Source organism: Barbus barbus (assembly GCF_936440315.1).
Source record: "Barbus barbus genome assembly, chromosome: 7".
In the NCBI taxonomy this organism is placed as follows: Eukaryota; Metazoa; Chordata; class Actinopteri; order Cypriniformes; family Cyprinidae; genus Barbus; species Barbus barbus.
Window position 1 is genome coordinate 2,826,609 of NC_136735.1, and position 144,179 is coordinate 2,970,787.

The 144,179-nt window shown below is 37.5% G+C and overlaps 11 protein-coding genes across 21 annotated transcripts; 1 reads left to right on the forward strand and 10 right to left on the reverse strand.

Moving 5' to 3' along the window:
- Positions 1-882: 882 nt before the first annotated feature.
- On the reverse strand, positions 883-8,043 carry LOC306872236 (NACHT, LRR and PYD domains-containing protein 12-like). Its single transcript, XM_079420730.1, has 10 exons — positions 7,995-8,043; positions 6,318-6,673; positions 5,951-5,992; positions 4,012-5,797; positions 3,160-3,333; positions 2,902-3,090; positions 2,662-2,832; positions 2,407-2,580; positions 2,039-2,085; positions 883-1,969 (listed from the first exon to the last, which is right to left on the reverse strand). The coding sequence occupies exons 2-10, from the start codon at positions 6,598-6,600 to the stop codon at positions 1,431-1,433; spliced, it is 3,405 nt and encodes a 1,134-aa protein (XP_079276856.1). The 5' UTR covers positions 6,601-6,673; positions 7,995-8,043; the 3' UTR covers positions 883-1,430.
- A 2,599-nt stretch (positions 8,044-10,642) lies between these two features.
- LOC306872124 (uncharacterized protein) lies at positions 10,643-14,390 on the reverse strand. Its single transcript, XM_079420531.1, has 7 exons — positions 14,269-14,390; positions 13,845-14,177; positions 12,960-13,277; positions 12,428-12,610; positions 12,225-12,320; positions 12,062-12,156; positions 10,643-11,955 (listed from the first exon to the last, which is right to left on the reverse strand). Exons 1-7 carry the CDS (start codon positions 14,324-14,326, stop codon positions 11,728-11,730), a joined length of 1,311 nt encoding a protein of 436 aa, XP_079276657.1. The 5' UTR covers positions 14,327-14,390; the 3' UTR covers positions 10,643-11,727.
- A 1,519-nt stretch (positions 14,391-15,909) lies between these two features.
- On the reverse strand, positions 15,910-20,013 carry LOC306872125 (CMRF35-like molecule 5). 10 transcript variants are annotated; one of them, XR_013784397.1, is made up of 6 exons: positions 19,643-20,013; positions 19,214-19,546; positions 18,367-18,423; positions 17,878-18,051; positions 17,662-17,757; positions 15,910-16,636 (listed from the first exon to the last, which is right to left on the reverse strand). XR_013784397.1 is itself a non-coding variant. In XM_079420535.1 (4 exons), exons 1-4 carry the CDS (start codon positions 19,698-19,700, stop codon positions 18,008-18,010), a joined length of 492 nt encoding a protein of 163 aa, XP_079276661.1. In that variant the 5' UTR covers positions 19,701-20,013; the 3' UTR covers positions 17,782-18,007. The 10 variants fall into 10 exon arrangements, 4 of the variants coding, with proteins under 4 accessions (XP_079276661.1, XP_079276660.1, XP_079276658.1 ...); XR_013784398.1 differs by having other exon boundaries at positions 18,271-18,423; XR_013784395.1 differs by lacking the exon at positions 18,367-18,423.
- Positions 20,014-20,656: 643 nt separating this feature from the next.
- On the reverse strand, positions 20,657-23,666 carry LOC306872127 (polymeric immunoglobulin receptor). Its single transcript, XM_079420537.1, has 6 exons — positions 23,519-23,666; positions 23,006-23,320; positions 22,534-22,857; positions 21,216-21,314; positions 21,066-21,109; positions 20,657-20,890 (listed from the first exon to the last, which is right to left on the reverse strand). The coding sequence occupies exons 1-6, from the start codon at positions 23,601-23,603 to the stop codon at positions 20,711-20,713; spliced, it is 1,047 nt and encodes a 348-aa protein (XP_079276663.1). The 5' UTR covers positions 23,604-23,666; the 3' UTR covers positions 20,657-20,710.
- A 3,680-nt stretch (positions 23,667-27,346) lies between these two features.
- Positions 27,347-53,111, reverse strand: LOC306872588 (polymeric immunoglobulin receptor). The gene is made up of 13 exons (XM_079421204.1): positions 52,994-53,111; positions 52,621-52,906; positions 52,298-52,523; positions 45,529-45,619; positions 44,710-45,024; positions 44,306-44,626; positions 43,382-43,696; positions 42,992-43,303; positions 34,238-34,555; positions 33,903-34,163; positions 33,032-33,133; positions 32,639-32,682; positions 27,347-28,644 (listed from the first exon to the last, which is right to left on the reverse strand). Exons 5-13 carry the CDS (start codon positions 45,011-45,013, stop codon positions 28,348-28,350), a joined length of 2,274 nt encoding a protein of 757 aa, XP_079277330.1. The 5' UTR covers positions 45,014-45,024; positions 45,529-45,619; positions 52,298-52,523; positions 52,621-52,906; positions 52,994-53,111; the 3' UTR covers positions 27,347-28,347.
- A 2,701-nt stretch (positions 53,112-55,812) lies between these two features.
- On the reverse strand, positions 55,813-59,433 carry LOC306872590 (polymeric immunoglobulin receptor-like). The gene is made up of 7 exons (XM_079421206.1): positions 59,116-59,433; positions 58,721-59,038; positions 58,359-58,646; positions 57,690-57,785; positions 57,478-57,524; positions 56,900-57,379; positions 55,813-56,398 (listed from the first exon to the last, which is right to left on the reverse strand). Exons 1-6 carry the CDS (start codon positions 59,411-59,413, stop codon positions 57,170-57,172), a joined length of 1,257 nt encoding a protein of 418 aa, XP_079277332.1. The 5' UTR covers positions 59,414-59,433; the 3' UTR covers positions 55,813-56,398; positions 56,900-57,169.
- Positions 59,434-68,692: 9,259 nt separating this feature from the next.
- LOC306872589 (polymeric immunoglobulin receptor-like) lies at positions 68,693-71,725 on the reverse strand. The gene is made up of 8 exons (XM_079421205.1): positions 71,608-71,725; positions 71,224-71,520; positions 70,815-71,126; positions 70,390-70,713; positions 69,986-70,300; positions 69,596-69,907; positions 69,456-69,518; positions 68,693-69,246 (listed from the first exon to the last, which is right to left on the reverse strand). Exons 1-8 carry the CDS (start codon positions 71,648-71,650, stop codon positions 68,960-68,962), a joined length of 1,953 nt encoding a protein of 650 aa, XP_079277331.1. The 5' UTR covers positions 71,651-71,725; the 3' UTR covers positions 68,693-68,959.
- A 3,518-nt stretch (positions 71,726-75,243) lies between these two features.
- Positions 75,244-78,259, reverse strand: LOC306872113 (uncharacterized protein). 2 transcript variants are annotated; one of them, XM_079420515.1, is made up of 5 exons: positions 78,142-78,259; positions 77,761-78,054; positions 77,348-77,665; positions 76,250-76,354; positions 75,244-76,155 (listed from the first exon to the last, which is right to left on the reverse strand). In XM_079420515.1, exons 1-5 carry the CDS (start codon positions 78,182-78,184, stop codon positions 75,893-75,895), a joined length of 1,023 nt encoding a protein of 340 aa, XP_079276641.1. In that variant the 5' UTR covers positions 78,185-78,259; the 3' UTR covers positions 75,244-75,892. The 2 variants fall into 2 exon arrangements, with proteins under 2 accessions (XP_079276641.1, XP_079276642.1); XM_079420516.1 differs by lacking the exon at positions 76,250-76,354 and having other exon boundaries at positions 78,142-78,254.
- Positions 78,260-82,973: 4,714 nt separating this feature from the next.
- On the reverse strand, positions 82,974-86,849 carry LOC306872591 (polymeric immunoglobulin receptor-like). Its single transcript, XM_079421207.1, has 5 exons — positions 86,699-86,849; positions 85,899-86,611; positions 85,412-85,729; positions 85,062-85,337; positions 82,974-84,326 (listed from the first exon to the last, which is right to left on the reverse strand). Exons 2-5 carry the CDS (start codon positions 86,185-86,187, stop codon positions 84,172-84,174), a joined length of 1,038 nt encoding a protein of 345 aa, XP_079277333.1. The 5' UTR covers positions 86,188-86,611; positions 86,699-86,849; the 3' UTR covers positions 82,974-84,171.
- Positions 86,850-91,479: 4,630 nt separating this feature from the next.
- Positions 91,480-95,061, forward strand: LOC306872121 (uncharacterized protein). Its single transcript, XM_079420528.1, has 6 exons — positions 91,480-91,627; positions 91,734-92,054; positions 92,821-92,937; positions 93,014-93,112; positions 94,307-94,362; positions 94,479-95,061. Exons 1-6 carry the CDS (start codon positions 91,567-91,569, stop codon positions 94,725-94,727), a joined length of 903 nt encoding a protein of 300 aa, XP_079276654.1. The 5' UTR covers positions 91,480-91,566; the 3' UTR covers positions 94,728-95,061.
- Positions 95,062-104,225: 9,164 nt separating this feature from the next.
- Positions 104,226-118,539, reverse strand: LOC306872237 (uncharacterized protein; the record flags this gene model as incomplete). Its single annotated transcript, XM_079420731.1, has 15 exons — positions 118,422-118,539; positions 118,035-118,334; positions 116,738-117,061; positions 116,289-116,603; positions 115,895-116,206; positions 115,500-115,817; positions 115,138-115,425; positions 114,462-114,557; positions 113,944-114,101; positions 109,040-109,658; positions 107,678-107,989; positions 107,283-107,600; positions 106,933-107,208; positions 104,612-104,710; positions 104,226-104,410 (listed from the first exon to the last, which is right to left on the reverse strand). The coding sequence occupies exons 1-15, from the start codon at positions 118,462-118,464 to the stop codon at positions 104,226-104,228; spliced, it is 3,963 nt and encodes a 1,320-aa protein (XP_079276857.1). The 5' UTR covers positions 118,465-118,539.
- Between the last annotated feature and the right edge of the window lie 25,640 nt (positions 118,540-144,179).

The window sequence follows — 144,179 nt, forward strand, 5'->3', positions numbered from 1 at the left end:
AATTAATTTGTCAACACATGACCAATGAACGTATTTAGCATTTAATGAAATTCGCATTACACTTCTGAATTACAAATTGAAGCAAGAACATACTTTATTTAATGCCTAGGCTTCTGTCTATTGCACAACATGTCCCAACAATGGATTCTGTTCCACAAACACACATGTACTTCTATGGCCTTAAACCGTCAATTTTGTACAAATCGCGTCTCATCTCTGCACGTCACGCCAAGCTCACAAACTTTGATATTCATGATGATGGATTGAATTGTGTTGTTCTTCCAGGTTAACCAAACAATGCCAATTGTGCTATGGGGGGGAATCTTCTGCCCATAAATACAGACCGTTGGGGTTTGCATTGTGACAGCTGTACCAAAATCCTCCGAGATGATATTTTATTACATTTATTACATTTTTCCGACCTGCAATGAACAAATGTAATTTCCACCACATCTCAATATACAGCTGTTGTTTAAATATAGAATAACTTATGCCTCTCAAGAATTGTCTAAGATCATTTTTGTGACTATTACAACACCTGTCCCCTGAGGCCACAGGCGGGCGCAATGAGCAAAATAATGCACCTCATTAAACTGTTTATTCAATGCAATGAAATAATGACTGTCAAAAATTGCATGTCTAAACTAATATTTATAAATCAAATATGATTTTGTAAATTGGTTGTATAAACCACAGTTTTACTACAAATACCACAGCTATATGGTTAATGTAGCAAATCCATGGTTAATTTGTGGCTACCATGGTTTAACAACCATGTTTTATGCTTTATATGTAGTAAAACCACGGTTAATTTTCGTAAGGGTCCTCAATAATAAATGTTGTGTAAATGTCCTCAAACACAAGTCTAACTACTTTAATTTAAACTATTTTAATTTGTTCAGCAAATAAGTCAAGTAAGCTGCAGATGTCTTGTTCAGCAAGTGATCAGTTGGCTTAGTTATTGATTTTCAGATCGCAGTAAATAAACAAACCAGTAAACGCAGTAAAGAAGCTTTTCCCCATGTTAATGCAATTAATTTCACAATGTTTACATATTTATATAAATTGATGATCTCCTACAGCTACTTGAATTGCTTTGCTGCCAAAGTATCTGTAGACATCATCGAGATTAACGAAGTGAACAAATAAAACTTAAATGAGTCTTAAATGAGAATTCAAGCATAACTAAAATAAAGCATTTTAATAAAACAGTCAGCTTTTGCATGTCTAAAAAGGCAATTCCAAGACCAATACTCAAATAATTTCTCAGCATGTGGTTTGGCTGTTGTTTGCAGTAGAACATGTGAAAACTTTGCATTTACCTGCATAAAATCTAATCAAATTTGAAATTATGTTGTACTCAGTCACACAGAGATGAAAAAGATGGAAATAAATGTGCACATAAATGGTAAGATAAAGAGGCTTTCAGGTTAAATCTGACAAAAGGACACAGAGCCCATGTCCACCTTGAATGCTGCATAGAGAGGATCTTTAAAAGCCGCGAGGAAGGTGTATAAGTGTGTGAGTGTGTCAGAGACGCTGTAGAAGGATAAAATGCCAGCCGTCGTGTCCACATACACACCCACTCTTTTAGATGAACAAGAGGATGGAGTCTTTATATTAATGTCTTCTTCAGCGTGAGAAACATATGGAAAAGATGCAAAGGTAATTTTCCATGACACATCATTGTTTCCAAGCTGAGCGGTGGCCTCTACTATACAAAGATCATCATATTTCCTCAGGATGTTTTTATGTGTTACCCCGACCGTCCCCTCTTGACCCGTCCATTCGGCCTCCCAGTAACAACGACCAGACAGACTCTCTCTAGACAGCACTTGTTGGACAGATTCAAATCTCTCTGGATGATCTGGATACGGCTGCTTCTGCATTACATATGCCGCTGTTCTGTCTCCATTGAGACACAACTGAACATGAGCTGTGTTTGGATCCAGTGTGAGATCGCAGGCATCTGTGAGACAGAAAACACATCCATTAGTGCCTCAGAGAGACAGAGAGAGATGGAGAGTGAGAAACTTACACTTCCTTATCCCGGCTTTGATGAAGAGTTCACCCATAGGCTCAGTTCTGTAGAAATCAACGAAGAGGAATATGTTAATAGAATGAAAGCAAATAATAAACAACTGCTTGATTTTTACTGAAAATCTTTTTGCTAAAAGTAGCTGCACAAATGACTTATTGCTTTTTGTGTGTCGCTTAAACATCATTGACCTTATGGCTAATGTTTTGTCTTGTTTCAAAACAGCTCTACAGATAGATTTCATAAAAATGAGCCATTCTTCTTTAACTTAAAGACCACAAAAACAGACAATTAAAAAATTCAGACACTGAGTCATAAGTCTGTAAACAAAAGACAGTTGAAACACATCAATGACCCACAAGACATACTTGAGTATCTGCAGTGAGCAGTTTGGATCCTCCAGTTTGTGTTTGAGCAGCTGGACTCCTGATGGTCCTGGATGATTGGAGCTCAGATCCAGCTCTCTCAGGTGTGAGGGGTTTGAACTCAGAGCTGAAGACAAATGACCACAGCCTTCCTCCGTCACCATACAGCCAGACAACCTACAGATTGAAAAAAAAACAAAAACACAAATGAGAAACAATATATTTGTCAAAGAATTAAACTAAAGCTCTTAGTTTTACCTCAGTATCTGCAGCTGACAATTTGGACTCTTCAGTCCATCAGAGAGCAGCTTCACTCCTGAATCCTGCAGGTCATTGTTACTCAGATCCAGTTCTCTCAGAGGCGAATCTGAGCTGAGGATCAAAGAAAGGTGCTCACAACTCTTCGCAGTGAGGTTACACCAGCTCAACCTGCAGGAAAACATTTAATAACAGTCTTTAATCAATCAGCTGTCTCATACGGTGTGCTAAATGCCAAGCATCATCGATACTTTCCTCAGAACCTGAAGTTTTCTCTCTGTATTTTCCATCAATTGTAGAAGCTTATGGAGTCCAGAGTTCTGCAGGTCATTGCCACAGAGGTCAAGCTCTTTTAGACGATGTGAGATATTCTGGAGAGCTGAGACCAGCTCCATACAGCTCTCCTGGCCGAAATGACACCAGGAAAACCTGAACGAGTACAATATCAGTATTACATTTCAGACTACAAGTTCACACTGAAATGGAAAAACTATTGACCTGAGTGTCTCCAGATGACAGTGTGGGCTCTTCAGTGCAGCAGAAAGCATCTTCACCCCTGCCTCGATGCTGTAATTGTGACTCAGGTCCAGTTCGCTCAGAGGACAGTCCTCTAGCTGAAGAGCCACAGCCACTGTTTCACAGCACTGTTGTGTCAATCCACAGTCTGAAAACCTGTAAAAATGACAAAATGTTAGCTAGTCATGAAGAGTTTTCCCCCCTATTTTCAGTTTTACACACCTCCTCCCCAAAAAATGTCTTCATATACTGTTTTACTTTTTCCAAAATTTTATTTGCATCTGTTTCATCGTATTATTATTTTTTAATTTTCCCAAAATACTGTTTTTATCCAAATCCTGTTTTATTTTTCCAACACACTCTGTCACCCCCCTCCCCCCCAATTTGTGTTTCTGCTTTAATTTTTCATGATTCCAATTCAATTTGAGTAATCAACAGCATGTTTAAGCAAATTAACTAATAAAACTTTATTAATTAAATTACATTTTTTGTCCATTATGTATGACAGTGATGCTGTAGAAATGCAATATTATTCATTGTATATTTTTTCTTTTTTAAATTTACAACATTTTGTGAAGCATAGTTTTTAAATACAGTTTTCAAGATTTTCTAAGTTTAGGTTTGTTTTGTTACATTTTTTTTTAAAAATGCTGCTTTATTCTGTTGTTAAAATAATGTACAAGTCTGATACTGTAAACTCTTCATGACTTGCAAGTATTTAAGCTTAACATTTTTTGTGCAGTATATTGCATTATTTTTATATATATTATTTTGCTTTATTCAGATCTATTTTTTTAAACTGTGTAGAGGAAAAATCAGTGTTTTCATATTTACAGGGCTTTTCTGCAGCATCTCACGGCTGGGACGAGTCTCCTGCATCCTGCATATGTGTTGTTGAACATCTTCGGGCTGAAGTCATCCAGCACTTCGCCTGACATCAGAAGCACATATACCAGTGCTGAGCAGTTGGAGTTGGACACTGCTTTCGGCTGGCCGCTCTCTGACCTCAGATATTTCATGATTTGTTGGTACAGGGTTCTGTCCTGCAGCTCCAAGATGCAGAAGAAGTGGTTGATGGATTTATTTGGGCACTTGTCATTGTTTTGCAGTTGCTTGATGTATTGGATGGTTTTATTGATGCAGCTTTTACTGTTCAGCGTTTCGTCCAGCAAGCCGATGAGGAGTTTCTGATTGGACTCAAGAGAAATGCCCAGCAAGAACCTCAAAAAGAGATCGAAATGCCCTCGGTCACTCTCCTTCGCTTTATCGATCGCCTTCCTCAGCAGAACATACAGCAGTTCTTTCTTATTAGGACGTGAATTCTCCAGAAAGAAAGTCAGCTCGTCCATGTCCAGCTTCAAATAGCAGAGGAACACATGCAACGCGGCGAGAAACTCCTGCACACTCAAATGTATGAAGTAATACACCTTCATCTCGTGCAGAACAGAGTCTTTCTTGAAGATTTCAGTGCACAATCCTGTGGACTCCTCGTTTGCATCAATGCCACACGCTTTCAGATCCTTCTCATAGAACATGATGTTATCCTCCTTCAGCTGTTCGAATGCCAGTTTAGCCAACTTGGAGATCATGTCTTTGTTTGAACTCAAAAGCTTTGTGCGATCTCTTTCCTGTTTCTTCTCATACTTCTGGTTCCTCATGTTCATCTGTATCAGAAGGAAGTGGATGTACATTTCGGTGAGGGTCGAAGGAATGTCCTGCCCATCGTTTTTGACAAGAATATCCTGAAGAACGGTGGCCGTGATCCAGCAGAAGACGGGAATGTGGCACATGATGTAGAGACTACGAGACGTCCTGATGTGTGAGATTATTCTGGAAGCCTGAGCTTCATCTACGATACGTTTTCTAAAATACTCCTCCTTCTGCTGATCGGTGAATCCGCGCACCTCCGTAAACAATCCTATGTAGTCAGGAGAGATCAGATTGGCCGCTGCCGGTCGTGACGTCACCCAGATGAGAGCCGACGGAAGCAGTTTTCCTTTAATGAGGCTTGTAAATAAAACATCAACAGATGACCGCTTATTGACACATTTTACTAATTTACAATCAAAATCCAATTCTAAGCGACTCTCGTCAAGTCCGTCAAAGATAAATGCCAGTTTGCATTTTTTATAAAACTTGGTGTTTTCCACATCATTCAAATCAGGATAAAATTCCAACAGAAGCTCATGGAGACTGATCTCTGTATCATCTTTAATCAAGTTCATCTCTCTGAATGGCAGCAGAAACACACAGTCCACATGTTGATTGGCTTTTCCTTCGGCCCAGTCCAGGAGGAACTTGTGCACGGAGAACGTCTTCCCGATGCCAGCGATGCCTTTAGTCAGCACAATGTTTCCCTCCTCTTTTTGCTTCAGTAAACAGAATATGTCATTGCAGTCGATCGGTGTGTCCTCAAATTTGGGAGTTTTCAAAGCTCGGTCAAACTTCAGAACCTCATGTTCATCATAGACATCTGTAATGTCCCCTTCAGTGATGAAGAGTTCAGTGTACACTTTGCTGAGGTGTGTTTTGTTCTCCTTTTTGCCCTCAAACACACGACCCGTTTTGGCCTTTATGTGGTCTTTGTGACTTTCCAGGATTTTTTGCAAGATGTCGTCCTCTAAAATAAATAAAAAACACGAAAACCTTTTGTGACTTCTACCTAAAATCACTGATATGTTGGGAATCATAACTTGTAGACATTTAAAAGTGGATCTAAATACAAGTTATTACAATTATAAGTTGAATTAAAAAGTGGCTATTGTTTTTGTACCTTGTTTCTGAGACATCTGTCCTTCGGGTTGATTTTGGGGCCCTTTTGAGTAAGCATCAGAAAAATACACATATATTATACACAAACCGTGGTAGCAAAGAATATTTATTCAAACCACTATTTGTTGGTTGTAACACATTACAACACGTTTGCTAGAGAAATAAGCATCCTGGTCTCAAAAATTACATAAGTGACCCTTGGGGAATTTGGAAAAATAATAATAGAGATATAGGGGGGATATAGGGGGGAAATAAAACCTGTGACTTCCGAAGTCTATAAGGGAATCTAAAAAAAAAGCCTGGACTGGCTGATAATTAGCAAACTCAGCAAACTTGATGTTAGCCATATTACAGTGGTATGATCTTACCGACAGCACCAGTGGCTGAGTTGAAGCTGATGTTTACTGAGCCATGGATGACATTTCCGGTGAGTACAGGAGCGTTTACAGTTGCACCTTCTTTAGCATTCAGATCAAATCTGACTGAAGTGTGAGAGGGGCTGATATGCATTGACCCATCCTCTCCATCTGCCTTCTCCACTTCATCAGCTGTAACTGCACTTTTTTGTCTCTTTGGTTTGTTTCTATCCAACTCATCCACTGCTTCCAAAAGCTGCTCTGGAACAGATGCCATCTTGTCTACCTCGGTCATGTATCCACCTTATTTTTCAATGCGGTAGTAAGCTGTTTTCTGGTAATGTGCAAGACTTCAGGATCATTAGCTGCTGTAGGGAAATATCCAGTAGAATGATGAATTTGCAGTAGGGTCATTCTTTGGATACCGTAACATTTCAACTTGGATTATACATTTTTGCAACTACATATGATCATTTTCTAAATACCCCATATCATTAGGCACATATCAAACCTCAAAAATTAAATAAATTAAAATATTTTTTTCCCATATTTTCAGGCATTAATGACGTTCTATTATTTACTTTTTTTTATTTGTTTTGTTTTTGTTTTCCAGATTTATGCCTCTCATTATAATAGGCATACCAAAGAATCACAGGAGTGACCAGTATGCATGGTAAAACTGTTTGCACTACAAACCAAAGTGCGTTCATAATTAGATTAATACATTAAAATAACATGACAGGAAACACCAGTTTGCAATACCAAGCAGCAAAACTAAAAATAGCAGCAAGAGACCGGAAGCCAGACACAATGCATGCACAAACGGCTGTACCTGCACACTGGAAAAGCTGGATAAGATCAGATGAGAGACTTGTTTCACATAAACTAATTTCATATTTGTTATGTCTGATGAACTAATTTAGTATTTTAACAATCCCAAACACAACTAGACTTTATTTACTCTCTTTTGAGTAAAGCAACATACAAACATCAAGAGAATGAGGTATTTTTACATTGTACTTCGTCTCATACAAGCATGCAGTCATGCAGATGAAAGTCCAAAGTCTGATCTACAGGCCCATTCACACCGAGAGCAATAAATATAACCATCGTAACTATAACAACGTCGATACCAACAGAAGATCATCTTTATTCTTAGCGAGCTTCCATTAAACCTTGTGAACAACTGCAGAGCGCTTTGACCACTTTTGATGTGTTATTTTTATTTTGTGTGTGTGTATGTGTGTGTGTGTGTTGTTTAATCAACTGGAAAACAAATCGTTCTAAAGGTGATTCCAACCTTATCGATCATCTACACGTGTCTTTATAGCTGTGTAGTTTGCCATTTTTAGAGTTAGAGAGAGAGCAGGAAAATAACTGTATGGTTATTGTTCTTGTTGTGTGCTGTTCTTGAACGGGTTAAATTCACGAAGAAAAAAAAGAGACTTGGGTGAATGACAAACAACTTATCAGTTATTTCAATTGTGCATATTTACAATTTATTAAAGTTATTTATTGCATTTAGTAACCTACTTTTAAACTTATGGCATAGCGCTAGCTGGAAGCAAAACAATTAATAAAAAATGGCTTATTAGGCTTTGTTTCTAATAAGCATTATAGTTACTGGTTCTAACATGCATTAGCAATAAAAGTTACAAACAAGTTAGGGAAATATTAAACAAGCGGTACCTGTCCCGCAGCTCTCTGGTGCTTCCATTAGTTTCACTTTCACCTTTCTGACAAGAGGACATCCCGTCAAGAACTGCGCTTTCGCTTTCGACCTGCAGGGGGCGCCGATACCCCCCTGGCACACTGTTCAGGTGCGCATCGAAAATAATCAAATATTAAGTATATTCAACTGTGCATACACATTAAGCTGGAAAAATTCAGTAAAATTATTATTCATTAGCAGTTTTTTTCATGGAGAATTAATGGCGAGACTGCAGAGCGATATTAGGATCTACTGAATTAAGGCTACTCATCAATAAATACTCATCAATAAATATTGCCTTATCTTGCTATGCCTTCTTTTTATATTTTTAAAAGCTGGTGAAATAGGGGCTTGTATAATAATGATAAAACAGAATACTTATATATATATATATATATATATATATATATATATATACACAAAACAATTTGTTGAAAGATAAAACTAAATAATTTTATGTTATAGGATATGGTAACATTTAAACTTGGAATATACATTTTTGCAACTACATATGATCATTTTCTAAATACCCCATATCATTAGGTATGGAGCTCAATACATAAATAAATAAAATAGTAAAATAAAATAAATAGTGATGTGTGAGATTACTGACTACAGCAGTATCTTAATCAGTCTAATTTATAAAGATGTATCCAAATAGTATTCACACACTTGGATGAAAATGTGATATATGTGATAACACTGACTAACGCTCACATTTCAACCTGTCAGTTACTTTGTTAAACTACTTTTCATTCTGATTTTAATTTTAATTTTAACTTTTATTAATGCACCACATTGCTTTTCTCCACTCATTTAACCCATATGGCAAAGAAAATATATGCTAAATATTTGTTGCAAACAGTGAAGCTCAATGAAATATATGTTTGAAATAGTAAATATATTTAGATTCAACCATTATATAACAAAATATATTTCTAAATGTATTTCTGTGGCAAGAAAATGCATTTTTTGGACTGAAATATACAGAGGTCAAAATATATTTTTTAAATGCTTTTTTAAATATGTGGCCAAAAATATATTGGTAGAAAATATATTTAAGTAAATATATTTTTTGGCCATTTTTTGAATATTTTCTAAAATATACAAAAACACATCAGTAGAAAATATATTTATGTAAATATATTTTGAAACATATTTTAGCAAATTTAATTTTTTAATTTTTAATTTTGTTTGTTTGTTTGTATATATGTTATTTTTACAACATATTTTGAAAGTATAAATATATATATATTTAAAACAATACATATTTTAAATATATCAATATATTTTCAAAATAAACAGTCATTTTAAATGTTATGCAAAACACTGTAAAATTACAAACATCTGTAAATTAACAATTTAGCTGTTATTTTAAGTATTAGATCATATTTAATTCTAATTTGTATACAGATAAATACTGTATTATTCATAGAAATGCATGCACAATTACAAAAATAATGGTAATTATAATTTATGAAATCACCACCAGATGGTGCAAATGGCAGCATTTCTCACACTATTTAAAAATAAATAAATAAAAATAAAATAACAAAAACTGTCAAATTTAAGTAAAATATCCTAACTTAAAGTGCAAAAAACTCTATTTAAACTTTAACAATAAATAAATAAATAAACAAACTCAAATGACTTGCATATTTGATCACCATTGTTGAGATTCATACACTGATTCTTGATATCTGTGTGTGTGCCTGAAACAACCTGCCAGAATATTTTCTACATGATGGCTTTACAAAAGCGTTCAAACAATTAGATAATCAGAGATAACACTATGTAACAACCACTACATGAAGACAACAACTTTCTCCAATGAGAGCTTCTGCTTTTTTCCATAAAATAAGTAAAACCTAACATACGAGCTCAAGGGTCAAGAGCCCAACTAAAGCAAACACTGACCTCCATCATGGTAATATCAAACTTTATTATTTTCAGTAAAAATCTAAAGCAGTTAATTCTCATTAAGAACTTTTGGATGAAAGAAATCAGGTTAATCTGGTCAGTAATTTGTGAAGCTGGTAGTGTTTAATAATCCTCTGCCTGTCTGTCTGCCTGTCATTTGACCTTTTTTTACCATTTTATTTTAAAGTTAAGATATCTCATCAGAATAACTCAAGCAATACCTGTTTTGTAAAACATTTAGTGAAAATTTCCGTAAGAGTTTTTGCATATTATTTAATTTATGATATTTTACTTTTTTACCATAATTTTTTTTTTGGTAGCCAGTGCAGAGAAGTTAAAATGGGAGAAATTCGATCGAATTTGCGACTACCAGTCAGCAGCCTGGATGCAGCATTTTGAACCATTTGAAGGCGTCTAATCGAAGATTGGTTAGCTCCATAATAGAGTGAATTGCATTAGTCAAGGCGTGAAGTAATAAATGCATGGATAACTATTTCAAAATTCTTTAGCGAAAGAAAAGGTTTAACTTTTGTGAGACGTCGTAAATGATAAAAACATGACTTAACAACAGAATTAATCTGTTTATCGAACTTGAGACCAGAATCAAACAACACACCTAGATTTTTCACACATGGGGAGACATAAGAACTTAAGTCGCCAAGGTCAAGGTCACCTAAATCATAGAAATCACTTGGACCAAACAGTACTATTTCGGTTTTATTCTCATTTAGGGACAGAAAATTTTGTGTAAGCCATAATTTCACTTCCTGTAAACAGGCCAGCAGGACCTCTATGGAGCTTGAATCATTATGTTTAAAGGGCAGGTACAATTGGGTGTCATCAGCGTATAAGTGAAAGGATTTTACAAAGATGGAGCCCAATGGCAGCAGGTATAAAGAGAACAATGTCGGAGCAAGAATAGATCCCTGCGGAACACCACAGGAGAGATGTGCTGCTGAGGAAGTGTGTTTTCCAATGCATACAGAAAACTTCCTGTTATATAAAAAGGACTGAAACCATTTTAAAACTGTGTCCTGCATGCCTACAAGATTTTCCAGTCGGGAAATGAGAATTGTATAATCAACCATATCGAAAGCTGAGCTGATATCTAAAAGGACCAGAGCAACAGCACTCCCATTATCTGTAGCCAGCATAATGTCATTAGTAACTTTCAATAGAGCAGATTCAGTACTGTGAAGTTTTCTGAATACTAGCTGAAAAGTCTCATATAGTGAGTGAGATTCCAGAAAATAATGTAGTTGAGCAAACACAACCTTTTCCAAAATTTTTGAAATGAAAGGGAGATTCGAAATTGGTCTGAAATGATCAGACACATCCAGATTTGGTTTCTTCAAAAGAGGGGTGACTGAAGCATGTTTTAGGGACCGTACCAGTACTCAAACACATGTTAATAAAAAACAGGAGATCAGGTCCTATGGTGTCAATAATTTGCTTAAAAAAAGTGTGATGGAATACTATCATAAGGACAAAAAGTTGGTTTCAGATGATCAATAATATCTTTGCAGGTCTGAAGGCTAATTAAATCAAACATGCTCCAAATAGAAGAGCACCTAATTGTTTCAGGAAGAGCATGAGAAGTCACAAGTGATTGTGGTCTTAACCTTGTCGTCTTCTCAACAAAAATATATATTTTGAAATATATTTGAAAATATATTTTTTTGCTGTATGGGAATTCTTCACTATGTACTGTAATACTAAAAGTGAGTGATTAGCATTCTCAGTTTGGTGTGAATCAGGTTTAACGTGGTCTCCGTTAATGTCCACAGTCTTCTATGGTATAACAGTGGCGTAGTCGCATGTTTCCTGCCCATCAGAAGTCCTGTCTGAAAGATGTGTAGCTGGAAATCTAATGCTGGAGTAGTTGAGATTGTCAGAGGGGCTGCTGGGTAATTGTGCTAGAGCATAAACAGAGGCGTCATGTTCTGCAAATCCTGGAAGGACCAGACTATAGTCAGGATGATCAAGTGTGCTGATGTCTTCATAAACCGTATGTGTGGCCTGAAGAGAAGAAGAAAAATAAATGGTTTAAGAGTGAAAAAAATGATTACAATCCACAGACAAGTGAGTGCATAAAGACTGAACTCAAACATATGATGAAGCTCACTTGTCCAGTTTGTCTCGTTTCTCCACTGGGCAGATTCTTAGTCGGGCCATGAACCACATCTTTGGGCTGCGTTCCTGTTTTTTGATTTGATTTGACTATGAAAATACAGTGATTTACTATGGCAAACGAGAACAAAAATGGCTGATGTGAGAAGGACAGTTACCTTCTTTCTTCTGCCTCCTTCTTAAGTAAATGAACAATGAGAATACAAGCCCTGTTAGTATCCCAATGACCACCACCATGATGACTGGTGTAAAAACTTGAAAAACAGACAAAAACATCTAGTAAATGTCTTTAAATGTCCTGTTTTTAATGAAACTTGAGAAACAAATGCCTCTGGACTTTGTTTCTCTGAATTTATCGCACCTTGTTGTGGTTTTGGTGACGCTGCATCAGCAGTCAATGAAAAAAACATTAACACTGATGATGATGACGATGATGATGAAGATGTGATGGTTTTGTCAGATGCAGTATCTGCTGTCACTGGTTTGCTGGTGTGAAATGAAGCTGTTATTGTTGTTGGTTTAGGTGACATCCTCTCTGATGTAACTGAGACACAAATAATCATTGGGTTTAATGCATGACAGCCCATGCAGGTATTTCCAAGATATGATGACAACAGACAATATTTAAGATGTTCTTTATATATTGAGCCTGCATTTCAGAATAAATATACAGTTTCATTTCTATGGCCAGTGGCAAAAGGTCATGTGACACTTTGTACTTCCCCCTGACACAGCTGTTTTGTACAGCTGACTTGACTAATGTCAAGGGTGTGGTGGAAATTCAGCAGCTCTAGTGTGAACAGTGATGTGTGTGAGCATTTTCACTACTTCTATACTAAGAACGAATTATCTATTTTTTATGTCTCTAAACATAATATTAAATGTCATCTTACCAGCAGAAATGTTCAGATCAAAGACTGAAAGCCACTTGTTCTTGTGCCCTTGTCCTCTCTGTACAGCGCCACACCAGTATATCCCAGAATCCTCTTCTCTCAGATCAGTGATGTTCACAGTAAAAACTCCTGCAGACACATTATCGCTCAGAGAGAAACGTCCATTACTGTTGCTCTCTGATGAAACGTTGATAGCTGATTTCTCACAGAGGGACGTGCTGCTTTCTTTGCAGATGAATTTGACATTGCTCTTCAATTCACTTTTATAACGGCAGGGAATATTCAGATGCTCTCCAGGCACACCAGACACTCGGGACACTAAATCAGAACATAAAAAATAATAATAATTAAGTACATACAATGCCAATATTGGTGGTTTATTTAGAAACTAGTCAGAATAATGTCAGCTCTTATTGCTTTACATTCATTGAGACTGTTTTCACTGGCCGTCTGCTTACAAACTCTGATGTCATGAATGTGAAATGAAAAAGACCTTGACCTTTAGAATCACTAAATGTCAACAGATACCGCAACTCTTTGAAAAGCTGCTAAAAAAAACGCAACTCTTTGAAAACCTGTAACTGATTTTAAAGAATATAAGGCTGATGGCTGAAATATATATTTGAAAAACAAATAAGTCTGAGAGTCTGAGTTCTGTAGTTATTCTTTCTGTTTTTGAATTAACTATTTCTTGTCAAAGAAACAGGATTTTTGTTGTGTGTGGTGTGAACACTTGCTCTTCACAATCTGCAGAGGATACTGTGGTTTCTGATATATTGTCTTGTTACATCTTTCAGAACATACAGCAGTGGCATACACGCATACAGACCTCTCACATATTAGTTTGTTCATATATGAGCACACATACAGTATATTCTGACTTACCATGTTTAATTTCCAGATAAATCTCTCTGTTATAATCTTTATGAAACCATCCTGTCTTTACTCCACACCAGTATTTGCCTTGATCGTCTGTTCTCAGATCAGTGATGGTGACGGTGAAGATCTGGGCTGATTTGTTGTCATTCAGAGAGAATCTCTCGTCTTGAGCTGCTGATCCAGATTCAACAGGCTTGTCTTTAAACCCTACTCGACATTCTCCTCTGCAGAGATACTTCTTATCTTCCTTATATTCAGACTCGTATGTACACTGCATCTCAACTTTTCCCCTTTCATGCGCAGTGAAAGTCAAGATCTCACTCGTCTCACATTCCAAGACTATTAAAACATAAAGAGAAACACAGCTCAGTGCAAACATGGACCTGATTGAGAACACCTGCTGTTTTATAAAACAGAGAATAACGCTTACCTGACATGAGGAGCAACAGGTTAAAAATGAGGAGTTTATCATCACAGATCTGGATCATTCTGCTTTATCTGTATGGAGCTGGTGGTCTCTATAAATGATGAGCTCAAGCTCTCTCTCTCTCTTTCTCTCTCATTTGCTCCTCCTCTCTATGAAATAGGCCTACAGTGTCTGCAGCAGGAGCTTTCTCTATTGCTGTCTTGAATTAAATTGTACATTTACATTTATTAAAGTAATTTTATTTAAAATGTATTTTATTAAAATTTGCCTTGTGCTTAGAATGGTGACAAACAAATTGAGATTTTCTTCTTTGGTGATTCTGCTTGTTAACATCAGGTGTCTTCAATAATGGTCAATCATCACTCAATTAATCACCTAATTATCTCATTAACTTTAACCCTGCTTCAGTGTTTATATGAGTCCAGTGAGTCCACACTCAGTGTTAAATTAACACTGGGATTTTGCTGTGTATGGCAACCAAAACCCAACGTCTCCTAGACGTCATAATGGTAACGTCCACACAGCGTCAAATTCTAACATCATTTGACATTGATCTTCAGTTATTTTTTAGGTTGGGGCATTAACTAACCAAAATGCAACGTCTGTCCAACGTTGGAGATTGACGTCAATCTGACGTCAACCCGATTTTCATTTTCAACCAAAATTCAACGTCTCTCCGACATTGGGGTCCAACGTCAAGGTGCCTGCTGGGATGGAACCCCCCACACACCACCAACCTTACCACACCAAAGAAAAAACTGTATGGAACTTTTTTGTGCAATTCGAAGTGTGCTATACACAGGTGAGTGGGCCTGTACAAACCACCTGTAGTAACACACTCTCCTCTATGTGCACTAGGGACACTTTACACACACTGCTGCGTGTACACAATCCCACAAAAGACTCAGCAATATATGTATGTTTACATGCTCATGCACTACAAATCATCCTGCACTGTTCCCCAAACAGCTGCTTGACTCAAAATGTTTCTCTTTGCACATGTACAGTATTTGTGAAGCATTCGTATAGTTTTATTTTTTAGCTTTTATTTTTTAGTTTGTATAGGGTAAATACTTATATATAGTATACTTATAGTTAAAATCCGTCAGTAGGTTAGTTGTGTATAGGTTTATAGTGTTTTTTACTTCATTGTTGTATGTCTGTATTTATGTAGCACCGTGGTCCTGCGAGGCACGACATTTCATTCCACTGTTAACAATTACTGCATCAGCAACAAATGAACCTTCTTTATGATTCATAGATTAAGTAATCAATAAATTGTTATCAGTTAAATGTGTCATAATGTATTAATTACCTAATAACTTAATTTATTAACTAATGAAGTGAATTACCACATTGGGTCGAAGCCATGCCTTTAAACTTCCAGTTGTCTGCTTTAATTAATCATTAGCTAATGATTTGCTAAGGTATCATTATGTTCTGACTTTACTTGTTGAGGCACATAACTATTAACTAATTGTTAAGTAATATGTCATTGTGGTTATAGATTTTGAATTAGTTAGTTAGTTAATTCGGTTACTCGATAATCAGAGAGGCTATTGCGTGTCCAGGACATTTTTAGACTCAAACCAGTAAATAAATGTGGTTGACAATCTCAAAAACTCACACTGTGAACACAGCAATATAATTCCATATGCTTATATTTTATTTAACCATACAATATAATAGTATCTCTTTATTTTAAGTGGACATCCAGATTTATACACAACTTGAAAATTATGTTTAGGAAACATTTGCTTTCTTCACTTTCTGAATTCTTCACAATGTACCTGGTTTGGTTTATTGTTCTACAAGACTCGAAGGCTCACTGATATGGAATAAATACAAATCCATCAGATTCAGATCTGTAACCAAACAGTATAACTGTTAATCAACCTGTTGTCCATGAATCGCCACAGTCTTTTATGGACTTAAGGTCACTGCACACTGAGTCCAAAATTTTTGTCAGAAATTTTCACACGTTAAAAAAAAAAATACGACCTCACATTGTGTCAATCACGTTTGCACACTGCCTCCCAAACTTTCGTCCGTCAAAAAAAAATTTGGATCAGGTTCGATTTTCTGCGTTTTCACATCCGTACCATGCATTTTGATAGGAAAGGATGGGGAATACGGAAAAACGCACGCGGAAATTTCGGACTCAGTGTGCAATGACCTTAAGAGTTGCAGAGTCGCTTGTTTCTGGCCCATCTGAAGTCCTGTCTGAATGGTTTGTATTTTGAAATATAATGGTGGAATAGGCGAGAGTATTATAGGAGCCACGTTCATCAAAAACAGGAAAGCCCAAACTGTAGCCAGAATGATTATCTGTGCAAATGATCTCTTCATAATGACAGACAGCATGAGTGGCCTGAAATAAGAGAAGAAAGACAGTCATCAGAGTAAAAACACACTGGAGATAAGCAACTGTATGGTCAATAGAGGTAAAGATGATAAGAATCCACAAATAAGTGATTAGAGAGAGTGACAGAGATTAAGATCGACCTCAAACGGACACATGATGAAACTCACTTCTTTAGTGGACAGATTTTCAGCCAAGACATTAACGTTGCCTCTAAGCCGCACTGCTGTTTTGTGGCACCAGATTGAGATAACATGTTTTAAAGGACTTTAATTTGACAAGATGTCCAGTTATGAAAATGCTATAGTGTGGCAAATGAAGAATGATGAAGTCGTCTACCCTTCAACATTTCATATAATGTGTCTGTCACGAATCCGGTCCATGGACTTCCATTCGCTCCCCACCAGAGGTCACTCCTCCTCCATATTGACTCTCTCATTGCACAGTCTGTTTCACATTACCCCGGACTGCATTTCCCATCATTCATTGCACTAAGTACACACAGCTGTCTCAAACACACGCTCACACCTGAGAACTATAACACAATCACACACCCTACTTAAACCATGGACTTTCTTTCACAGAGTGCCGAGTATTGTTCGGCGTACAGCACTCCCGTAGTGTTAGCTGCCTTACTGAGCCAGTCTGTGTTTCTGTTTAGTCTCATGAAATGTTCTGCGTTTATCACTCACCTAGTGATAGCTGCTTTACTGAGTCTAGTGTCCAGTTCTAATTAGTCTTGTCATTCCGTGCTGCCTTGTTTTCTGATTCCTGCCTGTGCATCTTGGATTAACCCTTCGTCTTTCTGTGTTTGCCCCTGCTTGGACTATTGCTCCCCTCTTGTCAAGCCCTCTGGATATTGTTCGCCGATCAAAGACCCACGCTTGCCCTAGGATTACTCTTGTGCATTGCCTGTGCCATACCTGTTTTCTGTTGTTTGACCCTGCCTGTGATTTGACTGTTTATTAATAAAAGCCTGCATATGGGTTGGCTCCGTTACAGTGTGTGTCTGAGAGAGTGAAAGACAGTGTTACCTTCTTTCTTTTGTGTGCATCTGAAGAAATTAAACACTAGGAATCCAAACACCATCAATATCCCGATAAATGAAAGTATAATGATTGATGTGAAATCTTGAAAAACAGACAAAAACATCTAATAAATGACTCAAAATGTCCTGTTTTAATGAAACTTGAGAAACAAATGTCTGTGCACATTTAATCAAACACATTGAGCAACAGAATCAATTGTACCAGGTTGTGGTTTTGGTGAAGCTGCATTATCAGGCAATGAGAAAAACATTAACACTGATGATGATGATGATGATGATGTGATGGGTCTGTTGAATGCAGTATCTGCTGTCAATGGTTTGCTGGTGTGAAATTAAGCTGTTGTTGTTGGTTTAGGTGACATCCTCTCTGATGTAACTGAGACAAACATCATTAGGTTTAATTCATAATGTCACATTTACATAATTTATAAATGATAATATCCACGTAATCTGTGTGACAGCCCATAGTTTATACAGTTATTGAAGATATTGTGGGAATAAAAAATACTTCAGATTGTATAAGCAATGCTTTTGTATATTTCAATAGAAATAAATATATGCAGTTTCATTTTACAGTGGCATAAGATCATGTTACCACTTTAGTGAACTTTCCCTGTGACTAAGCTGTTGTTAACACTTCACTGATGTCTGCTTTCTTTGCAGATGTATTTGACATTGTCCTTCAATTCACTTTTATAACGGCAGGTGATTTTCAGATGCTCTCCAGGCACACCAGACACTCGGGACACTAAATCAGAACATAAATGAGAGATTTAAGTATCTCAGAGTCTCATTATTGCACATCAATACCGTCCTCCATCTTCAGTGTCAACCGTTTTATTACAGCATATACTATGTTTTACTAGTGTAATTCATATCAACTATTTTTTTTACTAAGCAAGCTCTGCTTACAAACAGTGATCATGTAGCAAATGTGACCCTCAGCTAAAGTCATATTTTTGAGATTTACTATTTTCTGCATAAAATCATCCTACATATTGTAAAGAACATTCTGTGAATATATACTCTTGGTATCTTTAATATTGACTGAGTAAGGCCATGTCAAAGATTGAAATCATAGTGAAATTAATGCTTGCAATCAAACTTTGATGCTCGTTACCTCAGAATTAGATTTTTAGCCTGGTTTTAACAGAGAGGGTCACAAATATCAGACACCGCTACAATACCTGTCTTTCACTAATGACTACCTGTACTTCTGAATTGCTAAATGTCAACAGATACAGGGACTCTCTTACATGTAACTGTAAATGTAATTGGTTTTAACTCTGACATTTCTTTATACATGTAACAGGAAGTGATGCGGGTCAGTATTGTTGTTGTGTGTGGTGTGAACACTCGCTCTTCACCATCTGCAGAGGATACTGTGGTTTCTGATATCTCACATCTCTACATCTTTCAGCACAATACTGGCATACACGCAAACAGACCACTGACATATTTCTTATGAGTATATATTATTACACATACTGTATACCATATGCAGTATATGTCTAAACATACAGTATATTCTGACTTACCATGTTTAATTTCCAGGTAAATCGCTATGTTATAATCATAAAATGCAAATCCTGTCTTTACTCCACAGCAGTATTTGCCTTGATCGTCTGTTCTCAGATCAGTGATGGTGACGGTGAAGATCTGGGCTGATTTGTTGTCATTCAGAGAGAATCTTTTGTCTTGAGCTGCTGATTCAGATTCAGCAGGCTTGTCTGTACCCGTTGTTGGACATTCTCCTCTGCAGAGATACTTCTTACGTTCTTCATATTTAGACTCATATGGACACTGTATCTCAACATTTCCTCTTTCGTGTGCAGTGAAAGTCAAGATCTCACTCGTCTCACATGCTGAGACTATAAAAAACAGGAAGAGACAGAAACAGCTCAGTGCAAACATGGACCTGATTGAGAACAGAACAGACTGTTAGAGAGACACAGAATAACTCTCACCTGACATCAGGAGCAGCAGGTTAAAAATGAGGAGTTGATCGTCACAGATCTGGATCATTCTGCTTTATCTGTATGGAGCTGGTGGTCTCTATTAATGATGAGCTCAAGCTCTCTCTCTCTCTCTCTCTCTCTCTCGATCTCATTTGCTCCTCTTCTCTATGAAATACACAATATTTGTAGCAGGAGCTCCATCTATTGACATCGTCATTTAATAAATTCAGTCTTGATCTTAGAACAGAAAATGTGCTGTTTAGTACACATAAACATGACTGAATGAGTCTCTGATTAGAAGGACTACAATATATTTAATCATAGCCAGGAGACATCAGGCATCATTCATATTGCAATACTGTATGTAACCTGCATTATGTGACCACTTGGTGTCAGTATCATCTAATAATGACATTTTGGCCCAAAATGAGAGGACGGGCCTTTTTCAATAAAATGTTACTTTCTACCAAAATTCACATTCATTTATTCATTCAATCAACTGTTCTGGCAAATATGACTTAAACCAAATATTGCCATTTTGACCCTTGTTTAATTCATTTTGCATGCTATATGGTGTGTCAGAAAAAAGGGAAATAAACAGTCCTTAAACAGTCCTTAGGTATCTGAGAGAAAATGAGGGTTTTTAAATCCAAGCTAAGATGTTCAGTGAATGACCTGAAGTTTCAAAATGAATAATCGTACTGCTATGCTCTTTAATGAATTTATTAAATCAAGATATCAATAGATGGAGCTCCTGCTGCAAATACTGTGTATTTTCTTACTTTGTAAGTCACTTTGGATAAAAGTATCTGTTGAATGACTAAATGTAAATGAATATGTAAATGCAATGGCCATTAAACTGACATTTGGACAATTTGACCTTAAAGTGAATGACAAAACTGTCATTATTTATATGTACTTATACTGTATAGATTTTTATGCCAACGTATCCATCATTTATATGACAGTGGTGATCTGTTGATTATTATATTGAAAGAAAAAGGGACAAGAAGGGCCTGAAATGACAAATAACTGGCAAAAAACTTTATTTAGACGAATAAACGGCAACATACTGAATCACATACATGTCATATTTTGTGGTTGTTCAGCCAGTGTGTAGAAATCACCGTCAGAGGGGTTTGTGGGTAAATGTGCCGTGTCATAAACCGTGTTTAATCTGACGGGCTTCTGAGCAGACGGGTGTAATGATGTGTTACCAGAGTCTGGGATCGTTGCATAATAAACAGATGAGACTACCTGAAAGGGACAGATTTATTATTTTAATTGAATAACATTTGGGTTTATCAGTTCTATCATGATTTATAATCTTTTCTAATTACTTCCGTAATTGAGCGCCAGTGTTGTTCTACACTGTTTGGGCGATACTATAGTCATGCTATTATAAACACTGTAGATGAAGACTGATATATACCTCAGCATCATCTCCTGTGCTCCTCTGATCTGATGAGACGGAGCCTGTGGATGGACAAAATGATGAAAGCATGAAAGTGAACATACAAGAATACAGAAGTTAAAAACATTTTAGCGTCCCGTTTTGTTTTCACAGCGTTTGTGTTTATACCTTGAGTCTTTTTACATCTCCTCTTGAGCAAAAACAAACTCAGTCCTCCGGCTAACAACAGAATCAAACACACACACACTGTAATGATGATGTGGAGATCTGGAAAACACATACACAACACATTAAAAAATGACATTCAGGCAGTCTGATATACAGCGTTATCATGGCCAGCAGTGAATATTTGAGAATATTTGACTACTGCATACCATGACTGACAAATCAGAATAACATATTTCACAGAGCCATGTAATAAGATGCATTATACAATACATCCCAATCAGACGGTTAGTTGTTCTTTCGTCGGTTTTGAAGGATATTGCCAAAATAGCCCACCAGAAGATTCAGGTCAACTAGAACACCATCGATACAGTGACTGGGGACAAACAAGTCAGGTAAAATTAATCTAAAGATAATCTAAAAAGTAGTCACCTAAAAATGAGTAACCTAGATTATGTTACAGTTTTCATCAAATGATCTGTAATTGGTAACGGACTACAATTTGTAAGTAATCTACCCAGCACTGATTTTCAGTCATGTGACTGGAGGACTAAGAATTGCAGGAAATGCCTGTCAATTTCCCATCTGTTTCAAGCCACGGATATTTAGATCACCACTCAAAATAAGATAAAATGTGAAAAGACAGCAAGTTTTGGGCACTTGCAATCCTCATAGAGACCCAGCTGCATTTTTTCAAAAACTAAAAACAGAGGGATGTTCAAAACGCTTAAAGTGCCTTAATGTAATTAAAAAGTAATATTAAAATATCAAATTCAATTATTGCTCATGCATCGTTCCAATGGTTTTCTGTGGTAAAGTACTTAACGTGAAATTTTGTGCACTTTTGAAGCAGGTCAGCATGTGTTCATCACTAATGCACAATCATCATTTAATTAGTCACTTAATTGTCTCATTAACTTCAACTCTTTGAGGACTTGGGATTTAACTTGAGACTTGCTTGTGACTTGAAAGGAATGTCTTGGTTGCTCCTCTGGAGAAATCAGCTGCTGAGTTCATGGGTGGAATAAACATATGGCAGGACTTTTACTTCCTGACCCCTGGACTATCCACCTCTGATATATAGTTCACATCATCAGTGAGGTGTATACTGAATTTGGTGTTTTAATATCACTCTCTTTACCATATATATATGTGTGTGTGTGTGTGTTTGCTATTAAATAACTGACCAGACTGAACTGAAGCATCTGTTTGTTCTTGATTTTCCATTGTTGTCCGTAGATGATATAGACATTATAATTACATTGTTTATCAGACATTACGTGTGCATTTTATGTTCAATTAGTTGATAATTGTGCCTCACCTGTAACATGAAGCTGAATCTCTGTGAAAAGCGGACTGTAGCTGATCTTTGTAGGATAGTTTTGCACAAGTGCTCCACAGAAATACACTCCATCATCATGTCTGCTCGCATTCACAATCGACACAGTAAAGACATGCTCCTGTTTGCTATCATCCAGAGAAAATCTCGGATTGCTTTCAAATGAAAAATAAGGCTGTAGCGATCCATTCTGGACTTTGTACAGTTGCTTTAAATGATCTTTATATTTCTCTGGATGTTTACAGCGGATGACCGCAGTTCTTCCTAAATAAGCGGTCTGTTCTTCTGATGTCCCACAACACCGCTCTGAAACCAACAAACAAACTCAGGTATATATTTTGTGATTTTAATTAAAAATGAAATATGAATAGTGTAATATTAAGTCTCAGGATGAAATATAAGATATTAAATGTAAAGGCCTGTCAGGGAAAATCATGTGACTATTAATTCTTACCTTGTTCCACATCTAATTTCACCTCCTGAAATGATTTGCCATCAGCTTCATATTTGTACGTCCCACTGTCGTTTACGGTCAGGTTTCTGATGAGCACACTAATGAAGCCCAGTGATTTATCATCAGTCATAGAGAATCTCTCTTCTGGGATCCATAAATATTTTTTTTCTTCTGTCATGGTTGTACATTCACTGCCCAACATTTTGCAAAACCTTTTTGCACTTCCCTTAGTATTTGTATCAGTGTATTGAAAGTTGATGATGACACTTCCTCCTACGATGCCAGTCACACCGTCAGCAGCATCACCCATGTGACCTGTCAATCAAAGTTCACTTCCTCTTTTAAGAAGTGCCTTATGATCAGATACTGACAACAAACTTGCACAAAATGCACAAATAAAGACAAAAAATACCTAGACATAAACACGTGCACACACACACACACACACACACACACACGCACAATTTGAACTAGTTGAGTAAAGAGTAAAACACAATTGTCTCGGCATCTGACCTTTAATCAGGCAGATCGTGAAGAAGGGAAGGCTCTTCATCATCATCACTGTTGATAAAACTCTTGCTCCTGTGAATCCGTACATTCTTAAGCAGTCAGAGACGCAGTGTGTTCTTCTATTGTGTCTTATTCTGTGTCTCTATCTTGTGCTCTTAAAGGCTTTTTTTATAAATCAAACAGCTCCACCTCTTCCCTTTCCTCTTTGCTAAACTCTTCTGACTCACAGTGATGAAATACAGAGCTGCTGTCACAGACTCACGGTGGAGTTAAACCAAAGAGAGTGACCACGAGCATCTTTCTGTATTTTTAGCTCCTTTGCAGGTCTGAAAGCTTCTACTGAAATAGTGATGCCACTGTTTACTGACTGTTACCTTATAATTGAGTCAAACCAGAGAACATGAGATGGAGATATTTTTGATTAAATCCGAGAACTCTCTGACCCTCCATAGACAGCAACACAACTGCAATGTTCCCAGGTCCAGAATTTTGCTACAAGAACGTTCTCCAAATATTGAGTGTTGGTTCGGGGAAAGTAAAAAATGTCCAGTTTTCTTGATGTTAGAGGAAAGTTTTTAAAAGGCATGATGTTCCTCTAACGTTCTTTCAACTTAATTTTGATTTAAAATTCAACATTCTAGGAACGTTGATTTGTAACATTCCAAAAACACAAAAATATCCAGTTTGCTGAATGTTAGTAGAATGTTATTAAAAGGTTAGTGTGATGTTCCTGAAACATTCTTTCAATCATTCAAAGACCTGCTGTGAACAAGCACTGAAAGAAAGAGACATAAGAACACAAACTACAGCTTTCTTCAGCCACAGCCTTAGAAGAACTGAAGATAAAAGACATTAAATCTCTCAAGATCTGATTAAACTACAAACAGCATTACCTGCTTCAGTTATTATAAACAGATTTACTTTATTTCTGGCAGACGTCTACAGAAGTTCTTATTGAGAATTAACAGAGGTTTAGATGTTGACGTCTTATTGAAAATGTTTCGTTTTTGGTCACCATCCTGGAGATTGCAAAAAGTATTCTCGTAGCTTCATAAAATTACAGTTGAACCCCTGATATCACATGGATTATTTTACCCATATCTTTGCTATGTTTCTGGACCTTGATCGTTTAAGGACCCTTGCTGTCTGTGGAGGGTCTGAGAGCTCTCAGATTCCATCAAAAACATCTTTATTTGTGTTCAGAAGATGAACAAAGATCTTATGGGTTTGAAACGACATGAGGGTGAGTAATTAATGACAGAATTTTAATTTTTGGGTGAATTAACCCTTTAAAGCTTCTGTTCTGCTCATGATCTGTGATTTTTTATTTGATATGGACTGTCTAGTGTATTAGGTTGGTTAATTTGGACTGAATTGCTTTTTTTCCTTGTTTTTACTCCATAAATGTTTCATCCATAAAGTCAGCATGAATAGTTTTTTTGACTCAAAATGTCATCTTGTGGAAATGTGGGCCTTCCGGTGAAAAATAACTGGAATTCGGAATGATCATAAATGGTTAACCATTAACCGACACTAATTTTGTTAATATTATCGGTTAAATGATAAAAAAATAAAAATAAAAATTAAATAATTTTTAATGTTTCAAGCTATTTTTTAAATGTTTTCTGCATGCATGGTTGAAAGAAAAATGCTACACATAGTCAAAAAGAGCACATAGTTGGTGTGTTGGGACCCTAAATCTCATCAACACTGCAAGTTTTCTGCAATTGCTTATTATGAGAAACAGATTAAATTTCAGATTAAATTGTCATCCCTTTAATTCCATAAGTTCATAGTGTGATTCAACCCTTTGAAAAACAAACAGTAACAGTATTTAATAGCTCTGAACATAGTACAAATGGTCATTTTCATGCTTCATGCGTTTCATCATAAAGGTTGGTTGAACTCATGTGTGCCTTTATTAGACTGAATTAAGATGCTGCATCAGAAAGTAGCTGCCAGTGAGACATGAGTGAGAACACTAGGTACAGAACACATCCAGATACCAAACAATATCAGCACATTCCCATTGATCTGTCAACTGAATAACATCATAACCTAACCAATATGCATTGTCTTGACATTCCTGAACTGCTGTTTATCAGGTGTGTGTCTGGAATGTATCGTTCGATACAATAAGATGCATTATGTAGTGCTTTTCCATTCAGGATGAAATCACTTCAGTTTTGATGTTCTATCATTCATCCAATTTCAGAATTGTTCTGTGTTATTCTGTGGTATATACAATATTTATGTTTAAGAGCTCAACAGACTGGACTGAAGCATTTGTTTGCTCTTGATTTTCAAGAGCAAAGTAAAGTAAACGTGACACAGTAAAGACATGCTCCTGTTTGCTATCATCCAGAGAAAATCTCGGATTGCTTTCACGTGTGAAATAAGGCTGTAGCGATCCATTCTGGACTTTGTACAGTTGCTTTAAATGATCTTTATATTTTTCTGGATGTTTACAGCGGATGACAGCAGTTCTTCCTAAATAAGCGGTCTGTTCTTCTGATGTCCCACAACACCGCTCTGAAACCAAGAAAAAATCAGATATGCAATTGTATTTTAAATTAAAATGTAATATTAATTGTGTAACAAATCCTGCTGTGGAAAATTATGTCTCAGGAATAAACATAAGATGTTAAATCTAAAGGGCTGAAAGCACAATGTTTTAAATAAATATAAATTTATACCTTGTTCCACGTCAAATTGTATCTACTGTCAGCTTCATATCTGTACATCCCAGTCATTTATGCTCAGGTTTCTGATGAGCACACTAATCAAGCCTAGAGATTTATTATCAGTCAGAGAGAATCTCTTGTCTGGGATACATACATATTTTTTTCTCCTGTCATTGATTTACAGTCACTGCCTGACACTTTGCAAAAGCTTTTTTTTTTTTTGTAAAAGCTTTTCCGTAGACATTTTATCAGTGTATTGAAGGTGGATAATGACACTTCCTCCTGTGATGCCAGTCACAGCGTCAGCAGCATCACCCATGTGACCTGTCAATCAAAGTTCACTTCCTCTTTTAAGAAGTGCCTTATGATCAGATACTGACAACAAACTTGTACAAAATGCACAAATAAAGACAAAAGACCTACACATAAATACATGTGCACTATCTCTCTCTCTCTCTATTGTATTGTTTTTTTTTGCTGAGAATATTGTATAATCAATGAGGTGTTTTATTTTGTGTTAAATAAAGATGTTATAATTTAAAATTCCTCTCTCTCTCTCTCTCTCTCTCACACACACTGAGACATGATTTGATCTCAGTTGAGTAAAGAGTTAAAAACAGCTGTCACATACAAAAAAACAGCATCTGACCTTTAATCAGGCGGATCGTGAAGAAGAGGAGGGTCTTCATCATCACTGATGGTAAAACTTTTGCTCCTGTGAATCTGTACATTCTTCAGCAATCAGGGACGATGTTAGTTCTTCCGTCGTTTCTGATTTTGTGTCTCTATCTTGTGCTTTTAAAGATTTTTTTAATATAAAAAACAGTTCCACCTTTTCCCTTTCATCCTTGCTAAACTTCTTCTGACTCACAGAAATACAGAGCTGCTGTCACTGACTCACAGTGGAGTTAAACCAAAGAGAGCGACCACGAGCATCTTTCTGTCTTTTAGCTCCAGGTCTGAAAGCTTCTGCCACACAAATTAGCACACATTTACAGAAAAACATAGCCTGAAGAGCAAAAAAAAACACATTGATGCTTGCATCTATTTGTGGCTTCAAATCAGTCTTTGTATCTTTTTTCATAAGTCATGATGATGCTCACTGACTATTACCAAATAAATAATTGAGTTAAACCAGAGATATTTTAAACCGCAATTTTAATTCTTAAACAGCAGAGGACAGCAAACTCAAACAGAACATGTGTGGTATACAAATCAAATAATTAGTAGTCAAGTCAAACAACTGACTAGAGGTGATATGTGAGTTAGTGTGCCTGTAGGATTATCACTTTTAATATAAAACACTTGAATGAAAAACTGAAACTGTGCAAACACACACAGTTGATGAACTATACAATAGACATGATATGAACAAGGCGTATAATTCATTTAGCATGCATTAAAGGGGTCATCGGATGCCCATTTTCCACAAGCTGATATGATCCTTTAGGGTCTTATACATTACTGCGGGAAGTATAGGGGTGCTGAGGGTTATGAGGCATCTTTGAACGAACACAGTGCAGTTAGAAATAATAAATAAACAGTTCCAGTAAGTAAGATTCATAATGAAAATACATCTGTAAGTGGTTCCTTCTTCGTGGAGCATTTTGCTGCATGAGCCGTTTCCAGACACTTTTGAGTGCAAGGGTGTGTTGTGTGTGAACAACGCTTAAAAACCCAGATGTTTAAAAAAAAATCTTCTTTCCAGAAGATGCTCTGCTCTTGTGTTTACTTTGCTTATCTAGAGGTTCTGTTATCTGTAATCTCACATATGTGACAAAATTACTAACTATAGTAAACTGATAAATGTTTGATAGAGAGCAGATCAAGTGTATAATGCAAACAACTGCTACTAGTAGAGTTTTTCCTCACAATTATGAATTTCCTTCACATTTATGAGCAGTTTTTGCATAACCAGTGTACTTGTGAACGTGTTCCAGTAATCACAAATAAACACAAGTCACACAATACTTCCTTGTTTTGAGTGAAAAATGTACTTTTGCTGCCTCTCTTTACAATAAATGGTACTTGATTTATAAATGTATATTTCATGAAATGAGATATAATATTTTTTTTTTGAACCATTGAAGTGTCTAAATGAATTAGAGGGTATGCAATCTTCTGAAAGCTTTATTTTTAAGAGTGGGACTAGCTGAGTGATGTGCGTGGACTGACTGTGCTGTAATGAGAGTAAATCTCCTCGTTATTGAAGGTTACTTTAGCGTCACTGAGAGACTCTTCATGCTTCTGGAAACGGACCGAAGCGTACAGGAGCCCATCAGAGGGGTTTGTGGGTAGCTGTACTGTAGAATACAGTGTGCCGTGTGGGTCAGACGTGTCAGTGGGATGTGTAACATTGGAATACAACACACTTCCCTCAGTTCCCGAGGCTAAACGCTGTCTGACGTCTCTGATATTCTCATAGTCACATGCTGCATGAGAGGCCTGAAAATAGGTGAGAGAAATAAACTAGATTTAATATGAGAGCTGCACAATAAAATTAAACAAAACGGAATCGTGATATGGATTAATGAAATTATGAAATCTAACCTAAAATATAAACACACATATATCTCAACAGAAGACAGTGTAAAGAAATAGTCTTTAAGAGAAGCAGTCTATCAGCGGAAGTTAAAAAAAGCTCGTAAGTGTATTTACTTGTCTCATTAGTGTTTAGCGCAGTTGCCGTTGCTAGGAAACACTTATTTTGTTTACTGTGTTGAGAGGTGCTGAAATCGCGTTTGGTCTCATACTGTATCGCGTATCTTGTCAGTGTGTGCACTTGCCATTTTTAGTGATAAACAGGAAAGTGGGTTCAGCTGAATTGTAAAAGTGATTTGTTAGAAGGGGTATAAAAAAGGTTATTATACCGCGGCAGCGGTCGCGGCAGCCCTCGTGTAAAACCCTCCTAGTGTGAAGACCGAAGAGTGTAAAGACCATCGACTCTACCGTACGACTCCACCGGACAGGGACACCGGCAGAGGACATAAGTATCGACTTTTAATTATCCTATATTATTCCTACTACTTGTTTCACTTCTGTTTTAGTTTTTTATAACCAATTTATACTATGTGTTTCCAGATCAATACTATCACTACCACTCGCTAACCATGCATCACACACTGTAGACAGCGCAATCCTATCAACCTGCGCACTTTGCCTATGTCTGCTAATACATTACTTTCTTTTTCTATTGGTCTCTGGAATTGTCAGTCTGCTGTCAACAAAGCTGATTTCATTACTTCCATTACTACTCATTCAAGTTTAAACCTCATGGCCCTGACAGAGACCTGGATCAAACCAGAAGACAATGTTACACCTGCAGCACTCTCCAATAATTTCTCCTTTTCCCACACCCCCCGTTTGACTGGAAGAGGTGGAGGTACTGGTCTGCTCATCTCTAATAATTGGAAATTTACTCCTTTACCATCTCTGAGTATCAACAGCTCTTTTAAATCACATTAGGTTACTATTACCTACCCTCTAAAAATCCATTTTGTAGTTGTTTATCGTCCTCCAGGATTACTAGGTAACTTTGTGGATGAATTAGATTTATTGCTCTCAACCTTTCCTGAGGATGGTACTCCCTTTGTCTTACTTGGAGACTTCAACATCCACCTAGATAAACCTCAGGCTGCAGACTTCCACACTCTGCTTGCGTCTTTTGATCTCAAGAGAGTGCTAACTATGGCTACTCACAAATCAGGATACCAACTGGACCTTATTTACACACGACACTGCTCCACTGATCATGTGCTGGTTACTCCACTACACATCAGATCACTTCCTCCTCAACTTGATTCCTGACATATCACATACCCCTCCACATGTCACTTTTCAACGTAACTTGCATTCACTCTCACCCTCCCGGCTATCTGCTATGGTTTCATCTTCACTTCCTCCCCCTAAACAGTTATCCTCTCTTGATGCTAACAGTGCTACTGATACTTTCTGTTCCACTCTGACGTCTTGTTTAGATACTTATCCCCTTATCTTCCAAGCCAGCCCATACCACCCCTTCTGCCCCTTGGCTATCTGATGTTCTCTGCGAACATCGTTCTAAACTCAGGGCCGCAGAAAGGGTATGGCGCAAATCACAAAATCCTTCTGACAAAATTAACAATTCGCCCTAACTCTCGCATGCTCTTTAAAACATTTTCCCTCCTCCTCCTCCTTCATCATCTCTAACAGCTGACGACTTTGCCACATTCTTCATTAATACAATTACAAACCTCACTACACAATTTTCCACACCACAATTTATCAAACATACACTCGTTCACATCCTTCTCTCCACTCTCTGAGGCAGAGGTCTCTAAACTCATCCTTTCCAGTCATCCTACTACCTGTCCGCTTGATCCTATTCCATCTCATCTCCTTCAAGCCATTTCTCCTGCAGTTGTACCTGCACTCACTCACATCGTTAATACATCCCTTCACACTGGAATTTTTCCCTCAGCATTTAAACAGGCTCGTATAACTCCACTTCTTAAAAAACCCACTCTTAACCCAACTCTTTTAGGGAACTATAGACCGGTTTCCCTTCTTCCTTTCATTGCAAAAACACTTGAACGAGTTGTGTTCAACCAAGTCTCTGTCTTTCTCACACAGAACAACCTCCTGGACAGTAACCAATCTGGCTTCAGAAGTGGACATTCGACCGAAACTGCCTTGCTTTCTGTTGTTGAAGCCCTAAGTCTTGCAAAAGCAGCTTCCAAATCTTCATTACTTATCTTGCTGGATCTGTCTGCTGCTTTTGATACGGTCAACCATCAGATACTCTTGTCAACCCTATTGATAAAGGGCATCTCAGGAACCGCACTCCAGTGGTTTGAGTCTTACCTCTCTGATAGGTCCTTCAAAGTATCTTGGAGAGGTGAGGTATCCAAGTCACAACATCTAGCTACTGGGGTGCCTCAGGGCTCAGTTCTTGGACCAATTCTCTTTTCTGTCTACATAGCATCACTAGGTTCTGTCATTCAGAAACATGGCTTTTCATATCACTGCTATGCTGATGACACTCAACTCTACCTCTCATTCCATCCTGATGATCCGATGATAGCTGCTCGCATCTCAGCGTGTCTAACAGACATTTCTTGCTGGATGATGGACCATCACCTTCAACTCAACCTAGCTAAGACAGAACTGCTTGTAGTTTCAGCTAACCCATCGCTTCATCACAATCTCACCTTCCAGTTAGGCTCATCTACCATAACTCCTTCAAAAACAGCCAGAAACCTTGGAGTTGTGATTGATGATAAGCTAAATTTCTCAGACTACATTGCTAAAACTGCCCGGTCCTGCAGATTTGCATTATACAATATTAAGAAGATCAGGCCTTTTCTCTTGGAACATGCAACACAACTCCTTGTTCAGGCTCTTGTTCTGTCCAGACTTGACTGGATGCTCTCTTGGCAGGTCTTCCAGCCAATTCTATTAAACCTCTACAATTAATCCAAAATGCCACTGCAAGATTAATCTTTAATGAGCCGAAAAGAACGCACGTCACGCCTCTGTTCATCAATTTGCACTGGCCACCAATAGCTGCTCGCATTAAATTCAATGCATTAATGTTTGCCTACAGAACCACCACTGGCTCTGCACCCCTTTACCTAAATTCATTACTTCAGACTTATATGCCCTCTAGAAGCTTGCGTTCTTCAAGTGAACGACACATTATTGTACCATCCCAAAGACACACAAAAACACTAACACTTTTACGGACTTTTTCATTAACTGTTCCCATCTGGTGGAATGACCTGCCCAATTCAATCCGAGCAGCCGAATCCTTACCCATCTTCAAGAAACGGCTAAAAACTCATCTGTTCCATCTTTACTTGACCCTCTAACTCTAGCTCTCTCTATTCTAATTTGATTTTATCTGTATTTTTAATTAAAAAAAATAAAAAATTATTAATAATAATATTTATCTGTACTGTGTTAGGCTAACTGAGTCTTGTAATGGCACTTGCACATTGTTGCTCTTTTGTTGGTTTTGATTGCTTCTTATGTCCTCATTTGTAAGTCGCTTTGGATAAAAGCAACTGCTAAATGACTAAATAAATAAATAAATATATACGTGTATGTATATTTATATATACATACTATATATAAAAGCCTATATATTTTTATTTAATCATAGTAATAATAGTTTAAAAAACGACCAACTTTTGCAGCCCTACAAACAAGCACGGAAAATATTATTTTTTTTGTCAAATGCTTAGGAATATAAGAATTATTATTTTGCTTTGCATTGAAAATGGTCACACATTTACTAGTATTTTTTTTTTTTGTCTATTTGTCACATTTACTACTATTTTATGTCGTCACATGAAAACAATTCACGTGCTCTCTAATTCATTAACATGGTTAGTTCTGCTTCATGTGCAAATGACATAGAACAAAATGTTCAAAAAACAAGAAATGAAACACCCCTCACCTCCCCACTGCTCATGTCCATCCTGTCTGTGGAAGGGTGCTGATCTGTGGATTATAACCAGAGTACAAATACTCACAACAACATTTTTAATATGCAACAATGCACTAGAGTTGCCTTAAGAAAACATAATATGAGCTGTTTCATCAATTTGGGCCTAAGTGTGCAGTATTAGAGTGTCTTCAGGCATAAGGTTGGAAAAAAAAGGCAAATAATTAGTTACAGGAGAAAAAGAAAAGAAAAAAAAAATACAATCCCATTTCCCATGGAATCAGATGAGAACTGGCTAAATTGCTCATGTTATTTGAATTCAAAATGACAGGGAAAAAGTAAAACAGTAGCAGGTCACACAAGGCCAGCAGACCGTTAAATCATGTGTGTGTTTGCGATCTTCACCTCGTGTCTTGATGTATCCTAATTTGTATAAAAACAGGACAGACGCTCCCATCAGCAGCAGGGTCACACAAACGCAAGAGATGATGACTCTGTCAGAAACACCTGGAGAACAGGTGCCAGTAATACCAGTAAAAATATTGATAAACCACATTTTACATAAAACACACAGCAGCCTTAGGGCAAACTTAAAAAACAAAAACAAAAAAAAACCTTACAGACAAATTATAAATATGAACAAAGAAACCCATGAAAATAAATCTGCATTGTTGATCCTTTTGATCTTTTATTTTTTAAATTAGCATAAAACAAACATTTTGTTGTAGAATAAGAATTTAAAATGGGGGAAAATATCATTATGATTTATATGTTTTGCTCTAACATACGCTGAACACAATTAATGATACCATTTTATTCAATAGTAATTGCAACCTCCTGTTGCCAAGATAACAGCTCTGAGATTTCTACTCAAAATATATAGCTATAATTTAGACTTTCTAAGGGTAAAGGTACCAATTTCTAAGGGTACCAGTAATTGTGGTCATTGTGTCTCAGAGAAAAATATTTCATAATGACATTTTACCCCACTTTCATTTTTTTTTTTAATTAAAATAAATATATATTTTAAATTAAAGATAAAATGGATGTCATACATTTCATAATTAATTTGCATCTGCAAATTTCCTAAAATCTATTTATGGCCTGCTCAGTTCTTTCACTTCTGCTTTCATAACCTGAGGAAATCACAAACCACTAAACTCCTCTCTCAACTACTTAATCTCTAAATCTACCACTATCTGTGAGGTCAAGACCATTACTGATGATAATCACCTTTAAATAGAAACAATGTAGCTCAAGTAAAGGTAAAACATACTTTTAATGACTTCTAGATTGATTTTAGTGATGACGTGAGCTCCACACCAGTATATCCCAGAATCCTCTTCTCTCACAGTAAAGACTCCAGTAGATGCTTCATCACTGAAAGAGAATCGATCATCTCTGATCGTCTCCAATGAAACTCCATCCTTCACACACATGGAGGCTTCATGTGCTTTGCAGAAGCTTTTCTGATCTTCATCATGATGTTTGCACTGGATTGACACGTCGTCTCCTTCATACTTAGTCAAGTTCAGCTCTAATGATTACAAACACAAGAACATCAATTCACAGCCGTAGCTTCACATATTCAGATGAATAAACCTTCCTCACCCTCGTTCATGATGACCATCAGATGAGTGTAAAGATAATTGAGGTCTGTTTCTAATGTCACTGCACACCAGTATTTCCCAGCATCCTCTGCTGTCAGTCCAGTGATGGTCCCAGTGAAGACACTTGCAGTGACGTCATCTTTCAGAGTCAGTCTGTTAGTCTTGGTCTCTTTCTCTTCTCTCACAGTCTCACTGAGAGGATTTCTGTCTCTAGTGGTGCACTTCCCCTTACAGAGAGACTTTGGCTTTGAGTTATAGATTGAATCATAAGGACAGATGATCTCAGCAGATTCTCCTTCACGTCTCACTACTGGAGCCACTAAAAACAAACACAGACAGTTAACACAAATAATTCTGAATTTACCAGCGGCATAGTGTCTGCACTCTATTGCTAGTTGGCATGGAATGGTGGCTGTAGTAAGAGCCCAACAAAGAAATAGAATACAAAACAGTATCATTCTAACCCACAAGGAAAACATAGCAAATTGCTGGAGAGAAACAAATATAACACTGGCAAGACCGAACAATCAACAGAATGAACTCAGGGCTTAAATACACAGGGAACAAAGAAGGAAAAACTGAACTGCTGTGGGGAATAAATAAATAAATGAATTCCTTAACAAAGTGCCCTTAAACATTGGTCACTAAATCTTGCAGAAAAAAAATACTAATTTTCAGAGGTGTAAAGTCCTGGGGCCCGTTTCAGTAAAGAGGTTCAACCAACTCTGAGTTTAAACTTGAACTCTGAGTTGACTTACTACGAGAAAGGAAACTCACAGTTTTCAGTTTCAGAACGACTGAATTGTGTTAGTTCATTCAACTCTGAGTAGGTTGACTCAGTTTAGCACGTGCACCACAACGCTGAAAAGTCATGATCAGTGGAGCTCCGAAATTTGATTCACCATGGCAACCAATGGGTGGTGGTGGCGCAGTGGATAAGACACATGCCTTTGGTGTGAGAGACCCGGGTTCGAATCCACTGTGAGACACCAATGTGTCCCTGAGCAAGACACCCTAGTTGCTCCAGAGGCGTGCGACCTCTGACATGTATAGCAATTGTAAGTCGCTTTGGATAAAAGCGTCAGCTAAATGAATAAATGGAAATGTAAGTGTAAAATGCAACAGCACCCGACAAAAAGACATCTGCGTACTTTCGAGTCAGTGCATACCTTTAATTCTTAATAACTGTTTATAACTTTTAACTGTTATAAAACTGCAAATTATTAAACTTATTTTCATTTTAATGGTATTCCATGGCAAAAACAAAAAGGAAAGAAAAAAAAGAAACAAGAACTTGGCAGCAGCTAAAAATGAAGTATAAAAACATAATTCAATCAAGGTAAAGCTTTAAGCATGAAAGGTCCATGGGTGTAGGCTAAATAACTTTACAAACATTTGGCATGAAAAATGTAATTCAGTGTCTATTTCAATGAACTGCATTTTTTCCCACATAGTCTAAAATTGTGTTTCTCAAACCTGTCCTGGGGATCCCCAACCACAACATTTACATCTATTCATTTAGCTGACGCTTTTATCCAAAGCGACTTACAATTGCTATATATGTCAGCGGTCGCACGCCTCTGGAGCAACTAGGGGTTAAGTGTCTTGCTCAGGGACACATTGGTGTCTCACAGTGGATTCGAACCCGGGTCGCTCACACCAAAGGCATGTGTCTTATCCACTCCGCTATCACCACCACAACATATTTTGTATGTCTCTCTCATTTAACATACCTGATTCAACCCGTCAGCTCATTAGTAGAATCTGCAAGACTTGACCTAGGTGTGGCCTATGAGAGAGACATACAAAATATGTGGTGGTTGGGGGTCCCCATGACAGGTTTGAGAACCACTGGTCTAAAACACTCTTTTCACATAATTAAATATTCTCTAATCCAACCTGTTATGTTTCTTAATTAGAGCAATAAAATAAACTACTGACTTGTACTCAGTTGACAGCAAGAAGGCAGAGGCTCGTAAAAAGCAGGGAGAACCTGCACCAGCACCAATGACAGACATAGTAAAAACTCCCATCATGCAATGCAGTATGAATAATTATTGTCACCACTGTTGAGGATCGTATGATACAGTATCTCACAGAAGGGGGTACACCCCTAACAATTTTGTAAATATTTTATTATATCTTTTAATGTGATAATACTGGAGAAATGATACTTTGTTGCAACGTAAAGTAGTGAGTGTACAGCTTGTATAACAGTGTAAATTTACTGTCTTTTCAAAATAACTCAATACACAGCCATTAATGTCTAAACTGCTGGCCACAAAAGTGAATATACTTCTAAGTGAAAATATCCAAATTGAGCCCAAAGTGTGAATATTTGGCGTGGCCACCATTATTTTCCAGCACTGCCTTAACCCATTTGGGCATGGAGTTCACCAGAGCTTCACAGGTCGCCACTGGAGTCCTCTTCCACTCCTCCATGATAACATCACGGAGCTGGTGGATGTTATAGACCTTGCGCTCCTCCACCTTCCGTTTGAGGATGCCCTACAGATGCTCAATAGGGTTTAGGTCTGGAGACATGCTTGGCCAGTCCATCGCCTTTACCCTTCTTTAGCAAGGCAGTGGTCGTCTTGGAGGTGTGTTTGGGGTTGTTATCATGTTGGAATACTGCCCTGCAGCCCAGTCTCTGCTTCAGTATGTCACAGTACATGTTGGCATTCATGGTTCCCTCAATGAACTGTAGCTCCCCAGTGCCGGCAGCACTCATGCAGCCCCAGACCATGACACTCCCACCACCATGCTTGACTGTAGGCAAGACACACTTGTCTTTGTACTCCTCACCTGGTTGCCGCCACACACGCTTGACACCATCTGAACCAAATAAGTTTATCTTGGTCTCATCAGACCACAGGACATGGTTCCAGTAATCCATGTCCTTAGTCTGCTTGTCTTCAGCAAACTGTTTGCGGGCTTTCTTGTGCATCATCTTTAGAAGAGGCTTCCTTCTCGGACGACAGCCATGCAGACCAATTTGATACAGTGTGCGGCATTTGATCTGAGCACTGACAGGCTGACCCCCCACCCCTTCAACCTCTGCAGCAATGCTGGCAGCACATACGTCTATTTCCCAAATACAAGCTCCGTATATGACGCTGAGCACGTGCACTCAACTTCTTTGGTCGACCTTGGCTAGGCCTGTTCTGAGTGGAACCTGTCCTGTTAAACCGCTGTATGGTCTTGGCCACCGTGCTGAAGCTCAGTTTCAGGGTCTTGCCAATATTCTTATAGCCTACGTCATCTTTATGTAGAGCAACAATTATTTTTTTCAGATCCTCAGAGAGTTATTTGCCATGAGGTGCCATGTTGAACTTCCAGTGAACAGTATGAGAGAGTGAGAGTGATAACACCAAATTTAACAAACCTGCTCCCCATTCACACCTGAGACCTTGTAACACTAATTAGTCACATGACACCGGGGAGAGAAAATGGCTAATTGGTCCCAATTTGGACAATTTCACTTAGGGGTGTACTCACTTTTATGACCAGCGGTTTAGACATGAATGGCTGTGTGTTGAGTTATTTTGAGGGGACAGCAAATTTACACTGTTATACAAGCTGTACACTCACTACTTTACACTGCAGCAAAGTGTCATTTCTTCAGTGTTGTCACATGAAAAGATATCATAAAATATTTACAAAAATGTGAGGGGTGTACACACTTCTGTGAGATACTGTAAGTGTTCCTTTCTAAATGCCTGAGCTGATACAATTCTTTTTTTTCTTTTCTTTTCAGGATTGAAGCATTACAGTTGCATTTGTTTAATAGGATTTTATGTTTATTATTATTTTTTTTTTTTGTGCAGTCTGTATTAGCTGAATGTCAGTCAATAAACCAAAGTAAGAACTCTTTATAATGTCCGTTCATCATGAGTTATAAGCAGAAAGCATAAGCTAATCTACTAATTCAAGGTTTGATTCAGAAATGAAATTTCAGCAATGTCTGTCACTGGAGAAAAATGCTTGTTGCTCTTATGCGCTGCAGATACAGCATCTACCAGCAGGGGCTAACTGGCCCGTGCTAACCAGATAAACTGTGACCCCTGGTTCAAAAAAGCTTGACTATTTCCCAAGCCATGCCATCTCAGTGATGTCAGCTGAAATGAAAAGTAGTTGCAGAGCAGACTATTGTTACATGTTTAAAGAAAGTAAACATGTCGACTGCATTTTATGTTGACAAAGAAGTGCAGTGGGGTACATTATATTATCAGATGTGGGTTATTTTGTTGGGCAGGCGGCTCATCTTAGCAGAGGGTTAAGAATTTGCTCAGAGCATTTATTTAATTCCTTCTCCATTTCCATCTGAACAAACAAGCGGGTGACCTAACAGTGCACAGAGGGGTGGAGGGGAAGAGGAGGAGGGCGTTCTTGACTCGAATGAAAACAGAGAGAAAGAGAGGACACCCATACGGCCGTAAAAATCCGGTAGTGTGCAGACGGTCGAGGAGGGGCAGGCAAACCCCTGAAAAGCGAGAGAGAGAGAGACTTCACCGATGCACAAGGGAGCACATATATCAACAATTATCTGACTGTTATTAATAACACATTCTCCCATATCCACAGAAATAACCATGATCATATACAGTAGTAAATAAGAATGTAAAAGTCCTCCTGCAGCTCTGTTGAAGCCTGGGTCTGAATATCATCAACGGTAGGTTACAAGGAGACACTTTAGGGAGATTCACAGTTTCTCACGTCTTGGGAATAGCACAGTTGAGTATATGATAACAGACATAGATCCTTCATCTCTCAGATCATTCACTGTTAAAGAACTAACCCCTCTGTCTGATCACAGTCAAATCATCTCAAAAAGTGTGTCTCAAAAAGACAGAAAATATCATTAACACAAAGCCCAGAAAGCTGTACAACATCAGAAAACCATACAGATGGGCTGAAAACAGCGTTGAAGAATATCAGAAAGCACTTAGCAGCCAAAAAATACAAGCGCTGATAGATAACTTTATAAATAACACCTATGCTCACACTAATGAAGGTGTCAATATTGCTGTCAGAGATATAAATTACATATTTTAAAAATCAGAAAAACAATCCAAATTGAAAACAAAAAAATGAAAAATTCAAATACCCAAAAATGACAAAAATTGGGTTTATCAGGACTGCCAAACTATTCGCAAAAACCTGAGAACATTGTCAAATCAGAAGCACAAAGATCCAAATAATGTAGAGATCCGCCCTCTTTACAGTGAAACACTAAAGCAATACAAACATACACTCAGAACCAAAAAAGCACAATACACCCAAAAACAACTCACAATAATCGAGAAGTCAGTGAACACAAACCAGTTTTGGCAAAATTGGAACAATCTGAAAAAAACTGACCATGAAGAATTGGCAATCCAAAATGGTGAAATATGGGAAAGTCATTTCCAAACATTGTTTAACAAAGTACAAACAAACACAAACTGTAAGCAAATTCAAACAATCAACCAATTGGAAAAACTAAAATTAACAAATCAAAGATAACTAAAACCCATTAGATTTCCCAATAACTGATAAAGAACTTAAAGAAAAAAAAGTCAAAAACCTCCAACACAAAAAAGCATCTGGACCTGGTGGGATATTAAATGAAATGAAAAAACACACAGGCAGAAAATTCCAATTGGCCATTCTAAAACTATTCAATGTGGTTCTGAGTGTAGGTTACTTCCCTGACATCTGGAATCAAGGCTTGATAACATGATCTTTAAAAACTGAGATAAATTTGATCCTAACAATTACAGAGGCATCTGTGTGAGCAGCAACCTGGGAAAGTTATTGTGTAGCATAATAAACGCTCGACTATTAGACTTCATCATCACACACAATGTACTGAGCAGAAGTCAAATTGGATTTTTACCAAATTACCATACATCTGATCACATCTATACATTACATACTCTAATTGAAAAACATGTTAACCAAGATAAAGGTCAAATATATGCATGCTTTAGCGACTTCAAAAAAAGCTTTTGACTCAATTTGGCACCAAGGACTATTTTACAAAATTATTGAAAGTGGCATAGGACCTAAAACCTATGACCTTATCAAATCAATGTGCACTGAAAGTAAATGTGGCGTAAAAATCAGCATCAAACGTACAGGGTATCTTTCCCAGGAGCGTGGAGTGAGGCAGGGCTGCTGCTTAAGCCCAACATTATTTAACATTTACTGTACATCAATGAACTGGCACTCAGTCAGGAGTGATCTGCAGCCCCTGGCCTCACTCTATACAACTCACAGATCAGATGATCTGGTTCTGCTGTCTCCCACTCAACATGGTTTACAGCAGAACCTGGACCTGCTAGAGCAATACTGCCAGACCTGGGCCCTGACAATCAACCTGAATAAAACCAAAATTATGATATTTCAGAAAAGATCCAGATCCCAGGGAACACAACACACATTTACATTATGCACTAACCAGATAACACACACATCACATTACAACTACCTGGGTTTGAAAACCACATCCACAGGAAACTTTAACCATGCTGTGACAGAACTGAGAGATAAAGCACGCAGGGCCTTCTACGCCATAAAACGGCAATGTCCTATAGAAATCCCTATTAGAATTTGGCTGAAAATATTAGAATCAGTAATTGAGCCCATTGCCCTCTATGGCAGGTATGAGGTGTGGGGTCCACTGACAAATCCAAATCAAGATCTCACCAAATGGGAAAAACATCCAATTGAGACCCTGCATGCAGAACTCTGTAAAACTATATTACACGTGCACCGGCACACAACAAATAATGCATGCAGGGCAGAATTAGGCAAATATCCTCTAATCATAGAGATACAAAAAAGGGCAATTAAATTCTGGAAACATCTGAAAATCACTGACCCCCAATCATATCATTATAAAGCCCTGCAATACCAAGAGATGAGCAAAGAAAGCAACCCCTTCCCTCAGCTGATCCAGAGCTTCAGTCCTGATGCTTCACTAACATCTACTGATGCTTTGAATTACAACAACATAATCAATCAGATTACTGCACAAATCAAACAGAGTTACATCACTCATTGGCAAACCCAAACACAACAACAGAGTAAAATGCAATGCTATTCGGCCCTAAAGAGAGAGTACAGTATGGCAGAGTATCTGTACACAGTGTCAGATAAGAAGCTGAGAAGCACATTGACCAGATACAGATTCAGTGGACACAAGCTGATAATAGAGACAGGCAGACACAGAAAAACATGGCTGTGCCGAGAGCAATGATTGTGTTCACACTGTGATCTGAATCAGATGGAAACAGAACTGCACTTCCTAACAGAATGCTCCAAAACTACCCTATCTGTTAGGAGAGGACAACTGCTGTGTGTTTGCTGCTCAAGATGTTTCTGCCTGTCACCATAGAATAGAAAACACTGCCCTGATCTGATGTTTCCAGCACATCTAAGGAAGGAGGGAAAGGGGAAGTGGTGTGACCCATACATGCTCTGCATTTAACCCATCCAAGTGTACAGCTTTAGCACAATAACAATTCCAGGAAACAGGCCAGGCTTACAGTGCTGCTGCTGCTACTGCAGCATACTTGATGTTTACCTTCATTATCATGTGGTTCACTTCCTATGTTTGGAACAGCATACTACTAGTCTGCTCGTACCATTTCTGCATTATGAATACTGTGCACAGTACAATCTATTTCATAATGTTTGTATCGGTGTTTTCAGAAATAACAAAGGCTAACATAATTATGTTATGCTATACCACAGAAACTATAGAAAACAGAGAGGCAACACACAAAACAAAAACAGACTACATGTGACATTAAACCCCTCTCCCAGAAGGTACATCCTTATGCTCTAACAGTGTCCAACTGAGGGAGAGAGAGAGGGCGGGCGGGAAGGAGAGAGGTGGGCCTGGAGCAGGTGAAAAACAGGAACCGAGAAAGGGTGATGGTGGGAGAAAATAGGATGGCATGACAGAGGGAGGAGCCAGAGAGGAGCCTGGAGCAGAAAAGCTAGATGAAGACCCAAAATTCAGCCTGGAATCCTCCCCAGAGTTGAGGGAGAGAATACAATAAAAAATAATAAAAAAAAATAATAAAAAATCTTGTTTGGGTTCAGTCTTCTGTCACAGAATGTTGGCTGTAGTAAGCACACGAGCAGAAAACAAAATAGTATTTATTATAATCCACAAGGATAAACAGGGAATTGCTAGAGAAAAACACAACCGCATGTGTAACATTGACGAGACTGAACAATCAACAGAAATAACTCAGGGCTTAAATACACTGGGAACATTCAAGGAAAACGGAACACTAATTAACAACAAAGGAAACTAGAGAAAACAGGCAAAAAAAAACAAAAAAAACAGACTGCACATGACACCAGTTACTGTTCTCATGTGGGCAATTTCATGTGCTCAATAGGATGTACCTGAATTGTTTGCCAGGCAGAAAAAATTATGCACTAGATTTCTAAATACAGAAAATCACCTAAATGCTGTTTTTTCCACAATGACCAAATCTAAACAAAAAACAATCAAACAAACAAATACATTAATAAATAAATAAATGTATATTTTCGTGTTTTTTTCCATAACAAAAAAGGTTAGGCTATGGTTAAATCAGGGTAATTGGGACATATTTCCCAGTCATCTCAATGATTAAAAGTGGCCAAATTGACCTAATTCTACACTATTCTTGAATAAGTTTCACAAATAAAAAGCATACATTATCTGGCCACTTTATAATTTACTACAGTGAAATCATCTGAATGGACTCACTGATGAGGTTGAGCTGTATTTTGGTGGTCAGGGAGATGAAAGTCAAATATGTGTCTCTGGTTTCTGCTCCACACCAGTAAACTCCAGCATCTCTCACGCTCACATTACTGATGCTCACTGTAAAAACTCTCTCTTCATTTCTCTCTGATGAACCACTCATTTGTGTCACTTTAGATGAGCTGATGTTCTGGCAGATGTGATTATTATCATCTTTGCAAAAATGCATAACTTCACATGCCCCTGGAATCTGACAGCTGATGTTGACTTTGCCAAGATAAGCAGATTCAGTCACACTCTTTGGATATTTTGAATCTATAAACCAAAATAAATTACATGAAAATCAGAACAAACACTTTATATATACAACACAAAGTATTTTTTGTTCCTCACCATGTTTGACGCTCAGATGAAGTTGAGTGAAGCTCTCAGTATAGTCAGATACTTTCACTCCACACCTGTATGTTCCTGCATCTGCAGCTTTCAGCTCTCTAAAAAACACCATCAAGACTCCTGCTGTGGTGTCGTCATATAAAGAAACATCTCCATTCTCCATCCATTCATCCTGAACTCCTGGAATCTTCCTCTCTGAACATCCATCTGATTCTTTACAGATGTATTTTGGCTTGGTTTTGTATTGAGGATGTTCACACTTGATCATCAGACCACCTCCTGAGTAGCTGCTCACTCTAGACACGCCCACTTTAGCTGTCAATTAGATATATTATTTATTTAAAGGAACACTCCACTTTTTGGAAATAGGCTCATTTTACAACTCCCCTAGAGTTAAACAGTTGAGTCGCTCAAAAATGACCAAAGAGTTTTGATAATTTTCCTATTTAAAGCTTGACTCTTCTGTAGTTACATCGTGTACTAAGACCGATGGAAAATGAAAAGTTGGGATTTCTAGGCCGATATGGCTAGTAACTATACTCTCATTCTGGCGTATTAATCAAGGAACTTTATCTAGCTGAGGACTACTTTCAGGCGCTGCGTAATTACCCTGCGTAATATCATTGCGCAGCGCCTGACTCTTTGGTCATTTTTGATGACCAAATGCTAATGGTCTAATCCGATTCAATGATATATGCTAAGCTAAGCTAAAAGTGCTACTTCCAGACCCGGAGGTCGGCTGAATGCATTCAAAAATGGTAAAACTCAACTGTTTAACTCTAGGAGTTGTAAAATGAGCCTATTTCCAAAAAAGTGTTCCTTTAAAATACACCTTATTAACTCAACCTCCATCTCACTGTGACTCTGCATAGCCTCTATAGAAATGTTTGATGACTGCATTGTGATTCATCTGAATGGACTCACTGATGAGGTTGAGCTGTATTTTGGTGGTCAGGGAGATGAAAGTCAAATATGTGTCTCTGGTTTCTGCTCCACACCAGTAAACTCCAGCATCTCTCACGCTCACATTACTGATGCTCACTGTAAAAACTCTCTCTTCATTTCTCTCTGATGAACCACTCATTTGTGTCACTTTAGATGAGCTGATGTTCTGGCAGATGTGATTATCATCATCTTTGCAAAAATGAACTTTATATTGCTCTGGATCCTCTTGGATCTGACAGCTGATGTTGACTTCTCCACCAAAAGGAGCAGATTCTGTCACCATCTTTGGATATTTTGCATCTATAAACCAACAGAAATTACAGACAAAGCTGAACAAATACTTAGATATATACACATAAGTTACAGTATTTCTGGTTCCTCACCGTGTATGACAGTCAGCTGAAGTTGAGTGAAGCTCTCAGTATAGTCAGATACTTTCACTCCACACCTGTATGTTCCTGCATCTGCAGCTTTCAGCTCTCTAAAAAACACCATCAAGACTCCTGCTGTGGTGTCGTCATATAAAGAAACATCTCCATTCTCCATCCATTCATCCTGAACTCCTGGATTCTTCCTCTCTGAACATCCATCTGATTCTTTACAGATGTATTTTGGCTTGGTTTTGTATTGAGGATGTTCACACTTGATCATCAGACCACCTCCTGAGTAGCCGCTCACTTTAGACATGCCCACTACATCTGTTTATCACAAATATCATTATATCTGCCACCAATACAGATGGTAGAAACTTTAAAACCAAATTTGATTCATAGATTGTCTTACCAATAATATGGAGATGAACAGTAGTAATAATAGAGTATCTGTACGAGTGTCTGTAGTCCCAAACTCCACACAAATAAACTCCTCCATCATCCGGTGTTAAAGTAGTAATCCTCACACTGAAGAGGTTTTGTCTGTTATCATAAATGCTCAGTCTTTCTTTCTGATCTCGTATGTCAGTAGTGGAGATCAGCTCATCAATGATGTCATTTCCTATTTTTAATACGGTCTTCCCATCATACTTTTGGTTCGATGAATATTTACAGCTGAAAGCAGCAGTTTCTCCACTATTTACTTTTATTGACTTTAACTCTCCACAACATGAATCTGTCAACAATCAAGGTTTTATTTGTGAACTGGGAGAACTAAATATAAACATTAAACAAAGGAAGCACTGAAAAATGTATCTGACTAGCTTTTACTACTCACTCAAAATGTGTAGATGAACAGTAGTACTAATGGAGTATGATTGTCTGTAGTCCCACACTCCACACAAATAAACTCCTCCATCATCTGGTGTCACAGCAGTAATGTTCACACTGAAGAGGTTTCTATGTTTGTCATCAGAAATACTGAATCTTCTGTTCTTGTTCAAAGTGCTGTAAATCATCTCAGAGTATTTTCCTACTTTGAATATCATCTTATTATCATTGATATGGTTCTGTGAATATTCACAGCTTAAGGTTGTAGTTTTTCCAATATTAACCATCATCCGTCTTTCTGACATATTACAACACGAATCTGTAACAGATAAATGTATTCAACAAAAATAAAAGCCTTGAAATGATCAGCAGTTTTACTACACAAAGACTTTATTATTGAAATGACTGACCTTCTTTCACAATTAAAGTCATATCAATGAACCAGTGGCCTTTAACCCAAATCTGGTATTCTCCAGCATCCTGTGTGTTCAGTTCTCTGAAGTACATCATGAGGTTTCTCTCACTGTTTTGAAACAGTGTGAATCGTTCCTTAGTAATCAATTTATCATAGTATTTAGAATAATAACCTTTTCCCGACTCAAGTATCTTATACAGTTGTGTGTTTTTAGCAGAGCTACTGTGCCAATTCTTCTTTGAATCAACAAGAATGCTTCCTCCAGAATATCCCGTGACGCTAAAGCATCTCACTGCATCTGTCAATCAGATTGATACTGTGATCAGAAAGATGATGAACAGAAAACAGCATCATTACTGCAGTGATGAAAGAGAAAAGCTCTGACCTGAGATCAGGTAGAAAGTGAAGAAGATGAGGAGGATCTTCATTGTGACTTGAGTTCAGTCTTCTTTATGCTGAATGATCTCTGTGTGAATCTCTCTGTCTCTACATCTGTCTGCTTTAGTTACTTCCTCTTTATTCAGCTCTTTATCAGTAATGAGCAGCTGGCTCCTCCCACCATCACCACTGACTGAAGATCACATTAATCACACTGAAAGAGCGCCACCTACTGGAGGATACAGTGTCTGACACTGAGAGCTCATACAGGTTTCATGTTCTCTATATAAGGATAAATGTCACTCAAGTGAATTGCATTCAACAGGTTCCACTAGAGTTCGTTAGTAAACTGAACCTGTAAGTTTACTGAGGTCATCTAGAGCAGGGGTTTTCAAATTGGGGTCCGTGAACCAAAGCGAGGAGGTCCGCAAAATAATTTGCAACAGCCTACCATATTTTATGGATTACAAGTTGCATTTTCTTAAAAGTGAAACTGAAAAGTGAAAGTGACATATGACCAAGTATGGTGACCAATACTAGGAATTCATGCTCTGCATCTAACCCATCCAAAGTACGTAATGATTTATATGATTTATATTCCGAAGTGACTTACAATGCATTTAAAGTCAAATAACCTAAGAAACACTTAAAGGGCACTTAAAGGTTTATATAAATATATTTCTCATGTCTGTGGCAGACAGTACCGCTGAGTTTTTCTTCATTTCAGGAAGAGGTTCATGAAGACCGACACAGCAAGCACATTTTTATTTTTACTTTTTCTTTATTTTACAAAAATACAACTTTTCACTGTTATTTTGAAGGTATACAAATAAAAATAGACTATTTTGAATGATGTTGTACTCTTATCCAATGGATAAAAGTACCGCCTGTATAAGGATTCGAAGGCCAGGACGATACCAAGTATGCAAAGTTCGGACTTGCGCCCTTGGTATTTCGGACTTTGCAAGTTTGACTCGGGAGTGTGAACTCCTGAGAACGGAAAGATACAAGTCCGATAAGTCCAGTAATTCTGCAAATAGAACAGCAGTGTACTTGATAACATCTGTCAGCTCACCTTGGTTGTTTATCATCATTGTATGTATATTTAAAATAAGAAGAAATATATCAAACACCACTGCCTCTTTTCGTTTTCTTCACTGTATGTATACATAACAAAACAAAATTCAGTATTCAACATCTGAAGTGGATCAAAAAAGTTAATCACAAGTTGTGTTTTAGGACAACTTTGATGAAAGGTTGTGATCCACTTCAAATGTTGACTACTGTTTAATGACAAAAGCAAACAATTCAGTCAAACGCTACAAAGTTATCACTATACTAAGATACAGTTATACTTTGTGGTCAGACAAAACTATATAGCCTGGAACAAATAATAGATTAATGAGACCAAAGATTACATGTTAGATATACCCAAAATTAATTTTATCTCATGTTTAACCACTACAGAGACATCAGAACCAGCGGCAAATGTCAGAAGGACTAGCCGAGGTGAGGCTGCTCTTGGCGGCATATATTCCCTGCAAGCCTGTGTGGTCCTCTGAGAATTTGCTCATTGGCAAAACGTTGGCCGTTAAGTGCTGGGCCTGCACGGGCAGCCCTCATTAGCCCCCAGCAAGCACTCACTAGGTCCTGCACTATTAATCTACAACAAGGCTCGTCAACTCCGGTCCTGGAAGGCCAGTGATCTGCATAGTTTACTTCCAACTCTTATCCAACACACCTGTGCATCATTTTTTAAATAGTCCTGAACACTTTGATTAGCTTGGTCAGGTGTGTTAGATTAGGGTTGGAACTAAACTCTGCAGGACACTGGCCGCAAAAACGAGTGTACAAGCGATGTACACTCAACGGCTAGAGAATCCCCAGAATGCACTGAGAGAGTCGCGCGCCGAGTGAATTCCCGCGTCTCACCAGAAGATGGCGCTGAATCATCCATCCATTAATTTTAGAAGCGCTCGTCCACGGCGTAATACAACACAGGTACAAAACACTATTAGGGTTTATACATAATTTCCGTGACTGAGTTCTAGATAAATCCTTCAATCTTACTATTGGAGCTGCCCGTACCAAATTATTATTTAACAGGAAGCAAACTATGCAAAAGCGGCAGTCCTTCCGGTGCACTTAGTGTCCGAATTCACTCACTCGTTTTCATTCACTCCTTCAAGTGAACTATATGAGTGGACTAATGTAGGGAATAGTGAATGAGGGTATAGGTGGCGATTTCGGATACAGCCTGGGCCTCCAGGAGCCGAGATGAAGAGCCCTGGGCCCGTATTCCTAAAGATTCTAAGAATCCTCTCAGAGAGCTCCTAATTTAGCTTAATAATTTCTAAATAGGAGTCTTAGCTTAAAAGTGATTCAGGACCAATCTGAGAGCAACTCTGAGCGAGGAAAAGACCAACTTTTATCTTAGTGAGGAGGCGGGGCTGACCCTGTTGCTAGCTATGACACAGTCTTTTGAAGACTATGATTGGTTTGTTGTCCAAGAAGGAAATAAAAGAGCGCTTTTAAGAGTAGGGTTTATTATAAGCCTTCAATTGTAATTTTTCCTGTTTTACCGTACTCTCTCTCTCTCTCTCACACACACACATATTACATAGGTATATGTATTCTTTATTTTTTTATTTACCATGCTGTCATACTTAACGTATTTTATAGGAAATGAACAGCGACACAATAAGGTTCTGAAAGTGCTGTCAGGTATAGACCCAAATCATCGCTGCTGCATAGTTGCATTTTTCCAGTTGCCAAATATGTTAATGTAGTTAATGTAGTGATTTCTGGAGCTATGGCATCTCAGCGCGGTGTCGGAGATGTTAGCGTGTCTCTAATAAGATCGGTCACAAACATGATCCCTGCACGATCTAATGTGTAGCGTCTTATTAACTCACTGTCATGCATTGTGTGCAACACATTTCTTCTCCCTCTTCATGTTTCGTCCATTTTCTCCGCTGCTAAAGAAACTCTTAAGCCTCTTAAAAGGCCTCGTCCGTACTCCTAACAATTTTGGACCTAAAGACCTCTTTTAAGGATTAAGATGCTTTCTGAATTACTTTTTTCTTTACTAGGCACTTTTCTTTAATTTTAAGAGGAAACACCCACATTTCTAAGAATTTTCTAAGAATTTTGTTACTACCCAGCAGGCACACAACGTCATATGACGTTAAGATTTAGGTCACGACGTCAGGTGACCAAAATTAAATGTCAAGCCAGCGTCTAATGACAACGTTAATTTGACGTCCAAGACCGACGTCAGTTGATATTTTGTTGTTTTTAGGTTGTGTTGTGAAGTAACCAAAATCCAACGTCGAGCCAACGTCTTAAGCCAACGTCACATTGACGTCAAATACTGATATATAGGTCAGGTACACAGCAAAATCCCCAGTGTTAATTTAACACTCTGAGTGTGGACTCACTGGACTCATATAAACTGAAGCAGTGTTAAAGCTAATGAGATAATTAGGTGATTAATTGAGTGATGATACAGCATCACCAGCTTCACTCATTACTAACCAGACTGATGTTATTTTATGTCTGCAGAATCTCTTATTGAGAATAACAGATATTTAGATGTTGATGTTTTATTGGTCAAGAAAAGAAAAGAAAAGAAAAGAAAAGAAAAGGAAAAAAAACAACAACAATGTCACCATCAGTGTTGGGTGTAACGCGTTACTAAGTAATTAAATGACTTATCCACTGAAAATGTAAAGTATGGGATTACTGTTAATTTTTAGGTAATTTAATTAAAGCTACTTATAAAGTACTTGCGTTACATACAGTGAAGAAGAGGTGGAGTTACGAGACTTCTCAGACAGTTGAAGTGTCCAGTGCAGTTAAGAGATTTGCTCTCAAGCTATTTTCAACACTTTAGATTGGTTAATAGTTTGTAAAAATAACAGATCCACGTGGGGACTGACCAATAGCATCGATTTGTGAAAAAATATGAAATTGACTAAATTTGGACATAGGAGGTTTCCGTCTGACAGCGACAAAGTGCTGGTACTTGGTTAAATTTGCAACAGCAAGAAGCTAATGTTTTGCTGTTGTTTAGGCCATCTGATTGTTCTCGAAATATGCTTTCTGCTTATGGCTCATCTAGTTATTGGGACTGCTATTTCCTTAAGTTTCTCTGACTACTGCAACATGCTGTGATTAAGCAAGCAACATGCTTGTTGCAAAGCTATCGCGTGTATTGATAAGGATATTTGTCTTCGCTCACATGGTTGTCAGATTGAGGACACGTAACACAACGAGCACAATGTCAGTGGGAGACGACACACCTGTAAACTGATGAGTTGATTTGAGTTGTTATATGCTGTTTTTATAGAGTTTTTAAATGGATGCTGAAGCTTTTAGGCCAGGTAGAATCTGCAATCTCTCTGAACTGTTCATTGCTCGCTCATATGGCTGCAGTACGCTGTGTTTGCTGCAGATTAGGCTGCCAATTTTAGTTTGTTTTCTTTCTTTTTCAGGTATTGCATCAAAGGGGCTTGCAGCTCTTCTTAGCTGCTTATAAAGAAGAATACCCCTTCACTGCCTTCTCCTGTAAGGGGCTGTTGCCCCAGTCTCTGCTGTTTCAGAAGGATATGCTTCTTGCCATCAGTTGTGGTTTGACGGTTCTGGCCTACCGTTGTGTCGGGGGTTCTGGCCATATCATTTGTGTTGGGGGGATTATTATTATTGCTGCTCTCCCTGCTCATTCATGACAGGCTGCATGGATGGGCAGGGAGTTTTTTTGCCCAGAACAGAACCATACCGCCAAACCAAAACTTTATGCTAAGTATCTATCATTTTGACGATAGTGGTCCTGACAGAAATTGAGCGTTAGCGTTAGTTCTGGCAGGTCACGTGAGTCAAGCTTGCATCAGCTGTTCACATCTACCTATAGGAATACGACACCTATTGCGGCATTCCTATATAAGCTCTATTCAGTATTAATCAGCAGCTTTTCCCGCAAAATCACCCTCCTCCATCCTCAACTCCTCCTTTTGCACAGTCAGGACTTGTCTTTCTTCCCAGAACAGAACTATACCGCCAAACCAAAACTTTATGCTAAGTATCTATCATTTTGACGATACTGGTCCTGACAAATGTATTATAAACACGGGCTCCCTAGAAAGTGTTACCAAATTTTCTTTTGTTGATTGTCACCTTTGTGGAGTTTCATTCGCTGATTTTTGACATCTAATTGAGTCAGCAATTTAACAAGCTTTTTTCTTTAGTATTTTCTGTTAATTCATGAAAATATGATTAACCTCACATATTATTTACACATAAAAAACACAACACACTTGTGAGCAGCTATTTAAATAACTTCACAATGGTTATAGTCCCCATCACCTGATCACAATGGATCTTATTTTTCATTGTCTAAAATACATTTGTTGAGACATTGCTACAAGTGACAGTGCACGTCTGACATTAAAGCACAAGGAGTCAAGAGCCCAACTAAAGCCAACGCTGATCACAATAATGGTGGTTTGTTGAAATTTCAACATCAATTGCCGGTGCAAAAGTGATGTTGATTCATTGACAAATCAACCATTTTTAACATTGATTCAATGGTTGCTTGCTATCACGGATACTTGCACCCTTGAACAATTTTAACTGTCTTTTGCAAAATGTTTTAAAGGAGCCGTATAATTGTTTTTTTTGTTGTTGTTTTTTTTTTGATGGTACTTTATTTAACAACTGTATATGAGTATCCGTAATGTTATTTTATGATTTGTGTTGTGTGAAACTTTATGTGCTACCATCTTGACCAGGTCTCTCTGGAAGAAGAGACTGTAATATCTCAATGGGATTTCCAGGTTAAATAAAGGAAATAATAATATAATAAAAGTTGGTTCCTCACCATGTTTGACGCTCAGCTGGAGTTGAGTAAAGCTCTCAGTATAGTCAGATACGTTCACTCCACACCTGTATGTTCCTGCATCTGCAGCTTTCAGCTACAGTGTCACAGCAGTAATTCTCACACTGAAGAGGTTTCTATGTTTGTCATCAGAAATACTGAATCTTCTGTTCTTTTTCCATCTGCTGTAGATCATCTCAACTGAGTCTTTTCCTTCTTTTAATATGATCTTGACATCATTAATATGATTCTGTGAATATTCACAGCTAAAATTGGCAGTTTCTCCGATATTCACCATCACTCTCTTTGACACTTTACAACATGAATCTGTCATTTACAACATAAAGAAATATATTTCATTTATATATAAACTTTGAGATTACCAGTAGTTTTTCTACACAAAGACTTTTATCTTAAAACTGACCATCTTTCACATTCAATGTCATATCAATGGACCACTGTCCATGATTCCTAATCCAGTATCTTCCAGCATCTTGTTGATTTAAGTCTGACGAGTTTTCCCACATTGTTTCAAAACAATGTGAATTGTCTTTCATTAATCCATTTATCATGTTTTGTATAATTTATTATTGTTCTCCACTCAGGTAATTTGGCCATATATTTAGCAGAATCACTGAACCAAAGTTTCCCAGAATCAACAAGAATGCTTCCTCCAGAATATCCCGTGACGCTAAAGCATCTCACTGCATCTGTCAATCAGATTGATACTGTGATCAGAAAGATGATGAACAGAAAACAGCATCATTACTGCAGTGATGAAAGAGAAAAGCTCTGACCTGAGATCAGGTAGAAAGTGAAGAAGATGAGGAGGATCTTCATTGTGACTTGAGTTCAGTCTTCTTTATGCTGAATGATCTCTGTGTGAATCTCTCTGTCTCTACATCTGTCTGCTTTAGTTACTTCCTCTTTATTCAGCTCTTTATCAGTAATGAGCAGCTTTACTGGCTCCTCCCACCATCACCACTGACTGAAGATCACATTAATCACACTGTATCCTCCACCTACTGGAGGATACAATGTCTTGCACAGGTTTCATGTTTTCTATTAAGTAAATTGATCCGCATTATTTATATTGTCCACTAGAGTGCAACAGTATAATGTGCATGTTAGATCACTGAGGCCCTTTTAGAGCAGTGCTTCTCCAACCTGTCCTGACGGCTCCCACCACTGCACATTTTGGATGTCATCTAACACAGGGGTTCTTAAATATTTTGAAGCTAGGGACCCCTTATAGGCTAGAAAATTAGGAGGACCACCTCATGATGATAACATTGATTAAACCCAAAGTTACAGTGGGTGGGAGTAATGAAGCCAGTGTTGTTTTATTGACACAAATGGTCGCCATTTGTAAATATTAACTTTTTTTATAATAAAGTACAATTTTTATAGTCTACCTTCCTTTTTAGTACATAAATCGCACCTAAGTATGTCTTACCGGGTCAAACTTAAGTTGTTGAGAATAAAATAAAAATCATGTTATAATTAAAAATTCTAATAATAAATCAATGTGTATCAATGAACCAGTTAAAAACGTTTGTTTACATAATCACACAATGATATTGAAACAAATAAAAAAGAATGATTTGTTTACAATCTGGACATCTCACTGTCTTGTACTGAAAAGGTTTACATTGTTTTGCATTTAAAACATCTTCAAAGCAGATATTTCAGAATGCACTTATAACTGCAGTTGGCTGGACTTATTAGCAAAAATACTTTTGAAATTGCACTTCTCTCTAGCAAATATGTCAGATGACCTGATTAAAGCCTTTTGGAGGACGAGCTGCGATACGATAAAGGACATTTTAATTTTTCATATATTAAACAAATTCACAGCATGGAGTGGAAAGTCTGAGCCCTTTGATAGTGAGATACTTTTTTCTTTCTTTTTTCTTGGAATCACACATGTGGGTGGCTGAAGTGCTTCTTGGTTTAACTCAAATAAGATAAACTGAGCAAAAGAAAACCAAAAGCAGCTAGGCGCATCTCATGTTGATGATATTTATCACACTGACCACACTGCAAACACAAAGCACTGAGACTTTTACAAGCAAAGCACGTTATCCTGCTAAGAGGGGGGGGGGGGGGGGGGGGGGATGCAATAAAGAGCTTCTTCTTGTTTTTATAAAATTACAAACTTTGATTGAAAACAACAACAAAAACCTTCTGTACAGACACACCATTTCAACGTATCTCATCCATTTGATAATGATCTCAACCATATCACATCAGAAACTGACATTTACAGCTCTGTCTAATCTGACAATGATATTTATCTGGCTAAATTCAGACATACAAACTAACATAACTCTTATTATTACTGTTTTGTAAAGAAACTCCATTATATTGCGAAATTAGTCAGAGACACAGTTGACAAATCTATCATGTTAGTACATTTATGTCAATGTGTTAAATGCACTAAACAACACAAATGTATGACATTTATGGTAATTTAAAGCCCATGATTTTTTTTTACTTTCAACTGTTCATAAAAGTAACAGTCAAATCACACATTGATAAAGCATTTCAATCAATCATTCTCAGTAAACATTGAAGCTGAATCACCGAATAAGCAGCTCTTAGTCTTCATTGTCTTCTGCTCACAATAGATGTTCATCTTCAGTCTCGTGTCATTTCCTGAATAAGTCTGTTTAATCTTCACAATCAAACTAAACTAAGACCCTGAACCTTCATCTGGTTTGTGGCTTTGAGCTAGACAGAAAAACAGCCTGTTCAAACTTTGTGAAAAAACCATGCAGTCTCAGATTAAACATTTCATATTTAAGTCTTTGAATATCACAGCAATGACAAACCACATTATAACTGACTTAAAATGACCTGATTATTGGTAGTTATTTGGTAGTTGAATTAAATTAAATGAACTTAATAAAATTTTAACCGAGTCCATTTTTATTATGATCTGGAAAGTAGGTTAAAATGCAAATTGGTTGTTTGTCAATATATAAATAATATTCTGACACTTGATTAATCTAGTTCACTCTTTGCTTTTATTGTACTCGTTAATTCAGCTTCTCATGTCGCTCAGAGATCTCACACTGGCTGTTAGCAGACCTAACGATCACATACTCACCAGTCTTGGTCATTAGACAGAGGTAATTGACTAATACTTTAGATGGCCACTCCTATGCGTGCTCGAGTACTTGTTTTTAGTCTTCATAGATCTGTACACCCTCTGAATAAAGCAACATTATCTCTAGTCAGAAGTTACAACCACTACTATAGATATAATCCATACTTTCTCTGATAGTAGCTTCGGTTTGGTCGTGCCATGGTTTCCTATGTAGTTACTGTAGCTAGAGTAACATTACAGTAAACAGAGGTTAGGCTCACCCTATTTAGGTTGGTCAAACAACATCAAGTTGACCTAAAGGGAAATTCCCTTCAATCCTTACAATTGAAGTTGAACAAATACCAAGTGTTAGCTGGATCTATCAAGATCCATTTGGTGTGCTCTATGCTCCGTCTCAACTGGAATTTAGTCCTTACTAACCTGACGCAGAAATACTGTAACAAGGATACAGTGTAATCTACTGGAGTCAGTAATTTAATTGAATAAATTCAAATGTAACAATTTATCATCAGGTATGTATTATGCCAATTATATTGCCAATTCAGATATATCAAATCAAATCAATACAAAACAACACATTCTCAAAGATAAATCTAAGAGTAAAGGATGCATACCTGACTTCAGAAAAAGTACATAGTATGGATTCATCTGGCTACAGAAGTGAGTATTAAGTATTCAGACCAAGACAAACATCCACCAAATGAGACAGGAACTAACAATTGGAGTTTGTCTTGATCAAGTTCTAGGCATGGAGCATTTACACCTTTCGGGGACAGATGGTAATCTGCTTGAAAGACACTGGGAAATGGCACACCCTCTACAGTAAGCCAGATATCTATAAACTCTTAAGCATGGGACACACTGCACGATTTTTGGCTGTCCCAGATGTAAGACTGGCATTGTTAAACAATTGTGGTTATTTCTGTGATCGTGGCTCCTAATCGGGGGTTCTGTGTCGTGCAGTGAGAGAGGTTCAAAGACAGCCACTGTCACGGTCTTGTGACCAAAGATAGTCTACGATCATTTTCTGACAGTTTCAGAAATTCAGCATGATCATCGCACAGTGGTGCTAAAACATAAAATTGCTTACCTCAAATTCTTCCTTCCTCTTTCACAGCATGTTTTCCAGCAAATATACAAAGTATAACTGCCAAACTGTGCTTCATCGTGCTCTTTTTGTTTACCACAAGCGCATGCTGATGACATTTTATTCTTAGTAACTTCCGTCATACCCATCATTGTAAACTCTACAGTCATACACAAGTTTATTAGATCCCTGTCTCACAGTGTGATTTGTAATGATCTTATAGGATTTCTGACATTATGCAGTGTGTAGAAGTCTCAAGACCAATCAAGACCAGACCTATAAGAACAAGACCAATCAAGACCAAGACCAAAGACAAGACCACACCTCTAAGACCAAGGCCAATTAAGGTATTTGGTGGAAACTTTACAGTATATTCTATAAGCATCACTCATTTCCTGTTTTATTTTTTTCACACCTTAAGATAAAGGTGGGCCTGGGAAGATGAGCCGCTGTAAAGAAACCACCACCCCTCGTGCCCAGGACCAGACAAAGAAGAGTGCATGCGGCAACCGGACCCCACCCCCTGGACCCCTTCTATCTGAACACTGTTGTTCCTTCATGATTTCCCTGCACAAAGAGGACACCATATCCCTAATTTATTTTGGACACCCCTTCCCCTTCGTCACTTTATTCCCTGTTTTGGACTTTTGTTTTATTTATGTTCAATAAAAGCATCACTGAGGTCTGACGCCACATCCAATGTGTCTGTTTTTGATTGCTCCACAACTGGTGTAATACTGTATGTGATGATCTGTGATCTCTGTTAAAAGTGAGTTAGTTGAGTCTCATGCGGTGACTGATCGTGGCGTAATCAGAGTGAATCTCATTCTTACTGAATCTGACTGTAGCGTCACTGAGAGACTCTTCACGCTTCTGGAAACTGACAGCAGCGTACAGGAGCTCATCAGAGGGGATTGTGGGTAGATCATCATTGCTGTTCATTTGAACTGAGAGAAAATCACATCTGCTCTCTGCACATGATGACTGAACATAGACATAAAATATAGAGAGAAAATGTATTTTAAAATTAGAAAATTTCTCATAAGCACAATATATGTTCAAACACACAAACTATAACTCACCATTGTATTTTTCTCTCTCTTTCTCTTGTCTGATGTCGATGTTCTTCCTAATTTAAGATTTAATTTAATGAAAGACCAAACTGGAGATAAACAGCAGCATGAGACAGAAACTCATTGAGTGAATGAGAATTACGAAGCAGCTTAGAGGCACTCAAATACATTTAATTTTTAATTTAACTATGATTTTTTTTACACATAATCAGGGATCAAACCTTGTCTCTCGTGTCTTAATTTCCACACAGTCAGAGTGAATCCACCGATCAGCAGCAGAATCACACACACACTAATAATGATGATCATGGAGAAATCTGACAATAAAACACACAAACACAGAGTGATAGTTAAACTTCGTGAAATACAATTAATTGACCAAATTAAACTGAATGATGGGGGAAATTAGCATATTTTAGTCTCTCTTGTGCAGACACGCACTCAACTCTCCTTCATCTCTCTGTTGAGTCTCATGTGGGTTTCCTGAATAAAGGCCGTTAGTTCCTCACAGCCGAATTAAACTGAGACTCTGAGCCTTCAGCTCATTTCTGTGGTTTTAATGTGAAACGAAAACACCCTGTTCATCAAATACACTAAACACCTGCATTTATGAGCAATTTCACAAAATGAGATTCAAAGGTTTCTTAAGCAATAAAGAAACATTTTATATGAGATTACAAGGAATCACAAAAAAAAAAAAAACTGACAACTTATAATGCATGTCTACTTTGTATGTGAAATAGTAAAACACAAATTTTAGTGCATTAAATTAAAGAGAAACAATATATTAAAGACACCAATAATGACTTTAGAACGACCCTCTCAATGTCACACTGGAAGATCTGTAAGTGTTCATATTTGACAATGTAAATAAAATAAAGTTATCTTACTCTTGTCCTTATCTTTGCTGACATTTAAGTGCACTTTAGTGATGACGTGAGCTCCACACCAGTATATCCCAGAATCCTCTTCTCTCAGATCAGTGATGTTCACAGTAAAGACTCCAGTAGATGCTTCATCACTGAAAGAGAATCGATCATCTCTGATCGTCTCCAATGAAACTCCATCCTTCACACACATGGAGGCTTCATGTGCTTTGCAGAAGCTTTTCTGATCTTCATCATGATGTTTGCACTGGATTGACACGTCGTCTCCTTCATACTTAGTCAAGTTCAGCTCTAATGATTACAAACACAAGAACATCAATTCACAGCCGTAGCTTCACATATTCAGATGAATAAACCTTCCTCACCCTCGTTCATGATGACCATCAGATGAGTGTAAAGATAATTGAGGTCTGTTTCTAATGTCACTGCACACCAGTATTTCCCAGCATCCTCTGCTGTCAGTCCAGTGATGGTCCCAGTGAAGACACTTGCAGTGACGTCATCTTTCAGAGTCAGTCTGTCAGTCTTGGTCTCTTTCTCTTCTCTCACAGTCTCACTGAGAGGATTTCTGTCTCTAGTGGAGCACTTCCCCTTACAGAGAGACTTTGGCTTTGAGTTATAGATTGAATCATAAGGACAGATGATCTCAGCAGATTCTCCTTCACGTCTCACTACTGGAGCCACTAAAAACAAACAGACATTTAGCAAACATGATTCTGATTAGACTGTATTTACACTGAAATCATCTGAATGGACTCACTGATGAGGTTGAGCTGTATTTTGGTGGTCAGGGAGATGAAAGTCAAATATGTGTCTCTGGTTTCTGCTCCACACCAGTAAACTCCAGCATCTCTCACGCTCACATTACTGATGCTCACTGTAAAAACTCTCTCTTCATTTCTCTCTGATGAACCACTCATTTGAGTCACTTTAGATGAGCTGATGTTCTGACAGATGTGATTATCATCCTCTTTACAGAAATGAACTTTATGTTGCTCTGGATCCTCTTGGATCTGACAGCTGATTTTGACTTCTTCACCAATATGAACAGATTCCATCACACTTTTTGGATATTTTGCATCTACTAACCGAGACAAATTTACAGAAGAGAAGCACAAATAATTTACATATACACAATAAAGTATTTGAGGTTCTTTTAAATAATAATGGGCTCTCTGCTGTATCTGCCGGTTGTGCTCCTCTCCTCCCTCTCCATTTCTCTCTATCTCTCTTTGTATACGCATGCACAGATGTTTAGGGATCTTTGTGGTGTTCAAGATAAGATGGGAGTTGAGGTACTGAAAAGGGGGGTAACTAAGACGGCCCGTCTGGATATAGAGGTGTAGCAGGAAGAAAAGCCCTTTGTTTGCCAAATGTATTCCTTATATGTACTTGTTTTCCCCTTACATTCCTACATGATGTAATTATAATTCTTATTGAACAGACTACCACCACATAATGGATCTGTAGAATTTACTGATGTAATAATAAACTTTGAAGAAGTTTGTGGACAGAGACTCGACTCCATGTTCATGACTCTTGCCATGGGCCTATGCATTTATGAGTGAAACGGGGGACTGAGACTATTCTGATGCCACTAAAAGATAAAGAGTATGATTTTTCTAACAGGGTCCTCACCGTGTTTGACGCTCAGCTGAAGTTCACTGGAGCTCTCAGTATAGTCAGATACTTTCACTCCACACCTGTATGTTCCTGCATCTGCAGCTTTCAGCTCTCTAAAAAACACCATCAAGACTCCTGCTCTGGTGTCGTCATATAAAGAAACATCTCCATTCTCCATCCATTCATCCTGAACTCCTGGATTCTTCCTCTCTGAACATCCATCTGATTCTTTACAGATGTATTTTGGCTTGGTTTTGTATTGAGGATGTTCACACTTGATCAGCAGACCACCTCCTGAGTAGCCGCTCACTCTAGACACGCCCACTTTAGCTGTCAATCACAAATATAATTAAATCTGATACAATCATATACTGTATAAATGTTTATACCAGATTTCATTGAGAATTTGTTTTACTAACTAATAGCATGTAGATGAACAGTATTAATAACGGAGTAACTGTATGTGTCTCTGTTGATCCAAACTCCACACAAATAAACTCCTCCATCATCTGGAGTCACAGCAGTAATTCTCACACTGAAGAGGTTTCTATGCTTGTCATCAGAAATACTGAATCTTTCTTTCTTCTTCCATCTGCTGTAGATCATCTCAACTGAATATTTTCCTTCTTTGAATATGATCTTGACATCTTTAATATGATTCAGTGAATATTCACAGCTGAAGGTTGCAGTTTCTCCAATATTCACCATCACTCTTTCTGACACAATGCAACATGAATCTGTAATTCATGTTATAATGAAATAAATACATGAATTCAAAATATAAAATTATTTATAAAACAAATATAAATATGATGAGTAGTTTTACTACACAACGAATTTAATTTTGAAATGACTGACCTTCTTTCACATTCAGAGTCATATCAGTGTACCACTGGTCATTAACTATAATCCGATAAATCCCAGCATCATGTTTGTTTATTTCTCTGATGAAGATCATAAGCTTTCCCTCACTGTCACAAAATAGTGTGAAATGTCCCTCATTAATCCACTTTTCATGTTTTGTATAATGTATTATTGTTTTCCACTCATGTAGCTTATACATATATTTAGCAGAATCACTGAACCAGAGTTTCCCAGAATCAACAAGAATGCTTCCTCCAGAATATCCCGTGACGCTAAAGCATCTCACTGCATCTGTCAATCAGATTGATACTGTGATCAGAAAGATGATGATCAGAAAACAGCATCATTACTGCAGTGATGAAAGAGAAAAGCTCTGACCTGAGATCAGGTAGAAAGTGAAGAAGATGAGGAGGATCTTCATTGTGACTTGAGTTCAGTCTTCTTTATGCTGAATGATCTCTGTGTGAATCTCTCTGTCTCTACATCTGTCTGCTTTAGTTACTTCCTCTTTATTCAGCTCTTCATCAGTAATGAGCAGCTTTACTGGCTCCTCCCACCATCACCACTGACTGAAGATCACATTAATCACACTGAAAGAGCGCCACCTACTGGAGGATACAGTGTCTGATACTGAGAGCTCTTACAGGTTTCAGGTTCTCTCTGTAAGGATAAATGTCACTCAAGTGAAGTCCATTCTTTACAGGTTCCACTAGAGAGCATCAGTAAACTGAACATTGCATAATCAACCTTGGGATACTACAGCATGCAAACAAAGTATGTCGATAATATCTGCAGTGAATACATTTTAAATCTATGCAACACATATAAAAACTTGAATTCCAGTAACATAATGACACACACAGACATCAAGAACCAGCATATGAATCTCAACAATGGTGACAATCAACAAAATGCTTCATGCCGCAATGTATGACAAACTCCCATCGTGCAATGCGTTAAGAATAATTATTGTCACCACTGTTGAGGATCATATGATAAATGTTCATGTCTAAAAGCCTAATTCTAAACTAGAATTTGTATTTTTCTAAGCATTGAAGCATTATGGTGGCATTTGTTTAATAGGACTTTTTTTCTTATCTTATTTAATAATCAAGTGCAGTTAATGAACCAGAGAGATATATATAGCAAGACATTGGTTGACCAAAAGCTTAACTGCTACTTTAAAGTTTGATTGAGCAATGCAATATTAATGGAAAAAATATTACTGCAGTTTAGAAACAAATGTCTTTGAATTATTAAAAGGCTCAAGAGCCCAACTAAAGGAAACACTGACCACAATTATGGAGGCAATGTTTTTTTTTTTTTTTTTTTTTTCATCCAAGGCTGTGGCTGAAGTCAGTTGTAGTTCTTGTGTTTCTCTTTTCCTCAGTGATGTTATTTGTTAACAGCAGGTGTTCATCACTAATGCTCAATCATCATTTAATTAGTCACTTAATTATCTCATTAACTTTAACTCTTTGAGGACTTGGGATTTGACTTGAGACTTGCTTGTGACTTGAAAGTAATGTCTTGGTTCCTCCTCTGGTGAAATCAGCTGCTGAGTTCATGGGTGGAATAAACATATGGCAGGACTTTTACTTTCTGACCCCTGGACTATCCACCTCTGTCTGTAATATATCTGCTTGTTTTACACTCTTTGGCCACCAGGTGGTATTGTGAGCAAATGAAGCCTCCAGAAATTAACCCTTTTGTGAACCACTTGGCGGAAAAGCTGAATAGCTTCATAAGGCTTCATCTCGCCATCACAACTCTCAGCTAGTCAGCAGACGGAGATAGCACTCCTTTCCTCCACCTGCTCTGTCTCTTTAATTCCACAACCAGACCTTTATCTCACTCTCAACTTCAGAATCAGGAGGACTTGAAAGGAGCATTTTCAAACAGCCTCTGAAAAGCAAATAGGCCTATATGAAACAACACTGTGCGTAAGTAATTAATATATTCTATTTCTAATACCGCATGTTAGCTTACCTATTACAACCCTCCTTAGCCTCAGTTTTTGAAAATATGTCTTTTGGTTTGAGCCATTCCAGTTCAGCCATTCCACTGAGTGACTAAAGAATGGCCAGTCAATGTTGTTAGTATTCTTCTAGTTGCATTACAGGGCTGCCTACACAAAACCTGCATGGGCCCAAAGGTACAAAAGTTGGCCCACACTGGGCCATCATGGGATTAATGTGGGCAGTCCGCTAGTGTGTGCTGCTCACAGAGAGCCTGTAGTGAGCCCAAAGCTGTGGTCCTCTCCTGGGAAAGCCCACACTGGGCCTGTTTAAGTTTGGTGTGGGCTGGCCCTGGCCCACTGTGCCTGCAAAAAAGCCAGCATGGGCCCCGCAGGGACATGCTTGCACGGTTAGCACTGAGCACCCGCTGATTGACTGGAGCTCACATCTCCCAAATCAGTGGGGTTAAAAATCGCACTCCATGAAGTAAAATACATGTTTTTTGGCGGGGTTCCCCTGGCAACTTCGCATTCCAGAGTATAAATATCAAGTTATTAGGGTCACTTCAACAGTGATAAAGTAGTCAAATTCCGCGGAAAAACAAGGACTTGGCAACACTGGTCGTCTTTTTCTAGTGGTGCTTCTGAAAGCGGTCCTAAACAGGCAGGAAATTTAGTAGCTTACTCTTACTTGTTCCTGTTTGAGCTGGAACACAAGTTTCTTCCCAGCCAACATTCTATCATGGGGCCCGTGTGTAAATATGGGCCCTACATGGGTTTGTCCATGGGTTCCATGTGGGCCCCATCTGAATTAGCCTATATGAATCTCATATGGCCTGACTGGGTCTAATGTGGGGCCCAACTTGGCAACACATATAAGACCCATATTGGTCCCACTTATGAAGCACATGTGGGATATACTGGACAGTATAATTATAAATAATTATTTACTATATATATACAGGGCCACTGAGAATTTGCTTATTGGCAAAACGTTGGCCCCTTAGCACTGGCCCTGCACGGGCAGCCCTCACTTAGCCTCTAGGAAACCTTAGCGCTGTTTTATTGAAAATAATCAAGTTTGAAGTCACCGTTATGGAGATAAGTGCTTGCTTTAGTTGGGCTCTTGACCCTTGCCTTCTTAACTTTAATTATCCACTGATCACTGTTTATATGTGCATAAAAGCATACATTATATCTGTTCATATGAAGTGATTGTCTCTTCAGAAGACTTAATCAGCTTTATTCAAATAGATTTATTGTATGGTCTTTTTAAGGAGATTTAAAAGGGTCTGTTTTAGGAATAGACTTTTAATGGAGGGCAATAAATCTCTCAGATTTGACTAAAAATATCTTCATTTGTGTTCCAGAGATGAAAGAAAGTTTTATGGGTTTGGAGCAAGTAAATGAGGGAGAGTAAACAGAATATACTTAGAGTATATGTAGTCTGCCTGGCACAACCAGAAAGATGAAGCCAGCAAAAAAGAAAAGAATTGCCTAAATGTTTCAAAAGGCAAATGAGGTAAGTTGACATAAATTTTATACAAGCCCAGCCTATGTGAAATGCCAGTTGTCATCATTCCCCCAAGATGCCATTTAGCCATGTTTGTGATTGCCTTAAATTCTAAACAATTTAATCAAAGGGATAATTGTATTTACAATGTTAAAGTGGCTGACAACAATATTCTCCCACATAAAAGGCTGGTCTACAGGGAACATATTTGGCTTTCTGCAGGCATTTTGCTCAACCCTAAGTTTTGATCATTCATATCTACTTCTTATTTCACTTACTTTGTATTGTAATAATAATCAATATTATTCTATTAATGATCAGGCAAGATTGATATATGATGGTGGTCCGACGGTGAGCCTGAAGTGGTGGTCTGATATCTAGAAATTTGATCTTACTATCTGGCCTTTTGCTTACAGTTTGGTCCGCCCCACTTTGAAAATGTCTCCTGCGCCCCTGGTTTTAAACAACACTCTCGCCTGAAATTCTCTTAAAAATGCATTTCATGACACAATAACAGTAATATTTTGAAAATTATGCGGGTTTTCTCCTCTGCCATTAACGCTATATATTTATATATATATAAACCTGACTTTGTTACACACAGTAAAGGGGGCCTTTAGCATCTGATAGGTACATTTTCTAACACTCATGACTGCACTGGGTAGGACTAGTTAGCAAAACAGTTTTGATCATGTGCTTCTCTGTGATGTTGTAAAAGGCCAAACAGAAGCATCAACAGAAAATATTTCAGATGGAGGAAAAGCTGAAATCTACAATTTGTCATATATTACACCCACTCATAGCATATTTGTATGGAGTGGATCATTTGTGTCCATGGATAAAAATAAAAAAAACACCTGCAGGTCATTAAATGATGTTTTATTAACAAAGTTCGGGAGGAGCATGTCAGATACTTAGCCTAATTAAACACAAGTGGCACGCAATCAAGTCAATCAACTGACGGATATCAATACAGCTGACATACCTCCACTCATTTGACGGTCTATCAGCATCTCTCCACCAATATCACTAAGTTCTCACCACACTATGGGGGGGATTCTCTGGGTTCGGGCCATTCCCCTGCTCAGAGCCCTTCTCCAGGACAGCATGCCAACTATGTATTACGTAACTTGTGCTAAATATACGTAAGTGTGAACTCGTGAAAGGGCATCTTGGTTTGACCGAAAAAATTAAAATGCAAGAGCAAAATAAAACCACAAGGCAGCATGTTGGTTGATCTTTGGAGGAGCACATGCTGGTTATCTTTATCACACAGACCACAGGGTTTACCACCCTGCAAACACAAAGCACTGAGACAAACCTGTTGATGCTGCTTGTTTACGTGATATTAACATAAAATTACTAAATGTAAAAATACAAATGTATAACATGTTAAGCATTTTATAGATAGTCTGTGATTTGTGGACTCACTTTTTAAATGTTTTATAATGCAAGTGAAACTGTCTAATCACACATGGACAATTTGTTGATCATAAACATGTTTCAGTCTTTTCTTAATTCATTAGTTTCAGTAAATGTTGAAGGTGAATTACTGAGTGAGCAGCTCTTAGTCTTTAATGTTTTCTGTTCACAATGGATGCTCATCATCTGTCTGTCTCTGTTCAGTCTCGTGTCTCGCTGCGGGTTTCCAGAATAATCTTCACAGGTTGTTCACTGTCTGTTTAATCATCACAGTCAAACTACACTTAGACGCTGAACTGTCAAACTGTTTTCTGTGGCTTTGAGTTGGACAGAAAAACACACACACACAAAACACACCTCAAATGTTCTTGAGAAACTTCTAAATCAGATTAAAATGAGTAATTTTCAAGACTTCGAATGTGACAATAATGACAAATCATTTCAAACAATAAAAAACAAATACTGTCAATAAATTACAGATTTTTTACAATCATTTTTGGACTTATAACAGAACAGTTAACATTAGTTAAACATCTTGGGGAAAAAAAATAAAAATCTTCTGGTATGGCAAATACAGGCCTGACATTATTGGTCATCGCAGACATCATCTATAGCCTGGAGAAGAGAGACTTGTTTGCGAGGAGCCTATTGAAAACCTTCCACGTCCATGTGGAGAAAAACTCCTCAGTCAGGTTACAGTGAGGAAAGGGGAGTATGGGGTTAAATACAACGTGATAAACTGTGGATGAGCCTGAAACCATGATTGCTCTCAGTGCCATCGCTAGGAATTCTGGGCCATTGCACTGATTTTGCTATGGGGCCTCCTCAAAATCACATTCAGTGGGGGGGGTGGCCGGGCCCCCCAGAGAACATCGTTCTGGGCCCCAATCCTCTGTTGCTTCACTTTCGTAATGTTGTTCATAATTTGCTATGCTTCAAGACTAATGCAACAGTTACATAGCACTCATACATGGCCTCGATATACTATGTTGAGGGAACGACATCCATTTCTCGTGGCCACGAGTTTAATGCGTAAACAAACCTACGTCACCATAACAATCGGGATTATCAGGGATTCATTAATATTTTATTTCGAATTAAGAAATTATTGTATTAATTATTATAGAAATGAATTAAATTATTATATTGACCATAGGCTACCAGACTGTAGGCAATTGCATGCGAATGTAAGCAGAATTCTAATTATCCCAAATAGGCCAAATGTTACACTAAAAAAATTGCTGTAAAATTTACAGAAATTTACTGGCAATTTTGGTGGCCAGTAGGACTGTAAATTTACAAAAGTTCTGTAAATTAATAATTACAATTGTACTGTAAAAATACAGCAAACTCTTGCATGCTGTAAAATTGTTGAGATGAGTAAACATTTGCTTAACTTATTTCATTTGAGTCCACTGAGAAATAATATTTCTTATTATAAAACTGCAAACACTTGATTTGGAATAGCAAAGTTACTAAAACCTTGACCTTAACTCAAATCGTTGCAGTTTATCATCAGCTATAGCACACATGCATGCTGCGCTAAAGTACTTAATAAAGAGATCATCTCTGTATCAACACCTCTACAGTTACTGTCTTTAAATAAAGCAGCAACTCCACAAACAGCATTAACAGCTTCACACATTACAATTTGACATTATTTCTATCATATGTCTACAAAAGTGTCTTTTTCCGTAATATTTGTATATTATTATTAGCCAATTATTATATTTTTATATTCGTTTTTTCTCATCATTTCGATCTCTTTACATAATGTTCTGACCAGTTTTGTAAATAAGCCTACTGTAAATGCTCAACATAAAGCTTTGATTATGCTGACTGGAATTTAGCATAATTATACAGAATGTTAATTAGGTAAAGAGATACACGAATTGAAAGGGGAAATAATAAAATATATATGAAATAAATATAATATAGCCCTAACAAGTTAATATAACCTAATAATAATAATAATAATACACAAATATTAAATGAAATGTTTAATGTTAATAAAAATGTTTTATCCATCTCTGATAATCCCGGGTTGCTATGGTCACGTAGGTGTGTTTACGCATTAAACTCGTGGCCATGAGAAAAATATGTCGTTCCCTCAACATAACATCTCGAGGCCACGACATATTATCACGTTCCCACGACTTAATATGCTGTGGCCATGACAAAACTAAGTGAACCGAAGACGACCCCTCCCGGGCACCGTACAATTCAGACGTAATGCGTGAGTTACATTGTGAAATAGTTTGATGTTAAGTTGTGTCATTTTGAACCAGTGATTTTACTTCAATGAACAAAAGATCTTTGGTTTATGTGTATTGTATCCAAGCATTTGGAAAAAGTGTTAAGCTTTTTGAAAAATGTGCATTTTGATCTTCATTTGTGAATTATATGTCTACAGTTTTGAAAAAGAATGACATGAAGGTTCTGTTATTAATGCAAAAATGATTGTAAAAAACTGTAAATTACCTAATTGTTGGAAGTTTATATGTGAATATTTAAATCTGTTCTGAACATAATATAAAATAAAATGAATGAAATTACGTCATTAAACTAGCAGACTTTTTACTTTGCACAAACAATAATAATCAAATAATTGTTCTTATACTGTATTTCTGTGTTTTTCTGGGATCTGGTATTTCATGAAAACTAGATTCATTCATTCCCTGTGCACTGCTGTTAATGCTATCAATGTTTTCCTTTATAATCTCTATGTAACTATTGTGTATGTACAAATCTAAAGCAGGACAAATATAGGCCTATTCAAAGAGAAGAAAACAAGTAATTTTAACAGCTCTGAACCGAGTGCAGATGATGATTCTCAAACTTCATGTGTCTCATCATAAAGATCTGTTTAAGAGCTGCTACTAAAGAGCTTTAACTGTGTGCCTAAAGCTGCGGTATGTGTCTCTATATGTGGAGTGGAAACTTGACAGTATATACTAGAAGAGTCACTCAAGGCTTTTATTTCCTGTTTTCATCATTACCTCACATAAACTGAGATGACAGACTATTTTAAACATGAGAAAGAAGCAACATGAGCAGCAGCGGAAACTTTAAAGAGTTTCTCACACTGAACTGAACTACTCTGATCAATAAAAAACATATGTTTTAACATTAAATTATGAATTCTAAGTACATTTTTATCAATGAATTGTGAATGTAAAAAAAAAACAATGACTGTTTTAAAATACTCTTGGTAAAGTGAGGATCTTAGTTGAGTCTCATGCGGTGACTGACTGCAGCGTAATCAGAGTGAATCTCATTCTTACTGAATCTGACTGTAGCGTCACTGAGAGACTCTTCATGCTTCTGGAAACTGACAGCAGCGTACAGGAGCCCATCAGAGGGGATTGTGGGTAACTGTGCAGTAGACTGAACTGGACTATGTGCGTGAACATCACCTCGTGTCTCGTGTCTTAATTTCCACACAGCCAGAGTGAATCCACCGATCAGCAGCAGAATCACACACACACTAATAATGATGATCATGGAGAAATCTGACAATAAAACACACAAACACACAGACCAAAGATAAATTACATAATAGCTACACAATTAAAATGTATGATGTTCTTCTTTTCTATTCCAACATAAAACTATTTTTTAACATTTATGGGTTGTAAGCACATTTTATAGAATAATTGCAAATTAAAACATTTTATATGCATTAAATATTTATAGAACTCAGTTTGTAATGTTTAATGACCTGTGATCACTGTCATAAAGGGACTAGTTATAGATTCTCCTTCACGTCTCACTACTGGAGGCACTGTGAACAAACATACAATTAACAAACATGATTCTGAATAGACTGTATTTACACTGAAATCATCTGAATGGACTCACTGATGAGGTTGAGCTGTATTTTGGTGGTCAGGGAGATGAAAGTCAAATATGTGTCTCTGGTTTCTGCTCCACACCAGTAAACTCCAGCATCTCTCACGCTCACATTACTGATGCTCACTGTAAAAACTCTCTCTTCATTTCTCTCTGATGAACCACTCATTTGTGTCACTTTAGATGAGCTGATGTTCTGGCAGGTGTGATTATTATCATCTTTGCAAAAATGCATAACTTCACATGCCCCTGGGATCTGACAGGTGATATTGAATTTGCCAGGATAAGCAGATTCAGTCACACTCTTTGGATATTTTGCATCTATAAACCAAAATAAATTACATGAAAATCAGAACAAATACTTTATATATACAACACAAAGTATTTTTTGTTCCTCACCGTGTATGACGCTCAGCTGGAGTTCACTGAAGCTCTCAGTATAGTCAGATACGTTCACTCCACACCTGTATGTTCCTGCATCTGCAGCTTTCAGCTCTCTAAAAAACACCATCAAGACTCCTGCTCTGGTGTCGTCATATAAAGAAACATCTCCATTCTCCATCCATTCATCCTGAACTCCTGGATTCTTCCTCTCTGAACATCCATCTGATTCTTTACAGATGTATTTTGGCTTGGTTTTGTATTGAGGATGTTCACACTTGATCATCAGACCACCTCCTGAGTAGCCGCTCACTTTATACACACTCAGTTTATCTGTTAATCATAAACATCACATCTAATCATAATCAAATCTGCCATAAACACAGACTGTAAAAAAAATTATTTGATTTAGTTTTACTCACTAATAATAAGTAGATGAACAGTAGTAATAATGGAGTAACTATATGGGTGTCTATAGTCCCAAACTCCACACAAATAAACTCCTCCATCATCTGGAGTCACAGCAGTGATTCTCAAACTGAAGAGGTTCTGTCTGTTATCATATATGCTCAGTCTTTCTTCCTGATACCATTTGTCAGTGGTGGAGATCACCTCATCAATAATGTCATTTCTTTTTTTGAATATGATCTTTCTTAAATATCTTTGATTATTGGAGTATTCACAGCTGAAAGCAGAAGTTTCTCCACTATTTACTCTTACTGTCTTTGATGCCCCACAACATGGATCTGTCAACATTCAAAGTTGTATTTGTGATTTGACAAAACTACATGAAAATATGAATCAAAGCATTGGAAAATTGATCCAGCTGATAGTTTGTATTACTCACCCATAATATGGAGAAGCACAGTATTAATAATGGAGTAACTGTACGAGTCTCTGTCGATCCAAACTCCACACAAATAAACTCCTCCATCATCTGGTGTCACAGCAGTAATTCTCACACTGAAGAGGTTTCTATGTTTGTCATCAGAAATACTGAATCTTTCTTTTGTATTCCATCTGCTGTAGATCATCTCAATGGAGTCTTTTCCTTCTTTGAATATCATCTTGGGATTATTAATATCATTCTGTGAATATTCACACATGAAATGGGCGGTTTCTGCAACATTCACCATCTTTGATCCTTTACAACATGAATCTGTTACATAAAGAAATATATTTCATATATATAAAAGCTTTGAAATGGTTAGTAGTTTTTTTTAGTAGTAGTTTAAGACATTGATCTTAAAACTGACCGTCTTTCACATTCAGAGTCATATCAATGGACCACTGGCCATGATACCTAATCCAGTATGTTCCAGCATCTTGTTGATTTAAATCTCTGATGTAGATCATGAGTTTTCCCTCATTGTTTCCAAACAGTGTGAATCTTCCTTCATTAATCCATGTATCATGTTTCTTATAATTTATTATTGTTCTCCACTCAGGTAACTTATACATATATTTAACAGAATCACTGAACCAGAGTTTCCCAGAATCAACAAGAATGCTTCCTCCAGAATATCCCGTGACGCTAAAGCATCTCACTGCATCTGTCAATCAGATTGATACTGTGATCAGAAAGATGATGAACAGAAAACAGCATCATTACTGCAGTGATGAAAGAGAAAAGCTCTGACCTGAGATCAGGTAGAAAGTGAAGAAGATGAGGAGGATCTTCATTGTGACTTGAGTTCAGTCTTCTTTATGCTGAATGATCTCTGTGTGAATCTCTCTGTCTCTACATCTGTCTGCTTTAGTTACTTCCTCTTTATTCAGCTCTTTATCAGTAATGAGCAGCTTTACTGGCTCCTCCCACCATCACCACTGACTGAAGATCACATTAAAGGTGCCATAGAATGCATTGATACAATATTTTAAATTGTTCTCTGATATCTACATAGAAGGTATGTGGCTTAGTTAAGGGAAACAATTCTCCAGAAACAGTTTTACGTGTCGATTTACAACCCTAAAATTTCTCTCCAGAATAAAACGGTTTGTTATTGGCTTTTTTGGAAGGGTCATGAATAATAATGTTGAGCTCTGCTCTGATTGGCGGCTCATTTCAGTAGCTCACAGGAATATGGAAAAATATTCAGGACTTTTTTCAAAAGGAATAGCAAATTGTATTTTCAATTGCGTTTTACACATGTGGGCGCATACATTGTGACGTAACCCAAATGCAATTGCAAATCTTGCATTATTTTTTTTATTTTCGCTTTCGCGAACGCACAGTGACTGCCACATGTCAAATAAAAAAGCAAAGTCCATGTGCAACTGTATTTCCCATGTCTTACGAGCAATGAGCCTGTCATATTTAAATATCAATATTAATTACCACATTTGCCTTTTCACTTTCTCTGCGTCGTGCATGTAGCCTGCCAAACTCAAATGGATCGCAATTCCTTTCAAGTACTCCAGAGTGCAATCTGGATGATTGGGGCGGGGCGACACGTGTTGCTCCACCCACCCCCAATTCCATTGGTTTATAACACGGCAAACCTTATTGGTGTAGACCCGAGCATACGCATTCCTTTATGTACGATTTTGTATTTGATCTTTTTTTTTTTTTTTTGTATTTTGATATTACATAAATATTATGTGCTAACTCTAGAATCATAGTCCTATCTTAATTATTATCTGTTTAGTAACCATGGTAATTTTAGTCAGATGAAGTCATTGTTTACAAATAAACTCTTGATGACAGCACCTCCGGGTTCTTCAGGCTGAATAGCTCTTCATTCATATTTCCTTGTGGATCAGCAGGCCCCGGATCGGCAATAAATTGGGATTTTATAGGCAAATGATGATAATTTACTGTTTTTTAGAAATGGACAAACATAAGCGGCTGATTTTAAGTTTTAAAGCACAACCGTTTTTTGTTGTTGTTTAAAGAGATGAGTTATAGCTGTTGCTCAATGCGTCAAGTTTATATCTTAATAAAATATTTGAGTCATCTGTTACAAGTAATCAGAGATGCCGCCACCAAGCATTTGATAGGAACTTAATCTTAACTAATTAGTCATAAGTTAGAAAAAATTTAGTTATTTGCTAATTGATTCTAACTGAAATCGCTGTTGTTAGCACTTAATATTTCTGTAGTACAGCCAAACAGCGTAGACCAGGGGTGCCTTTAAACACACCTGCCTTTAATTTTCATACGATCCTGAAGACCTTAATTAGTTGCTTCAGGTTGTTTGATTAGAGTTGGAGCTAAACTTTGCAGGACAGTCGATCGCCAGGAACAGGGTTGGGCACTCCTGGCATAGATCATTCATAAAAACGTATATAAAAGAATCATCATGCACAAACTTCTACACACAAATAAGCTCTGCTGAATTATAAACCAATGAAATTGGGGATGGGCGGAGTGACACGTGTCACCCCACCTTAATGTGTCGCCCCGCCCCATCGTCCAGGGTGCACTCTGGGGCTACTCATTCCTTTTGCATTTGAATTTCCTATGTCTTCACAGAAAGTAGTTTAATCAGATCTTCAGAGATTTAATGTCTTTTATCTTCAGTTCTTCTAAGGCTGTGGCTGAAGAAAGCTGTAGTTTGTGTTCTTATGTCTCTTTCTTTCAGTGCTTGTTCACAGCAGGTCTTTGAATGATTGAAAGAATATTTCAGGAACATCACACTAACCTTTTAATAACATTCTACTAACATGGATATTTTTATGTTCATGGAATGTTACAAATCAACGCTCCTAGAATGTTGAATTTTAAATCAAAATTAAGTTGAAAGAACGTTAGAGGAACATCATACCTTTTAAAAACCTTCCTCTAACATCAAGAAAACTTAAAAAATGTTATGTTCCCCGAACCAACACTGAATATTTGGAGAACGTTCTTATAACACAATTCTGTTAGCTGGGATATTGCTCTGCTCAATGAAAATGGTTACCATTTACAAGAAAACATCAAGCTTGCACGAAGAAGCAGCGAAGGTCGGATTACGCTTTAGTGTCGAAAAGTCATGCATACCGGTGCTCAAGTTGATATGCCAAGGATTAAGGTTGATGGATGCATCATCGAACAGGTCTATAGATTTACGTACCTCGGCAGCATGGACAAGATGGAGATGCAGAAATAGATGTCAAATGCCGGATTGGAATTGCATCAACAATCTTTTAACAAATGTGCAAAATCTGGTCACTGATCTCACTGATCTCACTTATCATCAAGTTACTGCAAGATTTACAGAACCTCAGACACTTTCATCTTCTGAGACGGACAATACATACAAAGTGTATTCAAATACAGACATCTGTTTCCACATCTCACTGAGAGAAAATGCGGGAAAACGTCTCTCTCATAGTTCCTTCTCATCCCCATCCTTCCCTTCATTCAGCTCACTCAGAATGGTCAGTAGTATAATATAATGTTCTACACCAGGGGTGCCCAAACTCGGTCCTGCAGAGCTTAGCTCCAACACACCTGCTGGGAAGTTTCTAGTATGCCTAGTAAGAGCTTGATTAGCTGCTTCAGGTGTGTTTAATTGGGGTTGGAGCTAAACTCTGCAGGACACAGGCCCTCCGGGACCAAGTTTGGGCACCCCTGTTCTACATAAATGCAGGTGATATTTACAGTCATGTTTGGTATCATTTGAATTGTCTCTGTGTGTCTGGTACACTGGTCTCATTCTTATAAGAAGTAAAATAAAAGGTAATACAGAGCCTAAGAGTTTAGAGTTATTTGGCTCACTATAGAGGGTGTGCCTTTTCAGTGTCTTTCATGCAAATTACTTTCTGTTCCAAAATGTATTAACTCTACTTAATTAATGCAGATTTCAATTGTTAGTTTCTGTCTCCATTTCGGGAATGATTGTCTTGGTCTTAAGGTATTTAAGTGAAAACTGCAAGAAGATCAGTGCGATTCTGCAGCCAGAGTGCATCCATAGTATCAAGGGTGTCCACACACATGTACTCTTACTCTTAGATTCATCTTTGAGAATTTGATATTTTGTATTGATTTGATAGCTTTGAATTGGCTATGTAATTCGCTTAATACATATTTACTGGACTGATAATAAATTGTAACATTTGATTTTATTCTGTTTTACTTATTGACTTATTGACATTCATAAGTAATAGAAGTGCAACGTCTTTGGATAAAGTCATGTCAAGTCACCATTATTTGTATAGCGTTTTTTACCATATAATAAATAAAGTACCTTAACAGCAGTAACAGAAGCTATGCTCCATATTGCAAGTTTCCTGAAGCCATAAAATAGCTTTGTGTGAGCGCCATAACAGAATAAGGAGGAGTACAAACTAAGGAAATTAGTTTAGTTTATTAGCTTCCCCCCCTTTATAAGTAAAAATGTGCTATGACTCTATAGTTCAGGTATTGTATAAGTACATAAAATCAAAAACATCTGATCAATGAACTGAGTATCAAAACATGATTAAACTGAAATGGCAAACAACAATAATGTCTAAAGCAGCTTTCCTCACAATAATGTTTATGACTGAAATCCTGAACAAATCTAAAGCTGGTCAACTAGCATCAGGATACTGAGAGAGATGAGGACAGGAAAACAGTATTTAACAGTTCTGAACAGAGTACAAATGATGATTCTCAAGCTTCATGTATCTAATCATAATGGCTGGTTGAATTCCTGTCTGTTTAAGAGCTGCTATAAGAGAGTCTTTATTAACTGTACATGTCAAAAGCTGCTGTGTCTCTGCATTTAGAGTGGAAACTTGACAGTATATTCTAGAAGTGTCACTCAGGGGTTTTTATTTCCTATTCTCATCACGGCCTCACATAAACTGAGATGACAAACTATTTTAAACATGAGAAAGAAGCAACATGAACAGCAGTGGAAACTTTAAAGTGTCTCATGATTCAACACACCACAGGACATCTATGCATTACTACCAAGAGTAACGTGATGATCTGTGATCTCTGTTTTAAAGGAACTAGTTCAGTCTTGTGTGGTAAATGACCGTGGTGTAATCAGAGTGAATACAGTCCTGACTTAAAGCAAATGTAGCATCACTGAGAGACTCTTCATGCTTCTGGAAACTGACAGCAGCGTACAGCAGCCCATCAGAGGGGATTGTGGGTAACTGTGCGTGAACATCACCTCGTCTCTCGTGTCTTAATTTCCACACAGTCTGAGTGAATCCACCGATCAGCAGCAGAATCACACACACACTAATAATGATGATCATGGAGAAATCTGACAATAAAACACAAAAACATAGAGTGATAATTAAAGAGAAACACAGAGATACAGTACACTCTAAAAAATGCTGGATTTAAAAGGGACAAACCCAGCGGTTGGGTTGTTTTGACCCTGCGTTTGGCAGCGGTGTGAAGTCCAGGGGTCAGAAAGTAAAAGTCCTGCCATATGTTTATTCCACCCATGATCTCAGCAGCTGATTTCACCAGAGGAGGAACCAAGACATTACTTTCAAGTCACAAGCAAGTCTCAAGTCAAATCTCAAGTCCCCAAAGAGTTAAAGTTCATGAGATAAATAAGTGGGTCAAAATCAACCCAGTGCGTGTTCAGTCCCATAGTTACCCAGCTGCTGGGTTAAGGTTGGGTTATTTTTTAACCCAGCATTTTTAGAGTGTACTATTACTATAATTATGTACAGTATTTCATTAGGCCTATATGTTAATGCTAAACTACTCTGCAGTTGAATGAGTGTATTACAGTCTCTCTTCTGCAGAACTGTATACGTTCACCTTCATCTCTCTGTCTCTGTAGAGTCTCATGTGGTCTGTGGGTTTCCTGAACAAACTCCGTTAATTCTTCACATCCAAATTAAACTAAGACTCTGAACCTTCAGCTGAGTATCTCTAACCAGGGGTGTCCATATCCTGCTTCCAAAGGTTTAGCTCCAAAACACTTATCTAGAATTTTCTAGAAATCCCGAAGACCTCGATTAGCTGGTTCAGGTGTATTTAATTAGGATTGGAGATAAAATCTGCAAGATAGTGGAGCACGATTGGATACCCCTGTTTTAGGCATGACCACTTTATCTGTCAATCACGAATATCACATAATCGAATCAGACTGTGGAAACTTTTATACCAATTCACGAGTTCACACTTACATATAATTAGCTGGAGTATAGTAATGTGTATTTGGCGTGCTGTCCGGGGAAGGGCTCCGAGCTCGGGAATGGCCCAAACCCAGAGTACCCTGTATAAGTGTAGCAAGAACTTGAAGTGAGGAGAAGGGGTGGTGGAGGGATGCTCATTAACCGTCAATGGATAGAGGTATGTCAGCTGTATTTATATATATATGGTGTTTATTAACTTGAGTGCGCTCCTCCTGTGTTAATTAGGCTAAGTATCTGACACGCTCCTCCCAAACTTTGTTAATAAAACATAATTTATGACTGAGTGTTTGTTTTACTTACTAATAATATGCAGATGAACAGTATTAATAATGAAGTAACTGTACGAGTCTCTGTTGATCCAAACTCCACACAAATAAACTCCTCCATCATCTGGTGTCACAGCAGTAATTCTCACACTGAAGAGGTTTTTAGGTTTGTCATCAGAAATACTGAATCTTTCTTTCTTCTTCCATCTGCTGTAGATCGTCTCAATAAAGTCTTTTCCTTCTTTGAATATGATCTTGACATCATTAATATGATTCGGTGAATATTCACAGCTGAAATTTGCAGTTTCTCCAATATTCACCATCACTCTCTTTGACACTTTACAACATGAATCTGTAATTTACATAATAAGAAATATATTTTACGAATATAACGCTTTGAAATTATCAGCAGTTTAACTACAAGTTTTTGATCATAAAATGACTGACCTTCTTCTACATTCAAAGTCATATAAATACGCTGGTTGTGAGGAACATCAATTGCGTATCTTCCAGCATCTTGTTGATTTAAATCTCTGATGTAGATCATGAGTTTTCCCTCATTGTTTCCAAACAGTGTGAATCTTCCTTCATTAATCCATTTATCATGTTTCTCATTTATTATTGTTCTCCACTCAGGTAATTTGGCCATATATTTAACAGAGTCACTGAACCAGAGTTTCCCAGAATCAACAAGAATGCTTCCTCCAGAATATCCCGTGACGCTAAAGCATCTCACTGCATCTGTCAATCAGATTGATACTGTGATCAGAAAGATGATGAACAGAAAACAGCATCATTACTGCAGTGATGAAAGAGAAAAGCTCTGACCTGAGATCAGGTAGAAAGTGAAGAAGATGAGGAGGATCTTCATTGTGACTTGAGTTCAGTCTTCTTTATGCTGAATGATCTCTGTGTGAATCTCTCTGTCTCTACATCTGTCTGCTTTAGTTACTTCCTCTTTATTCAGCTCTTTATCAGTAATGAGCAGCTTTACTGGCTCCTCCCACCATCACCACTGACTGAAGATCACATTAATCACACTGAAAGAGCGCCACCTACTGGAGGATACTGATACTGAGAGCTCGTACAGGTTCTCTATGTAAGGGCAAATGACACTGAATCAAATCAATTAGCAATATTCGAATCCTCCAGTAGAGAGCGATGCTATCATGTACATAGGTGGCCTCAGTAAACTTGCAATGCAGTTTCAACATTAACATCTTTTAAATATAAAGTTAAAATAACAAAACCTGATGAATATGCAACAAACACAAGAAAATATACCATTGAGTAACAAAGGCTGATCCACTCTCATATATAGAAACATCTCAATCAACTTCAAGTCTTTATTAAATAGTGTCAATTAACAGTGGGCAATCTGACATCCACGATCTGCTTTTCCAGTGAATCATAGAGATTATAATAATAATAATTAGTCCGGGTGATATGTGCAAAATTTGAGGTGATATGTTCACTTTTTCATAAAAGCATGCAATTTGGTACACTTGTATAGTTTGCGGCCCTAAACATTTTCAGAAATGGAGCCATCGCAAAAACACCTCGTGTTTGCAATGGCGACCATTTTACTTTCCGCCATAACCAAATGATGTATTTTGTGTCATATCTCCTGAACCAAATATGATAACACAGAAAAGGTGATGTCTACCCCTATGTTTTGATGGTCAAGGATTACAATGATACCATATACAACAACATAAACTTTTCAAGTGAAGAGTTAATGGTGAAATCAGAAATGTAAGAAGGAAATAACAGTATCTGAGCATCACAGTTTCACAGCATTTACACAAGTCCATATTGTGGCTTTTTTATTTCTTTCTTTGATAATTAACTAATATTTTATTCAATAGTACAATACAATTATATTTTAATTAATTAATTATTAATTAGTTATATTTAGTGCTTTTCTGAGTACAAAAGATAGCTTGGTGTGTTATGTCTAGGAGTTTGTCTCTAGTAAAACTAATCAGGAAGAAGTTACTTAAAACGGGACAAAGAAAACAAAAACAGTTAACGTACTGAAGAGTTCTTCATCTTGGACGAAACAGATATGATCTGACTGATCAGAATAGCTGTCACGTGGACGTCCTTAAGTTTTGTAACTTGTGCTATAAAAAGGCAAATGTGTTTAAATCACAACATCTCTCTCCTGTGTTTCTGGTCAGCATCACTGATGACAGTTTAACAAAAACACAAAGAATGAGAGACTTGAGGTTATCTTCCTATCCTTCTCTCTTGATCATAATACATCTATACTTGGAAAAAAGCAGGCTCTTACAATTATGGATAGCATATGAAAATGTTCACTCCTCCAGGTTCACGGTTTCATTTCAAAAATAAAGGAGGCATGTAAATCTGTGTAATTTGCAATTAAACAACATAATATAAAATCGATTTTTTTCACTATATCAATTACCATACAATACAACTACACAAGATAACTTCAATAAAACTAAAAAACTGAACAGATGTCAAGCTCAAATTTACTGCTAGATGGAGCTGCATGCTACAATCTGGTTGTATTAGTGTAACATAATTTTATTTAGTTTTATTGTGAATTCAGCAATGGTTAATTTAATGTTGTACTGGTGCCCTCGTGTGGTTTGTGTGAGAACTGCAGACAGATAAAATGTTCCGTAAGACAGGAGATGACGCAACACAGAGATGTAATGTGTATTGCACGCTGTGGGTCACTTATGCCTGCAGCAAATCAACCACTAAAAGGGTGATTTATTTCATTTTACAGCCTGCAGTAAAGAAAAAGAAAGATTACACCAGCCAGCATTGTGTCCGAGCATTTATTGGAGAGGGGTTTCGGACAGAGATTGAGTCCGTCGTACAGAGCCGTGTCTTATCGGATACTGGTGGTGTTTGTCCAAGTCAGAGTGGAGGATAAAGACCACATCCGTGACATGAGTTCAACAAAATTAGAACTAAACATATAATTAAAGGAGGGGTCCAATGCTCTTTCATGCATGTTGAGTTATTCACACTGTTAAAAGAGTCGGATTCTCATGCTAAACATGGCCAAAGTTTCAAAAAACGTTTTGGACGTATAACAATGTATTTCTGTGGCAAATACATACTTCCCGATTTCTTATAAGTTTCTGAAAATTTTTTCGATCATGGCTCTTCATGATGTCATGAAGGATGGAACTCCTTAAATGGGCATTTCTCCCGGAAGAACGCTCCCGCGCACGCATCGACCTGAGCGAGAGCAAGAGCATGCACATCAATGTGCTTCATTCAGCTGCACTGTACGGGACTTTCTCGTGAAGAATATGTCTCTAAAGAAGTGCGAGTTTGGTTGTGAGGGAAAGATAACCTTGTTCAGCTTCCCACAGAACCCAGCATTACGTAAACATTGGATGCATTCTGTTTTTACGGTGCAGCAACAGAGTTCCTCAAGTGTGTTTGTTGATGAACGTTTTATAAACAAGGCCCAGTTCGACGCTGGATTTGCACCTCGTTTGATACTGAAAGATGGAGCAGTCCCAGCTATAACAGATCCCGGTCATGATTTGGAACTGCAGACGGTAAGTGAAACAGCGTCAAATGTCTCTGTTTTGTTGACGATAAGCGCTCAAGTGCTCGTCATTCTTTAGCTCCGCCCACGGCTCTCCTCCAGGAGCTTGGCTGTTTTCAGAGAGAATCGCTCTTTTATAAATATGATAAAACTAATGACTTTTTGGAGATATGAATGATGCAGTACTACTCTATAGGTACTCAAAATTAACATGAGATTGGGTGAAACTGTGTGTGTTATGCCCCCTTTAAGAACAGGAAATCACAAACACTTACAAGGACAGCTTACAACAACAAAAACATGCCACTGTCATTTTATGTTTACAGTATTAACAAAGTCTCATAACATCTTTTCACAAACTATGAAACAATCAGTGTATATTGACAGTCTCTCCTTAAATAAAAGCATGATCATTACCACTGCTGTCAAGTTCTGGAACGTATATTAAATATCATTCATGCATTTCATGCTGCATCATATTTAATTTTTTAGGACATAAAACAGCTCTGTGTGAAAAACGTAAGTCAATGTAAGTGATTACTCACAGAAACTCTATGATCTCTGTTCAAATTCTGATTCTCCCGCGAAGTTTGTTTATATTCAAATGGATGCACAACACTCATTGAAAATATGGAGATAATCATCATCTTTCCACAATTTGAATATTTACAATCCATATTTTAATTTTTCATATATTACACAAATTAACAGCATCTTTTCTTGGAGCAGAAGTCTGTGTCCATCGTTACTAAAGAAACCATTTCCTGTATCACATATGGTGGCTGAAGTGTTTCGGTTTGACTCAAAGAATATAAAAAGATCAAAAGAAAACCACAAGCTGGAGAGCATCGCACTGAGCACACGCAGATGAGCAAACACCCTAAAAAATTCATCTTGCATGTGTCAAATAGACGTGTCCGAGATTTAAGAGTAGCCTATTTTCCTGAAACTGCAAATGCAAAGAAAGTTAATAACCAAATCAAACATAAGTGAACTGTTCTTCAAAATATCCATGTAAACATTCAAAAACTAGTTGAGTCTTGTGCTCTGACTGACCATGGTGCAATTAAATCTTGTCCTTATTCAAGCATAACTGAGAGATTCTTCATACTTCTGGAAACTCAACAAAACCTAAAATATTACAGAAACTGAGCGAAAAAGAAAAACTTGATCTTCAGAGAATGAAGTGACAGTGAGTCATGTGTTGAAAGATAAATGCAACATTAATATAGAGGCACGGAGAGAGAAAAACTGCCCCCTTTGTGTATTTGGGTTTTGGTTCTATTGTCATTTGAGAGAGAGAGAGAGAAGATCATATCTTTGTCTTTCTCATCAGCAGATCTGCACACATGTTCCACTTCCATCTGTTTCTGTCAGTTGAGTCACATGTGGTCTCCCTGCGTGTTTCCTGAACAAGTCTGTTTAATCTGCACAACCAAACTGATCTAAGACCCTGACCCCTATCTGTTGTTTTCTGTGGTTTATAGCTGGACGGAAGAAATGACATGTTCTCCACACAAACTCAAAACACCTCCAGCATTCATGAAAAACTTTGTGAGATATTTAGGATAGGAAAAAAGCAAAAAAAAAAAAAAAAAGCAAACATTTTAACATTACATTTTTAAACTAAAATGATAAGACTACTGATTATTTGGACAATAATAAATTAGAAACGCATGCTAAATCATTCAAATGATGAACATTCAGAAGAAATGACCTGATTACCTGAATATTTAAAACAGTCCTGTCGATGATTCAAGGGAAAACAATAACATTTGTATTATTAGCAGACATTATCTACAAATTATTAACAAATTTCAGGATGATTGTGTTAATTTAACCTAGAAACATTGATTTCATCAGTAAGAAAAGTTGAATCATCATAGGCTAATACTGTTTTAATCGTCATGCCATTTCACATTTGAAATATAAAACAAAAAGCCCACCCTGAAATTCGTCTTAAACTAACACACAACCGGTGAAGCTACATTAAGTGGGGGCTCACGGAAAAATTCATCAATGTATATATATATATATATTTTTTTTTTTTTTTTTTTTTTTTATTATCTTTGTTACCTGGAGATACAACATACCAAAAGTAGTCAAAACACATCCAACAGAACATAAATTGTTTATTTTTTAATTAACAAAATGTCTTCATAATAGAAGAAACAATACAATACAATCTTAATATTTCTAACCATATATATGGTAGAAATATATGGTCAGCATCTTAAATGACCTTTTTTTTATTATTGGCAGCGGCTCTTTACACTAAGAGTAAATAGCAATTAGATGCTATTTGCATAAGTGAAAATAGCATATTTTCATAGCAATATATGCAGTAAGTGCAAATAACGATAGATTCTATATACATTTATTCTATTTACTATTTATATTTTCTTTGCAATAAGTGTAAATAGTAGTTAGAAGTTATTTATACTTAGTGCAAATAGTGGCATTACAAAACAGCATGCAGTAATAACATATTGAATGTAAATTAACATTTTTATTTAAATTATTAAATAGATGCCACCTTACTGGTAAAATAAAGCCCTCCCTACACCTGCCCCTAATCCTACCCAATAAACTCTTTGTTATTAAATACCCATGAGGCACTTAATTTACACTTTTCAATTATGTATTTCATTTTTATTGAAAGTAAACATCTTTCTGACCTGACATGTGATGAGAAAAGGGAGAAGACCGAGTTCGGCAGAAGGCGAATTCGAACAATAGTGTCAATAGTTGTCATCAAGAGCCTCACGTCTTACACCACTGTTACACGTCTATTCCACCAATGCCTGCCTTGCCTGCCCTATTGCTATGCCTCAGACAACAACAAAAATCTACTTTTAAAATATTGGTTTTATGCAGTTTATAGTTAAGAAGGAGGTGGGAACCGGAAGACAATTTACCTAAATTTTAATACTAAAACAAACAAAACAAAAGTAAGCGTCAGCCCCTTACGAACGACTGCCGCATAACAATAATGACCCACGAAAAACTAAAATGTCCCAGGCTTGGTCCTCCCTCATCCGTCACTCCTTATTTTATGTATCCGGAGGTCCTCCGTGGGACTCGAGACCAGTGTGTGGCACAGTGTGTGGCGCAGACCTCACTCAGTATCATTTGCTCCACCGGACGCACTTCATCACAACTGGTGTAATGTATGATTTCTCTGTAAGTTAGTAGAGTCTCAGACAGTGACTGTGGTGTAATCAGAGTGAATCTCATTCTTACTGAATCTGACTGTAGCGTCACTGAGAGACTCTTCATGCTTCTGGAAACTGACAGCAGCGTACAGGAGCCCATCAGAGGGGATTGTGGGTAACTGTGCAGTAGACTGAACTGGGCGGTGTGTAAGCGTCACTTTGCCTCTCGTGTCTTAATTTCCACACAGCCAGAGTGAATCCACCGATCAGCAGCAGAATCACACACACACTAATAATGATGATCATGGAGAAACCTGACGATAAAACACACACAGACAACTTATAAAACAAGAGCTACACATGAATGAAATATTATCTACACAAATACTACATTTTATGACGTTAATTTTCAGCCCTTTTCTATTCAACATTATTGGTTATGAATACATTTACAAAACAAGTATGAGTAAACCCTGCAAACTATGCTGGCTTTTTGCGGGCACAGTAGGCTAGGGCCAGCCCACACCAAACCTAAACCCAACATTATGGGCTGCCCACGTTAATCCCATGATGGCCCAGTGTGGGCCAGCCCCTTCCGGCACAAAGCAACCGTTGGGCCCATGTGGGTTTTATGTGGGCAGTCCTGTAATGCAACTAGGAGAATACTAACAACATTGACTGGCCATTCTTTAGTCACTCAATTTGAACTGGAATGCTAATCACTGAGTGCGTTTACATGCACCTATGCGATTATAATGATATTCTGACAATATTGTGATTAAATGTTACCTCATGTAAATGCAATACTTCGATCTAAATAATACGATTAAGCTCATAATCGCAGCAAGCATAATCGTATTAATATAGGTGGCGTACGCCGATTTTAATCGAAATATACAAGCATGTAAACACCTTAATTGTAGTATTGCCGCTCTGACCAAAGTGCGCCTGAGTCTCTTGTGTCTCACTGTGGGTTTCATGAACAATTTTGTTTCTATTTGAAGTCTTGAGAGTGAAGCAAATATATTGATTAAATTATGTCAATTTACCTTTTTTTACATTTAAATGCACTTTAGTGATGACGTGAGCTCCACACCAGTATATCCCAGAATCCTCTTCTCTCAGATCAGTGATGTTCACAGTAAAGACTCCAGTAGATGCTTCATCACTGAAAGAGAATCGATCATCTCTGATCGTCTCCAATGAAACTCCATCCTTCACACACATGGAGGCTTCATGTGCTTTGCAGAAGCTTTTCTGATCTTCATCATGATGTTTGCACTGGATTGACACGTCGTCTCCTTCATACTTAGTCAAGTTCAGCTCTAATGATTACAAACACAAGAACATCAATTCACAGCCGTAGCTTCACATATTCAGATGAATAAACCTTCCTCACCCTCGTTCATGATGACCATCAGATGAGTGTAAAGATAATTGAGGTCTGTTTCTAATGTCACTGCACACCAGTATTTCCCAGCATCCTCTGCTGTCAGTCCAGTGATGGTCCCAGTGAAGACACTTGCAGTGACGTCATCTTTCAGAGTCAGTCTGTCAGTCTTGGTCTCTTTCTCTTCTCTCACAGTCTCACTGAGAGGATTTCTGTCTCTAGTGGAGCACTTCCCCTTACAGAGAGACTTTGGCTTTGAGTTATAGATTGAATCATAAGGACAGATGATCTCAGCAGATTCTCCTTCAAGTCTCACTACTGGAGGCACTTTAAATAAAGAACAGATCAACTGTACATTAATAATTATAAAATATTTCTGTATTGGTAAATAATGTAAACGATAATACTTTATAATATCATATCTAATCAACTCTGCTGCAAATGCACATTTCAGACATTTTTAGACAATATTTGATTGAGTGTTTGTTTTACTTACTACTAATATGTAGATGAACAGTATTAATAATAGAGTAACTGTACGAGTCTCTGTTGATCCAAACTCCACACAAATAAACTCCTCCATCATCTGGTGTCACAGCAGTAATTCTCACACTGAAGAGGTTTCTATGTTTGTCATCAGAAATACTGAATCTTTCTTTCTTCTTCCATCTGCTGTAGATCGTCTCAATGGAGTCTTTTCCTTCTTTGAATATGATCTTGACATCATTAACATGATTCGGTGAATATTCACAGCTGAAGGTGGCAGTTTCTCCAATATTCACCATCACTCTCTTTGATCCTTTACAACATGAATCTGTAATTTACATAATAATAAATATATTTTACTTTTAAACAGGCTTTAACGATGATCAGGAATTTTACTACACAGACTTTGATCTAAAAATGACTGACCTTCTTCCACATGTAAAGTCATATCTAAACCCCACATGTAAAGAACACCAATCCAGTATCCTCCAGCATCATGTTCATTCAAATCTCTGATGAAGATCATGAGGTTTCCCTCATTGTTTTTAAGCAACGTAAATTTTCCAACACTGATCCATTTATCATGTTTCATATTATTCATTATTGTTCTCCACTCAGGTAATTTATTAAAGCATTTAACATTTGCACTGTACCAGAGTTTCCCAGAATCAACAAGAATGCTTCCTCCAGAATATCCCGTGACGCTAAAGCATCTCACTGCATCTGTCAATCAGATTGATACTGTGATCAGAAAGATGATGAACAGAAAACAGCATCATTACTGCAGTGATGAAAGAGAAAAGCTCTGACCTGAGATCAGGTAGAAAGTGAAGAAGATGAGGAGGATCTTCATTGTGACTTGAGTTCAGTCTTCTTTATGCTGAATGATCTCTGTGTGAATCTCTCTGTCTCTACATCTGTCTGCTTTAGTTACTTCCTCTTTATTCAGCTCTTTATCAGTAATGAGCAGCTTTACTGGCTCCTCCCACCATCACCACTGACTGAAGATCACATTAATCACACTGAAAGACCGCCACCTACTGGAGGATACAGTGTCTGATACTGAGCCATTTAGCAGTGTTGATTGAGTTTGTAAATATGTTTTGAGGGATTTGTGAGCCACGCAGGGTGACTGTTAGTTACACCACTGCTGTTAAACAAAAAAAAAAAACAACGATCATCAATATGCTTGTGCTCTGAAATGGCAAAACTTCAGTAGACATAACAGAGGTCTGTGTAAAAACAGTTCTAAACTAAATTGACTACTCACAGAACATCTCCTCTCAGCTCTGTTCAAATTTTGATACACCTACAACTTTCACATTCAAACGGACATACATATAAAGAAAAGGGAGCAGTTGAAACTAAACCTCATCGCATGGATTGTTGACATGACATATTTGAATATTTATTTTCTAAAATCAGAATTGACCATGTGTGATGAGATACACAAGGTCACAAATACAATGCATTATTTGTCCCATTATTACTGAGGAGGTTTTATAAGGTGTTTTAATCACAAAGTTGAGTGCCCATGTAAAACAATGGTCCAAAATCTACAGGATGCAAAGGGTTTAAGTTTAAAGTATAAGTTTCTAGTGAGGGGGTTCTGCCCGTCTCTGATCTTCCTACTGAGAATCAAACTACGTGTCAATGTTTACGTCTCTAGTTCTCATGACTACACTATAAAAAACAAATCTGTTAAATTTACGATAAAATACCGGCAGCTGTGGTTGCCAGAGTTGTACCGTGAAATATACGGTAGCAACACTTTAGGATTTACAGAACTGTTTAAATGTAGAGTGAAAAACGTATTCGGTTACTTACATAACCTCGGTTCCCTGAGATACGGGAACCATATAATTTTTCTAATTTTTCTCCGAGGACTGAAGATCGTGCAGTAAATAAAAACGAACCAATGTCTCGTCAGCGGCGCTGCACGAGCCTATGGCGGCAAAGCCAGCCAGAAAGGGCGGGGTCATCTGGCTATATAAGCGGGCACTTCGCCATAGGAAATCAGGCCAATTTGACTGAAGCGATGACCTGAGTCGTGCAGCGGAATGGCACGGTACGCAGTACTCGTTCCCATATCTCAGGGAACCGAGGTTACATAAGTAACCGAGTACGTTCCCTTTCGATACATCACTCGTAATGCGTCGCTAGACGCTATGGGGAATAAATACAATCCCGCCACGCCATGAAGAGGAACAACCGATACAACTGGCCTTGAGCAATAATGGCTCAGAGGGACCAATTATGAGCAGGAAGAGTCCTGTAGGAGGCATGAGAACTGAACTTGTAGATGTGAACTCGTGAAATGTGGACGGGCGAGGCCTAGCCGGCTGCCGCACAAATGTCTGCCATGGACACACCACTAGACCACGCCCAGGAAGAAGCCACGCCACTCATGGAGTGGGCTCTCACTCCATGGGGCTCTAGAGGCCCAGGGAGGAGTATGCTAGTGTGATAGCGTCAACTGGCTGAAGTCAGTTGTAGTTCTTGTTTCTGGTTCAGAGTTAAAGTTAATGAGATAATTAGGTGATTAATTAAGTGATATCTGACCATTATTGAAGACACCTGATGTTAACAAGCAGAATCACCAAAGGAGAAAATCACAATATTTATGTCAACTTTAAAATAGCCAAAAATATAGTAAATAAATGTAAACAAATGAATTAACCCTTGTATTATGAACACCATACAAAGGTTAAAAACAGTAAATCAAAAATAAATAAAGTTAGTCAAATAAATAGAGGTCAAAAATAAATAAATTAAAATGAAGTTCAATTATTCAGTCCTCCAGTGTGATGCCTATGCATAAAAAAAAATATATATTTTAATTTTACCAATCTGTGTGATTGCACAGCGTCTAACTTCATCTAAAGCTATTTTAAACAGCTCAATTTACATTGTGCTCATGGTTAATAAGACTACTATCAATGGTATAATGAAAAATTTGTACTTTATAAATAGGAGGACTATTGAATATAGTGAAACCTAAAACCTTAATGTCCATGTCTGTTTCTAATCAACCCATGTTATGATTATAATTGAAATGATTATATGTTTGGCATCATGAACACTGATGTATAACAGTTATGGGGATTTTTGAGGTGCCACTGAGTCTCATATCGGTTTCAGATGGGATGTGATACAGCGTGGTCTTCCTCTTACGCGTCTCGTAATGAGTCAGTGTGAGAAATGAACGCACACACACATACAGGAGTAAATGAATACCAGCTGAGATTTTAGTATATGACAATAAACTACACACATTTCACTTTTGTTTTCTGTGCTTTACATCCACAAGAGCAAACCACAGACCTGCTACAACTAACATTCACAGCCATAAGACTCCTGATATAACCAGTGAATCTGACCACCACATGATGACTGAACCATAATCAATAAATAACGTTAATTTAAGGTGTTCATCACTAATGCACAAACATCATTTAATTAGCAACGCCAAGGTCATGGGTTCGATTCCCAGGGAAAGCAAGAGCTGATAAAATGTAGAAACTGTAACTTGAATTCAACGTAAGTCGCTTTGGATAAAAGCGTCTGCTAAATGCATAAATGTAAATGTAAATTAGACACTTAATTATCTAATTAACTTTAACTCTTTGAGGACTTGGAATTTGACTTGAAACTTCCTTGTGACTTGAAAGGAATGCTTTATTTTGATGGGTCCACAACATACATCATACTGACTATGAGACACTTTGCAAGTAGGTGTCAACTTATTCTACTAACCCTAAACCTACCCTAACAGTCTACTCTGAGAGTTAGTAGATATGTAGTTGCAAATTAACAAGAATTAATTGACATGTAGTTGACATGTAGTTACAAAGTTACTTATAATTAGTAGAATGTCTAAAGTGGACTATCAAAATGTAACCGATTAATTAAGTGATGTCTGGCCATTATTGAAGACACCTGATGTTAACAAGCAGAATCACCAAAGGAGAAAATCTAAATTTTGATGTCACCATTATAGAGATCAGTGTTTACTTCAGTTGAAATGTTTTAACATTAGATGTTGTTTAACCTGCACATTTTCGACGAATTTCTTTCAAACTGTTCTGATCCAAAAAAAACAATAAAATAAATTTCTAAAAAAAAACAGTTTTGTTTAGGCACACACAGACCTCAAGAACCAATGTATGAATCTCTACAACGGTGACAAACAGCATATTCAGATAAACAGATCAACGCTCAACATCACAAAACAAGCTACTAAAAAATCACATAAAAACAGCAGAAATAAAAGAAAATACAACAACAATTCATCTCATAATTTATTCATACCACAATGCATGATGGAAGCCATGGATGCGTTTTTGATGGTCACCGTTGTTGTGAATCTCACACTGATTCTTGATTTCTGTTTGTCTAAATTAAAGCTTTTGTTTCATAAAAAAAAAAAAAAAAATTAATGTTAACAAAAAAGATAAAGGTCACGAGCCCAACAAATGCAAACACTAGCCACTATTATGCTGAAATAAAAATTTAGATTTTCTCTTTTGGTGATTCTGTCTGTTAAAGTCAGGTGTCTTCAATAATGGCCAATCATCACTCAATTAATCTCATTAATTAATTATCTCATTATTTTCAACACTGCTTCAGTGTTAATTTTACACTCTTGAGTGTGGACAAATAAACTCCCGGGAGAGTTAATTTATCACTGGACTAATTTATCCAGCACACCTGTTCATAATTTTTAAATAGTCCTGAATACTTTAATTAGCTTGGTCAGGTGTGTTTAATTGGGGTTGAACTCAACTCAGCAGGACACCGGCCCTCCAGAAGCCGAGTTGAAGAGCCCTGATCTAAGGCTGTAACTCTAATTTAGTATTTCCTTCAGTAATTCTATTGTTAAAATTCTGATTAAGTTCAACTCTGCTTCAGTGTTACTTTAACACACTGTATTGTGGGACCAAACACACTCTGATCAGTGTTAATCACTGAAGTGGCCATAACACAAAAAAAAAGTTATTATTTAACACATCCTTTTTGAGAGTGTACATACGGCATGTCCCAACCCTCTGTTACAAGGTATTTGAAGGATAGGTTTGTAATTTCTGGAGACTAAAATACTTTCATATCCAGTTAATATGCAGAAGTAAGCCATACATAGACTTTAGTTTTAATAAATGATCAAAATGTGCCTTGTACAAGTTGGAGAGTAAACAGACTAAAGAGAAAAACTGGAGAGTAAATAGATATATGATCGATCATTCTCTTGAGTTACTATTATCATTTGGTACTATTATGGTACTATTACATGACTATTAGCATATTGTAACTTAACTTATTTATTGTCATTATTGTCATTTAATGTCACTCTGGCAGAGTTTGTTTGATAGTTTATGTGATGGAATGATAGTCACACATTTTTAAGTGAGTGAAGTGTATCCAAATACTCTTTGATGCAACAGTAATAATAAATAATAACAGCATAATAACGTTAACAAATTGAATGAATTAAATCTGTTCTGATATTGATTTGATATATAGTAATGTCAAGACATGCTAGGTGTGTGTGTGTAGTGGTAAGAAAAACAGGGAAGGGAAAGGAGTTAAGTATTGCACCATACACTTGTCAGTACGGAAGAAAGAAACATTTGTCAGTGTTTATGAGTTATATTTAGTCAAAAGTGTCGTAAATCCTCACCATGTGGAGCTTTTTTCTTCTCTGGTCCTGCATGCGTATCAGTGAGTTCAGGACTTTTGCGTGTGAGTTTTGCTCTTCTCTAATTTTCCACTTGTCTAATATTTTACAATCAGGATTTCTTAATACAGTAAATGTGATCATCCTGTCTAATGATGTTTCTGTTTTCAGTTGTTGTTGTTGGTGCTCCAAAAACAGTCACAGCGGAAAGAGGAGAGAGACTTGACATCAGATGCAGATATGAATTTGGATATGAATCAAATTCAAAGTATTTTTGTAAAGGCGAGTGTAACTTTGGAAATAAAAACATCATGGTTAAATCAGGATCTCCAGCTAAAGACGAGAGATTCTCTCTGACTGATGACAAGAGGACCAGAGTTTTCACCGTCAGCATCACTGACCTGAGAACAGAGGATGAGGGACAATACTGGTGTGCTGTGGAGAGGACTTTACCTGATATCTATTCAGAGATTCTGTTGCTCGTTAAACAGGGTAACGTGACTTTAAAAAATGGACCTATTGTAGAAATGTATGAAAACAAGTCAGTAACTGCTCATGTATGCATGTGGCTTTTCTCATTTAGGGTCATGAATGTGCATGCAAAGTTTCAACACATCGATGTGTTTTAGAAAGACTGCAAATTTTGGCTACATTAATTATGTTGAGGTCAAATCAACCTCCATTGGTTTCCATGCAGTTCACCAACAATCTTCTGAATCATCCAAAGAGAATTTGCAGTTTCTTCATCTATTTGAGTTTCACAGTCAAAAAGTCTGAGCATTTATGTAATTGGTTGTTAGCTGTTTGCATCTCAATTACTAGTCTGTTGCCGCACTGAAAATAATCAATGGCAAACTCATTTTAAACTTGCAAGGGTTTGAGTAAATACTATACTTATACAAATAAGTTTAAAAATTATATATAACTAATTGTAGTTTTTTGCACCTCAGGGTACAAATAAATATACAAGTATTAAACAAGTAGTCATTCATTTTCTGTCTGTGCAGCTAATTTTGAACAAAATAAAATGCAGGTCAAATTGATCCCAACACAAATGGAAGAACAAATTTTTTTAGAATATTTTATTTATTTATTAGATATTTTAGACTTTAGTTTCATATTTTTACATCACTCTTTATACATCATATTCTTGGCGATATTGCTTCATATTGCATGAAAACCAATGGGATAACACACATTTTATTGTAATGTATTAATGTACAACTGAACTAGTCCATCTTTATTGTCATCCCTTTAGATGAGAGGATAACTGAAGCTCCAACCATCAGCCTGTTTTCAAAAACAAGCACATGTGTTTCAACAGCTCCTCTGACTCATCAAACCCTGTTAGCACAGACGTCTCCACCTGACTCAGGTAAACACCTCTCCACATCCCACACACTCACTGCTCATGTTTCTCTCATACACAGTGGTTTATTTTGTATTTTCAGGTTCATTTGTCATCAGCATCATCACAGCAGGAGGTTTGGTTGTGCTCCTGGTCTGTGCTGTATTGCTTATTGTTGCTGTACGGAAGAAAAAGACGTGTGGTAATATTTATGAAGCATATATAAATGAATGAATGAATGAATTAAATCTACATCTATCTACATTCAGATCAGTCTTATTTTAGTACCACTGAGATTCTAGGTTTTATTGATATTTTGAATTGCTGTCCATCTTTATATTTTACGTTTTCATCTCAGTTTTAAAGTTTTAGTAACATTGGTGTGTGTTTTTATCATTTTTATTAGTTTTGTTGTTTGTTTGTTTTTTTAAATATGGCTGTGTAGTTTCTTTATTATTATTAATTTCCATTTCAGTTTTGTTTATTGTAGTACATCATGTTAAACTAAATGAAAATGAGAGATGTTGGCAACTAAAAGAAAATATATATTTTTTAAATTATTTATTACAGTTAATGTTTCTTTCAAGTAACACTTTTTTTAAATGGGTTTATTTAACTACAATAATAACCCTGATTCAGTCAACATAGTGTGGAAGAGGATTAGGGCCAAGCAATAAAAAAAAAATAAAACCATCTTGAGATTAAAGTCGTTAAATTTCGAGAAAAAACTTGTTAGATTTCTAGAAAAAAGTCTAAATAAAATGTTGAGAATAAACTCGTTAAATTATGAGAAAAAATGTCATTAAATTTAGAGAAAAAAATTAAAATGCGGAAAAATAACCACTCATGTCAGGTTCATTTCATCTCGTTGGACCACGTCAATCAGCGTCTGCGGTGGCGTAGGTCGGAGAGGGATTTAAACTAGAGTTTAAAGGCAGATGAATCTGCGCTGCCGTTCTCAACAACACTGATGCGGAAAACAGGAGAAACACTGTGCGACAACAATCAGTTAGAATACTTTTCAGTCCACAAATGAATATTTTAGTGGAATTACTGTAGTAACACTAAACCTATCTAATTAATACATTATTATTAAACACTGGTTAGGCAGTTGATTTCCACTTTTCCGATGTGACATGATGAGAAAAGGAAGAAAACAGAGATCGGCAAAAGATTGATTTAAACCCTAGTCGATCGCATTTTATGCTTTACCCCAGCGCATTACTCTCCGACCTACACCACTGCAGCTGCTGATTAATGTGGTCCAATGAGATGAAATGAACCTGACACAAGTGTTTATTTTCTGCACTTTTTTTCAAAAAAAAAAAGGCTTAAGTGAAGAACTGAATTCAGTTACTAGACGTTTTAAAACTAAAATAGCATTCATCTATCACAGGTCTGGTTTCCTTCTCCGCTGAAGGGCTTCATCTGACATTAAGAAACGGAGAAGAGGTGAGTCAGGATCATCTTTAAAATTGCTATAGTTTATTTCATCATAAACTTGGTTCTTCTCAAGTCAGTGCCAAGGTTCACATTCTTACTCAAATCTTCCTTCTTCCAATTTACAGACAGAAACCCCAGCTGTCGTCTCAAACTCTCACACAGCTCAGAATAATGACGGTTCTACTGCAAACACTGAAGCACTCGACACAGACCTCGACTACATGAATGTTGCTGCTGCAGTGAGAAATGGTGTGAATCCAGATCAGATCTACACAGAAATGAACCCCAGTAGACAGAGTTACATTTATCAGAGTCTCACCGCTGATTCTCTTCAAGAGTCCATCTATCACAGTATTTATCAATCAATGGACTGAACACTAAAGCCTCATCAGCAAAAGATCAACCCTTTTTTTTCTTTAGACTTTTGTTGCATATGAATGTTGCATAAACTTGGTGCAGTACACTGTAAAAAAAAAAAAACTGTAAAATTTGCTGTAACTTACTGGCAATTTTGGTTGCCAGTAAGACTGTAAATTTACAAAAGTACCGTAAATCAATAATTACAATTGTACTGTAAAAATACAGCAAACTATTTTGTATATATCAGTGCTGTCAATTGATAAAAAAAAATAACTAATTCATCGCACATTTTTTTCTGAAATTAATCGCGATTAATCACGATTAATCCCACCTGACATTAAAGTTTTTAAATATACTTTGTTGCGATAATTTCACATTCAATCTTCAAATTAATGTACGGACAACATAAAGAGAGTATATTTTAAATATTTGTGTAATGGCATCTTTTTGTATGACTGAAGGCCACTACCAATACTACTGATGTCTCTATGAAATAGTTTCCCCCCCTAATATTTAAACCACTGACTATAGCATTCAACATTACAGAATAATTGCGAGCTATCAATTTTATGTCACGGATCAATCAGGAGGAAGCAAGGATGCAAGCAATATGCTTTATTAAATAGTCAGAGGACACAAACTGAATCTCAAAGTCTCTCGGGTGGGCAGGTGGCGCAGGGACTCGACAGACAGCGTGCAGGTGGTGAGTGGTGTTGGTGAATCCAGCTGAGGTGCACATCCAGGTGAGACGAACCAAGAAGACGAAACACGGACCAGGAACCAGGCAGCAGACGACACGCGAAGACACACAGAGGACATCAACCAACGATCTGACAAAGACAGGAGAGTGCGGTGAGACTTTATAGGTGAGTGGATTGGCAGCAGCTGGTGCGGGTAATGAGATCAGCTGGCGCGCTGATGAGCACTGAGCGGCGACGCCCACTCACACATACACACACACACACACAGAGAACAACAATGCACGAGACATGAAGAAACCAGTGAATTCATGAACCGTGACAGTACCCTCCCTCCTAGGAACGCCTCCTGGCGTTCCCAGACTCCCTTACCTGTCGATTGTAATCATCAATAAGGGAGTGATCCAGAATGTCTCTAGCAGGTACCCAACTTCTCTCCTCCGGACCGTAACCTTCCCAGTCCACCAAGTACTGGAATCCGCGTCCCCTCCGCCTAGAGTCCAGAATACGATTGACCGAATAGGCGGGTTCCCCTTCTACGAGTCGCGGCGGTGGGGGAACCGGGGCTGGCGGATTTATGCGTGCATAAAACACAGGTTTAATCTTGGACACATGGAAAACGGGATGAATCCTCCTGTACACTGGAGGGAGTTTGAGGCGGACTGTCACCGGACTAATGATCTTGGTGACAGCGAACGGGCCAATGAATTTAGGAGCAAGTTTATTAGACACGGAGCGGAGAGGAATGTTCTTAGTAGAAAGCCACACTTTGGAACCGACGACGTATACGGGAGGTCTAGACCGGTGGCGATCGGCCTTGGCCTTGGTGCGCGCTCCCACCTGGAGTAGAGTCTCGCGGGCTCTAGTCCAAGTGCGATGACACCTCTGGACAAAGGCGTGGGCGGAGGGAACCGCGACTTCGGATTCCAGACTAGGAAAAATTGGTGGCTGGTAACCTATACTGCATTCAAACGGAGACAGGCCCGTAGATGACACTGGTAACGAATTGTGGGCGTACTCCACCATTGACAGTTGTTGGCTCCATGAGGAAGGATTCTTGGAGACCAGACATCGCAACGTTCTCTCCAAATCCTGGTTGGCTCTCTCAGTTTGACCATTGCTCTGGGGATGAAACCCTGAGGACAGACTAACAGTAGCACCCAGCAACTTACAAAACTCTCGCCAAAATTTGGACACAAATTGGGGACCTCTGTCGGAAACCACGTCCGTCGGGAGGCCATGTAACCGAAAGACGTGGTCAACGACTGTTACCGCTGTCTCCTTGGCTGAGGGTAATTTGGGCAAGGGAATAAAGTGGGCCGCCTTCGAGAATCGGTCCACCACGGTTAAAACTACCGTGTTACCCTGAGAGGGTGGTGACAAAATCTAGAGCGATATGGGACCAGGGTCTCGAAGGGACCGGCAGCGGTTGAAGGAGCCCATCTGGGGGTCTATTGGAAGTCTTACCAGTGGCACAAACTGAGCAAGCCAAAACAAAACTGTGAACATCACGAGCCATAAGTGGCCACCAAAATCGTTGCTTGACTAAAGATGTAGTGCGACTGACTCCTGGATGACAAGCCACATTGGAACAATGTCCCCACTGAATAACGTCGGACCGTAATCCCTCTGGCACAAATAACCGGTTCGGTGGGCATCCGACCGGAGGCGTTACCCCTTGTAAGGCCGTCTTGACCTTCGATTCGACCTCCCATGTGAGTGTGGAGACAATTAAGGTCTCCGGAAAAATGCACTCGGGAGTAGACGGGCGATCGGAACGGTCAAAAATACGAGATAGAGAATCGGGTTTGATGTTTTTAGAACCCGGGCGATACGAGAGAGTGAAGTCAAAACGTCCGAAAAAAAGTGCCCACCGAGCCTGCCTGGAGTTCAATCTTTTAGCAGTTCTAATGTATTCCAAATTCTTATGATCGGTCCATACGATAAAAGGTACCCCCGACCCTTCTAACCAGTGACGCCATTCTTCCAATGCTAATTTGACTGCCAACAACTCTCGGTTACCAATGTCATAATTACTTTCGGCAGGGGACAAACGGTGAGACAAAAACGCGCATGGATGCATTCTGTCGTCTGCCGGAGAACGTTGGGATAGCACTGCACCTACCCCCACCTCTGACGCATCGACCTCCACCACGAACTGACGTGATGGATCAGGGGTAACTAGGATGGGGGCTGAAACAAAGCGGCCTTTCAGTTTGGCAAACGCAGCCTCAGCTGCGTTTGACCACCTGAACGTAGTTCTGGGGGAGGTCAAGGCGGTCAGAGGTGAGGCTAGTTGGCTGAAATTGCGAATGAACCGCCGGTAAAAATTGGCGAACCCCAGAAACCTCTGTAGGGCCTTACGGGAATCTGGACTTGGCCAATCCACCACAGCCTTAACCTTCTCAGGATCCATACGCACTCCCTCAGACGACACAATGTACCCTAAGAAAGGAACAGACTGTGCGTGAAAAGCACATTTCTCCGCCTTGACAAAAAGCCCATTCTCTAACAGCCTCTGAAGCACTCGTCGAACGTGCTGCACGTGCTCCTGGAGAGAAGAAGAAAAAATCAATATGTCATCCAGGTAAACATATATGAACTGATCGACCATATCTCGCAGCACGTCGTTGACGAGTGCCTGGAAGACTGCCGGGGAGTTGGACAGCCCGAAGGGCATAACCAAGTATTCAAAGTGCCCCCTGGGGGTGTTAAAGGCAGTCTTCCATTCATCCCCCCTCCTAATGCGGACCAAATGATAAGCGTTACGTAAGTCCAGTTTAGTGAAGATTGACGCTCCCTGCAACCTCTCGAAGGCTGAGGACATCAGCGGCAAAGGATAAGTATTCTTTACCGTGATGTTGTTCAGCCCCCGGTAGTCAATACAAGGTCGCAGAGACCCGTCCTTCTTCCCCACAAAAAAGAACCCCGCCCCCGCTGGAGAAGAGGAGGGACGGATGAACCCCGCTGCTAGAGAATCAGAAATATATTTCTCCATAGCCTCTCTCTCTGGAACAGAAAGTGAATATAACTTGCCCTTAGGCGGAGACGTACCTGGCAATAACTCTATAGCACAGTCATAGGGACGATGCGGAGGGAGAGAAGCAGCACGAGACTTACTGAACACCTCCTTCAGGTCGTGATACTCCGTGGGCACGTTTGACCAATCCACTGTCTCCTCCTGAAACGTAGAAACAGAAACAGACGGACAGGCAGACATAAGACAAGATTCATAACATTTAGTGCTCCATTCCGATACTGATTTCTGCTGCCAATCTATCCTGGGGTTGTGTTCGGTGAGCCAGGGGTGTCCTAAAACAATGGGTGCCAGGGGGGAGTCCAGAATGTAGAAGGAGATGGTTTCAGAGTGGTTGCCAGATACAATGAGTGTGATGGGTCCAGTAGTGAATGAAATGGTGGGAAGGGCTTGGCCATTGAGGGCGTGGACTGCGATGGTCTGAGTGAGGGGTAGAAGGAGAACTTGAGCCTTATGTGCAAATGTGTAGTCCATGAAATTGCCCTCAGCCCCAGAATCCAGCAGTGCATGACAGTCGTGCGTGTGAGTTGACCATCGTAGTCTTACCGGGAGGAGTGTAGATGTCGATGAGGTCTTCTCAGCGGAGATCCCACCCGACAGTAGCCTCAACCTTACTGCCGGGCTTGCCCCTTTTACCGGGCAGTTGTGAGCAAAGTGTCCTGCGGCGCCACAGTAAAGGCAAAGGCCCTGGGATCTCCGCCTCTCCTTCTCCTCCCGGGAAAGCCGAGCTCGCCCTACCTGCATGGGCTCGTGATCGTAGACGGGGCTGACCACGTCCCTGCCGCTGGCTCGTAGATCCTGAGTGGCTGCTGGAACCCGAGCGGATGAAAACCGGCGTTCCACTCTGGAGACTCGGGAATCCACCCGAATGGCCAGCTCAATCAGGCCATTGAGAGTGGCCGGCAAATCCAGGGTGTAAATCTCCTTCTGGACGCGATCAGCCAGCCCATGCAGGAACATATCCCACTGCGCCTCCTCGTTCCATTGGCACTCTGCCGCCAAGGTCCGGAACTCAATGGAGTAGTCGGCCACAGACTTCTCCTCCTGTCTGAGATCCGCAAGGACACGAGCCGCCTCCCTTCCCGCGACCGCGCGGTCGAAGACTCTCTTCATCTCGGCGGAGAGTGTCTGGAACGAGGCACAGCATGGATCTTGGTTCTCCCACACCGCTGTTCCCCATAGCGCCGCTCTCCCCGTCAGTAATGTGAGCACAAAAGCCACCTTGCTTTGTTCCTTAGCAAAGGTTCTGGGCTGCAGGGAAAAGTGCATAGAACATCGAGTTAGAAACGCTCTGCAAAAATTGGGCTCACCGTTATATAATTCGGGAGTTGGTAGGCGGGGCTCTGACGGGGAGGCGTTCTCAGGTGGTACGAGGGGAATAGGCGGTGTGAGTGGCGCAGTGGGAGCTCGCAGATGTTGAAGTTGCTGGGTGAGCTCGGACACCTGCGTCACCAGGGCTTGAATAGCCCGACCCGATTCCTGCATGTTCCTCTCCTGCGTCTCCATCCGCGCTACACTAGAGCGGACGAATCTTTCTAGCGAGGACGAGGAACTGCTTGCTGCTTCCATGTCAGGTCAGATCGTTCTGTCACGGATCAATCAGGAGGAAGCAAGGATGCAAGCAATATGCTTTATTAAATAGTCAGAGGACACAAACTGAATCTCAAAGTCTCTCGGGTGGGCAGGTGGCGCAGGGACTCGACAGACAGCGTGCAGGTGGTGAGTGGTGTTGGTGAATCCAGCTGAGGTGCACATCCAGGTGAGACGAACCAAGAAGACGAAACACGGACCAGGAACCAGGCAGCAGACGACACGCGAAGACACACAGAGGACATCAACCAACGATCTGACAAAGACAGGAGAGTGCGGTGAGACTTTATAGGTGAGTGGATTGGCAGCAGCTGGTGCGGGTAATGAGATCAGCTGGCGCGCTGATGAGCACTGAGCGGCGACGCCCACTCACACATACACACACACACACACAGAGAACAACAATGCACGAGACATGAAGAAACCAGTGAATTCATGAACCGTGACATTTTAACATTTAATAGACTTTAAAAATAACTTCTGATTTAAGTGAACTTAAAATAATATTCATATAAACCCATTATAATAAAGGTCCTATTTACCTGTGCCCTTCAGCAGAAATATACAGAAATTGAAAAAAACAAATTCTAAATTAATTATTGATGAATTCTTAAAGCTATAAATCGTATTTACTTTTTTCTTTGATTAACAGACATCACAGCAGGTGGTTGTTGGTTGATTTGGCTGCTATTACTTTAAGAGCCGTCCCTAAACATGAAAGACAAGCATCATATTTTATCTAAACTCTCTTTACATTTTCTGACCCATTTCACGTCTGTAAAGTCTGATGTGGTTGTAAAGACGTTCTGCGACTGAATAAATGCACTTCTTGTCAATACTGAAAACAAATGAAAAGTTGACTTAAAGGTGCAGTGTGTAAATTTTGAAGTGAAGTGAAGTGACATACTGCCAAGTATGGTGACCCATACTTGGAATTCGTGCTCTGCATTTAACCCATCCAACGTGCACACACACAGCAGTGAACACACACACAGCAGTGAACACACACCCGGAGCAGTGGGCAGCCATTTATGCTGCGGCGCCCAGGGAGCAGTTGGGGGTTCGGTGCCTTGCTCAAGGGCACCTCAGTCGTGGTATTGAGGGTGGAGAGAGCGCTGGACATTCACTCCCCCCACCTGCAATCCCTGCCGGCCCGAGACTCGAACCCGCAACCTTTGGATTACGAGGCTGACTCTCTAACCATTAGGCCACGACTTCCCCAAATTTTAGCGGCATCTAGCGGTATCCCGCTCACCCGTCCCTTCAGAGAAGCTACGGTGGCCGACACAGGTAAAGATGTCATCGGTAAAGACTTCACAGAGGTAAATTAAGGAATTATATTTATTCATTTATTCAGTAAATTAATGTTATTGCAAATATTAATGTACTTGTTCATCATTGTGTCAGTGTTTTATTCGCAAGAACAACAAAGTGATGAAACGCACTCTGTAGAGCAGTTTGTCCGTTAGGGCTACTGTAGAAACATGGTGACGACTTCCATGTAAGGGGACCCGCGGTGTATGTAGATAGAAATTGCTCAATCTAAGGTAATAAAAACATAACGGTTCATTAAGTAAGATCTTTATATACCTCTGAAAACATAGTTATGTATATTATATTACATTTCTGTCAATAGATCGTTGTAAATATTACACAGTGCACCTTTAACTTAAAATTTCAAAGCAACTTGCTGCACAGCTTTTTTGAGTTTACTCAACTTTGGACAAAAAGTTGTTCACTCAACCCAAGCCACTGAGTAAAGACACATATCTTTTTTTCAGCTAACACAGTTTTGTTAGTTGTCTTATGCTTTTCCAATGTGTCTCAAATTATGTTCTGTAAACTTTTTTGACTTGTTTACAAATGACAAACATTAATAAACAAGATTTTAAGGAAAGTGTGCATCCCTCTCACACTCATCAAAATTTAACCAAAAAAAAAAAACTTTTGAAATGTTTCACTTTACATGTAATGAATCTAGAATATATGAAAGCTTCACTTTTTGAAATTAGTTACAAGAAATGATGAACTTTTTCATGATATTTTAATTTTTTGAGATGCACCTGTAGGTTGTGTGCTGTTAAGTAGGCCTGTACGTGGGAGGCAACAACTATTTTCTAATATCGTAGAGAGAAAAGATAAGTTTGAAATAGGAGGATTGAGACAACTTTAACATTTAAATAGCAGGCACACACTTTATAATGCTTTCTTAAGTTTGCACTTTGCAGTTGGTTGGACTTGTAAAAACAGTTTTGAGCTTGAACTTTCCTCTTATAAATATTTCTGATGACCTGAATTCAACTTTTTGAATTGAACTGATTTATTATAAATAAGAATGTCTTTTTTTCAAATATTACACAGTTCACAGCATCTTATGGAGTAGACCATCTGTTACAATGGGTATTGAAAAACCTTTTCCTGTTTTTATCACACCTGCAGGCAGCAGAAGCGTGTCTTGGTTTGACCGGAAAAAAAATGTAGTGCAAGAAGAAAAAAACCACAAGCTGGAGAACAGCACATGTTGGGTCTTCTTTAGTACACTCACCACAGTATTAAATAACATCAAACACTGAGACATACAAGCAAGTGTCTTTGACCTAATAAAAAGACCAGGTTTCTCTTCAAGTACACAATTTTGATTTAAAATAAATTTGTAACCAAATCAAACATGTTTGTTCTTTAAAGTACTTTTGTAGACATTCAAATACAACTGTACAAAGTGACCACTTCACTGTGCCACTGTCTGAAGATGAGCTCAATCTTTGCTGTATATCACAACCAAAGGTGTAAAGTCCAGGGGCCAAAGAGTAAAAGTCCTGCCATATTTTTGTTCCACCCATGAACTCAGCAGCTGATTTCACGAGTGGTTTCATATTTACATACACTGAAAGTTATGTTCATATTTTTCTTTATATGAATTCGGAAAGGCAAGCTAGCATATATATATATATATATATGTGTGTGTGTGTGTGTGTGTGTATGTATATATATATATATATATATATATATATATTTGATTTGTTTATGTAAAATAATTACATTTGTCAAATCACATATGGATCACTTGTTGATCGTTCAAGTTTGAAGATGATTTACTGAATAATACAATATAATATTGTCTTCTGCTCACAATCAATGTTCATCTTCTGCCTCTGTTCAGTCTCATGTCCATTTCATCTTCCCAAACAAACTGTGAATGTTTAAATTAGTCCTCTTGAGGGGGATGTGAAATCAAATTCATAAAATTATATAATTTTGATGTCCTCTGCAGAAATGCTAAACCTTTCTCACTGTCTTTCATGATGACAATCAGGTCATTATGTTCCTATTCTGTATTTCTGAATGTTTCTCTGGTATCTGTTTATTTCATCAGTTTGAAAGCTAGATTCAGTCACCCTCTATATGGTAATGCTATTTAATCAATGTCTTGCCATGACAATATTACCCTACAGTTGTCATGCCATGTGCCTGTTGAGATCCACTCTTCTGCACAATCAATACCAACTCCACCATAACAGAGCTTCTTTTAAACCCCCACCAAAAATAAGTATTAAGCACCAATCAAATATTTCCCTTCACTCACAAACACATGAAATTACACTTCTTTTCAACATGTTCTTCTCTGATTCACATCCATGAAAAGCATGCTGGGAAACTATAGAAATCCACTGTCCAGATTCAGTTGTCAACAAAAATTATTCACAGGCAGCAACACACAAAAAACAAACAAATAAATTGAATGTAATGAAATTAACTGGTGATAAAATGTTTGTGTTGTGTTTCACAACATCATTTTATTTGAGTAAACAACATAAGAAGCAAAATTCAGTTTTGAGTGTGTCAAAAGCTGCCAAGTCTCTGCATTTGGAGTGGAAACTTGACAATATATTCTAGAAGTGTTTGTATATCCTGTTTTTATCACACCCTCACATACACTGAGCTTACACTATTTTAAACATGTGCAAGAAGCAACACGAGCAGCAGCGGAAACTTTAAAGTGTCTCATGATTCACACACTGAACTGAACCGAACCACACTGATCAATAAAACATTGGTTTCAATATTAAATTATGAATTATGAGTACATTTTTATCAATGAACTGTGAATGTGAACATGTAAAAGAAAAAAACAGTCTGTTTTTAAAATATTGGTAACATGATGATCTGAGATCGCTGTAATACGTAACTTAGTTGAGTCTCATGCTGTAACTGATTGCAGCGTAATCAGAGTGAATCTCATTCTTACTGAATCTGACTGTAGCGTCACTGAGAGACTCTTCATGCTTCTGGAAACTGACAGCAGCGTACAGGAGCCCATCAGAGGGGATTGTGGGTAGATCATCATGAGTGTTCATTTGTACTGATCCAGGATCTGAGAGAGAATCAAATGAATCAGATCAACATCAAGGATCAAACTGGAAACACAGAGCAGAATCTGAAACTCATTGAGTATGATTTAGTGCCGCTGACAGCGAGACACTCAGAGACACTCAAATAGCTTTAAATATGGCAATTCTGTGAAGGACACAAAGAGGATCAGACTAAATAAAGTTTGTGTGTGTGTGTGTGTCACCTCGTCTCTCGTGTCTTAATTTCCACACAGTCAGAGTAAATCCTCTGATCAACATCAGAATCACACACACACTAATAATGATGATGATCATGGAGAAATCTGAAATAAAACACACAAACAATAATGAAAGAGAAACACAGAGATACACACACATATATACAGACATTCCATTCACCCCCCCACCCCCGATCCCTCGCCTTCGCCGCTTTGTTCCGCCAGTCCGACAGGCGGGTCTGCGATCGGCGCTGATAATAGCTGCTGGACCGGATGGCTGTTTGTAGGAGCTGCATTACCCCCCCACCTGTTGCAAGTCGTGTGTCTATGGTGTATTGATTATGTGCTTTTGTTGCTGGGGTGTTTTTTCTGTTCTCCCACTGTACTCCCATAGGAGCATAGTCTGGGGGTTATTTTTTTTCTCCCCTCCTTCCTCATGTTTAAGCTGTATTTCTTCCTCAATTGCCTGTCTTCCTGTCCTGTCCACCCCCTTGTCATATTGTATTGTATGTATGTTTGTGTATGTATGGACAGGTTGATGGCTAATTTTGCTGGTACTTGTGACTAGTGACAATAAAGGACTACTACTACACAGAGGTGGGTAGTCCAGGGGCCAAAGAGTAAAAATCCATACTAGTCTGTATGAGCTGAATAAAGCAAACCAGTATCTTACCAGTGAAGTTTTGATGGATGACGATTGTAATGGAGGTAAAGACGATCACAGTCAGTGACATACATGAATCGTTGAAATGTTATTATTAGTGTGCAAATGAACAAACCAGGTATGTGCGCTCTCTGATAGCTTTATGAGCAAATTTCAGTATGATCGCATGTCTGGCAAGCGTTTGATAATGGATACTCGCTGAAGAAGCATGTTTTTATAGAAGTTTGCTATGTACAGTGGTGTATTGGCATCAACATTCACTCTGACAGAGGAGCTGTTCACTGGTCATGTTAAGCTGCCTTCAGATCACCACACCCAACAAATTCATATTTTTATTGATTTTTTAAAATATGTGTTTTGCTCTGTTTAATAATTCTGAATACAGATCCGTGTATATTTTTATTACTTTAAGGCAATTGGGATAGTGGTCTTTTGGTGGTCGTGCTTGATACTGCAGCTTTACTTGTAGTTATTTATATATGCATAAGAAATGGTCTAAACAAATGTAACATTTATTTTTCTCACAGATTTTGCTGTTGCACTGTATACATCAATTTTGAATTATTATTAAAATTAAAAACAAAATGTTTTAATTTTTCTTGAAAAAAGATTGTAGAAAACAGTTTTGTGAGAAGTCTTGAATTTGGTAAAACAATTGTCTTTATTTAAAATGTTTAATGTCTTAATCCTTTTCTTTTTGTTATACTGGGATAAATCAAATCAGTATGTATGCTTAATATTTTTGGATGCAGCGCCCCGCCTAGAAAATTTGCCACCAGCCGCCACTGCAATGCAGTATGAATAATTAGAGTTTGATTCAGCATTGCATAAATGTTTGCTGTGAAACAATATTGCAATTGCTTAGAAGCAAATTCCTTTGAATTACTAAAAGGCTCAAGAGCCAAGCAAACACAGACCACAATTATTTTTTCTTCCAGTTAATTTAATCCAAGGCTGTGGCTGAAGTCAGATGTAGTTCTTGTGTTTATCTTTTCTTCAGTGATGTTGATTGTTAACATCAGGTGTTCATCACTAATGCACAATCATCATTTAATTAGTCACTTAATTATCTCATTAACTTTAACTCTTTGAGGACCTGAGATTTAACTTGAGACTTGCTTGTGACTTGAAAGTAATGTCTTGGTTCCTCCTCTGGAGAAATCAGCTGCTGAGTTCATGGGTGGAATAAACATATAGCAGGACTTTTGGCCGCTGGACTTTCCACCTCTGATACATATAATGTAAAATAACTATCTACACAAATATTCAAACTGATGATGTTCAGTTTCAATTTCCATTGTTAACATGAATCTTTAATATGAGTAAGGTCTAATCTGTAACATGAAACTAATTTAATATAAATTAAATATTTATAAAATGCTGTTGGTAACATTTGATGATCTGGTACTAACTAACATCACTAAGAGAGTTTTCATGCACAGTTGTATACATTTTATTATTATATATTTAATCAATCACTCAACATTCAATACATTTTAAGCTATAAAGAGACACATGTAGAAGTTTAGGTTTTAATAATAAAGTTTAACAAAATGATTGTGATTGTTGTCTGTAGATAATACCTTTAAATTATATATGTTAATTTAAATGACCTGTTAAGGGTTGATATCTGAATATTTAAGAATAAATAAAGTCATCTTACCCCTTTTGACATTTAAGTGCACTTTAGTGATGACATGAGCTCCACACCAGTATATCCCAGAATCCTCTTCTCTCAGATCAGTGATGTTCACAGTAAAGAATCCAGTAGATGCTTCATCACTGAAAGAGAATCGATCATCTCTGATCGTCTCCAATGAAACTCCATCCTTCACACACATGGAGGCTTCATGTGCTTTGCAGAAGCTTTTCTGATCTTCATCATGATGTTTGCACTGGATTGACACGTCGTCTCCTTCATACTTAGTCAAGTTCAGCTCTAATGATTACAAACACAAGAACATCAATTCACAGCCGTAGCTTCACATATTCAGATGAATAAACCTTCCTCACCCTCGTTCATGATGACCATCAGATGAGTGTAAAGATAATTGAGGTCTGTTTCTAATGTCACTGCACACCAGTATTTCCCAGCATCCTCTGCTGTCAGTCCAGTGATGGTCCCAGTGAAGACACTTGCAGTGACGTCATCTTTCAGAGTCAGTCTGTCAGTCTTGGTCTCTTTCTCTTCTCTCACAGTCTCACTGAGAGGATTTCTGTCTCTAGTGGAGCACTTCCCCTTACAGAGAGACTTTGGCTTTGAGTTATAGATTGAATCATAAGGACAGATGATCTCAGCAGATTCTCCTTCACGTCTCACTACTGGAGCCACTAAAAACAAACAGACATTTAACAAACATGATTCTGAATAGACTGTATTTACACTGAAATCATCTGAATGGACTCACTGATGAGGTTGAGCTGTATTTTGGTGGTCAGGGAGATGAAAGTCAAATATGTGTCTCTGGTTTCTGCTCCACACCAGTAAACTCCAGCATCTCTCACGCTCACATTACTGATGCTCACTGTAAAAACTCTCTCTTCATTTCTCTCTGATGAACCACTCATTTGTGTCACTTTAGATGAGCTGATGTTCTGGCAGATGTGATTATCATCCTCTTTACAGAAATGAACTTCATATCCCTCTGGGATCTGACAGGTGATATTGACTTCTTCACCAAAAGGAGCAGATTCTGTCACTCTCTTTGGATATTTTGCATCTGTTAACCATCAGAAATGACTGAAATTCAGAACAAATACACAGCAAAATCCCCAGTGTTAAATTAACACTGCCAAGTGTCTATATGTGTCCACACTACAGAGTGTTAAAAGTAACATTGAAGCAGTGTTAAAGTTAATGAGGTAATTAAGAGATTTGTTGAGTGATGATTAATCATTATTGAACACACCTGATGTTAACAAGCAGAATCACCAAAGAAGAAAATCAAAATTTTTTAAGTAACCATTATAGTGGTCAGTGTTTACTTTGGTTGGGCTCTTGACCCTTGACTTTTTTATATTAGTTTTTATTTGGCTGCTGTAACTGAATTATAGCAGCTTGAGAAGCAAAGAGCAAAAGTCTTTGGGTGGTGGTTATGTTTTGATATAACCATTCTGTGGTGACCTGACTAACTGAGCTGCTCTGTTCATCTGAATATGCTGTTTGTCACTGTTGTTAAGATTCGTACTCTGATTCTTGATGTCTGTGTGTGTCTAAATGAAAGACATTTTATTTATTTTATTTTTTTTGATCAGGACAGCTTAGAAATCCTTCTAAAATGTATAGAAACCACAGATTCTTTCACTGCGGGATCACAAGGCTGTTGTAATCCATAAAGGAATTTTAACTCAGGTTCAGGTCAAATAACGATTACGTTAGAACACAATCACCATCATCTGATGACAATTGCTCTTTGCAAAAATCTTTCTGTTGTAATTCAGTTATAGCAGCCAAACAAAATGTAATATTAAAAAGTTAAACGTCAAGAGACCAACTAAAGTAAACACTGATCACTGTAATGGTGACTTGCAAATTGTGATTTTCTTATTTGGTGATTCTATTGTTAACATCAGGTCTCTTCATTAATGGCCAATCATTACTCAATGAATCTCTTAATTACCTCATTAACTTTAACTCTGCTTCAGTGTTACTTTTAACACTCTGTAGTGTGGACACACATATATACACTTGGCAGTGTTAATTTAACACTGGGGATTTTGCTGTGTTCTTAAACATATGCACATAAAACACAGTATTTGCAGTTCCTCACCGTGTTTGACGCTCAGCTGAAGTTGAGTAAAGCTCTCAGTATAGTCAGATACGTTCACTCCACACCTGTATGTTCCTGCATCTGCAGCTTTCAGCTCTCTAAAAAACACCATCAAGACTCCTGCTCTGGTGTCGTCATATAAAGAAACATCTCCATTCTCCATCCATTCATCCTGAACTCCTGGATTCTTCCTCTCTGAACATCCATCTGATTCTTTACAGATGTATTTTGGCTTGGTTTTGTATTGAGGATGTTCACACTTGATCATCAGACCACCTCCTGAGTAGCCGCGCACTGTATATGTAGCCGATTTGTACTTATCAACAATATGTAGATAAACAGTATTAATAATGGAGTAACTGTACGAGTGACTGTTGATCCAAACTCCACACAAATAAACTCCTCCATCATCTGGAGTCACAGCAGTGATTCTCACACTGAAGAGGTTTTCTTTCCTGTCATCAGAAAAACTCAATTCTTTTTTATTCTCCCACATCTCAGTGGCGTAAATCAACTCAATGGAGTTTTTTTCTTTTTTGAACATGATTTTGGGATCATTTTTATGTTTCTCTGAATATCTGCAGCTGATCATGACATTATCTCCACGATTCACAATTATCTTTGACATCCCACAACACAAATCTATCATTCATGCAGAAAATAAAAGATTTGCATGTATTGAGGCTTTAAAATTGATCAGTAATTTAATTATACTCATTTAGATCTCAATGGAACTTACCCTCTAACACAATTAAATTCATATATTCAGGCCTCGTGCCAGAAACCCCAATCCTGTATCTTCCAGCATCTTGTTGGTTCAGTTCTCTGATGAAGATTGAGAGGTTTCCCTTGCTATTGCGTAAAAGTAATAATCTTCCTTCTTTACTCCATTGATCATGTTTCTTATCATTTTTTATTCTTCTCCATTCAGGTAACTTATACATGTATTTAACAGAGTCACTAAACCAAAGTTTCCCAGAATTAACAAGAAGGCTTCCTCCAGAATATCCCGTGACGCTAAAGCATCTCACTGCATCTGTCAATCAGATTGATACTGTGATCAGAAAGATGATGAACAGAAAACAGCATCATTACTGCAGTGATGAAAGAGAAAAGCTCTGACCTGAGATCAGGTAGAAAGTGAAGAAGATGAGGAGGATCTTCATTGTGACTTGAGTTCAGTCTTCTTTATGCTGAATGATCTCTGTGTGAATCTCTCTGTCTCTACATCTGTCTGCTTTAGTTACTTCCTCTTTATTCAGCTCTTTATCAGTAATGAGCAGCTGGCTCCTCCCACCATCACCACTGACTGAAGATCACATTAATCACACTGAAAGAGCGCCACCTACTGGAGGATACAGTGTCTGATACTGAGAGCTCTTACAGGTTTCATGTTCTCTATATAAGGACAAATGACACAATTGCATTATTTCAATCTTCCACTAGAGTGAGCCAGTATCATTTACATGTACGGCAGTGGCCTAAAGTATTGGCAATGACAGATATTTTGTGATTCACAAAGTTTGCTGTTTCAGGATTTGTAGATTATTTATCATGTTTGTACGGTACACTGGAAAAGAGTGATAAGAATTTCATAAGTTTTCAATGCTTTACTTGGCAAATAAATAAATAAAAATCAATATATGCAAAGAGTCAGTATTTAGTGTTTCACCTTCGTCTTCATAACCTTTGCTATTCACTCTGGCTGGCATGCTATATATCAGCTTCTGGGCCAAATCCTGACTGATGGCAATTCATTCTTGTCGTATCTGCTTGTCCGCTTACCTTTTGAGGATTGACCACAGGTTCTCTATGGGATTAAGATTCAGGGAGCTGGCCACAAATTCAAAATGTAACTGAAATGATATCTGAGCCACTTCATTATAACTCTTACCTTCATGCTGGAAAATACACAGATCCAGATTGCTCCTGGGTCATTGGAAGAAGTTGTCCTTGCAGGACGTTTGATAAAAATCATACATTGCATTATACATCTACATAATATGGAATAAATGAATATAGCACTTACCTCATTTAATGAAAGACCTGGCAACCATCTCATGGTATTGTGGCGGTTTTGCATACAGCAGTAGGGCCTATTTCTTTCAGAAAATGTAGCTGGATATAGGCTAGGCCTAATGTTTGAGCCATTTTTATATTTATGTAAGTTTTAGAGTAAAGGGTTTAATATGCTAATTTACATACTGTAAAATGAGTTATTTCATCATAATATTCATTTAATTATTATTTTTTTTAATTGTGTGATTTTCATAAGACCTGCCCATTAGTTACACCACTGCTGTCAAAATCAAATAAACCTACCATAAAAGTCATTGATGTGATTCGTGCTCTGTAATTGCAAACCCTCTGAATACATAAAACATATTTGTGTGAGAAGCAGCCCTAAATTTAATTTATTACTAGCATAAAATCTTTGTCCTATCAATTCAAAAGCCTAAACACCCCTAAACATTGTTTTCATTCAAACCTTCCCTCAGCGCCCTATAAGGAGAAAGGGGAGGAGTCAAAGTGCTTAAACCTCATTGGCTTTCGCTTGTATCGTAGTCTTGCAATATTTTAATATTCAGTATCTAAATAAGAGAAGGTGTACGTCTTTTCATCACAGAGTAAAGTTGAGCTCCATGTAAAACAATGTCAAATGTACTAGTGCTACAGAAATGTACAGAAAGCATGAGGGACTGAACAGTTGTGTTTTTAACTTTTGAAATGAAAGCAGATCTTTTAAATTGCACAATTATAATATTAATAATATTAATATTTCAGATGACCTGACTAAAACCTTTTGGAGCTAAAACCTTTTGAATTCTGAATATTTTGAGTGGAAAATCTGTGTCCATCTACTAAAATAAACATTTAATGTTTTAATCTCACCTGCAGGTGGCTGAAGATTTTTGGTTTGACCAAAGAAATATAAATAGAGCAAAAGAAAACCACAAGCTGGAGAGCATCTCACGTAGATGATCTTAAGCCCACTCTGCAAACATAAAGCACCGAGACATTTACCAGCAGGTCACTTTATCCTAGTAAAGAAGCTGGGTTAAAAAGCTTTTTTTTTTTTTTTTTTGACTGACTGAATTTAGAAAAGCAAACTAGTGTACAGCTCTCACTATTACTGCCATACTAAAATATGCTATGATGTTTTGAATTTCACCAGATAATGATGGACAATCTGAAAACACAGCGAAATATAAAGTAAATCTTGCAGATGTTGATTATTTAAAGTGTATTGGCATAAAAGTACTAACAACACAAATGTGTGACATTTACAGAATTATTACAGACCTTCTCTGCTCATGGTTTTGATTTTCTTTGATCTGGTTTTGAAAGAAAAAGTCAAAGCACACATGGACAATTCTTTGATTAGAAAAGAACATTTCCAGTCATTTTTTGAGGTGAATTACAGAATGAGCAGCTCTTTGTCTTCTGCACAATCGATGTTCATCTTCAGTCATCATCTCATGCATCTCGCTGTGGGTTTCCTGAATAAGTCTGTTTCATCTTCACACTCAAACCAAACTGAGACCCTGAACCTTCCCCTGTTTTCCGTGGCTTTGAGATGGACTGTGCATCATGCAAACACAAAACACCTCCAGCGTTTGTGACAGAAAGCATCAAACATGCTATTTTCAAGTTTCTGAATATTACAGTCGTAACAAATCATTTAAAAAATGCAAATGAATATTGTTTATTTGCATATACTGTGAATATCTAGATGAGTTCTGGTGATGATACAAAATAAAATGCATAAAATTATTATTCAGATTTCACAAAATACAAACTTTTCTCACTGTCTTTCATGATGATAATTAGATAATCATGTGTTTATACTGTATTTCTAGATGTTTCTCTGGTAACATTGATTTCATCAGTATGGAAATTCAGTCATTGTTTATGTTGAAGCCAAGGCAAATCTTGACAATTCTAATATAATATAAAAATTAATGTAAATAATAATTGATTCTCTGATTCTACAACTTTAAATAAGACCAACAAACAAGAAATAATAGCAAGACATTTTTATTTTTGTTTATTTTTCAATTAATGTTTGAAAAATATTTGAAAAATTAACGTTTTTCTTTCAGTTAATAAAATATATGACTCTACTGTAAAACATCAGAAAAATTAGCAAGAGCAAGAATGAACAAAAAAAAGCAGCATCAACAAATGTATTTTGCATATACAAATATAAAGCAGGTCAAAGACAGTTAATATTCAGAAAGATGAGAAAGAGACAGTCATTTTAACAGCTGCTATTAAAGAGTCTTTATTAACTGTCAAAGGCTGTTGTGTCTCTATATGTGGAGTGGAAACTTTACAGTATATTCTAAACTTGTCAATCAAGGGTTTTATTTCCTGTTTTTATCACACCCTCACATAAACTGAGATGACAAACTGTTTTAAACATGAGAAAGAAGCAACATGAACAGCAGTGGAAACTTTAAAGAGTCTCATGATTCACTCACTGAACTGAATGACCCTCATCAAACCTGTTCGACATTACATTATGGATTATAATAACATAACATTTTAATAAACAAACTCTGAATGTAAACATATATATGGGTAGTTGACAAATAAAAATTGGACTGTATCCTGTGGTGTGACATAGCATAAATGTAGAAAAAAAAGCTTAACATACAAATAACATGAGAAAAATGCATCTGCATTCTTAGAGTTACAAATAGCACGAGAGAGGTTTATGTTCAATGTTAGTTTTTTTTGGTTTTGTTTTTTTCCATTTTTCCATCATACCATAGGACACATTGATATGTCAACTACCCATATAATAATCATATCATAGTCTATTTTTTTTAAATACTGATGTATGATGATCTGTGATCTCTGTTAAAAGTATATTAGTTGAGTCTCATGCTGTAACTGACTGTGGTGTAATCGGAGTGAATCTCATTCTTACTGAATCTGACTGTAGCGTCACTGAGAGACTCTTCATGCTTCTGGAAACTGACAGCAGTGTACAGGAGCTCATCAGAGGGGATTGTGGGTAGATCATCATGAGTGTTCATTTGTACTGATCCAGGATCTGAGAGAGAATCACGTCTGCTGTCTGCACAGGATGACTGGACATGGATATGAGAAAAAATTAATTTTAAAATGAGAAAATCTCATAAGCACAATATATAAAAACACAAACAAACAGTAACTCACAATTGTATATATGCAAACACACACACACAAACTGAAACTCACCATTTTATTTTTCTTCCTCTTTCTCTTGTCTGATGTTGAGATACTTCCTAATTACCCAAAACAAAATGAATTGATCAGAGAAAGACAAATTAGATTAACATCAAATGTGGGAAGAATGAGATTTACTGAAGCAGCTCTGAAACAATCAAACCATTTAATTAAATGATTCAGGAGATAAATAATGAAACTTCACCTCGTCTCTCGTGTCTTAATTTCCACAGAGCCAGAGTGAATGCACCGATCAGCAGCAGAATCACACACACACTAATAATGATGATCATGGAGAAATCTGACAATAAAACACACAAACATAGAGTGATAGTTAAACTTCGTGAAATACAATTAATTGATCAAATTAAACTGAATGATGGGGGAAATTAGCATATTTTAGTCTCTCTTGTGCAGACACGCACTCAACTCTCCTTCATCTCTCTGTTGAGTCTCATGTGGGTTTCCTGAATAAAGGCCGTTAGTTCCTCACAGCCGAATTAAACTGAGACTCTGAACCTTCAGCTCATTTCTGTGGTTTTAATGTGAAACGAAAACACCCTGTTCATCAAATACACTAAACACCTGCATTTATGAGCAATTTCACAAAATGAGATTCAAAGGATTCTTAAGCAATAAAGGAACATTTTATATGAGATTACAAGGAATCACACAAAAAATAAAAACTGACAACTTATAAAAATAATACATGTCTACTTTGTTCTGTGAAATACTAAAACACAATTTTTAGTGCATTAAATTAAAGAGAAACAATATATTAAAGACACCAATAATGACTTTAGAACGACCCTCTCAATATCACACTGGAATATCTGTAAGTGTTCATATTTGACAATGTAAATAAAATAAAGTTATCTTACTCTTGTCCTTATCTTTGCTGACGTTTAAGTGCACTTTAGTGGTGACATGAGCTCCACACCAGTATATCCCAGAATCCTCTTCTCTCAGATCAGTGATGTTCACAGTAAAGACTCCAGTAGATGCTTCATCACTGAAAGAGAATCGATCATCTCTGATCGTCTCCAATGAAACTCCATCCTTCACACACATGGAGGCTTCATGTGCTTTGCAGAAGCTTTTCTGATCTTCATCATGATGTTTGCACTGGATTGACACGTCGTCTCCTTCATACTTAGTCAAGTTCAGCTCTAATGATTACAAACACAAGAACATCAATTCACAGCCGTAGCTTCACATATTCAGATGAATAAACCTTCCTCACCCTCGTTCATGATGACCATCAGATGAGTGTAAAGATAATTGAGGTCTGTTTCTAGTGTCACTGCACACCAGTATTTCCCAGCATCCTCTGCTGTCAGTCCAGTGATGGTCCCAGTGAAGTCACTTGCAGTGACGTCATCTTTCAGAGTCAGTCTGTCAGTCTTGGTCTCTTTCTCTTCTCTCACAGTCTCACTGAGAGGATTTCTGTCTCTAGTGGAGCACTTCCCCTTACAGAGAGACTTTGGCTTTGAGTTATAGATTGAATCATAAGGACAGATGATCTCAGCAGATTCTCCTTCAAGTCTCACTACTGGAGCCACTAAAAACAAACAGACATTTAACAAACATGATTCTGATTAGACTGTATTTACACTGAAATCATCTGAATGTACTCACTGACGAGGTTGAGCTGTATTTTGGTGGTCAGGGAGATGAAAGTCAAATATGTGTCTCTGGTTTCTGCTCCACACCAGTAAACTCCAGCATCTCTCACGCTCACATTACTGATGCTCACTGTAAAAACTCTCTCTTCATTTCTCTCTGATGAACCACTCATTTGTGTCACTTTAGATGAGCTGATGTTCTGACAGATCTGATTATCATCCTCTTTACAGAAATGAACTTCATATCCCTCTGGGATCTGACAGGAGATGTTGACTTCTCCACCAACATGAGTAGATTCTGTCATTCTCTTTGGATATTTTGCATCTATAAACCAACAGAAATTACAAAAAATCAGAACAAATACATAAACATATACACATAAGATACAGTATCTGAGGCTCCTGACCATGTTTGACGGTCAGCTGGAGTTGAGTGAAGCTCTCAGTATAGTCAGATACTTTCACTCCACACCTGTATGTTCCTGCATCTGCAGCTTTCAGCTCTCTAAAAAACACCATCAAGACTCCTGCTGTGGTGTCGTCATATAAAGAAACATCTCCATTCTCCATCCATTCATCCTGAACTCCTGGATTCTTCCTCTCTGAACATCCATCTGATTCTTTACAGATGTATTTTGGCTTGGTTTTGTATTGAGGATGTTCACACTTGATCATCAGACGACCTCCTGAGTAGCTGCTCACTCTAGACACGCCCACTACACCTGTTTACCACAAATATCACTTTATATACATCAAATGATAATAATATATTGATGATATATTTGATTTAATTCAAGTCAAGACTGTATTGGGTTACAGCAATGAAAGATAACATCTGGATCTACAGTGCACTCACCCATAATAACATGCAGATGAACAGTAGTAATAATAGAGTAACTATATGAGAGTGTGTTGATCTGAACTCCACAAAAATAAACTCCTCCATCATCCGGTGTCACAGCAGTAATTATCACAGTTATGTATTTTTGATCTCTTCTTTCAGACATACTGAACCTTCTATTTTTTTTCCATGTGCTGTTTATAATATCATCAATGGAGTGTTTTCCCTCTTTGAATATGATCTTGGGATTATTAATATGATTCTGTGAATATTCACATCTGAAGATGGAAGATCGTTCCCTTCTCACCTCCACTCTCTTTGACGTGTAACAACATGGATCTGTCATTTACACAAAAGAGAACATTTATATAACATGTATGTGGGATGTTTTAAGTAGACATAATGAGGTTGCATAAAAATGCCATGTCATTTATATGTCTGTGACATTAGTTCAGCAAAGCACAAAACTTCAGCCAAAACACAGTGTTTGTCACTTAAATCAACTTACAACAAAATAAGGTTTAATTTCTTAACATAGTTAATGCATTAAGTATCATAACAATGAACAATAATCGTCCCCAAAATGTATTAATCTAGGTTAATCCAAACAGATATTCGTACAAATTACAGATAGACATTTTAACATCTCAATGTGTATAAATGAACATAAATAACAGTTAATTTGATGGTTATTTTTGAACATTATTTTGACAATAAATGACGTTGTACCTACATGTAAACTAACTCTCATTAGAGTATTAATAGACTGTCTGATTAATATCTGCTAAACTCTTTATTGTGATGGTCTCCCAACAGACAATCTACTGACTAGAAGTAACTGTGCAAGTATATGTCAATTTATTCCAACCCTAACCCTACCAGTCTAATACTCTACTAAAACTCTAATGAGAGTTAATAGATATGTAGGCGTAATGTTACTTATATAGTCAACAGAATGTGTTAAAGGGACCATCAAATAAAGTGAAACCAGTAAGTTAAAGTGTTATGAACAAACATTAACGTACTATTAACAATACTAAATTGATAAATAAATGAACATTAACCTAGATCATTAAATGATGCAAAAATTGTGTTCATGTTAACAAATTACGTTAACAAATTGAACCTTGCTGTAAAGTGTTACCAGTTAAAATTGAAAATAAAATATTGTGACTGCATCGTATCAGCTATACTGTAGGCAAATGGATCCTACACCAACCCTTCATTCTCAAGATCACTTCTTTCCCCCAGAGTCCATTTTTAAAAAAAAAGGATATTAAACATTCAGTAAATTCAGCCCTGCTTTACTCACCATCTATCACATTCAAATCTATTTCAATAACCTCTGAACCTGAAAGTCCAATCTTGTATATTCCAGAGTCCTGTGCATTTAGTTCTCTGATTAAGAGCATGATGTTTCTGTTTTTGTTGAAAAACAAAGCATATCTTCCTTTATTAATCCAATTAGCTTGTTTTTTGTTCTCTATTATTATACACCACTCGCCATTGGTTTGTTTTTGCAGATATTGAATGTTATTGGGTGAAGATCTGACAGAATCAACAAGAATGCTTCCTCCAGAATATCCCGTGACGCTAAAGCATCTCACTGCATCTGTCAATCAGATTGATACTGTGATCAGAAAGATGATGAACAGAAAACAGCATCATTACTGCAGTGATGAAAGAGAAAAGCTCTGACCTGAGATCAGGTAGAAAGTGAAGAAGATGAGGAGGATCTTCATTGTGACTTGAGTTCAGTCTTCTTTATGCTGAATGATCTCTGTGTGAATCTCTCTGTCTCTACATCTGTCTGCTTTAGTTACTTCCTCTTTATTCAGCTCTTTATCAGTAATGAGCAGCTTTACTGGCTCCTCCCACCATCACCACTGACTGAAGATCACATTAATCACACTGAAAGAGCGCCACCTACTGGAGGATACGGTGTCTGACACTGAGAGCTCATACAGGCTTCATGTTCTCTCTGTAAGGATAAATGACACAGAAGTGAATTTCATTATTATTTAAATCTTCCACTAGAGGGCGTTAGTAAACTGAACATGTAAGTTCACTGAGGTCATCTAGAGCCCATTAAAGGAACTCCTGGAAATGAAAATGCATCTAATACTTTGAGTGTTTGAAATGTTTATAAGTTATAAGAAACATTTGCAGCCTTTTAGAAACAAACAGACCAGATCTGACTAACATATGACTGAATTTGTTTGGACACTTTATGCATTTACATATTAAATATATATCAGCATATTATTCAGCACCACGGACAGCAGCTGTTAGACTAACTTCAGCAACATTGAAGACAGTTGAGCTTGAGTTTATCTGCTTCCTTCAATTTGTCTGTGGTCATAAAAAACATCTGCATGAATGATGACTTCATGTAATGATCAAATATTAGGCCCAAGATTCAATATTTCATATTGCCTCATTTCAAACATACAGGTGGTGTGTAAAATAGTGACATTTACAACTCCTCAAACCAGAACACAAGAAAATAAATGTATGTCCTGTATCAGCTACCATACAATACAACTCATTTTAGTGAAACAAAGATATATAATGTTTAAATCATATTTAATAAGAATTGTCACATTAAGTCGTATTTGTCACTAGATGGAGCCAGAGTTGTGTTTACTGTCTCGATCATGTTATGTGTGGGGCCGAGATTTACAAGAACACCAAATAATCACCAGTTTCCATCTGAAAATGTACAAATCGGTTGACATTGTTTTAAATGAGTCATTTTGTTATCTCAGTATGTTAGAGTATGGTATTTATATTGCATAATAAGGTATGTATTAAGTCATGCTTGGTATTTATCTTAGTTGTATTGGTGTTTGTATTTGTAAGGATATATAAGGAAGTCTCAGCGCGATCGATAGTTAAACCATTCAAGCTCAAACAAGTACCATATAAATCATCCAATCGTTTCGTGGTGTGTTACTGAAAGTCATCTGTAGACAGAACACAGCTCTTTGTGAGGAACAGGTTCACGATTCTCCCGCAAACTTTGTTTGTATTCAAAAGAACGCACCATATAAGGAGAAAAGGGAGGAGTCGACACTGCGCTGAAAGTGCATATTGCAGGTAAAAAAAAAAATTCAAATGAATATATAACCTTGTATGAAAATACCAAATGAACCATTAATGCAGGATTTGAAAATGTTTTACAAGACGCGAGGGCACACATTTAGATAAAAAAGTGAGGCTTTCCTTGACAAGTTCTCAAAAACCGTTTTTTTTTCAACATCGCTTCATATTACGTCACATAAGAGCGCGCGCGAGTATTTTTATTTAAATTTATCATTATCATGGTAAATTATTGTGTTTGTGGAGGTTGCACAAACTCCAGCCTGTCAGGACATCGAGTCCACAGGTTTCCTAACAAGAAATAGGATGGTATCTCCTGGGCCTGAAGAGACTGGACTTCACTAATGCATCTGATTCAAACACGGTGGGGGTGTGTAACTTAACAGATGTGATGGAGGCCAAGTGGAAAAGCATGGTCAGCAGTGAATGTGATCTAAACTTGTGTTTGCTTCTCCCAGCATATGCCGTCTGAGAGAGGAATACTGCAGGTCACCACAGGCTCCAAGAGAACACAGCACTGTCATGTCCACTACACCTGCTCCTCTCTCCAGATCCCTCCAGTCATGTCCACTACACCTGCTCCTCTCTCCAGATCCCTCCAGTCGTGTCCACTACACCTGCTCCTCTCTCCAGATCCCTCCAGTCGTGTCCACTACACCTGCTCCTCTCTCCAGATCCCTCCAGTCAGAGGATCAACATGCTGAGGCTGTTGGTGTATATCTAGCACAGCCTTCACCATTTAACACACTTTAACAACACATTAGTGTGATACCCAGACTGAAAGATTGTTAAATGTTTTTAAATGGGTCAGATGTTTGCAAAGTCCTCCTTCCTCTGTAAACTATCTTCTAATGGCTGACACAACACATGCACCATAGGCCCAGCGGACAACTTGTCTGTATGCTATCATTATTGATTGTGTTATACCAATGGCATCAAAAAGTGTTACTTATAGGTAGTCATGACCTAAATAGAGTTAACTTTAAAATTATTCAGACTGTTTAACAATGTATTTATGCATGTATACAAGTATTTAGCTTAGAGTAATAAATGATTTCTGCCCTAAAACATGTGCCTGCTGATCCCACCGTGGATGAGATGCACAGAATCATATGAAAATATAACACATTGCTTTAGTTATTGCGTCAGCTGTTGTTTACTAGGATGAGAGTTGCTGAAATCGCGTTTGGTCTCGTACTGTATGGTGTATCTTGTCAGTGTGTGCACTTGCTTGGCCATTTGTAGTTGATAAACAGGAAAGTGGGTCCAGCTGAATTGAAATGATCATTTGTTAGATTGGTATAATAAAGGTTATTATACCGCGGCAGCGGTCGCGGCAGTCGTCGTGTGAAGCCCTCTTAGTGTGAAGACCAAAGAGTGTAAAGACCATCGACTCTACCGTGCGACTCCACCGGGCAGGGACACCGGCAAGGGATAGTAGTAGCTTTTTATTTAATTTTTTCATTGATATGTTTATTATTGAAATGTTGTTGTTATATGCATGTGTTAATTTTATTTAATTTCTTTATTTTCTTAAATATGTGGGTAGATAGTATTTATAGAGTTGTAACTTTTTAGTTTTAGTTACTTTTTCTTATTTGTAAGTCGCTTTGGACAAAAGCGTCTGCTAAATGACAAAAGTAAAAGTAAAGTAAAGTAAAGTAATACTTTTTTAAAATATAACACAAAATAGGAACACTTATATAAAATGCTTTGCTATACAAAACAAAGGAGTATTTTAGCATCTACTGAATTGTTTTTTTTTATTTTTTTAACACATCCTTATTGGTAAATGCACTGGGTTGGACTTGTTAGCAAAAACAGTCTTGATCATGTGCTTCCCTGCGATGTTGTAAAGGACAAACAGCATCAACAGAAGATAGTTCAGATGAAGGAAACGCTGAGATGTTATGCACATTTTTATATATATATATTACACTCATAGCATCTTTGTATAGAGTGGATCATTTGTGTCCATGGATACAGAAATAAATTAAAAAAAAAAAAACTTATCACACCTGCAGGTTATTGAAGGGCATCTTGGTTTGACTGAAAGAATTTAAATGCAAGAGCAAAAGAAAACCACAAGGCAGCATGTTGGTTGATCTTTGGAGGAGCACATGCTGGTTATCTTTATCACACAGACCACAGGGTTTACCACCCTGCAAACACAAAGCACTGAGACAAACCTGTTGATGCTGCTTGTTTAAGTGATATTAACATAAAATTACTAAATGTAAAAATACAAATGTATAACATGTTAAGCATTTTATAGATAGTCTGTGATTTGTGGACTCTTTTTTTATTATTATAAAACTAAAACTGTCTAATCACCCATGGACAATTTGTTGATCATAAACATGTTTCAGTCTTTTCTTAATTCATTAGTTTCAGTAAATGTTGAAGGTGAATTACTGAGTGAGCAGCTCTTAGTCTTTAATGTTTTCTGTTCACAATGGATGCTCATCATCTGTCTGTCTCTGTTCAGTCTCGTGTCTCGCTGCGGGTTTCCAGAATAATCTTCACAGGTTGTTCACTGTCTGTTTAATCATCACAGTCAAACTACACTTAGATGCTGAACTGTCAAACTGTTTTCTGTGGCTTCGAGTTGGACAGAAAAACAGCCTGTTCATCACGCAAAAAACCAAACAACAACAAAAAAAACCTTCTCCAATAGTCATGAGAAACTTTGAGAAAAAATCTGATTAAAATGTAATTTTCAAGACTTTGAATGTGACAATAATGACAAATGATTTAAAAAAATTAAAAAAGGCTCAAGACTCAAGTTCATAGTCTTCCTCTCATAAGATTGCGTAATGTTGAATTTTTATGAACTGTAGTGTTTTTGGTTTTATGTCAGTGTTTTATGATACATGATATACAGTACTATATTTGTTTTAACTGTATACATTTGAAATTTAAATAATTTTCATGAAAAATGTAATGAAATTCAAAGAATATAAAGCATTATTCAACTAAAAAGAATGGAAAAAATAAAAGCAGAAGTTGTTGGAAAGTATGTATAAGGTATGTATAAGGCACATCAAGATGGCGCCGCTGTGTTCGGACGCCGTGCGGGTCGCTCCACTGAGACTTTGCTTAAACCTACTTTTTTCCCTACTTTTACTTTCTCTTTTTACACATTTCACGTCGGCACTGATCACCTACAACATAGAAACACTTTTGGACATTGGAAACCGCTACACCAACCTGCTTCAGGACACTTTATCCACGAATCCTGCGTGGCCTCTGGAGATTCTTCGGAACACGGAGACGAACAATAACCCCCCGAGGCGACGGACCAAGAAACACCGCGGGAAGCGCGCTGGAATTCGAGTCAGACTCAGGAAAAGGGCTCACAGTCCTCCTCTTCCAAGCATTCTTCTTGCTAATGTCCAATCCTTGGAGAATAAGATGGACGATCTTAGAGCCAGGATTAGTTTCCAACGGGACATAAGGGACTGCAACATCCTTTGTTTGTCAGAAACATGGCTTTCGTCCTCGGTCCCGGACACTGCTGTAATGCCGAGTGATAACTTCTCTGTCTTTCGGACGGACAGAACAGCAGAGGCCGGTAAATCCAGGGGTGGAGGAGTATGTTTCATGATCAACAAGAAATGGTGTGATCCCAGGAATATCTCCATTCAGTCGCGTTCCTGCTCGCCTCATCTGGAACATCTTTCCATTATCTGCCGCCCATTTTATCTGCCCCGGGAGTTTTCATCGATCATTGTTACTGCTGTGTACATTCCACCACAGGCGGACACCGGCTTGGCTTTGTCTAAGCTTCACGATGTGCTCAGCGGCTACATCAACAAACATCCTGACGCTGCCTTTATCATCGCGGGGGACTTTAACAAAGCCAACCTCAAGCAGGTCATGCCGAACTTTTATCAACATGTATCCTGTCCAACTAGAGGACCAAACACACTGGATCATTGCTACAATCAATTCAAGGATGCCTACAAAGCCCGCTCACTACCGGCTTTTGGCAAATCGGACCATGCCACAATTTTTCTAACACCGGGATACAAACAAAGGCTCGTTCAGGAACCTCCGGTGCAGAGAGTAGTGACGCGCTGGTCCTCCCACTCAGAGGCTATGCTGCAGGCGGCGCTTGATGACGTCGACTGGGACATGTTCCGGGCGAGTTCTTCTGACGTCAGCGAGTTCACGGATGTAGCATTAAGCTTCGTAAACACGCTAACCGAGCAAGCTACAGAAACAATAACGATAAGGACATTCTCCAATCAGAAACCGTGGGTGGACAGAACAATCCGTGCCGCGGTTAACACACGCACTGCCGCTTACAATGAGGCTCTTCTGTCTGGGAATACGAGCGAGTACAAAGCATCGTGCTATGCTCTCCGACGCGCAGTAAGAGCCGCTAAACACAGATACAGAGAGAGAATTGAGTCTCATTTCCAGCTCAACGACTCTCGACGGATGTGGCAGGGACTGAGGACCATCTGTGACTTCGGAAACAAATCCTCCGCGGAGGTGAGAGCAGATCCGTTGCTGGCCGACGAGTTAAACATCTTCTACAGCCGCTTCGATGGCAACGGCGGCGGCGCGTCAGGAAGCAGCAGGCAGAGCAGCGATGATCCTGTAATCACCGTGTCGGAGGATGAGGTTCGGAGGGCGCTAAAGAAAGTGAACGTCAGGAAAGCAGCCGGTCCTGATGGGATAACCGGCCGTGTTCTGAGGTCCTGCGCCGATCAGCTCGCTGGTTTGTTCACTTCCATTTTTAATGAGTCCCTTGCTACCTCCGTGGTTCCCACCTCATTCAAAAAATCCATCATTATCCCTGTGCCAAAGAACAATAAACCCTCTTGCCTGAATGACTATCGCCCAGTTGCCCTCACATCTATAGTCATGAAGGTTTTTGAGAGACTTGTAAAAAGCCACATCTGCTCCTCCATCCCTGATACTTTGGACCCTCTTCAGTTTGCCTATCGCCCAAATAGATCCACGGACGATGCCATTTCTCACGTTCTCCACTCTTCCCTCACACACTTGGACAGCAACAATGGGAATTATGTAAGGCTGCTATTCATTGACTATAGCTCAGCTTTCAACACTATAGTCCCCATCAAGCTGGCATCTAAACTCACTGACCTCGGCCTAAACTCCTCACTCTGTGACTGGATTCAAGACTTCCTCACCGGCAGACCTCAAGTGGTGAAAGTTGGCCAGTTCACCTCAAACTCCATCACTCTGAACATAGGAGCCCCACAGGGCTGTGTCCTGAGTCCCCTGCTCTACTCTCTCTACACGCATGACTGCGTGTCCTCTCACAGCTCCACATCCATTGTTAAATTCGCTGATGATACTGTGGTTCTGGGCCTCATCTCCAACAACGATGAGACCGCATACTTGGATGAGGTAGAGAGACTCACATCATGGTGCCAGGACAACTGTCTCTCACTGAATGTGGGGAAAACTAAGAACTGATCATGGACTTTAGGAAGAGACAGCAGCAGCCCTACACTCCTCTTATGATCAGTGGGACACCTGTGGAGAGGGTGAGTAGCTTCAAGTACCTCGGCGTAAACATCTCCGAGAACCTGACTTGGACTACACACATCCAATCACAGGTTAAGAAAGCCAGGCAAAGACTGTACCATCTGCGACAGCTGAGGAAATTCAGGGTCTCACCAGCAATCCTGAAAACTTTCTATTCAGGGACCATAGAAAGTGTATTGACTCAGTGCATCTCAGTGTGGTATGGAAACAGCTCCAATCAGGACTGCAAAGCACTACAGAGAGTTGTGCGCTTAGCTGAGCGCATCTCAGGGTCTGCTCTCCCCTCTCTGCAGGACATCTACCTCAAACGCTGCAAAAGTAGAGCTGTTAAAATCTTCAAGGACTCTAATCACCCTGGTAACTGTCTATTCACTTTGCTACCATCTGGTAAGCGCTTCCGTAGCCTGATGGCAAAAACTGAGAGACTTAGGAGGAGCTTCTTCCCCCAGGCCATCAGGCTCCTAAACTCTAAACTCTAACTCTGTGTCATAATATCACTTGACTCCATGTAATATCACCATACCAACAAGTTATTCATAATTTTTTCTCCATGTAAATATCATATATCAATAAGCTATTCATAATTTTTCTCTACCTCATATTGCTGCTATTCAAATACCCTGTACAACTTTTTGCACATTATTTTTTGCACATTCCTCTCATTACTATTTGTCAACAACATACTGACCTGCACATTTATATTTATATTTTTTATCCTATCTTATCTTATTTTATCTTATCTTTTATTTTATGTTTGTACTTCTTCTTAATATTTGTATACTTTATAATTGCACTGTCCTTGGAGCGGACCTGACCTACATTTCACTGCTGGTTATACTCTGTATAATTGTGTATGTGACAAATAAAACTCTTGAATCTTGAATCTTGAAGGTTATAAGTACTGTGTTAAAGCTTATGATAACACCAACTGAATCACCACAAACATTTCTGAGGAAAAATATTAACTAGAAGTAAACTTACACTTATTTTAAGTTAGATCCACTATTGTATGTTGTTGCCATATGGCAACAAATCATAAAGTACCTTAAAATAATTGTTTTTCCCCAATATTTTGTTTTCTATTTTTTTTTATCAAGCACTTCAAGTTAAGAGACTCCAAGAAAAGAAAAATAGTCATATATATATATATATATATATATATATATATATATATATATATATATATATATATATATATATATATATTTGTATAGGTATTTCATAATGTAGAGGGTTAATTACCTGATTGTTGGAAGTTTATATGTCAATATTTAAATCTGTTCTGAACATGATATAAAATAAAATTAATGACATTACATCATTCGAATTGCAGACTTTTTCCTTTGCACAAACTATTAATCGTTCTCACTGTCTTTCATGATAATAATCAGATAGCATCAGTATATTCAAAGAGAAGAAAACAAGTCATTTTAACAGCTCTGAACCGAGTGCAGATGATGATTCTCATACTTCATGTGTCTCATCATGAAGGTCTGTTTAAGAGCTGCTATAAAGAGCTTTAACTGTGCGTGCCAAAAGCTGCGGTATGTGTCTCTATATGTGGAGTGGAAACTTGACAGTATATTCTAGAAGAGTCACGCTTTATTTCCTGTTTTCATCATTACCACACATAAACTGAGATGACAAACTATTTTAAACATGAGAAAGAAGCAACATGAGCAGCAGCGGAAACTTTAAAGAGTTTCTCACACTGAACTGAACTACTCTGATCAATAAAAAAACATGTTTTAACATTAAATTATGAATTCTAAGTACTTTTTATCAATGAATTGTGAATGTAAAAAAAAAACAATGTCTGTTTTAAAATACTCTTGGTAAAGTGAGGATCTTAGTTGAGTCTCATGCGGTGACTGACTGCAGCGTAATCAGACAGAATCTCATTCTTACTGAATCTGACTGTAGCGTCACTGAGAGACTCTTCATGCTTCTGGAAACTGACAGCAGCGTACAGGAGCCCATCAGAGGGGTTTGTGGGTAACTGTGCAGTAGACTGAACTGGACTATGTGCGTGAACATCACCTCGTCTCTTGTGTTTTAATTTCCACACAGCCAGAGTGAATCCACCGATCAGCAGCAGAATCACACACACACTAATAATGATGATCATGGAGAAACCTGACAATAAAACACACAAACACACAGACCAAAGATAAATTACATAATAGCTACACAATTATTAAAATTTATGATGTTCATTCTCTTTTCTGTTTCAACGTAAAAGTCTGTTTTAACATTTATGGGTTGTAAGCACATTTTATAGAATAATTGCAAATGAAAACATTTTATATACATTAAATATTTACACAGTAAAACCTCCAGTGTTAAAGCAACACTACCAGTGTTTATATAATCCACACTCAGAGTGTTGGGCTCTTGACTCTTGTTTTAAAATGTCATAATTTATTTGGCTGCTATAGCTGTGTGTTTGTTTAAACATATTAGCTATGGCAATCAAAAGAAAAAAAAAGATTATTTCTTTTTACTAAAGACATAAGCACATACTGCCTTGAATAACTGATTTAATGTGGAGTATAATTACTGGTAGATTGATCAGTTAATTGTGTTGTTGTACTTACGATATGCATAGTTTAGGAATTTATTCTGCAATTGAAGTTTTGCTTTTCATCATCAAACAGACTTCAAGAATCAGCATATGAATCTCAACAATGGTGACAATCATTCGGTTTTATTTAGTCGTCTAGAAACTGTTTTTGGTGTCTCTGATATTGAACTTAATTGGTTTAAGTCCTACCTCTCTGATCGTAAGCAATTTGTTTCCATGGGTGGATTTAGGTCTGAAATTGGTGTTGTGCAATCTAGAGTCCCTCAGGGATCAATTTTGGGCCCCTTGCTTTTTAACATCTATATTTTTACATTTGGTCAGCTTTTGAGATCTCTTGGTCTAAAATTTAACCTTTATTGCAGATGATACTCAGATTTACATACATACTAAACCTAATGATACTGTGTCTGTTGAATTTCTTTCCACATGTTTCTAGGATAAAATAATGGATGTCACAAAATTTTCTTTGTCTTAACAGTGAAAAAACTGAGGTTATGCTTATTGGTTCACCCCACCAGTTACGTAAAGCTGGGTCGGTTACTTAGTCCGTTGATGGTTCAATTATGGAGTTTAAAACAAAACTGAAGAGTTTGGGGGTTATTTTCGATTCCAATCTAACTTTTGAACCACATGTTCAGAGCACTGTTAAAACATCTTTTTTTCATCTTAGAAATATTGCGAGACTACGTCCAATGTTGTCCTTTTCTGTTGCTGAGAGGTTGATTAAAACTTTTGTGTTTACCCGGATTGATTATTGTAATGCCCTGTTGGCTGGGGCATCAAAAGCTACCCTAAACAAATTGCAGGTAGTGCAAAACTCGGCTGCTAGAATCCTTACTAGAACTAGGATGAGAGATCATATTACACCGGTCTTGGAGTCTTTGAATTGGCTTCCTGTTAGTTTTAGGGTTGATTTTAAAATTTTGATGCTTACAAGGCTTTACATGGGTTGGCACCTCAGTATTTGTCTGAGCTTTTAATTCCTTATACTCCAACACGTGACCTTCGCTCATCTGAAACTGGTCTTCTAACTGTTCCTTTAACCCGTTTAAGATTGATGGGCGATATGGCTTTTTCTTTATTAGCTCCAAAACTGTGGAATTCTTTACCGATTGAGATAAGGCAAGCTAAAACTCTTAGCACTTTTAAATCTCGCCTTAAAACAAATTTTTTAGGGTAGCTTTTAATTCAACTTTGTATTACTCAAAAGAATAACATATTATTTTTATATTGTTTTATTTGTAGTGTTTTTGATTTAGTTTTTTTTTATTGTGTATGTTTTTATCTGTTGTTGTAAAGTGCTTTTAGATCTTCATTTAAAGGCGCTATAGAGAATAAAGTTTATTATTATTATTATTATTACACTGATTCTTGATGTCTGTATGATAATACTGTTTTAGATAACACTTTTTAACACACAATTCTGAATATACAATATCTATCAAAAGGATATCATCTGAATGGACTCACTGATGAGGTTGAGCTGTATTTTGGTGGTCAGGGAGATGAAAGTCAAATATGTGTCTCTGGTTTCTGCTCCACACCAGTAAACTCCAGCATCTCTCACGCTCACATTACTGATGCTCACTGTAAAAACTCTCTCTTCATTTCTCTCTGATGAACCACTCATTTGTGTCACTTTAGATGAGCTGATGTTCTGACAGATATGATTATCATCCTCTTTACAGAAATGGACTTCATATCCCTCTGGGATCTGACAGCTGATGTTGACTTCTCCACCAAGATACACAGATTCAGTTTCCCTTCTTGAAATCTTTACATCTGTCAACCAAGATAAAAAAACATAAAAAACAAAACATATAATCCAAACATACAAGAAAAAAAATAATTCTGAGGTTCCTCACCGTGTTTGACGCTCAGATGAAGTTGAGTGAAGCTCTCAGTATAGTCAGATACTTTCACTCCACACCTGTATGTTCCTGCATCTGCAGCTTTCAGCTCTCTAAAAAACACCATCAAGACTCCTGCTCTGGTGTCGTCATATAAAGAAACATCTCCATTCTCCATCCATGCATCCTGAACTCCTGGATTCTTCCTCTCTGAACATCCATCTGATTCTTTACAGATGTATTTTGGCTTGGTTTTGTATTGAGGATGTTCACACTTGATCATCAGACCACCTCCTGAGTAGCCGCTCACTTTATACACACTCAGTTTATCTGTAACAACAAAAATATCACTAAATCTGTTTCAAACATAGATTGTTTTACCAGATTTAATTGAGTTTTTCTACTTACTTATAATATACAGATGAACAGTAGTAATAATATAGTAACTGTACGAGTCTCTGTCGATCCAAACTCCACACAAATAAACTCCTCCATCATCTGGTGTCACAGCAGTAATGTTCACACTGAAGAGGTTTCTATGTTTGTCATCAGAAACACTGAAGCTTTCTTTCTTATTTCGTGTGCTGTAAATCATCTCAATGGAGTCTTTTTCTTCTTTGAATATGATCTTGGGATCATTAATATGGTTCTGTGAATATTCACAGCTGAAGGTCTCAGTTGTTCCAATATTCATCATCACGTTCTTTGACACTTTACAAAATGAATCTGTGATATTTACAAACATAAAAAAATACAAACTTAGAAATTGCTAGTTTTATTAAACAAAGACTTTGATTGTAAAATGACTGACCTTCTTCTACATTCAAAGTCATATAAATACGCTGCTTGTGAAGAACATCAATGGCGTATCTTCCAGCATCTTGTTGATTTAAATCTCTGATGTAGATCATGAGTTTTCCCTCATTGTTTCCAAACAGTGTGACTCTTCCTTCATTAATCCATTTATCATGTTTCTTATCATTTATTATTATCCTCCACTCAGGTAATTTGGCCATATATTTAACAGAGTCACTGAACCAAAGTTTCCCAGAATTAACAAGAATGCTTCCTCCAGAATATCCCGTGACGCTAAAGCATCTCACTGCATCTGTCAATCAGATTGATACTGTGATCAGAAAGATGATGAACAGAAAACAGCATCATTACTGCAGTGATGAAAGAGAAAAGCTCTGACCTGAGATCAGGTAGAAAGTGAAGAAGATGAGGAGGATCTTCATTGTGACTTGAGTTCAGTCTTCTTTATGCTGAATGATCTCTGTGTGAATGGTCCGTGTACGTTTTGATAGTTTGTTTTCCAATTTGAAACGAAATAAGCAGAAACGAGAAAACGGCACCTTTATTCGTTTTTTCGTTTTTTTTAAAAAAACGAAAAAACGAGATTTCGGCTTGATTTTTCGTTTTTTAGTTCAGAGGCATAAAACGAATAAATGACTTCAAAATTCGTTTTCCACATGTGGGCGGTCCTGAGACGCCCCCTTCCGCCGATTGGTAAAGCAAATCTGAGCATGTGACGTCATCAGTAGTCGCTCAGGTCTGTTCAACAAAATAATAGTCCTCTAACGTTACTATGGCTACCGATTCTTAAACTGTACAGGGCAGGTCCTGTTGGGCTTTCTTCTGTGTAACTTTACTCGTTTCACAGAAATCTTTACATCAGAAATATTAAATATTAGTCTGCCACCAGCCCGTTTTATTTAGCTGTGCAGAGTTAAATCTGTGTGATGAAGCTGCGCTAGACAGCGCCGAGCGAGAGAGGATCACTGACCAGTGTTCAGTCAGCAGTCAGAACTGGGGTACCGTCGCGATGATGGTCAAATACATTTTTACTGAAAATGACCCGCGAGTATGATTGACAGGACGATAGCGGAGGCAATTAAAAGCGCAATATAACTTCTGTTAACAAAAACATATATATATATATTTTTTAATATAAGTGGCTTTGTCTTTGTTTTAATCAAATAATTGTGAACCACAACCCGAGCCTTCGTTTTAAAGGGCGATTTCCAAATATATTTTATTTATTTGTTATAATATGGGTATTTTATGTCACCCGTCTTATTAGTTTGATTATAGGCGAGTTTTTTTATTGTACTATTTTACTGTTGTTTTTTAATTAACAATATATCATAACAATTTATAAAGATCAAAATCTACAGAAGAGATTAACAAATAACATTGGTGTTGTCATAAGTTAACTAATCAATGGGAAAATTTCCTCACCGGCACAACCCTATTCTTAATGTTGGCTACATGTTACAGATTTAATGTTGAGCACATAATGTTAAAGGCTTCTTAAATACCATTACACTCGGTTGAAGAGTCAAGAAGGATGTGTTAATTTACTGTAGATTTCAATCTGTCATTAGTTGGTGACCCGGTGTAATTATAATAGCATAAATAAAAACAAATACACGTAATAGGCTATGTATGCCAATAGGCAAAACACATCTGCTTTTCCTCTAGATCACTTTACTATGGAAGCCCTATGGAAGCCCGTTTCCGCCAATGAATAAAAAATAAAACAAGGTAATTGCGACTTTTTATCTCACAATTCGGACTTTTTTTCTCGCAATTCTGATTTTATAACTCGCAATTCTGACTTTATAACTCGCAATTCTGACTTTTTTTCTCACAATTGCGAGTTTATATCTCACAACTCTGACTTTCTCGCACCATAGCAAACCACTCTCCGTGTAAGGCTTTTGGACGCGGTTGGACAGTAGCCTACCATTACCGCCGGGCTTTCAGACACAACATTCTTCATTTCTTTATAGTTCTGAGTTTGAGGCAGCTTCTATCACGTTATTTTAATAACAGCTGTCAAGTAAAGCGCGTATTATTGTAACACGAGAGTGGATATATATGAATGCACGCAGGTGGATTTCCTTCACTCTCCATAAAGCGCGCTTTCATCTCTATGCTCTTGCTATAGAATTATCTTATCTCCTGTATTTAATGTTGTAAGATATCAAGCAAGACATCCTTCACTCTCGCTGTGAAAATTATAAATAAATTATAAATAAATGAAAATTATTTAGTCAATTATATATGAAGAGTTCAGATGCAAAAGCTTAAATGCCATCTGAAATTCTCTTCTAAAATTAGTATTTTTCGTTTATATTCAGTTATTTTAATTTAACCCTCTGATGGTTTAAATCTCTGTACCCTATAGTTTTTTTGGGGGGTCTCCAGAGACCCCAGACAATAACATTTAATTTTGTAACAAGATAATAGTTTTTTTTTTTACAAATGTAATTTTACTCTGTTTGTTAATGTTTTTACTCAACATGTGTGCAGTTTTTGGAGGATTTATGATATCTTTTAAATTTCTATAAATAAATAAATATTTATTTAAATTACAAATTTACAAAAAAACAGCATTTGATGTAAAATTCACTTTATAAAAGGCCCAGATTTCTAACTTTAATTCATGGGGATAACATGGATCATTTTAAATGATTTAATGTAACATTTATACCCATTTTTTGGAAAATGCAGTTTTAAAATAAAGAAAATCACTTTAACCACTAGATGGCCATAGAGCTCCACTATATGCTATTTGCTATTTGAGAGACCTGAAAGATATCTTTTCACAAGTTGGATTCAGTTGGATTCATATCTAAATATTATAAAATCACAATTATAACAAAAATAAAATATTTTTTGTCAAAGTTTAGTATTTTTTGTACTGAAAAACCCCCAGTTTTTCAATAATGTTACATTATGATTAGAATCAAACCTGAACAAAATGTTACAAAGAGAAATGTTGGAGTCTTAAGATTTTATCATTTATTTCAATTATCTATTTTTAATATAATTCTACAATTTTAATCAATATTTCAGTTACTAACTGTAACAGAACAAAAATGAACAGAAATTAACAGTTATATTACATATGAACACATGAACTGAACAGCAATAACAAGTGAGCAAATAAAGCAGTAAAAAGATAAAATTTAGTAAAAGAAATCAAACAACGAGGAACAATAAGTGTGTGTGTGTGTGTGAGAGAGAGAGAGAGTGTGTGAGTACACATTGTCGGTGTCAGTGTCACCTCTTTATATTTGTGTTGGTTCTGCATTTTGGATGATTTTATTTGACAAATTATAGCCTTACAAATGTGTGTGTGTGTGTGTGTGTGTGTGTGTGTGTGTGAGTGTGCACATTTTCAATGTGTCAGTGTCACCAATTTATTTTTGTGGTGGTAGCCTACTGCATTTTGGATGATTTTATTTTACAAATGATAAGAGAACAGTTTTTATAGTCTCAAAAATGTGTTCCTCTATATGTGTGTGTGTGTGTGTGTGTGTGTGTGTGTTGTGAGCAATATAATTTAGCATTGTGGATGTTTTTTGCATTGGTGGAAGTGTGCCACTTTATTTGTGCCATTTCTGTCTATGTGTTCTGCGTTGTTTCTGATTTTGATGATGAATTTTGTCTATTTTGATTGCGGGGTCTCCAGAGACCCCGGAAGCCACGAGTGTCACAAATTTTGTCACGCTAACATAAAAACAGATATCATTCCAATTAATTTTTTTTTTGTAGATCTAGAAAGTGTTGAGAGCCATAGAAGGTTTCATACCATTTGGACAAAGGGAACATTTTTTAAAAATTGAGCAAAAGTCATTTGGGGTAAAAAAAAAGACCCCGTAAACAATCAGAGGATTTTAATGACAATGAAAAGAACCTGTACCTGAGAAAAATGCTCATTTTAGAATAAAATTTCAGATGGCACTTAGAGGCTTTTGCATCTGAACTCTTCATATATAATTGACTAAATAATTTTCATTTATTTATAATTTATTTATAATTTTCACAGCGAGAGTGAAGGATGTCTTGCTTGATATCTTACAACATTAAATACAGGAGATAAGATAATTCTATAGCAAGAGCATAGAGATGAAAGCGCGCTTTATGGAGAGTGAAGGAAATCCACCTGCGTGCATTCATATATATCCACTCTGGTGTTACAATAATACGCGCTTTACTTGACAGCTGTTATTAAAATAACGTGATAGAAGCTGCCTCAAACTCAGAACTATAAAGAAATGAAGAATGTTGTGTCTGAAAGCCCGGCGGTAATGGTAGGCTACTGTCCAACCGCGTCCAAAAGCCTTACACGGAGAGTGGTTTGCTATGGTGCGAGAAAGTCAGAGTTGTGAGATATAAACTCGCAATTGTGAGAAAAAAAGTCAGAATTGCGAGTTATAAAGTCAGAATTGCGAGTTATAAAATCAGAATTGCGAGAAAAAAAGTCCGAATTGTGAGATAAAAAGTCGCAATTACCTTGTTTTATTTTTTATTCATTGGCGGAAACGGGCTTCCATAGTAAAGTGATCTAGAGGAAAAGCAGATGTGTTTTGCCTATTGGCATACATAGCCTACGTGTATTTGTTTTTATTTATGCTATTATAATTACACCGGGTCACCAACTAATGACAGATTGAAATCTACAGTAAATTAACACATCCTTCTTGACTCTTCAACCGAGTGTAATGGTATTTAAGAAGCCTTTAACATTATGTGCTCAACATTAAATCTGTAACATGTAGCCAACATTAAGAATAGGGTTGTGCCGGTGAGGAAATTTTCCCATTGATTAGTCAACTTATGACAACACCAATGTTATTTGTTAATCTCTTCTGTAGATTTTGATCTTTATAAATTGTTATGATATATTGTTAATTAAAAAACAACAGTAAAATAGTACAATAAAAAAACTCGCCTATAATCAAACTAATAAGACGGGTGACATAAAATACCCATATTATAACAAATAAATAAAATATATTTGGAAATCGCCCTTTAAAACGAAGGCTCGGGTTGTGGTTCACAATTATTTGATTAAAACAAAGACAAAGCCACTTATATTAAAAAATATATATATATATGTTTTTGTTAACAGAAGTTATATTGCGCTTTTAATTGCCTCCGCTATCGTCCTGTCAATCATACTCGCGGGTCATTTTCAGTAAAAATGTATTTGACCATCATCGCGACGGTACCCCAGTTCTGACTGCTGACTGAACACTGGTCAGTGATCCTCTCTCGCTCGGCGCTGTCTAGCGCAGCTTCATCACACAGATTTAACTCTGCACAGCTAAATAAAACGGGCTGGTGGCAGACTAATATTTAATATTTCTGATGTAAAGATTTCTGTGAAACGAGTAAAGTTACACAGAAGAAAGCCCAACAGGACCTGCCCTGTACAGTTTAAGAATCGGTAGCCATAGTAACGTTAGAGGACTATTATTTTGTTGAACAGACCTGAGCGACTACTGATGACGTCACATGCTCAGATTTGCTTTACCAATCGGCGGAAGGGGGCGTCTCAGGACCGCCCACATGTGGAAAACGAATTTTGAAGTCATTTATTCGTTTTATGCCTCTGAACTAAAAAACGAAAAATCAAGCCGAAATCTCGTTTTTTCGTTTTTTTAAAAAAAACGAAAAACGAATAAAGGTGCCGTTTTCTCGTTTCTGCTTATTTCGTTTCAAATTGGAAAACAAACTATCAAAACGTACACGGACCGTGAATCTCTCTGTCTCTACATCTGTCTGCTTTAGTTACTTCCTCTTTATTCAGCTCTTTATCAGTAATGAGCAGCTTTACTGGCTCCTCCCACCATCACCACTGACTGAAGATCACATTAATCACACTGAAAGAGCGCCACCTACTGGAGGATACTGATACTGAGAGCTCATACATGTTTCATGTTCTCTATATAAGGACAAATGACACAGAAGTGAATTTCATTATTATTTAAATCTTCCGCTAGAGGGCGTTAGTAAACTGAACATGTAAGTTCACTGAGGTCCCCTGGAGAAGGGGTTTTCGAACCTGACCTTCAGTACAGTACATGTTGTATGCCTCCCTTATCAGACACACCCAATTCAAGTCTTGCAGTTTGTAGTAATGAGCTGGTGAGTTGAATCAGGGAGAAATACAAAATATGCAGTACCAGGACAGGTTTGAAAACACCTGCTCTAGAGCCTAAGGCACTCTTTAAAATGACAATATGCATCTGATACTTTTGTTTTGACATTCATACTTTTGAGTCTTTGACACTTTTGTGAGTTGCAATAAACATTAACAACTTTTAAATAGAAAACAGTATGTTTTTGTTTGTTTGTTTTTAACTTTATGCAGTATGTGGATTCATCACCACGGACAGCAGCTGTAAATCAAACCACTGATGAACAACATAAAGAGTAAAATGTTGGAACTTGGATTTATCTTGTCTTTCCTTAATTTATGACTTTGATTATAAATACATCTTCATGATGAATGTGTCCATGTAATTATATATATATATATATATATATATATATATATATATATATATATATATATATATATATAAACCCGATTCTAAAAAAGTCGGGACACTGTACAAATTGTGAATAAAAACAGAATGCAATGATGTGCAAGTTTCAAATTTCAATATTTTATTCAGAATACAACATAGATGACATATCAAATGTTTAAACTGAGAAAATGTATCATTTTAAGGGAAAAATAAGTTTATTTTAAATTTCATGGCATCAACACATCTCAAAAAAGTTGGGACAAGGCCATGTTTACCACTGTGTGGCATCCCCTCTTCTTTTTATAACAGTCTGCAAATGTCTGGGGACTGAGGAGACAAGTTGCTTAAGTTTAGGAATAGGAATGTTCTCCCATTCTTGTCTAATACAGGCTTCTAGTTGCTCAAATGTCTTAGGTCTTCTTTGTCGCATCTTCCTCTTTATGATGCGCCAAATGTTTTCTATGGGTGAAAGATCTGGACTGCAGGCTGGCCATTTCAGTACCCGGATCCTCCTCCTACGCAGCCATGATGTTGTAATTGATGCAGTATGTGGTCTGGCATTGTCATGTTGGAAAATGCAAGGTCTTCCCTGAAAGAGACAACGTCTGGATGGGAGCATATGTTGTTCTAGAACTTGGATATACCTTTCAGCATTGATGGTGCCTTTCCAGATGTGTAAGCTGCCCATGCCACACGCACTCATGCAACCCCATACCATCAGAGATGCAGGCTTCTGAACTGAGCGCTGATAACAACTTGGGTTGTCCTTGTCCTCTTTAGTCCGGATGACATGGCGTCCCAGTTTTCCAAAAAGAACTTCAAATTTTGATTAGTCTGACCACAGAACAGTTTTCCACTTTGCCACAGTCCATTTTAAATAAGCCTTGGCCCAGAGAAAACGCCTGCGCTTCTGGATCATGTTTAGATATGGCTTCTTTTTTGACCTATAGAGTTTTAGCCGGCAACGGCGAATGGCACGGTGGATTGTGTTCACGACAATGTTTTCTGGAAGTATTCCTGAGCCCATGTTGTGATTTCCATTACAGTAGCATTCCTGTATGTGATGCAGTGCCGTCTAAGGGCCCGAAGATCACGGGCATCCAGTATGGTTTTCCGGCCTTGACCCTTACGCACAGAGATTGTTCCAGATTCTCTGAATCTTTGGATGATATTATGCACTGTAGATGATGATAACTTCAAACTCTTTGCAATTTTTCTCTGAGAAACTCCTTTCTGATATTGCTCCACTATATTTCGCCGCAGCATTGGGGGAATTGGTGATCCTCTTGCCATCTTGACTTCTGAGAGACACTGCCACTCTGAGAGGCTCTTTTTATACCCAATCATGTTGCCAATTGACCTAATAAGTTGCAAATTGGTCCTCCAGCTGTTCCTTATATGTACATTTAACTTTTCCGGCCTCTTATTGCTACCTGTCCCAACTTTTTTGGAATGTGTAGCTCTCATGAAATCCAAAATGAGCAATATTTGGCAGGACATTTGAAAATGTCTCACTTTCAACATTTGATATGTTATCTATATTCTATTGTGAATAAAATATAAGTTTATGAAATTTGTAAATTATTGCATTCCTTTTTTATTCGTAATTTGTACAGTGTCCCAACTTTTTTGTAATCGGGTTTGTATATATATCAAAGCTTCATTCCTACAGATTTACTCTTTTATTAAAAACTCATAGGAAAGGTGTAAATTAGAGTAATTTATAATTGATCAAAACAGGACAGAATAATAGGAAACATGCAGCTACATATCAACTACAATACAATAACCTACACAAAGATCATTTCACTAAATCCAAGAAATTTAACAGACAATAAGAATTATTTGTCACTAGATGGAGAGTTTTCAGTTATACATTTGTGTTCGTATTTACAGTCTCAGTAAAGTTAATATATCTTTTCACAGACACAGACAAGTTTAATGCCTTAGTTGTCTGTAATATTCCTCAAGGAATTTCATAATAATAGTTTTGATCCTGTTTATTTATTCTCAAAGGGTGCAGTTTGCAAACAGACCTGGCAATCACCCCAATGTATTGTGCTATTAGGTTTTGTATTTAATATGTAGTTGTATATTGGCCTATTGTTTGAGTCATTTTGATATTTAATCAAGTTTTAGAGCAGGTGATGACAACCTTTGGGGCATGAAGTGCCATTTTTAATTGGTTAACCACTGTCAACCACTGTCATCACCCATGTTGTTTTTATGCAGTACATAGGCACTTTAAATGTTCAGAAACAAATCTTTATTTGATTATCATAAAAATACTTTCTGAACGATTTTGTGCATGAATGGTTTTAAAACATTTCAAAAGTTATTTTAATGTTTAAATTAGACTTTATAACAGTTTTACAGTGTGACATTAGTCAGTGAACACCACTTTGTGTGTGTGTGTGTGTGTGTGTGTGTGTGTGTGTATGTGTGTGTGTGTGTGTGTGTGTGTGTGTGTATCTGTGTGTGTGTGTGTGTATCTGTGTGTGTGTGTGTGTGTGTGTGTGTGTGTGTATCTGTGTGTGTGTGTGTGTGTGTATCTGTGTATCTGTGTGTGTGTGTGTGTGTGTGTGTATTTGTTTATGCTACATTGTGGGGATCAAATGTGTTCATAATTTATCATAACCATTTGTGTTGTGTGATTTTTTAAAGATGTGTGAGATTGACGAACCACGTGACCATTAGTTAAACGACTTCTGTCATGATCAAATAAACAACCATAAAATTCTGTAATTGCATGTTGCAGCTCTGTTTGAGTAACGTCTAATTTTAATTAATTACTCGCCAGTGTTGGGGAAAGTTACTTTTAAAAGTAATGCATTACAATATTCTGTTACTCCATACCAAGTAACTAATCGCGTTAGTTAGTTATTTTTTATGGGAAACAATTAATTACGTTTTTTTTTACATTACATTTTGTCACCTGAGCTGCACAGCAAAATCCCCGGTGTCAAATTAACACTGCTTTGAGGACTTGGGAGTTGAGTTGAGACTTGCCTGTGACTTGAAATGAATGTCTTGGTTCCTCCTCTGGTGAAATCAGCTGCTGAGTTCATGGGTGGAATAAACATATGACAGGACTTTTACTTTCTGACCCCTGGACTATCCACCTCTGTCTGTAATATATCTGCTTGTTTTAAACTCTTTGGCCACCAGGTGGTATTGTGAGCAAATGAAGCCTCAAGAATGAACCCTTTTGTGAACCACTTGGCTGGAAAGCTTCACGAGGCTTCATATGGTCATCACTAGTTTCAATAACCCCAAAATACCATGTTATTTTCACTTTGTGCCATTTTGTATGTTTAAATGAGTGTGGTGGCTCATAGCAACTTAACTGTATTAACAAAAACTAGTTTGGCACTGCTATGTAATAGCCTTACCTTATAGGCTGTTTATTCAGTATTAGTCATATTCTTAACAGTCTTAGCTTAAGTTTTGTGAAATATATTTGCTTTGTTTTTATTTTTTAGCAAATTATATATATATTATATGCATGTTCATCATGCAAACACACACACACATACAAAACACCTCTAATTAAAATGTAATTTTCAGTCACTAAATATCACAATAACATCTAATCATTTCAAAAATGAAAATCAATATTTATCTGACTTACTCTAACCTGATTGTTAGTAGTTTATATGTGAATCAGTCCTGAAGGTGATATACTGTACAGTTAAAATCATAAAAAATATATTATTCAAATGCCAGTCTTTTTCCTTAGTATAAATCTGTACCATTCTCTTTCATGATAATAATCAGACTGTATTTCTGGATTGTTCTCTGGGATCTGGTAACACTGATTTCATTAGTATGAAAATGTTGTGACAATAACTGAAATTTCAAATATAGTGTGAAAAAACAGTCTCACTGATTGTCTTTAACAAAATCTTTATACAAAATATGCTATGTTTATTAATAATAAAAAATATATTATACAGTAAAGGCATAAGCATTTGTTACATCTGAAAAATAAACTAAAAACAAACAAAATAATAACTGAGAAAACATGAGTAAAATTAGCAATCAGCATGTTAATGAATAAAGCATTTCTGAAAAGTTTTTGATGTTCTAAAATTATTAAAATTGATCTTTCTCCGAATCTATCCGTAACTAGTGTGTTTTGTATGTACAAATCTAAAGCAGGTCAAAGATACGAATCAATATAGGAATAAATAATCCATAATCATGACAAAGACAGAGAGGAAGAGAGAGAGAAAGTCATTTTAACAGTGCTGAACAGATTCTCAAGATGCATGTGTCTCATCAGGCTTTTTCAAAACTGCATTTTAAATATAGGTGTCTGCATTTGGAGTGGAAAATTAAAAGTACATTTTGTGTCACTTAAGGTTTGTATTTCCTGTTTTTATCACACCTTCAGATAAACTGAGATGACAAACTGTTTACAGGCACCAATAAATGTCTCACTCACTCGCTGCTATTCTAAACATGTGATCAGCAGCGGAAACTTTCAACTGTCTCATCATTCAAACACTGAACAACCCTGGCCAATAAAAACATTTTCTTTTTAATAAAGAGATTTTTGATCTATGAACTACAAATGTAAGTACATACTGGTGTAATGTGATGATCTATTATCTGTAATAAGTTAGTTGTGTCTTGTGTGATATATGATTGCAGCGTAATCAGAGTGAATCTCATTCTTACTGAATCTGACTGTAGCGTCACTGAGAGACTCTTCATGCTTCTGGAAACTGACAGCAGCGTACAGGAGCCCATCAGAGGGGATTGTGGGTAGATCATCATGAGTGTTCATGTGGACTGATCCAGGATCTGAGAGAGAATCACGTCTGCTGTCTGCACAGGATGACTGGACATAGAGATAATATAGAGTTTTAAATAGAGATAAGAATATATATTTAAATACAAACACACACACTGTCACTTACCACTGTATTTTTCTTCCTCTTTCTCTTGTGTGATGTTGAGGTTCTTCCTAATTAACCCAAAACAAAATGAATTGATCAGTAAGAGAAAGACCAACTAGATCAACATCAAACTGGAGATGCAGCGCAGCATCTGAGTGAAGGAGATTTACTGAAGCAGCTCAGAGACACTCAAAGAAATTAATTTAATATTTCAACAGATTATAAATGATCAAACCAAGCATCACCTGGTCTCTCGTGTCTTAATTTCCACACAGCCAGAGTGAATCCACCGATCAGCAGCAGAATCACACACACACTAATAATGATGATCATGGAGAAATCTGGAAATGAAACCCAGAGATACACATGACATGAATAAAATATTATCTACACAAATATTAAAATTCATGATGCTCATTTTCAACCCATTTCTATGTACAGTTAACAAGTGTGAGTAAAAATGTTTTATGTAAATAAAATATTAACAGAACTCTCTAATGTTTGTCATAAAGGAACTAGTTTAGATTTATGAGGTGAATGATCATGCTTCACATTTCATGTGTTCTTTTTTATGAAGCTGAATTATTCAGTGTATTTTAGTCTCTATTCTGCAGACTTTCGCATAACATACATTCTACTTCATCTCTATATTGAGCCTCATGTGGGTTTCCTGACTAAAGACTGTTAGTTCTTCACAGCTGAATTAAACTCTGAACCTTCAGCTCATTTCTCTGGTTTTATTGTGAAATGAAAACACCGTTCATCAAATACACTAAACACCTCCTGCATTTATGAGCAATGTCACAAAATGAGATAAAACAATCATAGTGGTTAACACAATAACAAAATATCAATATCCAGAGACCCAGATGTGCAGTTGGTCAATATTTTTTTATTATTATATTGATACCTGAATAATAATTCACAAGTTTTAGGGAATTAAATCTTTGTTGAACACTTTATTTATTGGAATTTAGTGCAGCAAAAATCAATTTATTAAAGAATGAATGAAATGACCCTCTCAATGTCACTCTGGTAGAGCCACACTGTAAAAAAAATTAACTTAAAAAAACTGTGAAATGCTTGGCAGCACAGGGTGCCAGATATTTACCACTAATGGAAATAATGGTAAAAGAATGTTTTTTTTTAAAACAAAAACAGTCAATGATTAGCAGAAGCAGTTGCCAAACAAAAACTGTAAAATTAAGGTATGACAACCTTTTATATAACTGGTCATTTACAGGTATTGCCTGGATTATCATTGTGAAACATTCTCTGTAAAACTTCTTTTTTGTAGTCAACCGTTATCTAACAACAGCACACATGCAAAGACTAACAACAATCACTGCATTGGCAACTCAACAGTTACTGCCTTTAAATAAAGCAACATTCAGCATAGCATCAGTGTTTCTTGCTCTTCTCCTGGACTGAAGCACAGACTCTACTCTTCAGCACAATGGTGGCCCACAAAACACAGACAACAGAAACCCTTTAAATCCCAAAAGAACATGAAGCACTAACAGATCTGTCTAGATCTCAGCAGCTTCACTTATTACAAACCAGTCTGACTTTATTTCTTTCATACAAAACTTCTTATTGAGAACTAACAGACGTTTAGATGTCAATGTTTTATTAAAAATAATGAAGTTTGAAGTCAGCTTTAGTTGGGCTTATGACCCTTCGCTTTTCAGCAATATGTTTTTTCTCTGGCTGCTGTAACTGTGTGTTTCTAAAGCACTACTGTTATAGCATAATCTGCATGAAATAATTCTGATTAGATTAAGTGGTTTACGTACTGATGATAATCTTGTCATTGTATGGTAGCCTGATTTACTAACTTCATCAGAAACGTTGAATGTCTCAACATTTTAAATGTATTACTTTCAATTGGTTGTAGCTTTACTGCTTGAAATGTAGCCCTGATTTGATATTTTGAAGATCTGTAAGTCATTATGAATAAATTATTTAGACAAGTGCATGTAGAGTCACAGATATCAAGAATCCGCATATGATATTCATAATGTGATATTCATATCACGATATTCATAATGTGATCGGGCTACTATGTATGATGATTAATTCATCATAAATAAATAGCCAGGTTTATATGATCAGATTTTTTGCTAGTAAATTTTGCTGTAATAAATGTGCCTCAGAAGC

What these genes read in the sequence shown, in the direction of transcription:
- LOC306872236 (XM_079420730.1), bottom strand. Translation starts at nt 6,600, where the DNA reads ATGACCGAGGTAGACAAGATGGCATCTGTTCCAGAGCAGCTTTTGGAA. An exon ending in AGATGCTGCAGAAAAGCCCT is followed by an intron (nt 3,334 to 4,011) that starts GTAAATATGAAA and finishes TCATTTTTACAG; the next exon opens with GTTTTCAGACTGTGGATTGA. An exon ending in TGTCAGCTGCAGATACTGAG is followed by an intron (nt 2,581 to 2,661) that starts GTAAAACTAAGA and finishes TTCAATCTGTAG; the next exon opens with GTTGTCTGGCTGTATGGTGA.
- LOC306872124 (XM_079420531.1), bottom strand. Translation starts at nt 14,326, where the DNA reads ATGATCCAGATCTGTGATGATAAACTCCTCATTTTTAACCTGTTGCTC. An exon ending in GTCACCAAAACCACAACAAG is followed by an intron (nt 12,321 to 12,427) that starts GTGCGATAAATT and finishes CTGTTTTTCAAG; the next exon opens with TTTTTACACCAGTCATCATG. An exon ending in AAACGAGACAAACTGGACAA is followed by an intron (nt 11,956 to 12,061) that starts GTGAGCTTCATC and finishes TCTTCTCTTCAG; the next exon opens with GCCACACATACGGTTTATGA.
- LOC306872125 (XM_079420534.1), bottom strand. Translation starts at nt 19,700, where the DNA reads ATGATCCAGATCTGTGACGATCAACTCCTCATTTTTAACCTGCTGCTC. An exon ending in CCTGCTGCTCCTGATGTCAG is followed by an intron (nt 19,547 to 19,642) that starts GTGAGAGTTATT and finishes TGTTTTTTATAG; the next exon opens with TCTCAGCATGTGAGACGAGT. An exon ending in TTACCTGGAAATTAAACATG is followed by an intron (nt 18,424 to 19,213) that starts GTAAGTCAGAAT and finishes GTTCTGATTTAG; the next exon opens with TGTCCCGAGTGTCTGGTGTG.
- LOC306872127 (XM_079420537.1), bottom strand. Translation starts at nt 23,603, where the DNA reads ATGTACGGATTCACAGGAGCAAGAGTTTTATCAACAGTGATGATGATG. An exon ending in GAAATTAGATGTGGAACAAG is followed by an intron (nt 22,858 to 23,005) that starts GTAAGAATTAAT and finishes TGTTGGTTTCAG; the next exon opens with AGCGGTGTTGTGGGACATCA. An exon ending in GAGATGTAAAAAGACTCAAG is followed by an intron (nt 21,110 to 21,215) that starts GTATAAACACAA and finishes GTCCATCCACAG; the next exon opens with GCTCCGTCTCATCAGATCAG.
- LOC306872588 (XM_079421204.1), bottom strand. Translation starts at nt 45,013, where the DNA reads ATGTCTAAAGTGAGCGGCTACTCAGGAGGTGGTCTGATGATCAAGTGT. An exon ending in GATGGTCATCATGAACGAGG is followed by an intron (nt 34,164 to 34,237) that starts GTGAGGAAGGTT and finishes TGTAATCATTAG; the next exon opens with AGCTGAACTTGACTAAGTAT. An exon ending in CAATCTAGAAGTCATTAAAA is followed by an intron (nt 33,134 to 33,902) that starts GTATGTTTTACC and finishes CCTGTTCTCCAG; the next exon opens with GTGTTTCTGACAGAGTCATC.
- LOC306872590 (XM_079421206.1), bottom strand. Translation starts at nt 59,413, where the DNA reads ATGGAATCTGTTCATATTGGTGAAGAAGTCAAAATCAGCTGTCAGATC. An exon ending in GATGGTCATCATGAACGAGG is followed by an intron (nt 58,647 to 58,720) that starts GTGAGGAAGGTT and finishes TGTAATCATTAG; the next exon opens with AGCTGAACTTGACTAAGTAT. An exon ending in CAGCAAAGATAAGGACAAGA is followed by an intron (nt 57,786 to 58,358) that starts GTAAGATAACTT and finishes TTTTATTGTCAG; the next exon opens with ATTTCTCCATGATCATCATT.
- LOC306872589 (XM_079421205.1), bottom strand. Translation starts at nt 71,650, where the DNA reads ATGAAGATCCTCCTCATCTTCTTCACTTTCTACCTGATCTCAG. An exon ending in CCAGCTGAGCGTCATACACG is followed by an intron (nt 69,908 to 69,985) that starts GTGAGGAACAAA and finishes TTTGGTTTATAG; the next exon opens with ATGCAAAATATCCAAAGAGT. An exon ending in CTTTATGACAGTGATCACAG is followed by an intron (nt 69,247 to 69,455) that starts GTCATTAAACAT and finishes TTTTATTGTCAG; the next exon opens with ATTTCTCCATGATCATCATT.
- LOC306872113 (XM_079420515.1), bottom strand. Translation starts at nt 78,184, where the DNA reads ATGAAGATCCTCCTCATCTTCTTCACTTTCTACCTGATCTCAG. An exon ending in CACTTTCTACCTGATCTCAG is followed by an intron (nt 78,055 to 78,141) that starts GTCAGAGCTTTT and finishes TCTGATTGACAG; the next exon opens with ATGCAGTGAGATGCTTTAGC. An exon ending in CAAAACAACCCAACCGCTGG is followed by an intron (nt 76,156 to 76,249) that starts GTTTGTCCCTTT and finishes TTTTATTGTCAG; the next exon opens with ATTTCTCCATGATCATCATT.
- LOC306872591 (XM_079421207.1), bottom strand. Translation starts at nt 86,187, where the DNA reads ATGGTGAATATTGGAGAAACTGCCACCTTCAGCTGTGAATATTCACCG. An exon ending in TGTTCATCTACATATTAGTA is followed by an intron (nt 85,730 to 85,898) that starts GTAAGTAAAACA and finishes CTTTATTTAAAG; the next exon opens with TGCCTCCAGTAGTGAGACTT. An exon ending in GCATTTAAATGTAAAAAAAG is followed by an intron (nt 84,327 to 85,061) that starts GTAAATTGACAT and finishes TTTTATCGTCAG; the next exon opens with GTTTCTCCATGATCATCATT.
- LOC306872121 (XM_079420528.1), top strand. Translation starts at nt 91,567, where the DNA reads ATGTGGAGCTTTTTTCTTCTCTGGTCCTGCATGCGTATCAGTGAGTTC. An exon ending in GACGTCTCCACCTGACTCAG is followed by an intron (nt 92,938 to 93,013) that starts GTAAACACCTCT and finishes TTGTATTTTCAG; the next exon opens with GTTCATTTGTCATCAGCATC. An exon ending in ACGGAAGAAAAAGACGTGTG is followed by an intron (nt 93,113 to 94,306) that starts GTAATATTTATG and finishes CATCTATCACAG; the next exon opens with GTCTGGTTTCCTTCTCCGCT.